Source organism: Pezoporus wallicus, unplaced genomic scaffold (assembly GCF_028554395.1).
Source record: "Pezoporus wallicus isolate ANWC-B61680 ecotype Strahan unplaced genomic scaffold, APGP_CSIRO_Pwel_v1 contig_7866, whole genome shotgun sequence".
Classification (NCBI taxonomy): Eukaryota; Metazoa; Chordata; class Aves; order Psittaciformes; family Psittacidae; genus Pezoporus; species Pezoporus wallicus.
Window position 1 is genome coordinate 306,321 of NW_026636013.1, and position 144,179 is coordinate 450,499.

The 144,179-nt window shown below is 38.2% G+C and overlaps 2 protein-coding genes across 4 annotated transcripts; one reads left to right on the plus strand and one right to left on the minus strand.

The window, feature by feature from the left end:
* Positions 1–14,324: 14,324 nt before the first annotated feature.
* On the plus strand, positions 14,325–59,302 carry PFKP (phosphofructokinase, platelet). Of its 3 annotated transcripts, XM_057398865.1 has the most exons (24): positions 14,325–14,359; positions 14,489–14,693; positions 23,673–23,746; positions 30,452–30,529; positions 31,935–32,124; positions 34,679–34,844; positions 35,596–35,640; positions 35,741–35,849; positions 36,280–36,375; positions 37,548–37,640; positions 38,011–38,136; positions 38,757–38,821; positions 39,515–39,584; positions 42,079–42,225; positions 42,870–42,940; positions 43,368–43,455; positions 44,561–44,713; positions 50,456–50,608; positions 53,977–54,141; positions 55,240–55,301; positions 56,308–56,419; positions 57,357–57,456; positions 58,086–58,191; positions 58,765–59,302. In XM_057398865.1, the coding sequence occupies exons 2-24, from the start codon at positions 14,609–14,611 to the stop codon at positions 58,916–58,918; spliced, it is 2,508 nt and encodes an 835-aa protein (XP_057254848.1). In that variant the 5' UTR covers positions 14,325–14,359; positions 14,489–14,608; the 3' UTR covers positions 58,919–59,302. The 3 variants fall into 3 exon arrangements, with proteins under 3 accessions (XP_057254848.1, XP_057254846.1, XP_057254847.1); XM_057398863.1 differs by lacking the exon at positions 50,456–50,608; XM_057398864.1 differs by lacking the exon at positions 44,561–44,713.
* Positions 59,303–59,916: 614 nt separating this feature from the next.
* On the minus strand, positions 59,917–89,186 carry PITRM1 (pitrilysin metallopeptidase 1). Its single transcript, XM_057398861.1, has 27 exons — positions 89,053–89,186; positions 88,570–88,672; positions 87,625–87,731; positions 86,541–86,692; positions 86,003–86,117; positions 85,797–85,893; positions 85,288–85,448; positions 83,871–83,997; positions 83,086–83,174; positions 82,404–82,532; positions 80,540–80,653; positions 80,042–80,138; positions 75,130–75,264; positions 72,953–73,091; positions 71,727–71,843; positions 70,668–70,800; positions 69,853–69,973; positions 68,952–69,028; positions 68,477–68,642; positions 68,253–68,353; positions 67,155–67,275; positions 66,285–66,356; positions 64,858–64,970; positions 64,196–64,321; positions 62,912–63,057; positions 60,957–61,059; positions 59,917–60,399 (listed from the first exon to the last, which is right to left on the minus strand). Exons 1-27 carry the CDS (start codon positions 89,097–89,099, stop codon positions 60,306–60,308), a joined length of 3,102 nt encoding a protein of 1,033 aa, XP_057254844.1. The 5' UTR covers positions 89,100–89,186; the 3' UTR covers positions 59,917–60,305.
* Positions 89,187–144,179: the final 54,993 nt, after the last annotated feature.

Genomic DNA, 144,179 nt, shown 5'->3' on the forward strand with positions numbered 1-144,179 from the left:
TTGAAGAAGAGAAAGGAGGAGTACTGTGAATGAACACTGTTTTGTTACATCTTTTGGCAGAGATAAGCCTTATTCCTGTGGTTTCAGAGTTTCTTTACTTTATGGTAAAAGCTCTTTCCTGTCTGGTTGTGTTTTTATATTCTCACACCATTTTTCTTCCTGCTTAACATGCATTTTCCCTGCATACACCAAAACTGTGTATCAGAAAAGAACTAGAAAAGTCTAGCTTAGATACCAAATCCTTTTCCAAATAAGGCTTTTCTTGCAGCACAGACTCTTGAAAGAAATTACATCATCAATGATCTGAGTTCATAAGACAGTGTCACCATAAATACTGAGTTTACCTGGAACCCCAGCTTTCCCCTCCAGAATGGGTAGTCTAACACAGAAGACACTTTTAGCATTTGTTCAGCACAACAGATTCTGGATTTTTTCTATACTAAACCTTGAAACTGTCATGGTAACAGGACACACGGCTGTCAATGTCTATACTGCTAAAATCACGAAGATAACATTTTCCTCTCATGATAAGACTTTCCTCTTTCTTGTCATGAACCTGTTAATGTTGTTGGCTACAATGAAAGTATTACTTTTTAACTTCTGTTAAACCATAAAGCTGTAGCATACAGAAATGTTAGAACATGTATGTGCATGTCATGGATTCTTACTGGAAAGGGCAGTTGCAAACAGAAGACAGTACACAAAGCAGATAAAACTTGCCAATATGATACTATTATCCTGTTTCTATGTTTACATTCATATCTTAGAAGCAATATGCTTCTTGTCACATTTCTATACAATCAGCACTACAAATGAACAAAGTGACTTTAAAATTAACCTGTCTTGGAGTAGTTCTGCAGAGTCAGGAACATGGATGGTGGCTAAGGTCGCTGACACAAAAAATCATACAAAAATGGTGGCCAAGTGTACTAAAAATAGTGCTTACAATATTGAACAGTCTTCAGTGAGAGGAATGACAACTGAAGACAGCTGAATCTTTCAGAGGAATATAAATTATTTTATGCTTTATATTCAAGAATAAATGTCAGTAATACAGAACCTAAAGTTACATATAATGACTGCCAAAATCAGCCTTTCTTGAAAAAAAAAAAAGAAGACCAGTATATCCCTAAATTAGCACTGGTAACAACAGTGTTACTATTTATACACATCTCAAAGTAACAGTAACTTTGGGAATAAAGATTACTATCAGTCTTTTTTAAAGTTATGCTTGATAATGAAATACTAAATTACTAGAAGATAAAGAACAGAAAATAATTTTGTATTGTGGCATCAGACAAGTGGCCTATCCAACCATTTCTACCTCAAACTTCTATGAAGTTATTAAACTGCACTTTCGTCATGAGTGGCCCAGAGAGACAGGAAATAAAAAACATTTTATAACTTGCAGATAACTCTTATCTCATGCAAATGAAGTTTAACTTGGAAGCCATAATCCACACCAGTACAGAGCCTGCACTGTGAACACAACCATGAGAACTGCAATGGTTGTAAAACTGAATTAGCTCCATTATAAAGGAACAGAGTACAGATTTCCCCCCATAACATGATCCCTGTGCTGGACATACGCTCAGCTGTTTCACCTTCCAATGCCCACATTATAACTTTCCTGTTAAGGACATTTATTACACTTCGTCCAAGTGTTTGCGGACTGACAGCTGCTTGAGGTTACCATGTGAGGGACTGCTGCTCCAGACCAGCTGACTGCTGTCAGACCTACTCTACAAGTTATCTTGTTTCATTTTCACTACTGTCCTGACTCCATAGCAACATCCTACAACTTGATGACATCATCTACAGCAGCACAGACTGTGGCATCTCATCCATGTGCTTGGCTTTGGGGAAAATTCTGGTCCTAACAATTAAAAAGAAAATGACTGCAATTCCAGTGATTTTTGGCTTCTCCATGCTTCTCATGATTCTTAGAATCACAGAATCATAGAATGGTTAAGGTCAGAAAGGACTTTAAGTTCACATAGTTCCAAAACCCCTGCCATGGGCAGGGATGCTTACCCCTAGACCATGGCACCCAAAGCTCTGTCCAACCTGGCCTTGAACACTGACAGGGATGGAGCATTTACCACTTCTTTGGGCAACCTGTTTCAGTGCTTCACCACCCTCACAGTAAAGAGCAGCTTCCTTATATCTAACCTGAACTTTCCCTGTTTAAGTGCACATTCAGGTTTCTAAGATGATCTCAGACTTGATCCTCTACTACATGGGCCTGAGGTCTTCATTCTCAGTCCCTGCATCTGCCTTCCAAGACTTGAGTGGTGTGGCTTAGAGCACTTGTCAGTGAAGACTGAGGCAAAGAAGTCACTGAGAACTTTTCTTTTTCTTTACCCTAGACATCTAGGTACTCCATGGGTTTGACTGTCTTCAAACCATGAAGTGCTCCCTGTTTGATCATTAATCAAATATTGCATTGACTCATGCTACTCATCATGCTGGCTGCACAGCAAGAGTTTCCTCTCAGGATCACAAGATCTTAAAACTGCATTGATTCTTTCTTAAAACAAAAATACTTTCAGAGCAGCTGCAACTCAGCTGGCAGTCTAACCATGCACATAATTTTCAGATGTTTTTATCCTGTAACTGTCACTCTTCCCTTCCATGCAAGATGCTATAAAATATCTGAAAGTACAGTCACAAACTACCATGGGACACAAGGGAACAGGTCAGTCACATGGACCTTCCAGTTCCCTGTGAAAAAAAGTTGAAGACAGCTGTACCACAACACTCATGAAAGCAATGTTGTGAGACATTCATTTTAAAGACAAGATATTGTGTGAGGCATTCAGTCTCAGCAGCAAATTGAGGCATTCAGTATACAAGGAACAGTGTCTTCCTGGAAGGGAAATGACAAGCCCAGGATAATTGACTATAAACATTAAACATGCTCCATCTATGTTTGATCAAAACAATCACCATTCAATTTATTCACAATATACTGACTATTTTCACATAATGATTCTAACTGTTATAGAATCATAGAATCATAGAATAGTTAGGGTTGGAAAGGACCTTAAGATCATCTAGTTCCAACCCTCCTGCCGTGGGCAGGGACACCTTACGCTAAATCATATCACCCAAGGCCTCGTCCAACCTGGTCTTGAACACTGCCAGGGATGGAGCATTCACAACCTTCCTGGACAACCCATTCCAGGGCCTCACCACCCTAACACAAAAGAATTTCTTCCTTATATTCAATCTAAACTTCCCCTGTTTAAGTTTTAACCCGTTACCCCATGTCCTACCACTACAGTCCCTAATGAAGAGTCCCTCCCCAGCATCCCTATAGGCCCCCTTCAGATACTGGAAGGCTGCTATGAGGTCTCCACACAGCCTTCTCTTCTCCAGGCTGAACAGCCCCAACTTCCTCAGCCTGTCTTCATATGGGAGGTGCTCCAGTCCCCTGATCATACTCGTGGCCCTTCTCTGGACTTCTTCCAACAGTTCCGTGTCCTTTTTATGTTGAGGACGCCAGAACTGCACACAATGCTCCAGGTGAGGTCTCACAAGAGCAGAATAGAGGGGCAGGATCACCTCCTTCAACCTGCTGGTCACGCTCCTTTTGATGCAGCCCAGGATACGGTTGGCTTTCTGGGCTGCGAGTGCACACTGCCGGCCCATGTTCATTTTCTCATCAACCAACACCCCCAAGTCCTTCTCTGCAGGGCTGCTCTGAATCTCTTCTCTGCCCAACCTGTAGCTGTGCCTGGGATTGCTCCCACCCAGGTGTAGGACCTTGCACTTGGCATGGTTAAACTTCATGAGGTTGGCATCAGCCCACCTCATGAGCATGTCAAGGTCCCTCTGGATGGCATTCCTTCCCTCCAGGGTATCAACCGAACCACACAGCTTGGTGTCATCAGCAAACTTGCTGAGGGTGCACTCAATCCCACTGTCCATGTCAGTGATGAGGATGTTAAACAAGACCAGTCCCAACAGCGATCCCTGAGGGATGCCACTTGTTACTGGTCTCCAGCTGGACACTGAGCCATTGACAACAACTCTGTGTGCAGCCATCCAGCCAGTTCTTTATCCACCGAGTGGTCCATCCATCAAATTGATGTCGCTCCAATTTAGAGACAAGGATGTCATGTGGGACAGTGTCGAATGCTTTACACAAGTTCAGGTAGATGACATCAACTGCTCTACCCCTGTTCATCAGTTCTGTAGCTCCACCATAGAAGGCCACCAAATTGGTCAGGCAAGATTCCCCTTAGTGAAGCCATGCTGGCTGTCACCAAGCACCTTGTTGTTTTCCATGTGCCTTAGCATGCCTTCCAGGAGAATCTGCTCCAAGATTTTGCCAGGCACAGAGGTGAGACTGACTGATCTGTAATTCCCCAGGTCATCCATTTTCCCCTTCTTGAAAATGGGGGTTATATTTCCCTTTTTCCAGTCATCGGGAACTTCACCTGACTGCCATGATTTCTCAAATATGATGGCCAGCAGCTTCACAACTTCATTTGCCAGCTCCTTCAGGACCCACAGATGGATCTCATCAGGACGCACGGACTTGTGCACTTTCAGATTTTTAAGACGGTCTCGAACCAGATCCTCTCCTACAGTGGGTCCAAGGTCTTCATTCTCACAGTCCCTGCACCTGCCTTCCAAGACTTGGGTGGTTTGGTCAGAGCCTTTGCCAGTGAAGACCGAGGCAAAGAAGTCATTCAGAACCTCAGCCTTCTCCAAATCCTGTGTAGTCAGTTCCCCCTGAGAGCTTCCTCAGGGGAGCCTACATTCTCCCTAGTCTGTTTTTTATTTCCTATGTACTTGTAGAATCCCTTCCTGTTATCTTTAATAGCTCTAGCTAAGTTTAATTCTAACTGGGCCTTAGCTTTACTAACCTGGTCCCTAGCTTCCTGGACAACATCCCTGTACTCTTCCCATGCCACCTGTCCTTGCTTCCACTTATTATAAGCCTCTTTTTTCATTTGAATTTTCCTCAGGAGCTTCTTATCCATCCAAGGAGGTCTCCTGGCCCTCCTGCTGTACTTCCTTCTAGTTGGGACGCAACACTCCTGAGCTTGTAGCAGGTGATCCTTGAATATCAACCTACAGTCTTGGGCCCCTCTGAACTCTAGGGTTATATCGCATGGAACCTTAGTAAGCAGGTTCCTGAAGAGGCCAAAGTCTGCTCTCTTGAAGTCCAGGGCAGTGAGCTTGCTGCACGCTTTTCTCACTGTTCTGATGATCTTGACTTCGGCCATCTCGTGATCGCTGCATCCAAGCCTGCCCTGGTGAGTCACATTTCCAACGAGCCCTTCCCTGTTGGTGAGCACGAGGTCAAGCATGGCACCTCTCCTTGTCTGCTCCTCTATTACTTGCAGAAGGAAGTTGTCTTCTACACAATCGAGGAACCTCCTGGATTGCTTGTGCCGGGCCGTACCGTCCTTCCAACAGATGTCAGGGTGGTTGAAGCCACCCATGAGAACAAGGGCCTGTGAGCCTGAGGCTTTTCCTATCTGTCTATGGAGTGCTTCATCCACAGGTTCTCCTTGATCAGGCGGTCTGTTCTTGCATTCTTTTCCATTCTCCTCTCCGTCCCTCTGGGAGTAGGGGGAGGGAAAGAAGGGGGTGAGTGAGTGAACAAGTTACCTGACTGGGTTTAAACCACGACACAGATACCCACATTAATGTCTCCCATAGCTATATTCCCTTTAACCCTGACCCACAAACTCTCTGTGGACTGCTCACCTGTCCCCAGAGAGAGTTCCATACTCTCCAGCCTATCCCTAACATAAAGGGCAACTCCCCCTCCCCGCCTGCCAGGCCTGTCTTTCCTAAACAGCCTGTAACCTTCCATTCCAACACTCCAGTCATAGGAGCCATCCCACCATACGATGTATTCAAATACCTCATAAAATAAGTTATAAGGCCACTTCTGTAAACAATCAAAGAAATGAATTTTTTGTTTATCAGAATTCCAAGGAATTCCAATGCAAGTACAGTCTTGGTTTTGTCTTTTTTTTTTTTTTTTGCTATGTTATGTGAGATAAATGCTATTTCTGGTGTCACAGTCGGCAAAAAATGTGCACAAATGCATTCTTACAAGAAATCAATATTAAATACATCTCTGCTATTAAAATTTCACAGACAAGGAGAAATGAGTAGATATTATTAAACCCCTCAACAGGAAGAAACCAGACAGCATTTCATAAGGCATTCAGACTGGCTTCCTGCAAATGAAAATTACTCTGCTAGTTATTAAAGGCCATTTTTCCTTATTCCACAAATGGAAACATTACATATTTTTCATCATCAATTATGACCTCAAATCGGAGTCATAAAAAATATTTAGAAGCAAGAATACAAAATGTGTACCTGTCAACTACTACATTGAAACTATCAACAGGACTGAAAAAAAACTCCTGACATTCTTCTTAACTTCAGCATTAAGACAAAGAAAGAGGTGGGAGAGAAGTTACAAGCAAGGAGGTGCAAAGTAAAATAGATTGTAGGAAAATAAAGGAAAGAAAGAAAAGGAAGGCTGGAGTGGGGAGAAAGTGAATGAAGAAGTGCATACTAGGAAATAACAAGTATTGACTGACCAGGAAACAGAGTAAATAAAAGTAAGTATGTCCACCTGAAGAAACAATCTTTGCTGTTATGTATTATTTACGATACCATAACAGAATAAAACAACAACAACAAAAAAGCAAACAAACAGAAAAAAAAACCAACAAAAAAACCCACCACCAAACCAAAACCAAACAAACAATCAAAGGTGAATACTGCTTCTTGAAGTGCAAATTATTTGGATCAAATACCTAACTTTATTGCTTTCTCTAAGTACTTGTAACCTCTCTCAGAAACTGCTGGCTGCTAACACACAAGCTCTAATGATGGCCCGACTATCTGCTTTACTGCCAAAATTGCTCTTTTAGTCTCCTCTGTCCTGCAGAAAGAGAACTTTGTGGCACTGCTCTCCCCAGATAGTTTGTGGAGGAGACAAAGATGCCCTTCAGATTCTGGAATACATTTCGTTTTCACCAGTTATGCTTCCCTCCCACTTCACAATTCCCTAAATTAATGTCTTCATTAGGTTCAGGCATTTTGAATACTGAATCCTCTTTCAATCCAATAGTAAGATAGCACACTATAATAAGACCATTTGAAGGACGAGGGTCATAGCAGCAACAATAAAAAGCAGAGTCATATACCATTCCATCTGAGCAATCTATCACTAATGGCTGCCTGAAGTCTCCACAACCACCCAGGTTATTTTAAACACTGCTAGAACCTTCTTCCATTTGCAGGCAAGCCACAAAACTGCAAAGAAAAATATGCATAACCTCTATTACAAAGAGTGAAATCTATCCTCAAAGGGAAAAAAAATCCCAAGATAAATATACGTCAAATCTATTGTTTATCAGTGCTAATTAAAGCAATATGAATACTATAACTTATGCAAAAACATACAGCAAGAAGGAAGTTCACTATTTAAAATGCAACAGAGACCAAATTCACTTGTTTAACTCTCTTGCATCATCAAGCATGTAAAGACTGCAGATCATAAATCAGTTTCAATTACTTGAATTTTAGATAAACAAAAATTCTCCAGCATCATGGGACCTGCTGCATATAAAAATATTTGGGAGGACTGACTGCATTTTTAATTCATCATATCAGTAACTGTGTAACTATATTACCTTAATTATACTACCATGTTAATTTGGGATTATAAAATTCAAGTATTTGTGAAAGGGAACAACCATTGTCATGTCTGTAGAACATCAGAGCCTAATTTAGAAATGAAGTTACACTTATCAAACCAACTGAATTAGATTAGATTAAATCATTACTACTAGTACCACTTCTTGAAGTATAATTGAGGGTATATAATTTTAGGTAGAAAAACATTTCTGTGTTTTTTGGTTGTTTTCCACATAAAAATGATCCCCAAGGTCATAAAAGAGGGGAAGAAGTTACTCTTTCCTTAAGCAAGCCTAAATTACACAAATCATGTAAATTCTTCATCTTCCCTAATTCTTTCAGATTTTTTTTTTTTTTTTCCCTTGCAGTTATTTCCATGAATTCTGCTGAGGGAAGAAATCAGAGACAGCTTCAGGCCAAACTGTCCATTTGGCCACAATCCACCTAAGCACTTAGTTATGTGCCCTGCATTCATGCCTTTCCGGAAACAAAAGACTAAGCATTATTCCAACCAAACTCTCTGGAAGAATATAACAAATCTTCAGAGAACTCCTTATTGTCATTCACTCTTCAACAGAAGTGACTTCCATGTAAAATTACACAGTGCTCACCTTTTCTATAATATGGCCTAACAATTACAGCATATGACCAGAATGTGATGCTCCTGAGATCAGTTTTGCTCAAGTACATTGAAGCCAGTTTTGCTCAAGTACATTGAAGCCTTCCTCCTCTGCCCTATCAGTCAGGAAGACGTTTTTCAGGATAAGGACACTCCAATGCTCATACTGAAGCTGTTAAAAAGAATCCAGTAATCCAGAAGTACTGTACAAAGGATAATATCATCTAATAATCACATAGTTAGGGCACTCATCTATAAGAAAGAAGTTCTGTATTCCAGACAATGTTCTAAGGTTATTGTTAATATTTTTACATTATGCATTAGAGCAGACAAACATAATTCAAATCACATAAATAGTAAGAAATCTTGGTATCTTAAGATCATTTGCACTACGTAAGAGAACACTGTAGAAGTACAACATTCTGCTTATACCATGATTAGTCTAATACCCTTTTACTGCAGACTGTGAATATGTACATTCACCCTACCCACTTCCCAAGCAGATATATACCCTTTGTGGCTCATAGTACAGCAAGCTTACAAATTATCCAGTGGTGCCAAATGATGGCTCACTGTGGAAGTTTTCTAGGTAAGAAAGAAAGACTTAAATATTCTTCTCCCCCAAATCAGAAGAGATAACTTAGTCAATTGTATGATTCATTGATCGTTTAATGAGCACGGTGTTTCCTTTGCATGAAGTGTCTTTTTCTGTTTCTGAGATTTTTTTAAACTCTGAGCAATTATTATACATGCATGACTAGCATGGCTCACTTTTTTCCAAACCTAGTGCATCTGACACAATATGTCTTTCACAATAACACAAATCCTCTTTGATCTGCATGTTTTTGGGTGGCACTCAGTTCAGTCATGAGTTTTCCTACCCAATAAAACAAGAAAAACATGCTCCTAAATTAAGAAGTGGTCTTCAGATTTTGTCAAACCACAGAAAGATGTATTTTTAGGGGCTTAGAGAATTTTTGGTTGTTTTTTTTTTTTTTTTTTTCCCAAGAATCAAACTTTGAAAGTTAGGTAACCTACAAATATATAGCATGGTAATAATACCTGTTTGACGGTGGCACTGAACAATGCCACACAATGACCCTGCTGAACACAAGTTAGAAATTTTAATATGTGTCATTTAAGAAAACACACATGAATTTATCAGGGAAGAAACAACTAACAAGCCTAAAGACCACACTGACCCTTCCTCCATATAGTTATGTTTCTATATAAGTATTTATAGAATACTTTCCACAAAAACTTGGAGGCTTCAAAACTAGTATGAGCTGAACAATACTTACTGGGTTTGAAGTTACATTCTCACTCAAAATATATTAGCTAGGAATTAATTTGCTACTGTTTTATCAGGTATTACATTTAGATTCTGAGATGGAAACTGTGAGGAAGAAATAACTTCTGGAAAAATACTTCTCAATCACAGCTTTTTTTTTTTTTTAATAAAGAACAGTTATAATTAAGTAAACACAGGCATTATATTTGTGCTTTTCTTTCATAGAAGGCCTGATTCAAGTACCATTAAAAATCTTGCCATTTGATTCTAGTGGGAATTTCCTCAATGCCTTGGATTTGTACTTAAACTCTCAATCAAAGTCAGGCAAATTCAAAGCAACAGCCATTTGACATTCAAGAAGAAGTTGTAGCTATGTTGAATATGTGATTTTCTTTCATGATGAATATGGTGATACTTTACATTATCATCCCCCACTGGAAATAATAAAACATCCTTTAGGGTTGACAGTTTTTCCCTCTCCCACGTCTTGTGTTAATGTGGGCAGTGTAAATGGCTTACACTTGCTACAGTACGTTAATAAGTATTTTTATCCCTGTGTAAAATTGGCATATTCATAGACCACTGATATGACTTTCTCTCTTTTAAAAGCTGACAGTGCAATCAATCACGACATCGTCTGTCTTTACAGAGAAAATTATTTTGATGCATTTTAGATTACTACTGTGAAGTATCATTAGCATTTTCACCACCTTTTCCATAATGTCTGTGTTGGTCAGTTTTAAGTAAATTTCTCTCTAAGGCTATGTTAATTGATGTTCTCTCTCTAAAAAAAAATCAGTACAAACCAGAGACAAAACCAGGAAAAATACATCAGAAAATCTTATTTGAATATTTATTAAAAGACTTCACTATTCTTCTCACAACTGAGTTATCTTTCCATTGCTTTCATCTCCCTTCCTTTCTCAACCAACTCCACTAACAAGTCGTTTGAATCTCTTGGAGACTTTCCTATACCTTTTGTACCACACTAGTTCTAGATTTACTCTCATTTACACCTTAAATTTCTAATATAAAGAAAGCCTTGGGTATGTTAGTGTCACTGGGACTGTCATTATGCAAGAGAGAAATTAAAAAAAAAAAACACAAACAACAAACAAAACCCCCCAACAAAACAACACTGAATCCAGCCCTTGTACTACAAAATTTATACTGTTAGAATGACACAACTGAAGCATGAAAACATACAGGAAAGAGACTAAGTAGTAGAAGAGTTTATGTGCAGCATGTAGGGCCATGGAATATTGTAGTATTAATGGAAGAGAGCACACAGTTCTCTTCAAGAAATCACTGTCACCATCTGCCCAGAAATGACATCTCGTGACTTCTTCTTTCCTTCTTTTCATGCTAATCTGTGCATTCCATGACTAGCTCGCTTCATTTTAAAATGCTGTGATTTCTATAAATCCTTCCATCTCATTCTCTGTTCTCTGCCTGTTTTTTAATAATATTAAGAGGTTGAACATGCAAAAGTTAATTGTCTTTATGATTCATAAGTCTCAAGGAAAAATGACAGCTAGGCAGAAGAGACAGCTCCTACAAGTGCCTCAGACAAACCTGAAGTGTGGGCTCACATACCACTAGACGCCAGGGAATCCACATATGAAAGAAAGGTCTAGCTGCAGAAAGTAGTTTCATTTGGCTGGAAATCCATTCATTCAACTCTGTTACTCATGCAATAACTTCATTCTTTCTGAACATGACTTGTTCATCCTAATTTAACTTCATTTCAATGGAAGATGTGCTAAACAAAGTACTGGACGCATCTGTGGTACTACATCTAGGATATGAACTGTTCTTTAGTTCAAAGGCAGCATGTGTAATGATGTTGGCACAGAAAGTTGAGGTGAGTAGCAATCCAAAATATATTTAAAGGGTCAATCAGGATTTCTTAGGTAGTGACAATACTTAAAGATGAGCAGATAGAGTAGATTTAGCTGGCAGGGAACAAATGGGAAATGGGAAAAAGATGCAGCAAAGCGTCTGCAATAGCCAGTATCAGGGAACAGTCAAAACCCACCTGTCCTCTCCCTACCCAATGTAAACTGATTCTATTTCGTATTACAATAAGAGGACAATTAAAGCACCTAATGTAGTGTGCAAATTACCTGCTGAGGTTTTATTTGGATATTTATTATCAGTTTGCATATCTCAAGAGCCTATTCTCTTAGTGTCAGTATGATTTATACAGGTGTACCTAGCTGCATTGCAACCATATCCCACAAGGTTAAATAAGACTGTTTACCCCAACAGTCTTCAGTACTCAAGCCAAGCAGTCACTCCTTTTAAGTTTATAGGCAATTGTATTGCTGGAAGAGATTTAAATATATCAAGACAGCCTCAGGAACAAACAGTTCCACATCCCTTTCTCTCCTCCCACCTCTACTTTAATAACTTGACACAGACAAAATAGAATTATTTCCTGACAGATCTGTTGAAGAACAATGTAGCAGCTGCATAAATTATGAAAACAGTGAAATCACAAGCAGCTTCCTAGTTACACAAGGGTGGGGAAAAAAAAACATCACTCATAAGTTCATAATGCCCCATAAGGCAATTTGAGGGAAAAAAATACTTTCAGAAAATAACAGCTCCTTAGCATCAAGGCTGTATTTGAAAGCAAGAGGGACAGGTCTACCTACAGTGTGAATGCTAGAGTGAATAAACAAGGTAAGCCAATTCTAAAAAAGTATAAAGTATCTGCACCAAACCAACCAGAACCAATTCAAAGGTTCCTCAAAGAGTTGCTCAAATGACAAACCATCATTGGTCCATGATCTTGAAGTATTCACAGCATTTTATACTAGCTAAAGACTTTCCTACTGATTTTACAGGCTTTGGATCAAGTCACAAATCACTCAAAGAACTTAATTTATCTTTTGCAGAGCTACTCTCCAAGAAACTAATGTGATTCTAATTCAAACCACAAACCTTTAAGGAGACTATGCCGTTATTGGGGTTTACATATTTCTATAATACAAGTTCACCTTTATTATAATCTATGACTCAGAATGTTCTTTAGAATCAGGAAAGAATACAGTAAATTCCCCTGTAGAATCACTATTGTTCATGGTATGGAAACTATTTGGCAACATGTCTTTTCTGTCACACTCATTTTAGCCTCTGAGTAGATTTGCAAATGTGAGCTGCCCACATACTAGGTATAGCGATCTATTTGCAGGTATGGTTTCTTCAAACATTTATCTGTGAGTAGTTTCAACTGAACTGCTCAACTGACTGTACTTCTGCATGTGACTGTGTGAAAGTTGACAGAATGATCATGTATATTTTTACAATGTGAGCTAAGTCTAAAATGTGATGAAGATGTTGAGTAACAATAGTAATTATTACAACAATTAAAATATAAAACGTGAATCAGCATTTTGCTGCTGTTCCTGACTCTCTCCCCGACTTGCTTTATAATTTTGAGCAAGTAACTTAGCCCCTGATTCTGCAAATACTTTTACCTACACTAAGTACCACAAAGCATATGGGATAATATGGATTTACTTGCTTAAATTAAGAAAACCCAGGTCTTAAGCTGTTTCTGTGATGACATACATTGCTATGATCAACAGAATTATTCCATTGTACTCCAACATGGTGTTACAATACAGAGTTTAAGAGAGTGTTTCTCTACCAGTACTAAGCACTCCCCAAGAAAAAAGACTCAGTGTACAACAGAACGAAAAGGAAGGCAGGACTGGGATTCCTATCTAATCTCTTCCAACTGCTTTGTCTCTGTTGCCCTCTTAGATTCAACCTTTGCCTCCAAGCTGTACTTACAGGAGGTAACTACGTTTCCTACTGGCACCTGAACGTCTGCTACAGTTTCAAGGACGAAAGGGAAAGGCAAAAAGGGAATGAACAGAACTCTAGGCCTTTGGGTTTCCCTGCCTGACAAAGGCATACGTGGAGCAGACCCAGTGACACAAACCCTGCCAGGCGAAGGCAGCAGTAACTCTCTTCGCTCATGGTGCATTCACTGTGTTCCTCGCTCACTGCAGAGCAACAGCTGACCATGGCAGGGCATTCCAGGCCCCCTCAGAGCAGTCGGGCGGCAGGAGCCGACACACCAGAGGCAATTTCCCTCTCGAGCCCCAGGCAGAACCGGGCACCCCCACACGTCCGCCTGCGGCCAAGGCACGCAAGGGACAGCGGGGCTGCGCCGGGTCGTGGGTTCCGGCCGGCGCAGGGCAGACGCAGCCTCACCCCAGCGGGACCCTCACAGCGGCTCCGGCAGGGCTCTGTCCGCCGCAGAGCTGCCGCAGAGCTCCCGCAGAACGGGCAGCCCACACGCTCGACAGAGACACGCGGTACCGCTCAGCCGCTACGACGGAGGGGATGAACTAACTGGCTCACCGCGCTGTCTACCCCCACCACTACCGCCAGCCCAGGCGCCAGCCATGCTCCCGCAACGCCCCCGCCTCGGGCGCCGCCGGAGGAGGAGGGCCGCAGGGACCCCCGCCCCCCACCTGCAGCCCCGCCCTCCACCTCTCCGTTAGCCTCGCGTTACCCCCTCCCCACCTGCCAGCACTCTCAGACCGTAACTGCACGGCCACGGCCACGCCCGCCGCAAAGGCCGCCGCATCTCGCCTTCCCATTGGCGGCCTGGCCCGCCCGTCAGCCGCCGCTCCCCGAGGGGGTGTCGGAGGGCGGTGTCGGACTGGGCTGTCAGCGGGAGCGGGGAGAGGAAGCGGCGGCGGGCACGGCGGGGAGGAGGCGGGAGGCTGGCTGGCTGCGATGTGAGGGCTGCGTCTCTCACCATCTTCCCTCCCTATCCCGGTCTATTTCTCACTGCCGCTCTCTCCTCTCATATACCTGTGTGTAAACACGCACCTACACCGTTTTTTCTCGGCTTTTTTTCCCTGCAGAGGCTAGATACTCGATCCGGCGGAGTGCGCACGCCGGGTTAGTAGGGCAGACCCCCGCGGCTAGGGGCTCCCTCAGCGACCGCGCTCCGTCTCGCCCGGCGGTGCCGCCACCACAGCGCCATGGATCACCAACCGAAGTTCTTCGAGAACCTCTCAGGCACCGGGAAAGCCATAGGGGTGCTGACCAGCGGCGGTGATGCCCAAGGTAGCTGCTCACGCCGTTCGCGCGGGGAAGACGAGGGGAAGGAGCCGCGGAAGGAGAGGCAGAAGATAGGGGAGGGGGAAGAAACCATGGATACTGTGGGGATTGGGGGCAGCGGAAAGGCACGGTGAGGAGTCCCTAGGGGATGGTGTGAGGGAGGCTGGGGAAGGAGCCGGTGGGGGTAGCAGTGCCGGAGACAAGGGAGCAGGAAGCATGGGCTGCTTTGGCGTGGCTGCGGCGGGAAGCCACGCCGGTAGGGGCACGTGGGGGTGGTGGATGGAGAGGGCGTCTGGGAGTGGGACAGGAGATTGCCGTGATCCTGTTCCTTTTACTGTGCTGGCCTTCTAGCTGTCTCTCTTAGTAAGAGCATTTAAGAGATAAATTACTTTTGTGCGGCCTGGGCGCCTGAGCTGCGACCATGCCCTCATCCTTCCTCTCTCACACATTTCCTCTGCGCCTGCCTTGTAGGGGAGAAGGTAGAAGCCGTCCGATAACTTTTACAACCAAAATGTCTTCACTCCGCGTGAGATGGAGGGGAGAGGAGGGAGAGAGGCCGTGCTGCCCTGCACGGCGGTGGGAGGCTGGCTGCGCTGCTGGGGCCGTGCCAGTCCTCGCCTCATCTGCTTTTCACTTCTTGTTGGTACCAGAACACTTATGTTCTTAACAGTGATTTAGAACGTTCAGATGGTAGTGTACACTCTACCCTCGTTGGAGTCTGTTGGAAACGTGCTTCACCTCCTTAAATATCTTCACGCATAGAGGCAGTGCTTGCTACAGGGCAGGACGCACAAAAGACCTGTAGATGTTAGAGGGAAAGGAAAGAGACTTAATCCCGATATACTTAGTCATAAAGTCGTTTTCTTACACTTTAATTTCCCCTTTTCTACGAGAAAATATTATATATGTTAATAGCTTGAAGTTTCAGTTAATTAAGATTTAAAATATGCGGTACTCCATGCTATTTGAGAGGACTTTTGCTCTGCTTTTGCCAGGAGAGTTGTTTAGTGATGATTGTTTTTAGCTAACCCTAAGCATTTCCTTAAATGACGATTTTTTTTCTTTTTAGTTATTATTTTTTTTGCCGAGAATGGCTTGAAAGTACCTTCACTTAAATAAGAAACAGCACTCTTAGTCGCGTTTCTGAACCGAATGGGGGCATGGGGAAGCCTCTCTTTTTTTTGTCTGGGCTTGGTACTTAATGACCAATTTTCCCAGCTTTCTACGCGGGGACGTGCAGAGACCAGCCTGCATCCGTGGCTGGGGCGTTCTGCCCGCTTTCCCGGCGCAGGCAGCTTCCTCTCCTCCTCTCGCTTCGCAGCGCGTCCATGCGGGTGGTGTAAGCCTGCATGGACCAGTGTCTCCACGCGCCCTCCCCACCGCCGGTGTGTACGTGATCCACCGCGAGTCGCTGCAGATTCCGCCTCCTTGCGTCATCTGGGCTGGGAGAAGCATCCTCCCTCCCTCCCTCTGACCGCAGGAATAACGGGGAGCCCCGGGGTTTACCTGAGATTATCTGAAATTTAATCAGGGGTGGAAAGGATTTAGTAGCAATCGGAGAGGAAAACGCTACACTTCCGGAGAAAAAGCAAATTGATTCCTCTATATGGCTTCTCTTTTGCCCCTCAGTGGGTTTGCACTTGTTTGAGTTTTATCCACAGTGTCATCAGTTCCACTGCTAAACGATTCTAGGAGGAACCATGAATCAAGTCATCCCTGATTCAATTGTCTGGTCCCCAAATCGCCATTTTAATTTTAAAGTAAGACAGAGCTTTGCCTGAAGCAGCAGTAGCATGTTCGGCAAGAGACTGAACCCTGCCACTTACTTCCGCGTGGCTGGAGATTATATAATGCAGCAGCAGATGTATCTCTTTATGAAGTATTAATCTGCACTACATGAATTAAAGCATTTAAAGGACTTGTAGAATCCATGGGTGACACCTAGATTTTATTTTCTGGCAGGTGCTGCTGGAGCACATTTACGTGGAGGCATAAAAAGTAACAGCTGGTGAAAGTTGTTCTGAGGAGTGAGGTTGTCACAAAGACCAAAGTAAACTGGATGCCTTCCATGTTGTTTTGCAGGCAGTGGTGTTGTCCTGACTTAGAAGAACAAGGAAAAAAAAAAAAGCCAAAACAAAACCTGGATAATTTCAACTGAATGATGCAACACAATTGAGGTTCATAACCCTTATGATCCTGGTAACAGTGTAGATGTGTGAAATGCACATCAAGTCTATTTGCATGCTAGGTTAGGAGTTAAACAAGGGACAGGGTGAGTCATGCCCTGTCAAGGTCATTTGCGTTCTGAAGGGCAAATGTTCAAGAGAAGTGAAGTTCTGAAGTATAAGCAGAAGGGCATATGTTGCTATTATTGTAGAGCTGTTCAAGCAAATTGGAGGTGAGGCAAAACTACTAATACTGAAGTAGGCAAAAAAAGTACTAACACTAAAAAAAGTTCCAGTCTCCTGTGTTTTTCTTGGAGGGAGGTGGGTGTGGATTTGTTGGTTTTGTTTTTTTTTTTTCATTTGGTTTGTTTTTGTTAGGGTTTTCTTTTAGTTAGACACTAGAAATTCTCAGAATATCTGTAATGCAAACTAAGCTCACAGGAAATTGAGTGGAATGAACACTTATTAGTGTTTCAGTAAACACATGATTTTCACATGAGCAGGTGCCTTGATTTAGATTTGGCTGCAAATCTCAACCCAGAAAAATATGCTTGAATCTGTTTTGAAATAAAGTTGTTACCTCTGCTGTTACTGTACTTATTAATAATTTAGAAGTAGCATTATGTAAATTACACAAGTCTTTCTATTTATAGGACATGTTATGTTTTAAATTACTTCCTGACATCTGTGGTATTTCCTTGAAAGGGTTTTTTGTTTTTCCTTTTCACTACCTGTGGAATATTAAAGACTGTAGAATGTGTATATGTTATACTGGAACTATTATGGTTTAGTCACTGTATTTTAAACAGGTATATTCTTCTGTTTGGTGGAGTTGAAGAATTTATCGCTGACTTATTTAACTGGAAAAAAAAGATTTGCATTTTGTACATTTAACATATATAAATACTAAACTTGTCCGTCCAACACTTCAGCTAGCCAGCTCTTAAATTGTGAGCTAAACCAAGTAATTTTAACCATAATCACAGTACATTGAGAAGCAAAAGAAGCTGACAGTTGATTCTCAAGATTTATGGGGTCAATTTCTGGACTATTTCTAGATTGTAGTGGTTGCAGCTCAGAAAGGTAGAGTAAGAAATGGGTTTTAAGTCATGCTTCTGCTTTCAGTGTGTGGGACTCTGGCCGTAGTCTGCTTCTGGTCATGAAGTACATTGGGTGTATTTTGTGCGGGTTACTAGTGGCTGCCACAGACAATTTTTGCTGCCATAGGTCACTTATATTTTCATTTCACCTCTGATCTGACTGCTTGTTCTAGGATTGTGATAGGTATGGCTCAGCAGCAGGAGCACTGTCATCTGAAAACTGCTGCCAACAGGTGTTTGTGCTATTGAGGAATGATGTGCTTGTGGCCACTTTGAGCTACTGCCCAATTTAGTGGCTCAAGATTACTGTCTTTGAATGTGACCATGTTACTTTTGAGAGAAACTCAAAGATTTAGTGTCCTGGAAGACAGCATAAAGGACCTATGGATTGTGTGATAATGGTCTGGGATACCATAGACCATGACTGTTGAAGTAAAGATTTACATATCTCTAAGTTTGAATCATTACAGGCTTCCCAACATTTCGAGGCATATTTAATATAGTAGTGTAGATGTACTACTCTTGTCCTGAAAATTTACATTGGACAAAGAAATCTTGCCATTGAACAGATAATAGAACTCCACTCCTGGGGCAAGTACTGAGATTAGAAACAACTAAAAAGAAGCCTATAGCCTCTTGTATTCCACGTTTTAGAGTACCACAGATCATGACTGTGGAAGCAAAGAGTTATGTATACTTCTGTTGAACCATTACAGACTTCTGAGGAACATGACATTTAATATAGTAGTGAAGGTGTACTGATCTTGACTTGCTAGCAAATGATGGAAAAAGAAATTTACCAATGGACAAAGAAATTGGACAAAAAAAATAAATGGACAAGAAATAAAAACCCCACTCCTTTTGTGCCATTCAGATTACAGAGTTTATTTAACTTCGGTAATTTGAATATAGTGTCAAGGAGTTTTGAATTCTAAAGGCACTTTTTCCAGATAAGAGTGTGTGTTTGTATAGACATCTATATGAAATACATATACATGTGTGTTCATATATATAGTAGTATAATTTGTATGTAGACTTGAGGGAGGAATGTAGATGTTAATGGATAAGTGTAACTATTTTGATGAATTTAATATTTTGGAAGAAGTGCTTCTATAGTTAGTGGATTCTATGGTTGAAACGAATCTCAAGATTTATTTATATCTTGGAGGAGATACATATGTAGATATGTAATTCTATTGTATATATTCAGCAGAATGCTCTGATCTTGTACAGTGTTACTGCTTAGAAAAATTGTATTTTCTTCAGATATCTAGAATCGTTGTTATATGCAATAAAATGTTAGGTAATCAAAAGCAAATTAAACCCAAATTGAAACAAACCCCAAATTGTTTTCTTAATTTTTTGTTCTTGTGTTTGACTGCTTCTTCTTATCTTTCTTTTTGATGGTTATATGCTCGTACAAAATTACTGCTGTATCTATCCATTTGCATACTTGAATGAAGTCTTTGTAGTTATTAATGTTTAGACATTTTGCTTAGTTTGTGTGTTTTGCTAAATAGTCTTTTAAATCTGGGTCTTTATTCCGGATAGCACTTAAACATACGTACTAAGTCATTACCATGCATTGAAGCCAATGTTTATCTTTAAAATTGGTGGTACTTAAGTGTTTCTTGATGCTTGTCCAAGATGCATAGTTGTGATTTTTCTTTTATATGGTTAGTATTACGGTTATTTAAAGGCCTGTCTAGCTGACTGAAGTGAGGCAAACTTGGCTTCAACATAAAATAGTGTAGCATGTCCTCTGTTGTGGTGGCGCATATGTATGTTGAACAGGATGTAAGTGCAGGAGAGCAATACTTTTGGGGGAAGGGGTTGCCTTTCAAATAATTCAGATTTCTGCAGAATTGTTTATAGCCCTGCTATTAAATTATTGCTTTCAAAGGCAATTGAGTAGACAATACCAAGAAGGACAGTAAATCAGCTCTTTAATTCAGACATTGTATAAAGCCATGTTGGTAGTTGCAGTTTAGTTAATCTTTGCTGAGTACAAAAGAGCAAAATAAATCTTTTTTGCTGTCAAAGGCTTTAATGCAAAAGCAAGTGGTAATTCTGGAAAATTTTAAATAATTCTTACATTAGTAAAAAATACTGGTTTTACTCGTGGCTTTCTTTTGAAGCTGCTATTCTAATCCTATGTTTATCAGGCTATATTTATTATTCAGGACTAAATCCATGGTTAACCCAGTAAATCTCTTTTTTAGTAATAAGCATATAATTACAATAGTATTGGTGAATTACCATAATAACTATGAAATGTAAGACTCCACAAATAATCAAATACAACAATATTTTGTTAGACAAGTTCTGCGGAGACTTCATGAAATTTTCTGTCTTCACATACTTGAATCACTGCAAGTAGTGTATTCAGATTTAGATAGCCAACATACAGAAATCTAAAACTTCAGTGCTCTGTGTTTTGTAAATATCAAATGATAACATTCTTCAGTCCTCAGCCATTCTGAAATGTAAGCCACTTCTTTAGGAACTTGCCAATAGACACCCAAGTCATCTTTCTGTATAAAGAGATAAAATATACATTGACAAATAATAATAAAATGTATGTTGCATAAACTGGTAAAGTTACACTGGTGCTACTGATAAGATGCACTCTAATATGTGCTTTTTTTGTTTCCTGAGCTTTTGCTCTTTTTTGCAGCAGGTAAATTATGAATTTTACCAAATCTTCATGTAAGATACATGGGAACTAGAAAGTATTCACTAAGAAAATATGTCTGTATTATGAATATATTCATATGGAAAAAAATAATGGATTTGTCATTTTGAGAAATAAATGCTTTCATTCTGCATTCATGCTTCTCTGTTTGGAAGAAGTATGAATGTTGAGCTAAATCAGCCATTAAAGGCTAATTTATGCATAACAAAGGTATGGCAGATCTGGAGAATTTGTGATGAGAGCAGAATAACTATCCTTCTTTAAAATACTGAGAGTTGCATGCTAAAGATAAAAAGGTAGGGTACATAGCCAATAAAGTGGAAATGTGAGCAAGAGCAAATAAAAGACAAGTATGTATGTTGGTAGACATGGATGTTTAGTGTCTTCCTGTTATTTTAAGTACTTACTTTTGCTGACAAATCTATTCTGCTTTAATCTGTTTGGATCATAGATGCTTTTTCTTTATTCTAATTAGATACTTGGAATACAGAGACTACTGCTGAATGAGACACTGGAGTCATTATAACTGAACATATGTTAGATACCTGGCACAGTCTTGATGTTTATTCTCAGATGACAAACATGAGAGCTGACAAAGCTGAACTTCAGGAGCAGAAGGCTTTTAAAAGGGCAGTTCTTAATAGTACTTTTTCCTTTCAGAAAATGTTCATTAGCTGCTTTTGGAGAATTCTGCAGCCAAATAGGTAATATAAAATGTTTTTCTTATCTGTAAAAAGATCTTCTTCCACAAATGACAGTGCCCTGCCAAGAAAAACAAAAAAAAACCAAAAACAACCCCAAACAAAAATAACAATCCAAGCAAAACCCAAGCAATAAACTACCAAAACACCTTCCTACCAACCCCACCACTAAAAAAAACAACAAACCTCTTGCACATGTTGTGCATTAGTAGAAGGCCTTGGGCGATATGATTTAGTGTAAGGTGTCCCTGCCCACGGCAGGGGGGTTGGAACTAGATAATCTTAAGGTCCTTTCCAACCCTAATTATTCTGTGATTCTATTCTATGACAGGACAAGGTGTAATGGGTTAAAATTTAAGCAGGGAATGTTTAGATTGTATATAAGGAGTAAGCTCTTTACTGTAAGGGTGGTGAGGCACTGGAATGGGTTGCTCAGGGAAGCTGTGAATGCTCCATCCCTGGTGGTGTTCAAGGCCAGGTTGGACAGAGCCTTACGTGGCGTGGTTTAGTGTGAGGTGTCCCTGCCCATGGCAGGGGGTTGGAACTAGATGATCTTAAGGTCCTTTCCAACCCTAACTATTCTATGATTCTATTCTAAGCAATCTGTGGCCTTTATTGATGGGAGTAGCTTATGCTTATGTCTTGTGTTTGAGGAAAATGGCAGTACAGTGAAGAATTGTCAGTTTTTTAAAGTTAAAGGACTTTGCAAGGAACATCATGTGTGAGAGGTGAGGGTGTTCATTTTGTTACAAAAACTGTTTCGCTGAGGAGATAAATTCACTCTGTGTAATAGGTTTGTTTTGATCTGAGACTCAGCATGCTTTCTTTTCAGTACAGCCTGTCAGATGAGATGAGATTTTTCTGTTTTAACTTGGCATCATCTAGTTCATTGTCCAGTGCTGTGCTTTTAGCTCTCTTGGCATTTGAAAACTTTCCAGCTCTGCCATAAGGCTGACTCTTTCTCAGAGAATTCTAGCTGTTATTTGCTGATGTGAAAACGCTGTTAGTCATGATTTTAATCTTAAGTGATGTCTATACAAACAGCAAAACAACTTTTGATTTTGGAGAATTTAATTTCATCTTTTGCATTGAGCAACTTCAGGGACTTTTTGTTATGTTCCCAAAATAATAAATCTTTGGGTAAACCTCAGTCTCATTCTTTATTCAGACAGATAAACTTTTATAGCTCAGTATTTTTTCTAATAATGGTTGATATTGTAGGAATAGATCTTTATGGCTTACTGTGCTGTGGGTTTATATATTGTTGTTACAGACTTGTATCTCCAGATAGGTGAACACTTAACACCTATGTTGAACAGCAGTGCTGACCTACTACTTTACTGTTAAGTGCAATGGATTTGGAGAATTGGTATTGGCCTAATATGTTGGATTGTCATGTTTCTGGCATCTCTTTTCAACTCATGTGCCAAGGCTGTTTCTTTTGGTGTAGCTCAACTACTGTTTCTGTCCTCATCCTTTGCATAATCTCTTGTGTCTGTTTAAGTGGTATGGGAGGAATTAGTTTATTACTTTTGAACACTTCCTGAATAGTGAGTAAGGTAATACAATATTGGAAGGGATGAGTTGTAACACAAATTCATTTGACCCATGTAGGGGGGACCAGTAGAACTTCCATTGTTGCTCAGAAGATTTAAGTGTTCGAGCACTGGACTCAACTGGAAGATTTTACAGGAGTTTAATGTCAGATGTCTGTAAGCAGGGAATTCCCATTTGAGCTTGCACTTCTGGGAAGTAAAGTGGCATTTAGATACTTTCTGTCAAATAAGTCCATGAAGCATTTCTTGTTTTAATGGTTTGCTGCTACTTCTGTCTTTTTAAGTGGGCACCTGTCTGTCAGTTTTGTCTGTGTTCTCCACAAAATACTGTATATGCACCTGTGTTACTTTGGAAAGTCTAGAAAAAAGAACTGTTACAGTCTAAATTCTTTGAAGAAGCTGAATTTTAACTTGTTCAACATTTTAAATTGTAGATAGAAAACCTATCATTATTGTGAAATAAATTTATTTTCTCTTTCTGGTTTGGTAGCTGTTACTTTTGGCAGCAATTTAGTGTCTGATTAGCATACATACTGGCATTCACATAATTATTGTAACAAAGCAAATAGTTCTGCTCTCTTCATGGTCTGATTGCACTGTCATTAAGCAAATTTCTGTTTTGATAGGTGCTGATAATTGTCTCTAGGAATGAATGCTTCAATTTTATTTTAAAGACATTAAAAATTTACATTATACAAAAAAACCCCACAACCCTCCAACAAACCCTGATAACCTGTAACAATGTGATTTTGCTTTTTTTCTTCCTAGGTATGAATGCCGCTGTGCGCGCAGTAGTACGTATGGGGATCTATGTAAAAGCCAAAGTGTATTTTGTTTATGAGGTTAGTTTCTGTTTTATTCATTCTTAATGTGTCTAATGACTATACTCGAGTTTTTGTGGGAACCTCATGGAAAATGAATAGTATAAAATAAAAAATTTTGTACGTCATTTAATCATATCCCTGTTTTATTTCATTTTTTTATTTTTGTCGAAAGTAATTTTCATGAGATATGCTAAAACTATTTCATTTAAAAGCATTTTTTTTAGTAAATGGAATTCTTCATGTGCCACCAGAAGCTCGGAAATACTGAGAAAACAAGAGGTGGTTGCTAACCAGCAGTGAGCTATTTACATGTGTACTTGTTAGATGTAGTTTATAAATACCTTCTGAAATCTAGTTAAACTTCTAATTCCTAACCCTCTGACTTTCCCCCAGTATATCTTCCTAGGGTATGGTAAGGATGTGCCATCATCCTTGTTTCACAAATTACATAACTTGATCGAAACCAAGAGTACTGCTGGGCTGGTGCTATCTTTCCTGTATTATAGTTAGCAAGTTGTAACTGAAAAAACTCCAACCAACAAACAAAAAAGACCACACCAAAAAAACTGCCCCCAAATTTTGTGGTTGAAGCTTATCACTGTATGTGCATGAAGATTGTTAATTTCTGTAACAATTACTTGATAAGAAGAAATAAGATGAGTTTAATGTAAATGCCAAAATAATGTATGAATGTATGTCTTACTGGAAGACTAAGTTATAGTTAGACTGCCACATGAGGGAAACTTTCAGTTTTTATAAAATTTGCAGATTAAACAATACAGTAAGTAACAGAGCAGGAAGTCATTCTGTTCAGAAGGTAATTCCTGTAGAATTCCTCAGAAGTTTGAGGTGATTACAAATCATAATAAACATTCAATATTGGGCAAAACATGGTAGGCAATATTCCTACCAAAATGCAATTTTAATGTTTACTGTAAAAATACAGAGTACTGGAATTCATCTAAATGCTAGGGAAGTACTTTGGGTTTAGTTTTGAGCATGCAAAATACACAATTCACCTTTAAAAGACAATTTATTCATTTTCTTTCAGTGTCCGCTTATTCCTATAGTTCCTTTACTAAAGAGATGCAAAGTAAATTGAAATGCAAATAAGCAGAGTGCTGTGCTCCAAAATTCTTTTGTACTACTACAGTGCTGCAGCAAGTAGTTCTGAATACTTAGTGTGTACTAATTGCGTGGCCAATCTCTAGGGTTTCTTCAGTGTTCAGCTGTTTTTCAGGCTTGCTGAAATGGGTCAGATACTTGTGTTGAAAGGAGGGGTTTTTGGTTTTCTCTAAAGGCCAGGTTTGTTTGTTTGTTTTTTTAAATGATGTTTAAGTTAAGAATTACAGTATTTGTAGTTCATTTTACGGTATGTTTACTTTTGTCACCTTTTAAAAAACTTTTCTATCACAGAGTGTATTCAGTGATAAATTCCTAGAGAAATCTAGATATTTCTGTTTTCCGAACTTGCAGTGTTTAATTTATCATGTTCCTTTGTTAAATGCTAGGGTTTGCCAATGTGAAGTCACAGGTACTTAGAGTCATAGAATAATAGAACAGTTGGGGTTGGAAAGGACCTCAAGATCATCAAGGTCTAACCCGCCTGCCATGGGCAGGGACACCTCACACTAAACCATGTCACCCAAGGCTCTGTCCAGCCTGGCCTTAAACACCACCAGGAGTGGAGCATTCACAACTTTCTTCTGCTTTACTTGAGAAGGAAAGAGGGTTGTAAAAATCAAGTCAGTGTTGGAGTTCTGAGTTTCCAGTATGTATTGTCATTCTTCATTATAACAGCGTAGTCTGGGAGAAAAATGCACATTTCCCTGTAAGTATGAGTAATAGCTCTGAAAGAGATCTTTGCCCCTAGATTAGTCCATTTAGTTTTGTTGCAGGAAGTTCCGAATGCTAAGTTTTTTTCTCTCTGACTTTGTGTTAATTAAAATATGAAGTCATTTTTCTTTCACAATGCACATAAGTACTTCAGAGAAACACTTGCAAGTTTTGGAATGAAAGAACTTTAATTTCAGCACTTTGAGATGCAGGTGACAAGTGTAGAGGAAGGTAAAAATCTTAGGGTAAGACTTACCACTAATGATCCTTATTAATAAGATTTTGCATAATGTATAAAGAAATACATTTTTGTATATACTTAAAGTTATTTTATTTAATACTTTCAGTAAAGTTCTTCTAAATTAGTTTATGAAATGCAACTTCAGTGTGTTAAGCAATGAGAGTAGTATATTTTTAGCCTACGTTATCAGTAGGCAGTTTAAGTAGACATAGGTGTGATACTTGCATTGAAGCTGCTTTGAAAAAGTGAAGAAAAATCCTGAAGTGACTACATCTGAAAGGTGAAAAATTTTGTATTGTTGGAGCCAAAAATGGAGTTGAATGTCTCAGCCTTTTCAAGCCTACTTTGCTGTAGTTGTTATACGCTCTTTTTCTCCTGTGACTTTCTCTGTCATTTTTTTGTACTGTAAACCCATCTGTCTTCTACAGTTGTGGCTAAAACTAGCTCCATATTCTAAGTCAAATGATAAATCTATTTTTCTTTTGTTTCCTAACTCCATTTTGCTTCATTTTTTAATAAGAGTACCAAGATAAATAAATAGTAATTTGCAATAAACTAGATATAAGTAATTTTATTGCCTTTTATAAGATGGGTTTACCAAGCCTGGAGAAAGAAATGGTCAGAAATTGGAATTGGACAATACTTTGATACCTAAAAGAAAAACAAAACAAAGCCACATGTCAAAATTAAAAGGATAAAATCATTTATATAAATACTATAAATCATTATAGTCATATACAATTTATATAAAAACTATACTTTTATATAAATTCAGAAATATTATAAAATTGAAAAGAACTTATGTGTCTTAACTCAGTGAAATTAGCAGATTTGAAAATTTTGCCGTTTATTTGTGGAAACAGTGCTTACTCTTGCCCTTGTTTCATATTTTAATCATGCTATCATGTTTCAGTATATAAACAGTCTGTAGTCACCCTGACTGACTAGCATCACAGCACAGGGTTCCTCAAAACTTTCTCAATCTGAATTAAAATTTGAATATCCATGGACTTAATTTTACTTATGCTGTGAATATCTAAGAGGTAAAAGTACATGTAAAAATACAAGGCTGTGCTAGGAGGTTAGTTGATTTTTTTTCAGTAGCAGAAGTGACTTGGTGTTTGTATTTTTTTTTTATTTTTAATTGAGAATGAAAAGAAAAAGTGATGCCTCTCTTTTTATGATAATTCATTTTAGAAACTGCAGTCTTAAGTATGTATACCCTGCACTTTTTGCAGGATTGAAGCACATAGTTCCCAGTGGATGCGTGCTCCTGCTACTAAGCTATGGACCTTTTAGATTCTTCATCTTGATTAAGAGTCTTTTTCTCAAGAGGCCAGCATTGGAAATGCAATGGTACAGCAGTCATGGATGTCTGTGAGGAAAACTTCATCTTTTATGTGGTGATTTGTGCACTGAGTGATGCTAGTATTTTATGTTGTCAAGCAATAACTAAAAAAGCTCAGTAAGTAAACTTAACTGTTAAAGCCCCAAATGCCCCACATATATCATACCAGAAGGCAGATTGTTCTTCTTGGAAAGCTTTAGCATTAAACAGTGTATATATGTATGTATCCTGTGAACATATGACCTGCAGAGATTTCCTCTTCTTCATCTTTTGAATATTCAGATTTGGGTAGAGGAAGGAATAAGCATAAAATGGAGTTGATCCTCACATACAGAGCTTGCTGTGTTTTGGACAGTTTACTTTCTTCAATTCTAGCCCCAAAATGTTAGTATCTTAGTATCCACGCTGCTATTTTTAGAATGTAAATCGACAAGTTCACACCTTCTTTTTACTAAGATGTGTATTCATATCTGTCAGTAATTTTCAGTTGCCAGACAACTGTGTTGAACTATTTGATAAAATATTTCAAGTTAAATTCCACCTTTAGAATGGATTGCCCAGTCCTCAAGCTAGCATCAGTGTGTAAATAACTAAAAATGATAAATGGTAATTGTGATAATTGTTAATACTTCCATTATAATTAGTCATCTTTCCCAGCACTAACCCCACATAGCTTTTCTGCAGAGCTGTTCTAATTCTATGGCTTTTGTCTCTCTTAAGGTATAAAAGAACAGTGTGGAAATTCTAGCTACATTGTAGATATTTAGTTGACATACACTACTTGGAAAACAGAACTGTTAGCAAAAGCTAATGTAACAGTTAAAATTGATCAGACCTGTTCCAAAAGCTTCCTGTCGTTACCTTGTTGTGAAAGGCATTGCTAATATAACCCCTATTCTCACTTCTCTTCACAGAGAAAGTAGAACCATTGTGGACTCCTGACCAGATGCATGAGTTCTTTCTACTTTAAAGATGTGTGGTGCAGGAGTCGGTCATAGCTTGTCCTTAGCCTAGCTATAAAGTATATAAAATAATCTTATAGCCAGTTTCAAATATTAGTTTATCCATTTGCTTTTCCCTGTTGTTAGGCTTGTTAATAAAATATGAATTAGAAATTTTCATCTATGAGTCTCATGATATGTAGGTAATTATTTGTATATTTCCTGTATATAATACTTTCTTGGACACATTTTCTTCATTTTTCCTTTGAAGTAAAATGAAAGGTGAATAGCTGGAGCAAATATGTGCACTATATATGTTTTTGTCAGCTTGTCGTGCAGCTTACTATATGGGTAGTGTTACAAACTGAGTTAGGATGCAACATCACGCTGTTCTTTCAGGATTTGTTGCCTATGAATCTTTGTGTTACTGTAGTTACTAATAGGAACACCAGTAGAAAAAGCTTTCAATTCATTGCTGAGTGATATAGGGAGTACTGGATACTTTGCTTTAAAAAAACTCCAACAAAACAGCAAAGCTGTGATAAGTGAACTTGGTAATTTATCAGCATTCATGAACCACAGTTGGATCCACTGGAGTGTTTCTGTCTGAAGATCTTTACACTTTATCTGAGAAAATGATTTTATTTTATTTTGTTGACTTGATATGTAGGTCAAGCATTCTCTTTTCTCTAACTTACTCTAATTTTGATGGAATTATGCAAATGTCTTGGCTTCAAGTCATTGTGTGTATACATTAGTATACAAGACTGTGTATACATTAGATACATATCAGAGTTGTCTCAAGAGCATGCAAAATATTAAAAAGATTTATCAAATGACAGAGATTAGAGACAGGTCATTTTCCATCTAGGTGTGTCTTTACTATGACTTGATCATCTTGTATGTAATTTCATTAGTCAAGTCTCACTGAGCAGGAACTTTAATGCTTTCCCCTTGAAATCTGTACTAGAATCCTAAAAAGCTTAATTTGAGTAACTCGTACTTTCCCTGAGTCCACATTATATTCTTATCCTATCATGCTAGTGAGGGACTCCAACTATGATACGGTATTCATTTAATATATATGGCTTTTTAAGCCAGTGTAGGTTTAGTACATTCCCAAGTTACTACTTACTGGATAAAATCTACATATACTCAGGATTGTGCCAAAGTAAGGGTCTCCAGTTTATAATGTCAGTTTTTCTGTCTTCTAAACTCCCTTCTGTTTCTAGTTCCACCTGATACGTTCTTCAGAACCCTAAAACTAAATATGTACAGTCTTGCAAGAACTGAAGAAAGGTTAACAAAACTGTTCCTCAATGTTATTACCTGTGTGTGCACATAATCTAAAAATGGAGACATAAACTTTGTTTATTTTTCTTTAGTGGTTTCTTGTTTGTTTTCTTTAACCTCCCATGTTGGGTTATTTCCATTTGGATTTAAATAAATGTCAAACAGTTGAATGGTAACTCCAGTTTTATTCTGGTTTCTTTATCAATTAGTTTTTTCCAAGTTAGAACTTCGCTGTATTTTCTTTTTTTTTTTGAATCAGTGTTTACAATACCGCCTAATGGAAAAGAATCAGTAATTGTCGGTATCTTTCTGCTAGTATTTGTGCAGAGGGTTAATAAAATCAGGCATAACAAAGCCCCTCAACTGCTCACTGGATAGTTTTCTGTCTTTCAGCTAAGTGTAGTTCTTTCCATGTTACAGCATGCATTGGTTTCTGAAGACTATTTGAGATAAGGTATTAAGGAGTTCTTAAACGCATCACTAAAATTCTGTTTTTCTACTAAATTTCTCTCAGTGACCTATTGTATAATTGCATTGAAAAAAAATCATGTGAACTGATTTCTTCCTCATTTATGAAAAATAATTTAGTTGTTGCAGTTTATTTTGTTTTGCTTGTACTTATCTTGGGGGGGAAAAGTGTACGAAGTGTTACATAGGTAAATTTTTCCTAAGGTTGTTACCACAGGCTGAAGTTGTGTTTTTAGGAAGCACATTTTATAATGCCTTTCAAAGTTCTTCCATCTTTGTAGTTTTTCAGAAATGACTGTTTATTCATAAGAAAGGAGAAATCCAATGTCATTCTAGTTCATAAAGTGTTATCTGTGTAAATTATTAACTTTATCTTCAAGTTTTCTTCAGAAACAATAGTTTAGGAAAAGGGTTTGGCTCCACCCCCCCCCAGTGTGATACCTGCTTGAATGTTGTTGCATTTAAATTGAGTAATTTTTTATTCAGTGGATTTAATTACTTAAAATTGCATTAAAATATACAAGGTGAGTATTACTGCAGTGGAAATGTTACACAAGTTTTCAAATCAGACTTCTGAAATACTTTTTCTCTTTCAGGGTTACCAGGGAATGGTTGATGGAGGTGACAATATTGTAGAAGTTTCATGGGAAAGTGTTTCAAGTATCTTGCAAGTGGTAAGTGTTAGGGGGTAGGACCCAAACCCTCACTCTTACAACAGGGAACCAAAATTCTAGACCCAGGCAACCACTGTAATTATGGATTTGAATTCTGTGATGACTGAGTGACCAGCACATACCACTTTTAGGCAGAGCCTGAATTCTACAATATGGATATTTGACGCTTTCTAAAGAGCTTTATGTGGTCTTTTATTTGGTGCACAGAAATAATCTTGAAAACCTTTGTGCTAGATTTTCAACAATGCATGTCATTAGCCTCCTGAAGCCATACTGACAAGCTTGTATTTAATAAAAAAGACATTATAGGGCCAAAGTATGAAACAGCTATTTTGTAAGGCAAGTGTTTTATTATGAAACCCTGTTGACTTTCTGTGTTAAGTGGATTTAGAATTATAGTAATGCGTGTAGTAACAGTACAGTTTTCCAGAGCTCAGATAATACCAGTGACTTAGTACATTTATATTACAGTGTTCTGCAAGGTGCCTATTTGACTCTGTACATTTTATCTCAGCATGGTAATGTTGTTACCTCTTTCAGAGCAGATGCAGTGTTTGGCAAAGAGGCCTTACTGCTTGCCAGGCTTTCTGAAATCTACCTCTAGGTGAAGCGTGGGTTTCTTTGGAACTTTCTGTGAAGCTAGTATAATAAACATAAAGCAGTTGGCAGAGAGAAAAATAAGGGAAAAATAGACTTTTCCTGAGACTTGTTGTCTGAACGACATCAATGTAGAAGATGTGTGAATAACTTACTTTTAGCTAGGTGCTCAGCAATTTTCAGTGGTAGGGTGATTCAGTCTTTTTTGAAAATAAAACTTTATTTCTGGGAGAAGTTCCATAAATCACATTAATAACTACAGCAGATAATTAATAAACCAGGAAATTTAACATTACTCTGATCTGCAAGTGACTAAATATTGATGCAGTTCTTCCCACAGCTCTGTGGAATGACAGATGCTAATTTTGATAAGGATATGCCTTTTCTGTTATTGGTCATATATCTTATAATATTTTTGGAAAAATGTCACACTTTGAAGCAAATTCACCTAATACTTAACTACTTCATAACATATCACTCTCACTGTTACCATCACGTGTAAGTAACAATTAGATCATTTATTAGCATGCTACTGAAGTTAATCCCAAATAATTTAACATTTTCCTTCAAGAGTAGCTCTTTATCAGTCAGTTTTGAGTGTTTTCTGTTGTATATATCTGCTCCTGTTGTATATATCTGCTCCTGAGAACATAATTTCCCACATGTTTGATAATTCCTTGATTTTCATTACTTGTTATTTTAAAATTGAAGATTGAGGTTATGCTGCAAGATCATGCATCATTAATATATCTTGAAAACATTAAAATACTGGATTATAAATTAAAACTGTTACGCTCCCTTTTTCTAGGGAGGTACAGTTATTGGTAGTGCACGCTGCAAATCCTTTCGTACCCGGGAGGGCCGCCTGCAGGCAGCCTACAACTTGGTTCAGAGAGGAATCACTAATCTTTGTGTTATTGGTGGAGATGGTAGCTTAACTGGTGCCAATCTTTTCCGTGAAGAGTGGAGTGGGCTTCTAGAAGAATTGGCACAGAAAGGTAAGTTTGCATTTAGACGCTATAGACTTCTAGTCCAATTTCCAAGGAAGTTATATACCTTAACTGTACATATAAAAACTATATCCAGAGCTTAAACTCAAAATTAGATGCATACATTCTAGGAAATTACACGCTTCTTCATAAAGCAATAGTTTTTATTTCTGCACATCCTCTCTTACATACCATAAAGGTTCAAAAAGGCCAAATAAGTTACTGGGCAACAGTCTGTATGGCTTTTTTTCCCTTCATTATGAATCATTTTCAGGGTCTGAACTGTGAACGTTCTGCTTGAAAAGCCTTTTGCCCTCATATCCAAACTGAGATGGTAGTTCATTTTCCTCAAATGGCCACACACGTGGTTGTTATTATATTATGATTCCTGACTGTATGATGGTGTTTAAGATCAGAATATAAGTGGCTGTTGGTAAAAGTGCATCCCACCTAGTAGTTGTCTTTGATAGCATCCAAAAGCATGTATAGGGAAGAGTAAAAGAATAGGACAAGAATAAATAATGCTGTGTTAATGCTGTATGTTATTTATAATTTATAAATACTCTTCATAGATTCCATCCATTTCTGTCTTTGGAACTTCCTGAACCAGATGCTATTAGCAGTCCTTAATGAATTTCTCTTCCATGAATCTATACAGTCTCTCTGAAAGCATACAGATTGTTGCTGAAAACATTGTGTGACAAGGAGTTCAACTTCATTGAATGATGAAGATTTTGAAGAATCTTCTGTTTATTTTGATCCTTCTGGCTTCTAATATCATTTGATGTCCTATAATTTTTGTGCTAGAGCAAACAGTGATGATCAATCCTGATTCCTTTCTGCATGCCACTTGAGACTTTACAGCTGTCTTATTTTCCCTTCAGCATCTCTTTTTCTAGATGGAAGTCCTAGTTTGCTTAGTTGTTCCTTATATGTAAGTTCTATACCTTTGATCATCTTTGTTGCCCTTCTCTGAACCTTTTCCAGTTCTACCATGTCCTTTTTGAGGTGGGGAGGACCACACAACTGCACCCAGTATTCAAGATGAGGGCAAACCATGGATCTACACAGTAGTATAATGATCTTTGTTTTGTTCTCTGTTCTTTTCCTAATATTTTCTAATATTTTGATTTTTTGACTGCTATTGAGCATTGAAGCTGATTTATTAATGAAAACAGCATTATTATATTATTATGCTGAAAATAGCATTTTTTTGTTTGTGCTGTTAGGGTGCATTTTTCATGTGCATTAGTTTACATTTGTCTGCAGTGAATTTCATCTGATATTTAGTGCTCACTGTGTCTTGCCAGTCTTCTTCATTTCTTCTCAGACACACCATACCTTTAGAATGCAAATAATTCGGTTTGATCGGTAAACTTTGGCACCTTACTGCTGTCGTGGTTTAAACCCAGTCATTCCCTTTTCTAGGTTATTGCTGAGTATATTGAACAGCACAGATCCCTGTAGAACTCCATTGGTTACCTTTCTCAGATACAAGAACTTGCATTTGCTACTGCTCTCTGTTATCTTTTACCTTCTTTCACATTATTTATTCTATCAAAAGTCTTCTCTCTTATGCTGTAGCTACTTAGTTTCCTCAAAATCCTTTGGTGACAGATGTTGTCAATGGCTTTTTGGAAACCTAAGTAGAATATGTCAACCAGATATCCCTTATTCATGTGATTATTAAGTCACCTTTGGAACTCTAGAAAAGGTTTGTAATGCATGGTATACATTCATAAAAAACATTTTGATTATTCTTCAGAATGCTGCATATATCTTTGTGGATATAAGTTATATTTTTTCATTGTGTTTTCTGTTATTTTCTGTAGTATAGACATTAAACACACTGATATAGTTCTTGAATCTCATTAAAGTATTGGCATTATATTTACTACCATCCCATCCACAGATACTAAGGTAGTTTTAAGCACTTAAGCAGCTAAGGTATTTCATCCTTGAGATCCTTTAAATCTCTTGGATGATTCAGCATTTTCACTGGTGTCTTGAGTGACTAAGACTTAGAAGAGGAGCTTTTCTATTGTATTTGCTTATTAATCATGAAATCAGAGCCTTTCAGTGTTGTGGAAGAGATGTCTTCAAATGTTTAACCCTGGGTTTTGATTGTTTACCAATGCCCATAATTACATCCAGTTTGCATCCTTTTACTTCTTTATTACCTGTCATACACTGAGACTACAATTTGAATGCTATTGTTTAAGTCCAAACCATCAATTTTAAGGTTGGTTGCAAAACTTGATAATCTGCTGACATTTTGGAATGGACTGAAAAGCTCTTGTTTCTTTCCTTACTGTAAAGAGTTCTATGCGGGATTCTTTTGTTTGGTTGTTTGATTGGCTTTTGTTTGTAGTTTTGACTAACCTTGTTACCTAAAGTATCCAAACATAATTTTATGTTTGGATATGTTTAATTTACAAAAGTAGAGCATCCAAGCAATATGTCTAAAAGTTGTTTGTGTTTTTTTGGTTCTTGTTGGGTTTTTGTTTGGTTGGTTGTTTTTTTTAATAATAATCTCACAGCTCTTTCTCTGGATACTTTACAGGAAAGATTGATGAAGAGGCTGTTAAGAAGTATGCTTACCTTAACATTGTGGGAATGGTTGGATCCATAGACAATGACTTCTGTGGTACTGATATGACCATAGGTACTGACTCAGCCTTGCACAGAATCATTGAAGTTGTGGATGCCATCATGACCACTGCTCAAAGGTAAATCATTCATATTGTAGAAAACTAACACATATACAATTGTTTATGCTTCAAATCTTAAGTATCCTACTGCTGTACAATAGTTGGGGGATAAAAGTTAATCTTAAATAGAAGTTAGGTGGCTAGCATTTGTAATATTTGTAGAGTGGAAATAATGGCTCTTTTAGCTGTATCTTTCAGATGTCTTTGTTTCTTTTTTTCTTAGTAACTGCTTTTCTGTCTTTCCTATTGTGGCAACACTTCAAGCATCTGGTTGTAGAGGTTTCATCAGCTTTAGGGGCAGGCTTTGTTTTTTTAAGATGTTTTTAGAGAAAATAAAGGCACATCTTTAAATAGTACAAAGTAGCACCTGTTTGTATGTAAGCTTTCCCTAGGTAAAATTGAAGCAATTACATGTTTTATATATATATATACCTTTTTTTTTGGGGGGGGGGGGGGGGGAGGGGGAAGAGTAATACAGGTATAATCATTACAGTTTTTAACTGTACATTGCTAGTAAATGTTCACCTCTTCTCTCCTAACTGCCCTTATGTGTTTTAGAATAAAATAGTCGGGAAAATGAATTATGTGTGGGAATATGCATAATTTTAAATACATTGTTTAATGTGACCTTCTGTTTTGCTAATGAGTCCTGTGTTTGGTAAGTGTGGTAAACACAGGCTGTTTCCTGATAACAGGTTCTGTTTTCAAGATTTTGGACTGAACTTTTGAATTGCAGTATTACAGTTCATTTGTTTTCTTAATTTTACAGCCACCAGAGGACATTTGTTCTGGAGGTTATGGGGAGACACTGTGGGTATGTATTATCTTCAGCAGTTTGTGTCTCATACAGATACAGTTATGAAATACGAGAGATGTGAACGATAGATGTCTAATCATCTGTTATGTTTTATTAGATATCTAGCTCTTGTTAGTGCCTTAGCCTGTGGTGCAGATTGGGTATTTATTCCTGAATATCCACCAGAAGAAGGATGGGAAGATACAATGTGTGTTAAGCTTTCAGAGGTAATCTATTACTATATTTGGGATTTCATGACATTTTTGCAGATGTTTGTTTGAAAACAGTGATTTAAAAATGTGATCAGGACTTTCAGCAAGCCTTTGCTTCTGATGTCACAGATGGTGCCATCTGACCTTTAGCAGTTCTTTTCCTGCATTTTGTGATTGTTTTGAAGAATTATATGATCTACTCTAGGGATTACATAAAACTATTCTTATAAAACAGCATGTGTACCTTTCCTTATTAATTTAAGACATTTCACTTCATCAATGAAAAGACTTATATGAAGATAAAATGTGTGAAAACTCTGAGGTGACCAAATAGAAGAAATATTTCCTCAAATCCTAGCAGCTTAGTGTATAGCAATTGATTATAAAATTGTGCTGTAAATTTCAGTAGTTTTATTATATGGAGGTTCTTTTGTTTTTATTACAGAATCGTGCACGAAAGAAAAGGTTAAATATTATTATTGTAGCTGAAGGAGCTATTGATTGCCATAACAAACCTATAACGTCAGAGAAGGTTAAGGATGTAAGTGTCAACAACCCTGTGATACATTCTCTTGTCTTGTTCTTATGATGGAGCTTGTTACTGTTGATAACATTTCTGTAAAGTAAATCTATTCCTGTAAAGTAGCTTATGACATAGTTTGCTGGTTGCATTTTATATTTATGCTTTATTATCTGAATCCATATCCCACTTAAAGGGGAATTATTTCAGTGGCTTTAGAACCTTTTCTCCATTAATTATTTCAGTTAATTAGAACCTTTTCTCTTTATAATGTAAGGCAACAGTCCAAAACACCTACTTCTTGGGTGCCTTAACTGATAGTCTGAAATCACCTCAGATCAGTAATTATAATCCTATATTACTTTATGTTTATTGTAAAATAGTGTTTTACATGGTCTGTGTCACAGTGAAATAAAACCGTCTACCCTGGGCAGAGTTTTGCCGTTTTTTCTTTCTAAATGGTTGCTTTGCCAAAATTTTCAGTGGCATTTGAGATTAAGGAAAGCTTTTGAGCTGAAATTATTCTCCTTTCATAGAAAGGGTCCTTTAAGAAAAGATGTTTCAAACCAGGATCTATGCCATTTTGATTTCACTGGGTGTTTATCTGTCCTGTGACTATGAAGTTTTGTTTTCTGTAGCTGTCAGTTTATAATTTTTACTGAAAGTTTTTAAAGTCTTGTCAGTTGAGGTTAAATCATCCACTAAAGTTTTACTGAGTCTTTTGGGATGTGTAATCTTACACATAGATGAAATGTGGAGTTAATCACACATTGTAATTGCAGTTCTTTCAAGTATTCTAATTATAATACTTAGACCTGTTTTTATAAGGCTGAGGACTGTGCATAATGGAGCCATTGTAACTGTAGTTAAAGCATGGTAATCTAAGCCACTGTTCTGCCATAATTAAATAAAATGTTCCTTGGAAACTAAACCTGGAGTTTAGTTCTAGTTTAGGAATAAACTAAAACTTTAACTTCTTGAAGTTAACTTCCTAGTTAACTTTGAGAAGCTCAACTTAGAAGCTTAGAACTTAGAAGCTTAACTTCTATAGTATTTTCATTTACTGTTGACACACTAACGTATAGTATATGTAAATTTTTATTATTCCAGTTTTGCATAAAGCAGAGTAATGCTAAAGCATGCATATATGAAATAATGATGATAAACCCACTGTATTTTGAAATTCTTTGCAGCTTGTAGTTCAGCGGCTTGGTTTTGACACACGAGTAACTATCTTGGGTCATGTGCAAAGAGGTGGAACCCCTTCAGCTTTTGACAGAATTTTGGTGAGTAAACCTAAAATACTCATGACACACCACATAGTGCAACTGCATTTTGATTATTTATTTGGGGGTGGGGTGGTTCTTTAGCTGATAAACTTGAAAAATCCAATTACTGTATTGCGTTAACTGTTTGTATAGCTCAAATTCAGAACAGTGAAGCATTTTGTGTAAAGGAATCTGTATTAAGATTAAATAGCAAAGCTTCAAGAACAACTGTCCATATTTAAGGGTATTAAACAGCCTGTGACATTTTCACCTACCAAGGAATAAGTGGTTTCGGTTGGGTTTATGGTGAAATCATGACAAGTTCTGTGATTGGGAGCCTTGTCATTTTAAGCACTTGCTTGAGAACTCAAACATTATGTATTTTCAGGCAAGTCGTATGGGTGTGGAAGCTGTGCTTGCCCTTTTAGAAGCAACTCCAGCTACCCCTGCCTGTGTCGTGTCCCTGTCTGGAAACCAGGCTGTCCGTCTGCCTTTGATGGAGTGTGTGCAGATGGTGAGTTTCTGGCAAAAAGCCAGTTTACAGTTATTCATTAACTACAACAGACCACTGTGTACAATAATTGTCTATTGTTGTTAAAACACTGATGGGAATATGTGCAGCACTTTCCCACATGTGAGAATAATGAACTTCATGTGTGTTTTCTATGTGTTATTATTTATTTCCAAACTACCAACAAGTAAGAAATATGTTGGGGTTGTTTTTCGGTTTTTTTTTTTTTTTTATTTCCTTTAAAATGTCATCTCAGATCTTCTGTTTTTATTGCCATAACAAATTATTCAGATGCTTGCATCCATTTACATGTCATAAGTGACAGTTAGGTTTCTGCACTAAAACTGTTCAGCTTAAATAGAAAAAAAAAAAAACCCACAAAAATAGATACATTGATTTTTATTTTTCTTCCCAGGAAGGCTTTAGATGTCTGCTTCTACTTTGTTCTTCTTTCCTCTGTAGTTTATGCTATGATAAAAGGTAGCTCATAAGTTTATGAAATGTCAACATTTATTTTTTCCCTTTAGAAAGTTATTTCAAAATTATCTATTTACTGGAATATATTAAGTAATCAGCTTCCTGTGTTTTTTAAACACACTGAGTAATCCACTTCTTTTTTCAAGACTCAAGAAGTCCAGAAAGCCATGGATGAGGGAAGATTTGTTGAGGCTGTTAGGCTTCGTGGAAGGTATGGCCAATAACTTCCATTGGTTTATTTACTCTAGAAAAGCTGAATTGCTTTACTGTTCTGCTGGCGCTTGGCATTTTATTTTAAATTTAATATCCATATGCTTCTATGTATTTAGGAATAATAGAGAATACAGAAGAAGAGTTGTTGAAATAGAATAACTAAAATTCTTATCTCCATAAAAACATATAAAGGGAAGAAAATTAGTTCAGTACTGAATCAGACTAGTCAGGCAGACTGATACTAGGCTAACTAGTCGCAAAGAAAAGAACTGTGTGTTGTATGAGCTGGCTGGTAGCAACCATATGTCTGTTCAAGATTTTGAGGCCAATCCCATGCACTTATTTGTAAGTAGCTGGTAGTTTTCCAACAGTAATGTTGGAGGGAGACATTCTGCACTCGTGTCAACAGAGCCTTTTCTGTTTCAAGTAATCTGGTAATAAAATGCTTTATCACTGATCTATAAATATACTGGCCAGCTATATAGTTATTTTATGTTTTCTTAATATTTTGTGTTTTCTCACTGTCTTGCAGGATTGAGTATTTTCCAGTGTGTTCTCATTTCCAGTTTTTACGGCTTGCATTCGTCTTTGGTGCTAATGTTACATGCCTGTTTTAAAGCATTTCTTTAAAATAACTGAGTTGAAAAAAATTACTATTTTCTTAATTTTGATTGATTATTTATTTATTTAGGAGCTTTGAAAACAACCTTAACACTTACAAATTACTGTCGCACAAAAAGCCAGATGCCGAGCTTCCAAAGGTAAGGATTTTTTTTCGAGTGTACAGTGCTTTTGGAATATCGTTAATAAATAACATTTTTCTTCTCATCATACTGCCTTAATTATCTCTTCAAACCTATGACGTAGCATGATGAATTTGTGTATAAGCTCAGGCTGTCGGAAGTTTTCTTGCATTTTGCTTATGCAGTTGCAATCATTTAAATTCTGTTTCCTAAATTCCTACAGAGTGGCTAAACTTTCCCAAAGGTCAGTCAGGTCAGTTTTAATTCTTTACTTATATTTGGCTCTCAGTATTAATTTCAAAGCTGTAAAAATAAAACAATATTAATGCATTGCAGTGCCATTTTCAGTTTTTTTGTAATGGATTATGTTTTTATCTGTTGTAAATCAACACTTACTTATGCCAGTATTGTATTAAATTATGCTAGCTGACAGTTTCTTAATCAGAGATAGTGGGCTGTGATTTACATGGAAATAAGCTTTCTATTTCATGGAATACTTCATATACAGAAGATCTGCATTTCATGTTTTTCAATTAAAATTTAATCCAAAGATGCTTACTATCTTTTTACGCATAGTAGCACTCCTGGTTTGTATACACTTACAATGAACATTCAGGAATAATCTTTCTGTTATGTTTTTTTCTTCTTAATGCAAGTATTGATGCTTTTTTCCTTGGGAAAGAATCCATAATCTGAGTGATACAGGATTTATCAGTACAAAATGTTCTTAATTTGAAACCTGAGAACTGTTGTAGTTTTAGAGTTGGGTCTGTTGTAAAAAGACAGAAGTTATTAATAGTATTTTGTAGCTAGATTGTGTGATTTTGGCTACTTGTGGTGTTCAGTCTTTAATGCTTACATCCATTTAGATGTAGTTGTTTTACCTACAGTACAGTTAATAACAAAACAATATAAATGGGAGCTAAATGCGCAAGTAGGGAATACACATTATTTATCAAAATATTTATTATTTCCTGTTATCTTTTTAATACATCCTTCTCTTTTACATTGCCTCTGGTTTAAATTACAAATGTATATTTGATATCTCAGACTTTTCTATTAGAGTCGATTAGTTGCTTACTTGGGATGCTCATTAAACTTGGGGAGACACAGTATATAAGCAGTTACTTTGGGTTGTTAGGGAAAGCTTTAAAAACTGTTTTAATCTGAAAACAGATGATATTGAGAAATACATTGAGTGTTCCTTTTTACTGCTATATTGTCAGCTGCTCTAAAAACCTGGCTGATACTTTAAAAGTTATCTGTTCTGCTTTGCATGGTACTGATGATCCACACCAAAATCCTATGGTGCTAGAATTGGTTCCTGCTCTTTCCTGTTCTGTGTAGTGTTGCAAAAAACTACTGCTTTGATAACATGAAACTGGTTGAATAACCAGTCGGAACAATCGGAGTAATCCCAGGCACAGCTACAGGTTGGGCAGAGAATTGATTCAGAGCAGCCCTGCAGAGAAGGACTTGGGGGTGTTGGTTGATGAGAAAATGAACATGAGCCGGCTTCAGTGTGCGCTTGCAGCCCAGAAAGCCAACCGTATCCTGGGCTGCATCAAAAGGAGTGTGACCAGCAGGTCAAAGGAGGTGATCCTGCCCCTCTGCTCTGCTCTTGTGAGACCTCACTTGGAGTATTGTGTGCAGTTCTGGTGTCCTCAACATAAAAAGGACATGGAGCTGCTGGAACAAGTCCAGAGAAGGACCACGAGGATGATCAGGGGACTGGAGCACCTCCCGTATGAAGACAGGCTGAGGAAGTTGGGGCTGTTCAGCCTGGAGAAGAGAAGGCTGCGTGGAGACCTCATAGCAGCCTTCCAGTATCTGAAGGGGGCCTCTAAGGATGCTAGGGAGGGACTCTTCATTAGGGACTGTAGTGGTAGGACAAGGGGTAATGGATTAAAACTTAAACAGGGGAAGTTTAGATTGGATATAAGGAGGAAATTCTGTCCTGTTCGGGTGGTGAGGCACTGGAATGGGTTGCCCAGCGAGGTTGTGAATGCTCCATCCCTGGCAATGTTCAAGACCAGGCTGGACGAGGCCTTGGGTGGCATGGTTTAGTGTGCGGTGTCCCTGCCCATGGCAGGGGGGTTGGAACTAGATGATCTTAAGGTCCTTTCCAACCCTAACTATTCTAGGATTCTATGAATAACATAGGGTAATTTGTGTTTCTTGAGCCTACCAGAGCTAGAATATAAAAACCTGAATAACCTAACCTACAAACCAAATGAAACTGTGATAAAGTCTTATTTAAAACCAAACACTCTTTTTAAAAAAAAACACAAACTCTTTGTTTCTACGTGATAGTCTGCAAATGGAGAAATATGTGTATGTATCTTCTAGTTAACTTTAAATTTTGGATTAGGCTTCAAAACTTCCTTTCCTATATTCTCATATTTAGCATCTATGTAACTGTGTATGATGGACACATTAACTGTGTTGTATAAATTGAAGTGCTTATTAAATGTTTATTGTTTTTTTTGTTGTTTTTTTTTTTTTCTTTCAGACTAATTTTAATGTGGCAGTTTTAAATGTTGGTGCCCCTGCAGCTGGAATGAATGCTGCAGTGAGGGCTGCAGTGAGAGTTGGCATAACTGAAGGCCATAAAATGTTTGCTGTCATTGATGGATTTGAAGGTTTTGCTAGAGGGAAGGTTAGTATGACGTGTGCCTGGCATAGTGTGTATCCCATCTCACACGACCACCTTTGTTGATATTCTTAGAAGGTATGTTCTGTCATAACTGTTGTGAGAAGCAATTCTGTAAGTTATTTCCTAAGGACATACAACATCCAGATCGTGGCTGTATTTCTCAACTATTCAAGTCTATAGATTCATATGCCTTAGGTTTTGCTAATCACATGATGCAGAGCTACAGAATTAGTGCAGATGAATCCTACCTTTACATTTTGGTCAGCATTTAGCACATGGCAGGTTTTCCACAGAATATTAACAGATGAATCGTCAATTCTGTACAATGAGTACAGAATGTGCACCTGTGTAGTTCCTTTGCTATAAGAAACTCTGCAGTGGTACTTGTTGAAGGAGGAAGCTATTTTTTTTACTCCCCAGGTGAGTTGGATTCTTCTGTTTCCCTGTCTTAAGCACCAGTTGGTATATTGAGGAGAAACTGGATTCAAGACATGATTTGTTTTATTTGCCAAGTTCATTTTTGCTGCTTTTTGAGCCTCAAACTTGTTCCAACAGCTTTACATTAAATAGTACCTGTTGTTTGCTGCATGTCAGGAGAAGTAATTGGGTAATTACTTAACAGTCTCCTTTTTTACTTTTATTCAAAGATAAAGGAAATCAGCTGGGGAGATGTTGGAGGCTGGACTGGTCAAGGAGGATCAATTCTTGGTACAAAACGGTAACATCAGTGTTTTGCCAATTGATATGATGAATTCTAGTACTTTATATAACCACCATATGACTCCATGCTCTTCTCCTTTCACAGAATGTTTTAAGTGTTCAGGTTTTTTATTTTTCTTTAGATCGTTACTTTCCAAGTTGGGTATCTTTATAGTACTGTACAAGCCCTGAAGGGAGAATGAAAATGGGAGTCAGGACCTCGACTTAAAAAATTCCTGGGGTCCTTACACTTAAAAGGATTGCAAGCTCATTTCTTTATAGTTGACATGATTCCTTACTGGTTGTCAGGAAGAATTATTTGTGTGGACAAATACATAAAACAAAAAATATTGCATTGCCTGCTCTGTTTTAGCTTAGCAATTAGTTCTTACTGCTGCAGAGTCTGTACATTGTTTTTATTTTTCTTTTGGTTTAATAATTTTTAGTACTCTTCCTGCAAAATATTTGGAGAAGATTGCTGACCAGATGCGCACTAACAACATTAACGCCCTTATGGTTATTGGTGGATTTGAGGTACACTGAAATATCTAATTATGTTTGAGTAGAACTACTAACAAAATGAACCATTTACATTTTAATTTTTACCCAATCTTCATTTAAAATGTATTTGGTTATAACTAATCTTTTATATACAACACAAGTAGTGTATTGTTAATCACAGATTCTGTGGAAAATTGACATTCAAGACAGTGGCCAGTGACTGCAAAACAGGATGTGCTAAGTGAATAAATACAGCCTGATAGTGTTGAGGCACCAGAACAGATTGCCTGGAGAAGCAGGGAATGCCCCGTCCTTGGAAGTGCTTCAAGACCAGATTGGACAAGGCTTGGAGCACCCCAGTCTAGTGGAAGATGTCCCTGCCCATGGCAGGGGAGTTGAAACTAGATGAGCTTCTCTTCTAACCCAAATGGTTCTGTGATTCTATGCTAATATTTTTTATTAATAAATATATATATATTTTACTTCAGTAGTGCCAAGTTACAGTTTATACTGTATAAGTACTTAGAACATGCAGAAGTTCTTGATCTTTAGCAGTAATTGCACTGTGGTTCCTTATTTAAGCTGCTTTGTGTCACAGTGCATTTCAAAATCTGTAGTTGGTCTAGAGAAGTGTTTTCTCTTTTCCCATATTTCGTGTTTATTTCCTTTTACCAAAATAGTAAGTTTTTTGAAACCTTGATTCAGGAAAGTATTTTGCCAACTCTTCCCAGAGAAGACATGCTTGTTGCTTTTGGTAAGGAATGAATCATCCATTCTTTCCAACCTGTTAGGCAAGGTCCTAGTTCAGGAATATTAAGATTTCAAATGAGCAGTAACAGTACCAGAAGATTGGGGAAATAGTTTGCAGTTGCTTATGTCGTACAAAACACTTTGTTATGTCTGAATTATATATTCCTGTGAAAATGAAAGTTCTATTTATTGTTTGTTTTAAAAAGTGTACCTGTTTCTAATGCTTTCTTTTTTTGTGTGTGTGTTAGATTTAGTTCCTTAATGCTTTGACATGATGAAGTATGCTGTGGTAGAAATGGCTCCCCCTGTGGCCCTTTCCATTTTTTCACTCCAATTTTGCCCTTGTTTTATCCATCCTGATTTTTCACTCAATGCCTGTGCCCAACAGGCATACCTTGGACTTCTGGAATTGTCAGCTGCCCGAGAGAAATATGACGAATTCTGTGTTCCAATGGTTATGGTTCCTGCAACTGTATCCAACAATGTACCGGGTTCAGATTTCAGCATTGGTGCAGATACTGCTCTGAACACTATAACTGATGTAAGTCTATTCTGGTGTGTGCGCTTACTAACAAAGCAGTTCTGGTTAAAACTGTCTAAATTGGCTAGAACTGGATATTTTTATGGACCAGAACTTCGGAAATATAATTTGGAAAATTATACAGTTACTTGATAGAGCCACGTTCGTGGTATCTCTTATAAAAGAGAATGTTTAGGATCCCATGAGTTTCCATTAGGTTTCCTTTGAAACTACAGGTTTCAGATGTGATATGGACATTTATAAACTACAAAATGAGATGGCAAGTATCTCTTGTATATGGAAGAAAGAAGCATAAAGCTAACACTTGGTGATCATTCGAGGCACTGTAGAGGAAAAATCCCTCTATATGTAGAGTATCAGTATACCTAGCTGTAACAAACACTGCGTGAATGTTCTGTTCAGGAGATCCTTATTTGTGTAACATGTTTATTCCTATAACAGAGAGTGTAAGGTCCACTATTCTCTAATGATAGGTATTACATGTCTTCTACTAATAACAGATTTACCAAGAAGACTTGAGACATATTATGAAATATTTTATAAAAAAACCCACATCCAATAATACACTATATATTAAAAATGGATTTATTCATACAAAACTGAGTTGGACAGAAATCATTGTCAAACAGCATACAAATTAAGGTGTCAGATATGCACAATTACAGTTCATCTAGATCACCTGGAGAAGCATTAATCCACTGCTAAGAAGAGCGACTCTATATACTATGATGTAATTCTGTCTGTGAAACAACAGCACTTCTTTTTTTTTTCAGCGTAATCTGCAGCCACATACATATTGCAGGTACAGCTATAGAGTGTCCATAGTTTGTTTAAAACACAGCAAAGAACTAATACAGCACTCATCTTCAAAATTTGATTTACATTTTCACTTCCAATGAAGAAACAGAATTATTTCCTATCTTAGTGCATTACAATGAATTACTATAAGTTTCACTTTCTGATTTTTGTTTTCAGTCATGTTGGAGCCAGAATGTAGAATTTTTCACTGATTGTACATAGTGAGCTACATTTTAAAAAGTGAAAAATCATGAGCAGAGTGCTTATGTAAAGCAGGAAAAGACTTTCAAGTTGGTTTTGAAAATTACAGTATTATTTTCAGAAAAATGATTCTTCAAATGCTGTTAACTTCAAGAGCACTAACATAATTTTCACCTGTTTTGTTTTGTTTGGTTTTTTTTTTAGCATGCCAACAGAAATATTTTTATCTTTAGCAAAATAAACCTTTTAGTTAGGAAATCTCAGTTTCCTTAACTATTGCCTTGAACAAGACAGTAGCTTAAACTAACTAAAATTTACCTTGAACACATTCCTTATAGACAACTTAGGTTATAAATGGTGATGTTGTTTCCAGTTCTGGTAAATAAAAATATCTCTCCAAAATGATCACAAATTAAGGTGAGTAAAATGATTGTGCATAACACCTACTTTTCTTCTTTTCTTTCCTTTATAAGCTTTATTTACCTGACTTCTTTTTATAGGTTATTTAATGTAGGGAGGATATATCATAGTCAGCCAGTCTCTCCCTCTTTGCTGCTGTGTTTTGCTTTATATTTAGGTTTCTAAGTATCATTCACGTTCATTGCATAATAAAAAAGTCATTTTCTCCAGATTTTCAATGCAGTAGTTGAAAACTTCTCAGAATTATATTTTTTTTTCTTTTTTTTTCTTACTAATAGCTTCTGTCTTGGTTTTGTGTTTTATTTTCTCTAGATTTTTCTCTGAAATAAGTAAGAAATGTAGCAGCTTTGCAAGATTTAGATTCAATCCAATGGAAAATTAATTTTTTTATTGGTGGGGAAGGAGCAGACTTTTGTGTTGGGGAAACATTTCTGCTTGGTATCTTTTCACTTTTCTGCTCTGATTGATTGAACGTGATTCACTAAAACTGATAATGAAAATATATCCTTTCATTCCTGTGTCATATTTTCAGATCAGGTTCAGTAGTGATGATGACCCTATCAAATGTGACTCGTAGACTCAGTACAAGTCCTACAGTTGCCAGTGATAAATGAAAGTAGCAGATGGGACATGAATATCTATTATATCTAGTTTATAGCATTTTTTTTTCTTATTGCCTCTGTTAGATCAATAAATGCATCATAGTTTCCAACACTCTCAGATTAATACCTCTTATGAACACCAAATGTCATCACACTTAGTTTTTCTGTGGTATTGTTCTTCTATATTGTTGGCAACTTTTAGTAAGGTAAGTACATTTCTGCTGGGTAATGAGCCCTTCTTAGTGTTAGGCATTACTAGTCACTTGTCAGTATTAGGTTGTTTGAAACTCGTAAAGTATGTAAATGGTACCTCAAGACAGTTGCAGATAAAATGTGTTAAGATGCTGCATCTGCATTTAAAAAAAAACAAACAACAACAAAAAACCCCAAGAAAAAACAGACCAAGAGATACATAAATTCCAAATGAGAGATTAGATAGGAGTGTTCTTTTCCCTAATTCATAGATAGTAGAAGAAACGTTTCTTAGTAATAAAATTTAGATTCTGTAATGCATTTGTGAGCATCTGGAAATGTTCAATTATTTTTTTCCATTTTTGCTTTAAAATGTAGGTTTGTAATCAGTAGAATAGTAGAATTTGGTCTGTCTTTTGAGTAGTGTTTTAAATTTATGATATGCTGTATTTTTCACTTAACTTTTCAGAATGTTATTGAGAGCAATTGTTGATGAAAACTCCAATATAAAATACCTGGAGAAAGCTGAATGTTTCTGTACCTGGAAAGGGTATGCATAAGGCTTGTATATCTAGATATACGCATTAAGTTGTTCAGGACTGAAGGATAAGAACATGAGCTTTGAGATTTCTGTTGAAAAGGAAGGATTGGTAAAATAAGTACCATAATAAAAATACCTATGTTCTCAACTCCGTGTTGTTAATTCCATGAAATGGGTAGAATATTATCTCAGATAGGTGCTCTGGAATGTGACAGCAAAGAAGTGTTAGGTTTTTTTCCTGTATAACCATGAAGGATAGAAATTTCTTTCTAAATTAAATGTATTACTTGCTCAAAAAGAGGCATTAGCAATACATTTTGCAGGTAGAACTAAAATGCAGAAACCTACTCCATAATTAATCAGAATGAATAAAAAGTTAGACTCTTTCAGGTACGAAACATGGAAAGAGATTGGAAAGGGTGAAAACTTAACTTGAAACTAAGGCCTGCTGATAGGCTTAGTGTTAACTGATGGAAAAAGGAAAAAAACAGAACAAGGTATAGAAGAATATGTATTTGATTAAGGAGATTTAGAAGTAAATGAGAGATTAAAAAAAAAAAAACAAAACCTGAAGAAGGAAGAGGCTAAAACTCACTAATGTGTCTCTTTGACAATCTGTCTTCTCCTTTCATCAAAGAGAAGGGGGTACAGATTGGTCAATTAGTTTTATAAGAAAAAGAATAGCAAACAGCCACTGAGGAGTGAAGAGAGCTACAGTCAGATTGCCTTAGTGCCATCCATCTCCGTGCATTTCCCTTGGAAAACACTGATTCCTGTATGCTCCCAATGCTGGTACTAGCATTTATGGCTTCACATTAATCTCAACTAGGAAGCTGAAAATCAGCTTGGCTAAGCTAGCTAACCAGTTAAATTTTCATCCATCCACTTCAGTCCTATCAACAGCTGCTGTAGAGCTGGGCAGTAAATCCCAAGTGACTATTTGCATTGAGATCAGCATGAAGTCAACAAAACACAGTCTTTGCTTGATTGTGTGTATTTTTTTAAAAGCATCCTTGGTTATGACAATACTCTTTTTAATAACACATACAATAAAAGGGTGTGAAATGGTTAAAACATTTTATTGATGTAGTAAGCATCCCTCTGTAATCTTACTGTAATACTTATTTAAGAAAAAGTAGTTGTAAAGCAGTTATTAAAACCTCCCATTAACTGTTTACCCTTTATAATTATTAAATGACCCTTTATTGAAAATATATTTTGCTGCAGTGATGCGAAGATGTTGCATTATAATCATCTAATGCTCATGCTTGGTGAAGGTACAGTCTTTTGATATGTTTGCTGAAATCACTTGCATCAAATAAAATGGCAATATTTAATGCAAGTAAAACATATCATAACTGCATTTTAACATATCATAAATGCAGACTAACTGATTATGTTAGTTATTGCTCTAAACCTCCCTTCAACTTGGTTTCCCAAAAAGTCTCAGTCTAACTTTTTAGGGAAACTAAATCTGTTTTGCAGATCTTCAGGAAGCCATGTGGTGTTACCAGACTGCTGTGACAACAGTGTATATTTTTCAGTAGAAGTAAAAATTCAAAGCAGCCTCAGCTAAGTTGAGCTGGGCAGTTACTGAAATTTTCTCAATAAAGTCTCATCCACTCGAAAAGAAAAATCCATCTGTGGCTCTTCTGGCTATAGTGCTTCTCAGAGCTACAGGTCTTAAAGTGCAGCGTTCTACACTGTATTTGGACTTACGAAAATGAATTCTATCACTGACCTTAACTGAAAGTTGCACTTTGAAATACATGAGTAAAGATACACTTTAGGAAGTCAGTTTGCAGTTATGCACCTACTGCCATGTATGTCCTGTCCCCTCACTGAACACACTGAACAGGGTCTGCTTGATCTACGCCAAAAACCTAGAGAGCAGAACTCTCCCTGTAATTTTTTCCTGGAATTTTCTCCTAAATTACTGCTTAAATCAGGCACTGAATAGGTATTTGTGGAGACAGCTTGATAGCAACCTAGTTTTTTTCTGCAATAGTTTGATTCTCTGAACTGATTTGAGAAATTGAAATGAGACTTCTGTGAACATCAGTCCTTTCTGGGAGAAAGAGATTAAGAAAAATGTAATATACTGTGTAATCAGGCTTTCTTGTGGAGAGTCATTACCTAGGCAGTTTAAAAAATTGCCACACATCATGAGAGATGCTGATTAGTTTACATTAGAAAGAACTGGGATAATGTAACTTAAAAATATGTTTGCTGACTTAGAAGAGCTGCAAAATCTTAACCTTTAAGTATTATTTTGACATCTATTAGGAACGCCTAATCCTTACCCCATGATGATTTATTTCAAAAAAATTTGGAATCTTTCCAAGGACCTACAGCTATGCTTTTGAAAGAATCCTTGAACTATACTCAAAAACTTTATTAACTCATCCATGTGCACATTCCTGCATTTTTCTGGGCCAGCGTTCAGTCTGTGTGCATAGAGGCAGATGTTTGATGTTAATAGAATCCTGGAAGGCACAGGCAAAAGTTTTTTCCTTTTTCTTAGAAGAAATAGATGTGTGTCTTGACTTTATAGGATAACATATTTTTTTTTTTTAAAAAGCTTTCTTTAAGCATTTCCTTCAAACTGTAGGTGTTTTACTAGTTAACTTTCTAATCTCTCTAACACGTATCAAACTTCATTTCTTTAAGTGGTTTCTTGTGGGATGATTTCCAGTCTACCTTTATGCTGCCCTTTTCTGCTCAACTGCTTCAGATGCCTGTGCTGTGCACACTTTGCATTCGCTCTGTGTTAGCTTGCACTAATCTGCATTTCTTCAAAGAGCATTGTGCCAATGCAACCCCAGTGCACTGTTGTGGTACGTACAGGATATCCACCCGCAAATAATATCACCAACTGTATTTATTTGGGCCAATGGACAGCCAAATGTACCATCACATACAAGGAGTCATTAGCAGAGCAATCCAAAGACAAGGAATGTATCACTCACACTTGTACCACTGCTTCAGGCCTATGAAAGTTGTCTGCAGCTACATGAGGCACGTTCCCGCTTTGAGGAGTTTTGCGTACCTATCTGTGTGTTGCCTGCTACTATTAGCAACAATGTGCCAGGCACAGACTTTAGCATTGGTGCTGACACTTCCTTGAATGCTATTGTGGAGGTAAGACTGCATATCTTCTTAAAAGTCAATTAAAAAAGTTTTAAAAGACAATAAAATGCGTAAGATGAGGATACGTAAAGACCTTGAGATGTCTAGTTTTCTAGAATCATTCAGTTACTGGTTTTTTTTTTACAGTTTATAGTTAAGAAATTTTTGAAAGCTAATTAAAGATTAACCTCATAAAAATTCATTATGTTGTATGTGTGACTTCTGGGGAGTCTGTTTTGTTATTCAGGATTGCTGCATTAGTGCTTAGGGCACTTGCTTTTACCGAGAATAAAATAGTTCGCGTGCGTTGATTTTGGTTTTTATCTTATGTATCTCCTCAGCATTATTCAGGTGAAAGAAGAAAGGACATTTTTTATAAATAAGTGCCACATTATTCCATTGAGTCTAGTGCAGTAGAGCATTTTAAGTACATGGTTAACACTAAACACGTGAATAATCCCATAGACTGCATTAGGCTTAACACGTATTAAGTGCATATAAATGCATGCGTAGTATAAGCAGTTAAGGCTGTCACTGATGTCACTGTAACTGAGCAGTGTAAGGCCAGAGCTTGCTATGAATGAGTTTTCCATTTCAGTCGGAACAATCAATTTTCTAGTTTTAGTCTGCCACAGCTTTTTCCCTTGGGTAAAACTGCTGTATGAACTCTTCACTATCCTATTGAGTCTGCTGGAGCCACTGCAAAGAGAACTGAGTTGAGGTATAATGCAGACAAGAGAATAAACCTCTCATCAGCTCCGGGTTTTATCAAGCCCCTCATTATCAATCTGTCTGTCTAAGTAATTATGAAGTAATTGGCCAAGAAAGTTAGAAGTCCAGGGGTTTGAGAAATGCAGGTTTTTTTTCCTGCTCTGACACTGTGTTATTTATTTATATGGAATGAAGAAGCCCCAGTAGATAATTGAAAGATCGGTGGATTACATTCTGTCCTAGTCTTCCCTGGGGTGAGGATGACTTAAGGTGTAGTGTGGGTGAACTGTAGCAGTACATTTATAGGCAGGACCCAGTTACTTTCACCACTCTATTAGCTGCTTCCCCCTCAGGCTGACATTTATAGAAGTAGGTTAAGTCAGTTAATTGTGACTGATACCACTTCTAATAGTGATCTACCTATAAAAGAGAAAACATGAAGACATAATGGGAAAATATATTGCTGCTTCCTCTTACTTCACTGGTTGTATTATTAATTGCAATTTGTACAGCTTTCAGTAATGCTGTGAGTAAAATAAAAATGGTATCTATTGTGTTTCACTATGGTTAGAATGTTTAGTTTATGCTAGCAATACCACACTGTTCAGTTGGTGAAGTTTTGTATATCACATTTTTTTCATGAAGCTGTAGCAATTCCTATGAAAGCTCAGCAAGCATTGGAATTCCGGAGTCCTCCAAAGATTCACCATGCCTTTTATGTTCAAACTTCAGAAATCTGCATCAGGCACTTGAGCTTTGGCCTTTGCTGCCTGTGGAGTTCACTGTGAATTAATGATTCTTTAAAGTCAATATGTGCCATTTTTGTATTTTGGTGTTTTCATCACAGTCATTCTGAGAGAGTAAGAATAGTAGAAAGTTTCTACTATGCATCTTGTATAGCCCAGGATAGAAATCCTCCTCAGTGAATCTAAAGTGGGTAGTCCCAAACACAACTAATTACTTATATCCTTGTTTAGAACTTGGAGCTTCTCAAAAGGCAGAAAATTTTATTCTACTACCAGCAGCTGGCAAGCTGTTTTAGAAAGCTTGAAGTTTACAAGTGGTTTTGGTTTCTCAAAATGAGGGAGATGAATGTGCATATATTAAAGCTTAAGATTTTTTTTTATAGTATAGGCTAAACACATTAGTATCCATCCAGTTCCAAGGAACTTGTTTAAAAAAAGAGTTAAAATTGGTTCAGTGTTGCACCTGCCATTATTTAAATTGATGGATTTTAATAAATTTGTTCCTGCTTACCATATGCTAGAAGCCAGTATTCTACAAAAATTCTCATGAAACCACATCTGGAAGGGGAAAGTAAGTGCTTGAGGTCATTGTAACTCCAAAACAAGTAAAAGAAATTGACATTTTCAAAATGTACGTGTATGTATTTGTGTGTCTATGTATACACATAACATGCACATATGCAAATATATAAATATAAATGAATTTAGGTGTACCTTTTAGTAGCTGGACACAAATAAATGCATACATTGATTTTAGTCCTTCAGTGCGTTAAACCTTGCTATGTTAGAAGTTCTAGTTTTCTATTTTACGTTTTCTCACGTATCAATTCATTATTTGTTCTGTAGTATGTTAGGTATATTTTTAAAAGCCGTATTGCTCATGATCTTAATTTCAACTTGAAGTATTATTTTCAGTTAGCTGAACTGAAGGTTCTGGTGTAAATATCTGTGAAAGAGAAATACTCAAACATTACAGCATCTGCAGTTACTCAGAAAATCAGTAAGTCATGGGGATTTTTTGACTGTATCTTAATGCAGGTTTCAAGATGATGAACTTCAGAAGTATTTCTTGTTTAATTTCTTGGTTTTACTAAGCAGGACTGGTTTAGGGACAGTCCATCAGTTTCACGCTATTAAGTTTCCTATGTCCTGCCACGCTGGAGATTTTCTCTGTTATTTTCCAGGTCTCTTAGACAGCTCTAATAAATATTGGTGTTGATTGGTGGCATGTAAGCAACAGACTCTTTGTAGAGAACATTCTGTATGGTGGTCAGAGTCAGATGCAAGTGGAGATTACAGTCTTTTTATAGTATGTTTTTATCTACTCATAAAAAAAATAAAAGCATTACAAAAATGTGCCATTAGTGCTTGAAAGAATGGTATTTATGTGGATATAATTTTTGCAAAGGAAACAGTAGGGCAATACGTGCTCAGAACTTTTTTAGTTAATGAAATTGTACCTTAAGTATGGTTGGGAATGTGAATTTTAAAATCAATACTAAGAGAAAATAAACTCTTCAGTAACAAATAGAGTTAAAGCAAAGAAGATAAATCATACCAGAGTTGATTAAAAAGCTTCATTTTATCTATTTGTATCCCTGTTAGAAGACTATCACAACTTTTAATTCCACACACAAACCAAAAATAATTATTGTTTTAGTATTTCCAGGAAGCAAAAAAATAAGATATAGTAGTAGCAAAACATTTTACTTTCACTGTTCAGTGTATGATTTATAAGAATTACTTTATTTGGTAATTGTTATAGTTTGATGGGTTATGGTACTTTTTTAATATTTTTATAAATGTTTCAGATTCTTTTACCAGTAAGTGATGGTATGGATGAAAGTGATGGATGTATGAAATCTAAAACCACAAAAATTCAGTTTTTTTTATTTAAACTTACAGTAGCTTGTCTTTGCCTAGACGTGTGATCGCATCAAGCAGTCAGCCAGTGGTACCAAGCGTCGTGTGTTCATCATTGAGACCATGGGTGGTTACTGTGGTTATCTGGCTAATATGGGGGCCCTTGCAGCAGGAGCTGATGCTGCATATATCTTTGAAGAACAGTTTGATATTCGAGAACTCCAGGTATACAACATTAGAGATGTTTTTCTCATTTTTAAGTAGATACTAAAATTGTTATACATACATAGCATAATGTGTATATTTGAAGTAGATGGCTCATGTAACAAAAGTAAGTTTAGATTGTATCTAAAAGCTGTGTTTCTTAGCACTTTGGTACAGCACCAGTTCTTATGCTGTATTATGTACAAGAACATGTACCCACTTACCCTTGGCATCAGGTTCAGTTAAATGACAAAATCACTGTATTAGTCACATTACTAGATCGTTTCATTTTTGGTCTTCTGATGGAAATCCAATTTACATATAAATGAACAGACTTGGGCAGGATTTTTTTTTTTAAAAACCCACAAAAAGCAAATGGGGGAGGGAAAGAATACTTTTGTGATACTGTCTCAGTTCATTATGTCAGAAGGCTATTCAGGTCAGGAACTGAGCAGTATATAAGGTATATTAGGTACTGGCTTTGATAGCACAACCATTCAAAGCATGTCTGAAGGTGTTACTAAAGTAAAGATCTTTAAGTCTTTAAGGATTACATATTAGAGTGTAAACTGATGCAGAACTGCCTGTGGTTATCAGCAAATACAAAGCTAAAAAGGCAAAAATTTCCTGAAAGGAAGAGAAACGTGAAATTTCCTGAAAGGAAAAGAGGTGTGAAATGAATCCTAATTCCTTCCCACACATTTCTCAGTGGCGTGTACTCTTCATGTCATATAGGGAAGTACCAGCACAGCAATATATCACTATCCAGTGACTTTTACAAGGACTGGGAGTAAGGGCAAGCTGGTTTTTTTTGGCAATTTCTGTATTTTTATGTATGTTGAGGTTACTCAGCTCAGTGCTGTACCAGTATAGCATACAAAACCAACTTTGTGTTGCGATTCAAATCATTTAGTTGTGATATAGAAGAAGTTTTAACCCAGGATGAATAGCTGTACCCAGTGTATTATCCTGGGTCTCCAAAAACAATAAATGACTCTTTGAATTTGAACATAATACTTGATGTGGAATTATTTACAGAAGCTCTCAGGAGATGTAGGCTCATTAAAGTTGTTTTATATTTCTCTATGGCTTATTAAAAAATTCTTTTGTTGTTTCTAGGCTAATGTGGAACACTTGACTGAAAAAATGAAAACCAGTATCCAGCGTGGTTTAGTGCTGAGGTAAGTAAAAGTAGTTTTCATAGTGATGAAAATCATCAGTGATGCAGAGCACTTCCAGCCAGGTAGGCTGTTGGTCCACTTACAAAGACACTCTGAGTCTATGTTCCTTGATTATTCCTTTAGCATGAGATTTTTAGTAAAGCTGTTGCTGCAGAAGGTAATTCTGGGAGCTGTCTGGAAGCTGAAGTCCAAAACTTCCTTCTTTCTATGTAAATATATTTGCTTATAATCTTAACATTTCATCGTGTTTTCTCATCGGCTTTGTCTTTTATAGTAGATACTTTCTCATGAAAGACAGTGTGAAAACTAGCATACATGTGTACCCATATAGTATGGCCTTTACTATAAAAATCCTGTGTAGACTTTAGGAGATAGCCACAGAATAAAACAGCTTTCAAAAATCAAAACATGTGGTTTAAAACAGTATGTTTAAAATTACACCTTCTTAGGCAGCCTGAATCAGACTGTAACTTCTCTTTTGAGGATTTCAGTCTGCCAAATAGCAAATGGCTGAAAGAGTAATACCACAGTAAGTTGTATGGGGATACCATTGTATTTGTTCATGTTCTATTAATTATATGGTTAGGGTGAAAAAATACCCTATGTTTCCAATATCGTTAAGGAATAAACTAAGTTACTATTCATTATTCATGCTTCTATCAACGGCAAAATGACAACATTGGATACTGATGACTTTTCACTTTAATACATTTTTTTTTCTCTGCATAATGAACTTGTCAGACCTAAAATGGTATTTTTCACTATTGTATTCAACAGTGGATTCCAAGTGATGTCAATCACTGCAATTACAATGTAGTAAAAGTAATGCAGACTTCAAAATCAGGAGCATGTTACATGGAAATGAACATATGTCATTAGATGAAAATATCCAAGCCATGATTACTGGTATCCAGAAAACGGGAAAACATCTGTCATTCAGTAGCTGTAAGGACATCCCCTACTTGCTAGTATATTTGCTAACTATATCTGGCCTTCACTGTTACAGAAATGAGAACTGCAATGAGAACTACACAACTGATTTCATTTATCAGCTGTATTCTGAAGAAGGAAAAGGAGTGTTTGATTGTCGAAAAAATGTATTGGGCCACATGCAGCAGGTAAAAAATTACCCTTAAATTACAGACGTGTATGAACAAAGAGCATACACTATTCAAGCATTTCAAGCAAGTCTGACTCAGGATTAAAGAAAAAAAAGTGGATTTTTTTTGTAGGTAACTTGTAAGTATTTGTTAGTAATTTCTTCTTAGAAGTCGGTGGGAAAAAAAGGCATCACATTCGTAAAGATTTTAATTTTTTATTCTTCTGCCTATATTAATAAACAGTTACACTTTTTAAGAGATAATACAACTGTCATTATTGTAATACGTCTTTAGAACACACTTAATTTGCCTATCTATCTGTAATGTATCTGGCTTCTGAACCCTGGAAGATATGAGTTTTCATTAAGAAAATATGTCCAGATGGATTGTTCTTGTAGAACAGACAGTAGGAAGCTACTCCTTGTACCTCTATCTCACCACACTGCTTGACAGTGGGCAAACAGTACTACAGTACTACAGTAATCACTACAGTATTGGCTACAATAATCACTAAGACTAACGTAGAGTGAAAAATACCATGTAGAGCCAAATGTCTTAAGTACTAGTAGTGAAACAACAGTCTTTCATTTTAAATCAAGTTATATGCATATTCCCCTTAGTCATATTTTTAGATTATTCAATGCTGAGGTTAGCACTTTCTGTGTAAAATTTAGTGAGGCTTATTTTGAAGGTCAAGACCAGCATCAGTCAAACAATCTGTTTAGATCTATTTGTAACTACAGCACATGATTTCAGTCCCATCTGCTACATTGGAAATGCATAAGAAAGTCAGACTTTGTGTAACAAACCAACCCCAAAGCTGAAAATAACCACTTCTGTTCCCAGAACATTATAAAGGCTGCTGTAATGCTTGGAGTGAAAGCAGCCAAAAAAATACAAAACAAACCAAGACTGGTTCAATAACTAAACTAACCTGCACTCAATTTTCACACAGGGTGGTGCACCTTCTCCATTTGATAGAAATTTTGGGACAAAAATATCTGCAAAAGCTATGCAGTGGATCTCCAAAAAACTGAAAGAAACCTACCGCAAAGGTGAAGAAATATTTGATGCTCTCTCTTTTACTGTCTTTGATATCAGTATGTAAGACTACTACTTTGCAAATATATGAATATATATTCATTTATTAGTCAACATACTTCTTCCCTCTTGATTACCTTTTTATTGTTCAGTAGTGGCTTGCTGTGCTTCCTCAAGTGAAGTGAGTAATTCAGAGAGCTGTTTTCTTGTCTTTTAAGAAAATGCTAGTATGATTGCAGTTTTCATTGCATGAAGGAATTGGTGGTTATATAGTTACATCTGTTCTTCCTTTTTGTTTCATGGTGGCTACATGGGAGACAGAAAAAGGTAATATGTCTTCTTTGGGAATTTTCATAAATCACTGTTTACTAAAATCTAATGTAAAACTGAATGTTAAAGTTCAGTCTTATTATTGCTTAGTCACACAATTTTCATTGCTAATCACCAAAGCTAAACTAAAAAAAATGAAGATCTCCTAACCCTATTAAAGTACTAATTGATATTTTATCACTGCATTAAATGTTCAGTAACTGGAATTAAGCTACTGTTAAGCTTCCTATTCAGATTAATTAAAAAAAAAATGGCATGGCATTTGCCCTTACAAGTGAGTAAGAAAGATCCTGAATTATTGCATTCTTTTTAGGAAAAGTATTTGCCAACACTGATGACTCAGTCTGTTTGCTGGGAATGCGTAGACGCAACCTCGTTTTCCAACCTGTGGCTGAGCTTAAGACTGAAACAGACTTTGTGTACGTATACGCTGCTTCCATTTTAAACATCTCTGCACAGGCTTCCTTTCACCACATCAAACGAACAACTTCTCCCCACTGCTGACACACAGAATTTGCTGGCCCTTTCACCCCACTTTTGTCTCTGGCCTACATTCAGCCAGCAATTCACTTTGATTGTTCACTTTTCTAATGACTCCTCCCTTTGTGCTTTCTTTTCATCCTGTTTATACTTGGAAGTATCTTGTTATGAATTCTGGGATTCCTCTGTTAAGTAACTTTCTCATAATTCTGTCATAAAACTCTTTCAGAAATCTAGGCTATAATGCCTAGAATTACTTTACTTCTGGTACCCTTTAGTGGGGCAGCATTTTAATGCCAAATTTGGTATTACACTTACCTATATAGAACATCTTCCAGTAAAATCTCTTCATTCCTTCAGTATTCTGACCTTATTTCTCCCCATTTTAGGACAATAAATATATCACATCCTGTTTATAAGGAATGCCATTACTGTTGGTATTGTCCAGTGTGTTTGTCTTGGCCACTAAGTAGATCACCTGATGTTTTTTCCCCACCACACTTCTCACACAGACACAGGATTCCCAAGGAACAATGGTGGCTGAAGTTACGACCGCTGATGAAAATCCTGGCCAAGTACAAGACTAGTTATGATGTCTCAGACTCAGGCCAGCTGGAGCATGTTGCTATGCACAGCCCAAAGGAGGCAGAAACCGGAGCTATCTAAAGGCATCACTTCTAGATTATTGTAATAGATGCACATTGTGAGTAACAGTGCTTTAGAATCATTACAGCTTTGTTTTGTAACATTTAAATTATTGTACCAGCACTTTATGTGAAAGGAGACGTTCAGATGTCACACAGAGATTTTGTCCTGCATTTGTGTTATGTTTGAAAACAAACCCTAGCATCTAATGGATAAGCACCAGTTACTGATACTACCCTTTAAGAGCAAGTGCAGCACCGTTCTATGCACTCTGTAAGTTACTCATCTCCTGCACTTTGATTCAGAGTACTTACACCCAAAAATAGGTGTAGATGGCTAGCTTTGTGTTGAGTTACAGGATGTGCTTAATGTATCTGAAGTGAAATAAAATTCTGCTGCAAACATCATGAGCCATGTGTCAGGAATTGTATTCACTTGCTTTTAGACAGTTGGGGGAATAATGCTTCACGAAATATCCACTGTGTGCTCCAGTGAAAGAAAAAAAGCACCTGCCCTATTGATGCAGGAAGCAGTCACAATACCAAATGCTGGTTGTGTTGCTTCAGAATTGGACTTAGAACTCAGAATCGTTTCTTCTTACATAGGCTTAAAACTTTTTTTTAAGGGGAAGCGGTGGTGGGAAGCAAGCTTTAAAAACATGAGATCCATGAGGGTGTAACTGTGGTCTTTGTTGCATGATTCCCTTCTCTCAGCTTTTTCAAGACTATTAAAACACACTGATGAAAAACATAAAAATGGTTCTTCATGCCAGCTTATCTGTTAACTAGACCTTCACAAAATTTAAGCACTAGCCAGTCTCATATCAAAATGTTGCCCAAATTGGCAAGATAAACTGAACTTTATTTTATACACTAATTCATTCGTGATGTGCCCACTACCCTGCCCTTCACTGCACTCTCAGTGTGATGTGAGGTGCAATGTACTGTCACGTACAGGGCTCCTGGCTGTAGGTGGTTTATGCAAAGGAAGCTGGAATTATCACACCAAAGAATGAAATCTGTCAGTATGAGAGACATAATTCTTTATATATCCAACAGCAAGCATGATTTCAAACAAACACCATTTAGAACTCTAGAGGTTTACATGTACAAAAATATTTAATTTATATAGTATTCATATGCAACTGGGAGAGTGAGTCTTCAATAAAATATTATGGTCTGTCTTTGCCATACAGCATGTACAATACTTGCTGTCAAACACTGGATGGTTAGAAAATTTTTCACATAGTTATTTCAAGAAGGACAGCTTTTAACTGTTTTTTTTTGACACTGTTAAAAGCAGCAGTAAGCATTTAGGTTGGACCATAGCACTGTTAACAGTTACTAAAAAGCCTAATGAGATAGTCACACAGATTGGCTTGTTATTAGCTTGGATGTTCATCAGCAATTCATCGTTTGACCCAGGAGGGATCTTTGGTGATATCTGCATTCTCTGGGCCAAGCACAGCTTGACCACGAGTGCTCTTCCCAACTGCAAGGTACCTGTAAGAAAAAAAACAGAAACAACCAAGGTGCTGCATTCAGTTATCCCTAACTTTGCCACATAGTAAAAAAATACTCCCACCTCAGTAAAAGCACTGTTTGATACATACCCCCATCTGCCTTCACAGCATCTTTTGGATTTACAGTGTTTTTTCCCAGTCATCATGATACAATGGTCTCCTAAAGCACAGCCCTAACTATTCTATCTCCTTACCCTGGTATTCTTCCATAGTGGAATTCTTAATCTAAAGAGGAATTTGCAAGTCTAAAGAAGCACAAAATGTTATGGGCCCAGAAGCCGGGAGGTGATGTCTGAGGGAACTCTCCAAGCAGTTTCTGGACCTTTCGCAAGCAAAATAATCACCTAAAAAGTCAGAATGTAGGAGGGAGTTCCATCTGCTAGAATGCCATAAGCAGGACAAAATTAACATCTCTCTCTATATTGTAAAAGCAAATACTGGAAGTGGAAGTCTGTGACAACTTTCACAAACTGTTTTCTTCTTCAGGTTACGCTTTAGTTCCATTTTTCAGTATTTTCCTGAATTGAGCAAGCTTACTTGTTTGATACATCAACCAGGTTACCACTGTTGACAGCAAAAAGCTGTTCCCTGTGCGACTGCTTCTTTTCATCCGAAATCCCATATAAGAAATGATCCATTCCTAAGGAAGAAACAAAACAAACTCAAGCACGGTATTGATGCCCTGAATAATCTCAGTGACACGTTAGTGCAAGCTAAGACCAGTACATGTCCTAGAAGGGAAGAGTAAGTCCTCCATTGGGCCATTGTTCGGAAGCAGTTATCTAAATGTAAATCAAAAAGGTTAGAATTGGGTAAAAATTAATTTTCTGAAGTAGTCAGAGTTTCCTATTTAGGGGAAAAAATAATACTCTATTTTGGCAAGGAATTTAGTTCGTCAAAAATCTGAATGTAAGGGTGACCCAGAAAACCTAAATACAGAATCATAGAATAGTTTGGGTTGAAAGGGACCTTAAAGATCATCTAATTCCAACTTCCCTGTTGCTGAGCTGCCAGACCAGATAAACATAGATCTTTTCTAGGCCCCATGTCAGAATGGTACCTCAGGGAATCTAGAGGCACTTGGTATTTTTGTGTACCTAAATCTCCAGAGTAATTCCTTAACTCTCTTTCTTCAAAAATTTCAACACTCTGTAATAATATTTTAGCTAAAATGTATTTCATGAAGTATCTTTATTATGGTAACAAACTCCTAAGATTTGCAATCAATTATATGTGCAACACAAAGATTTGATCACCTGTCTGTACTACACACAGAAATCTGCATCCTAATGCTTTAAATGCTTTTGTTGGAATACTTGCCTATGGTATTTTAATATGACTATTAATATTATATGTTCCTGAACAAACAGAGAACTCCAAAACAATCACAGCAAAGCTTTCTGTGAAGCAAATGACCATAGGGTAAAAAAAAGCGGCTTGGGAGGACATCTGGCTACTAGCTCCACCTCTGGCCCCAAGCAAGGCTGTGTTCCAGGCTATATAGGGCTGTTCAAGTCCTCACAAATAACAGAAGCAGAAGGGCACAGGTAGCTCTCTGCAACAGTTTCCAGGCCTGCTAAACAACATTCTTTTCAGTGTTTCACTAAGTTTGCTATGGCTCTGTTAAGATGCTTATTCAAACATCAAAGACTGCAAATCGCTGCTCTCACAAATGCCAGCATTCCATATGCATTTCACCCATAAGCACCTAAAACTAGTTACTTTTTCAACTGCCCAGACAAAAACCAAGTTCCATCAAGTGAATGTTAGCTTAATTTTAAGCTTTCTTTTTTAATAAGTTAGTGTTAATACAAGTACACATTAAATAATGCTAATTTTAACCTTGCAATTTCTTTATGTATAGAAAATTAACGTATTCTAATTCAGCAAGTTTTGAACTGAAATTAAGCTGAGAATGGGGGAGGGAGGGAGGGAAAGAGGAAAAAGTGAGGAAAGCAAAGCAGTGTGAGCAAACTGAAAAGATGTGAAGATACTGCCAAGCCAAGAGAAGTACGCAGATGCATAAAGAGGGTAACACCCTCTATCACAGCAGACAGACTTCTAGGCTTTAGCCTCTTAAAAAAAAAACATGCACAATAAGTCAGTGACATGAATCTTCAACAGGCAGACTTGTGTCAGGAAAATAATCCTTCAGTGTTACCAAATCAGAAAAATCAATATTGCCTTTTATTGGCTTGCATTCAATGCCATTTCCAAGCCTTGAGTTGTTTCCTTAATCTACACCCAGCTGTAGCTGTATTCACCTGACATTAAGGAGCCACATGAATACAAATACTTCAACAGAGCCTGAATGCATGTGGTGTTTCTGAAAAGAAACAACAGGAACTGACTGCTTTGTTGAAACTGTAATTGTCTTACATCTGCCAAGTACAAATCCTACCTTATCATACACTTCAGCAAACTATTTTCTTCCCTTTAAGCTTAAATAAAAACAGAACATTGACAATGCTGGGGAGCTGATGAGAATGTACCTTTATCTGAAGGAGCTACTGGTGCATCTACAGCAGCAAACACTGCTAGCTTCGCTTCATCGATATCTTGCTGTGTGAATTCTCCAGATTTGGCCCATTCAACTGCTTTTTCAAATGTTTTCAAGGTGGACAAGGAATTTGGGTCTCTTAGAAGGGGAAAAAAATTAATTTAATTAAAAACTGCTTTGTTCTCATTTCATTCATAGTTACTGTACATCATACATACATACATGGATCGGGATTAAACCAAATGATAAACTTATTTCTTATGTACAAGAAAAGGTTTGTTTTTTAAGAAATAAATGTTATGTGTGCAGAGATCTAGTATTAAAAAAGCTGGTAAACCAGCACTGTTTACCATGTGCTATCATTTTGCTTCAACAGCTTCATAAGCGTAACTACCACTAATATCAACAACAGTCATATTTATGATATGCCCTATCTTCTCTAAGTTACTTTTCCTGCCACACCTGCTTTTGCTCTCTGTAGAACAGGTGCAACAGGTTAACAACTACTGAAATACTAACCAGGACAAGTTCTACCATGCTGAAGCTCCACAGAGAGGCAAAGCTGCTCAAATTTTAGCTAGGAATCCAACCAAGTGCTGTGCTAGGCTGTCTTTGTCATAGGAAAATTATTTAAGCCAGGACTGTAGCCATATTTTTAGTGGGGGATCAACTAGTCTTCAATACCTCCAATTCAAATTTCATCCAAAAGGGCTTTGGTAAGAGCAATGAAAAGTAACTGTTCTAGACTGGCAAAAAAAGAGGAAAAGAAAAGAAGGGAGAAAGCAGTTCTAAACTTATCACCAGCCATGCTTTCTGCTGAACCTCTGATGATTCCAGCCAGTTACCAAAGGAAGCTGTGTATTTTCAGGCTCAGGTCATTAGGGACCAACATTATTCTACTTGTCTCAAATTTTGAGTAGTCTTGAATTCCCTTTTTCAGGACCTCCTCAACCCAGGAAGCAACAAGTGAAACCCAGTTTTACATAACCTGGTAATGGGACAGCAAACACCTAAGTGCAGAAACACAACAACAGTTGCTATCAGCAGAGGCAAGTTTTCCCAAGGACACAAACCAGAGAAAGTAAGGAGGGGTTTATTATATACCTTAAGCAATTAATCTTAACATCATTAGCACTGAATCACTTTCTTGCTGTGTCATTCCTTTTACTGCACTCAGTCTTGAAAGAGAGCTACCATCAAGTTAAAAATAAGACACATGCAAGTGCAGTCAGTGGTCCCCTCAGACATGAACAGGAAAGAATGAACCCACTGTTACCTGTAGGAGTAGAAAGTGAATATGCCGTTGTGACTAAGTTTAGCACCTCCACCATAAGCCCCTCCCTTCTCTCTGATTTCTCTATGTAGGAATTTAGCTGTCATCAACCGTGCAAGAATTCGAAGGCTGTAATGAGAGAAACATCAACAGCAAAGATGTTAAATGAACTGGACAACAGTAATGTTCTCAACGTTCACAAAGATCCCCATTTGCAATGTTCTGCTTCTTGTAATCTACAATAGTAATGATAACAATACTCAATATTTAATAGCAGCTAAATAATATGACACCATTCTAAGAGTAGCACTGTTTGGAACATTTCTTCACTATTTCCATGCATTTCACTTTAATGAAATACAAGAGCAGCTTCCTAAACCTTGTTACATGCAGTAGGACTGCCAACTCAGATGCATCCAAGTAGGCAGGGCATTCTATTCCAAAGTCAGGGAACAGTAACCCCTCATTATTTAATCTCAACATTTACTAAAAACAGGGCATTTCTGGGCCAGGCCACACAAAGGTTGCTCCATTAAGATTTTGTGACAAATGCACTGCAAAGCATTTTCTCTTGACGTTCCATTTTCTGTGGTCAACCTAAGACTCTCCATTTTGTTTTGTGCTGTGCAACACACACAGAAGCTCCTTGCTGGTTCTGCTCTTACCTTGCATAGTCTGCAGCTGTGTAGGGAACAGTTCGAATGCATTCCCCAACATAGTTCACTGGGAAGGGAAGTACAAAATGGGTCTTCATCTGACATGGTTTGAAAGTAGGATCCTAAGAGAAAAATGCATTTGTGTCACAGTTATTTAATAGTAGTGAGATGATTTATCCATTTGAGAACTCAAGACTTCTCTGGAACTATGAAATTCTGCCAAACACACAGACACACAATTGCTAAAGTTGCCACCTGACCTACACTGCAACCAGTGACATCTCACTTGTGCCCACATCAGTCCAGTACACAGAATTGCCTTGGAAACTAATGTATGTGGACACCGTACACATCAGCTACTCATCCTGGCACAGCAGCTTCTCAGATGTGCAGATCTTACAATATTACCAAAGAGTTTTGACTGGCTGCTGTGTCTTTACTTCGATTGAAACAAGTCTTCCTAACTCTCCACTTCTATGTCCACATATGTAGATGGTCACCACACCATATTTCAGTACATCTCTCAATTTTAGATATTGAAAACAGATTAAGAAACTGAAACCCAGAAAAAAAATACAAACTAGTTATGAACAGCAGCCAGCTACATGAATTTCTGCTCAAACGTCCCCTGCAATAAACTCAATTCTTCCTTACAACCCCACGTCAAAACCTCCAGTCCTCTTCATGTCTCCAGGCCTCTGTAGCACTCACTTCTTTGTCTCTTTCACACATACTCCTGCTTGTACTTAAGCATGAGCAGAGCATTAAACACTTCCAGTGGCTATTACCCCCCCATTTCAATATCCCCCAAGGTTTTCCTAACTTGAGACCCGTGCTGCAGCCTCTAACCCAATTCTGGCTGGTTGGGCCAAGCAGAGCAATGTATCTGTCACTGGTCAGCACGCAAAACCATGGGCTGAGCACGCTCTGCTTTCTTCTCAAAGGAGGACTCAAGGGTATGCAAAGGTGGTTTTATCTCCTGTAGCCAAATACAGATTTTCCTTTTTATTTTATTGTCACTGATGCTCTTCTGTTAGACGTCACTGACATTCAGAATCATTATGGGAGGAGAGGAAGGAAAGGACTAACTCGGAGTGACACCACACCAGCCTGGTTCTGAAAGAAACCAGGCAAAAAATAAATTAAGCATCACCTACAAGAGACAGCACAAGCGAGTATTTGCCTGCAGGCATGGATGTGGAGTTAGCTAAAAGATCTTCACATTGGAACCAAAGAGAAGACAAGAAAAAGGACACAGGGATTAAGGAGTACAATGGCTAGCTTAAGGAAACAATTCAGAGGGTGGAAGTGAAGGTCACCTTGTTTCAGTGGTGTGGTTCTAAACAGTAAACCAATCTGTAACAGCTTAAGACATAACAGCTTAGTATCAATAACAGCCCTGTAATGCCAGTATCCCCAACCAACAACACACTTACATTAACTAGCTTCCTTGTGATCTGTAAACCAGTAAGCATTTCCCTTCCCACAGGTGTAACCTCTGATGATTTCTGCAAAAGACCCAGCCCTCATATTAAAAGAGGATTTAACAATTTAGACCAAGACTAATACAAATGCAACCCCTACCACTTAAACCTCTTTGAAACTATCATCAGGCTGTGTCTTCACAAACATCAGCAAGCTACTCAATTACTTCCTCATATTTTAACTTCTAAGCAAACGTCAAACAAATTACCTTTTGAGAGCAATTTGGCACCAAAAGACACCATGAAGATTAAATGAGTCCTGGGAAGTTTCATGCTATCATTTCCCTCATGGGTAGGGAACTGAGAGCTTACACAGCCTCATCAGAAATTAAGACAGATAAGCCTATTGACAGAGCAGATCCTTTGTCAACATTGTTGAATTTAGCATTGTGTGCCAAATGTCCTGAACACCCAAATAACAAAACAAATTCTACGTAACTGAGGAACTGCACGTCATGCCCCATTTCCCTTTGGCCAACATTTCAAGTGAAGTTCAGCTAAAAAAGAAACTGCAGTTTTATGCAACAGAGAAAGGAAGAATTTTTTTTCCCCACATCCCACGCAAAAGCAGTGACCTCAGGGTAAGGCTTGACAGCTGATCTACAGGATTACTACTGCTTACTTCATGGAGGTGAAGATAGCACCCATGGCAAAACGCACAGCAGCTTAGCACAGAGCTGGCTCTTGCAAATTTCTTCAGACATCTTTTTATGGACACACTGTCTGAGTTAAAACATCTTCACCTGATTGCATAGGTGTCTTTACACAACACCGAGTCAACTGTACTTGATGCCCTAGTCACAAATGAAGTAATGTACTTACTTCAATCACATGGGGACGAACAGGTTTTCTTTCTTTTTTACTTCTAGCTATACCCTTTATAAATTTCTCTACTTCTTTAGCTGCTTCTGATATTTGCTGAGGTGCTGCATTCACTGAACATCTGTTAAAAATACACACAAAGTTTTTAAATACGTTGTGTTTTCAGGCTCTCCTTTGTAATTTACACCCCTTTTTCTTAAACACTTTCTATGAAATCATCAGAAAGTTAGACCTGTGCTCACTGATAACCACTGCCACAGAAAAAAAAGCAATATATTCATAATCCAGTATTTAATGTGCCAAAAAAAAAGTCACAGTCCAATTGCTTTTCTGTTGCTTGCACAAAAACACCTTTGAAACTATATTTTATCACCAGCTGTCAAACCACTTCTGTGCACAGGGCTGGACTACATTAGTTTTGCACAATACAGATGTCTCACAAAGAACCTAATGCCCTCCGTGTTCTCACTTTACAGGCAGCCCTACCATGATTTTGAACAGTACAGGTATTTCCATTATTCCATTCACCATTTCATGCTTTGCAAAACAAAGCTTTCCAACTTATATCACTTCAAAAGGACCTATTTTTGGAATTTATTCATTGGACACTGAACACCTTAAAGTGCCCCCTTACTTTTTCCAACAAGGAGATTCCAGAATGTCACTGTTTTCCTTTTGGGAGGGAAAAAAAAACCCAAAACAAAACCAAATCAAATTGTATGCTCGTGTTACAATACGATCTGTCCATATTTGTTCAATGGGCATGTGTAAAGAAAAAAAAAGGGGGGGGGTATGGGGAGGGGACAATTTTGAGTATTTCTATAAAATCCCAGAAAAAGCCATTTGCACACTTTGGTATAACAGGTACACATAAAATTTACCTTAAGTTTCTCACACCTGTTAAATATTGAACAAAATAAGCCACAGCTACTACCTTGTAAATAAGGAGAACTTAAACTAGTAACATTTCTGTACTTTTCCCCACAGACAACCTGTTTCACAAAATCTCAGTATTCCATGAACCACAAAATGCATATTCACAAGCCGTGGCCTCTTTTTAACCAAAATGTCCCTTTTCTTTTTTTAGCTGGAACTCACCTAATGTTGTCACTATTTAGTAAATACTTCTTAATGCGTGGTAGCTTGCGTAGTACTGGTTTAATATCAGACGTTTCTGCTATTCTCTTCATTAGCTTCACCTGTGCAAGAAGAGAAGGCAAGAAGACTTCAGATTAAGCCAAATAGAAGAAATGCAAAACCAAGCACTGTAGTTCCAAAGTTGAGGATTTGGGCCTTGCTGAAGGACACCACAACCTCTTCACCTGATCCATCCCACTGAACATTTCTTGCAGTTCTCCAGAAGATGTAAGGTTTTTGCTGGCTCTAATAGAGGCATATAAATGCCCTGAGTCTGGAATCCCATTTGACAGCTCCTGGGCAGTCTTCTTAACCAGCACTCTAAAATGCTCTTCCTCCTCAAATCGGGGGCTGAAAAAGAGTAGAAGCGGTCTCTGGATCTGATGCAAAAGCATACCAATGGAATTTATAATACTGAATCATCCATCACCCCAAGTTCAACAAACAGCTTTTAAACTATTGGTTGTCCATTTAATCCGCTATACAGTCATGCAAATGATGGAATACTTAGGTTTAGAAACTGAGAGCCACTAAAGATATAGCTATAAAAAGAAATCCCAAAGTAGGATCTCTAAGAGGAGAATGGTTGGGGGAAGAGGGAAAAAGAGAACCCCAAAACACATGCAAAAACACAAACAAATGAAGCCCCATGTACTGTACTTGTTAAATATTTCACTCCATAAATGCATCATGTCTGGCAGATTTCTATCCAAGCACAGAGATGAAAAGAGCACACCCTGAAGGAAAAAATAAAAACAAAACACAAAAAAAACCCTTCACACAACACAACCAAAGCAATGGCCTGTGAAATGCACAGTAACTTTTAAATGGAAGTGATACAATGATGCCAACCTAACGCTACACATCACAAAACCGCTTTAAGGCAGGCTGTGCTACTAAAATCAGAGCAGACATGAAATGTGATTGTTCTTCACACAAAGCAAGCTTGTCACTTCCTCCTCCTCAACAGAAAGGAGCAGTTTAGAAAAAGAATTTCTTATTTTTCACGTAAAGCACAAATGAAACTGTTCTGGGATGCACCTTTCTGCAAAATAGTCCCCCTCACCCAGCTCTGGGATCCATGAGCAGCAGGCCACAGCAGCAGACTCCCAGCAAGTCTGAGAAAACCCTAGGACTGTTATGTCCAATTCTAAGATCTAATGACCTTGCAAACGTTCCATGTTTCTGAACCACATCAGCAGTGACATACGCACTTAACAGCCATCTCTATGTGTAACACCATACCATTCTGTTCTCTAACTTCTGCTTCCACATTTTTTTGCAGCACTCAGATACATGGTGACAGATGCTAGTGGAGCACTGCCTTAAAATGGATAACCAGATCAAGCACTCCCCCTACGCCAAAATATGAAATCACTGTAATGGTCCAATTTAAACCTTACACAAAAAAAGTACCAGTCCTTTTATGCACTTTTCTAATTCTTTTCATACAGGGTTTCCAATGCATATTAGCTGACCTTCCACCTGGAAGCCCTGACTGACAGTTAACTACAGAGCTGTTATCGCAAGTGCAACATCTTGACATTTATGATTAATTTACCTGTTCATACACATCCAGGTGTGAATCGTCTGGAATGATATGTGGGCTGACAGACATCCCACCTGTTTTTAGTTCTATTTTCTGGGCTTGTTCCCTGTAATCAAGGGCTCCACATCCCATCCTGTGAAAAACAGGAGAGATTTACTTCCATTTCCAGTGTATGACAAAACCTGAATCCATACGGTATTTGTGAAGACTGTTTAGGCCAATGCTAATTTAACAACTAAACAACTAGGGCATTATCAAGCAATCATAATAGTTTACAAGTTATAAAACCTTCACGCCAAGCTCTTCAATTAAAGCATCAAAAGGGTGTATTAAAAAAAGTGTGCTTTATGTACAGGCTTGCTGCCAACATCTATATCGAAAATTAAAAACATCACATAAACTGTTATCACCAATAAAAAGAACAGATTCCTCCAGCTCAGGTCACCTGGTCTGCTCTATGCCACTCTTGCCTCTCTGATAGGGTTAGTGTTTCTGTGAGTACATGTTGAAATTAAGACTAAAAATCTATCCAAGTGAAAACCTTAATTTCTGCTAGGCTATTTTTCACTTCTATGGATTTTCCAATCTGTTCAGGGAATGCTTATGTTAATATGGAGGAACAAGGCAATGCAGAGACTGACGAAGAAGAGGAAAGGAGCTGGCAACTCTGCAGGGAAGAGGGAACACTACTGTTTCTGCAGGACACCAGCTTACCAGCACTTCCCTTGTATACCAAGGACAGATGTTGAAATTATTAAAACCTCTATTATTTCAGTAAGCTATAATACAGCCTGTTGCTTCAGCTTCTGAGAAAGTAAACCTCTCACTTTGTAATGACATTGCAGAAGAGCGGCACATATGGTTTGAGCTCCTCAGGAAGTGTGTTCAAGCTGGAAACAGCTCTGAAATAAACCACCCCATTGGTTGGCTGAGCACAGTACTGGACAGGGGTTTCATCAGCTGGGGATAAGAAAAAAAACAAAAGCAAAGATCAACCAATAGTTTCCTACTATAAAACACATAAAAGCAAAAAAATTTCTTACAAGATCTTCCCATTAAGAGTTATTTTCTGTTGGCACTTTCCCATTACACTGAAAGCTGCACTAAAGGGGGTTGTTGTTTCTATTCATGGTAAGGTAATACATACCTGGACAATTTGAAGAGAGAAGTCTGTTGTCGGAGGGCACATTTTAGAGGTAACACTCAAATAAAGTGAATTTTTCTCCCTTATTTTTTGCCTTCATCATGTCAAAGGTTGAGGAAAGCAAGTTCCTACACTGTACATTCTAAGTTATGGCATTAGAATATACACTCTAGCATTTTCACAAAAGCAGGTCATTTTGGCATCAAAATTATACAGTACTTGACACCTGCTGGCAATTTTTGCAGGAAAATGCTAGAAATACGCTATAGAATAGTATTACCTGCAAGATACTGACAGAACTGTAAAAAAATTGAGATCCACAGGGTAGCCACCAGCAAAGCAGGGAGAAACTGGCACTGCAGTTATGAAGAATGACAATTTATTTTTTTCCTATAGCTCCTGTACATCGCATTCTGTAAGAAATGGGTAGGCAGGGAGAGCAGTAATGAAGGCTCCATGTGCAAGCTGCCAGCAGTGCTGCACCTTGAGTAAGTCTATGGCAAGATGGGAGATTGCTCAAGAGCGGTGGAGCATGCCACCTAGAGGTTCCTCTGCCCGTGGGTCAGGGCAGGAAGCAGGGAGCTTGCTGCCATCAGAAGCCTACTGCCAGACTAGAGGAAATGGACTATAACTATGCACAACAAACTGAGTACACACGCTCTGCAAAGTGAAAAAGGAGGAAAAGCTGGGCAACAACCCAACAGTGCTGCTCTTTTGAGGACAAAACAGTGGTTACACCAACCTACAAGCGTGGTTTCCAGCACGGTGAATGGGATTTTGGGTTCAACGTCGGACACTTTCAGAGCTGGGAGACAAGAGGTATCTTGAGGTTTGCTCTGAAGAGCAATTAATTCCAAACCTAGTAAGGTGACAGAATACCAGTTTGTCATTTTCAGCTTTTAGTGAAAGTGCTGTCAAAACCTACTGCAGTAATGCAGATTAGAAAAAACCCACAAGAGTCTGGAGTTTAGAATTTTCTATCAATTCTTCCAAATATTTTACTGAAACAAATTCTGCAGATTACCACATCACAACAACAAACAGAACAGTCACTCTATCTTTGTAAATTCTCTTTCCAATGTGCCCTTCATATTCTGTTTGCAGTAACATGCAATTTAGACTTAGAAGAAGTAACATCTGTCACCCAGCTCTGCAAACACCAACCCAGACAACTCCAGAACTTGCAGGTAAGAAGCTCCTTCCTAAGCTGCTCCTCCCAGTTCTTACTGAAGTGCTCTGTCAGTACACTGATGCAGCTAAATTGTGTTTTACGTTTCAGTCTTTCAGTTTCCAGCTGGCTACCTCTAAGTACTCTTTAATTTACCTTCATAAGTAAGACTCATCTGATTTTCTGCTCCTCTATCCCCTGCCTGGTAGCAAAGATTCAGAAGACTTCAGAAGATTAACGCCACTATTTTGGAGGATTTCTGTGATCAGATCACTGCTCTCACAAAACCAGATGACTACCCAAGGTATCCAAGTTTACGTTATTGCCCAGAGTAAGTTAAACACAACCCACCAATGGCTTTTTAAGTACAGAAAATAAGAAACAAAACTACAAAATAGGAATTTTATAGGAGCATAGGGCAGACCTTGTATGCTCAAAAATAAATAACAGTTTCAAGGTAAATGGTGGAAATTATCTCGTATTTAGTGCACATTAATATGCGAAAGAATAAGCAGATCAGTACTGTGAAAGAATTTCCTTTCTTCTACCCTAGTGGAGACATTGATCATTCTGGTTTTGCATATTGAAAAAAATGAAACATATCGATCATACACTACAGTATAAATACTGACTGTAAAGCCCCATAACACATATACACAAACTTCCAAGAAAAAATACCACCCCTTTCAAAGCAAATGCTGGACTTGCCTGAGAACTGGAGATATTCTACAGAACAGCTAAAAGAACTGGCTGTGTTTTTAAGCAGTTATCCAAATGAAAATATGAAAAACCACATTAACCTTTTTCAAAGATTTGTGTTTTTTCTTCTTCAGAAAGAGCATTGACCTTTTTTTCCAGCTTTTCTGCTTCCATTTTTGCTTGTTTATCATGGTAGTTTTCCTCTGGACTCATTGTCAGAGTCAATCTATGTGGATTATCCTGCAGAAATGTATCACAAAACAAAGCATTATTAATTTTGAGGGCAACTGCCTCCTGTTTTGCCTCAGACTGTTGCTTCATCAGCAGCAGATAAAAAGCAGTCTTGTGCATGATTTGGCTTGCATATTATCAAAAGTATCACAAACAGGCAACCTGAACTCTTCATTTCATACAGAACAGCCTGCTGCAAGGGTGGGGAAGAGAGGCAGCTCACCACAAGAACGAGCATGAACAACCTCCTGTGAAGTTTTAGTATAGAGTCAGAATCCCTCAACAGTACTCATTAGTTTAATTAAATCAAAGTTAAACAACCGTACATAACACAACAGAGAAGCATGCCCCAAGTTTTATCTGGAGAATGTTCCAAGATGGGGAATCTGGTTAAATGCAGGAGGGTTGCATTAAACACCTCTTTAAACCTGCCCAAGCTTGAGTGCATAGAGATTCCATATGATGCAAAACGTGCATGCCTCATCCTGCTCAGAAATGCTTTACATCAGTCTTACTGCCAGAGAACTCTCTGCATTATGAAAGTGTCACAACTGCTGTTGAATTTCTCTTTGTTTATACCGGACTGTGGAATTTTAATAACAAAATTACTCAAGCAGCTTCCATTTATATAGTACTGGGAGGCCAGTCAAATGACAGTGACTGCCCATTTTGAAGTAGGAGTCAAACAGCAACATCTGTCACTGACAGACACTGATATTACTTTGGGACAATGTAACCAGACTCTGTTCTATGAGTATCTCTCCTATGCTTATGTACAAAGACTATGGAAAACTGATTGACTATGGAGTTGAAGAGGGAAATTCAAAATTATCCAAGCATAATAAAATGGACAGGATGAACAGCATTCTCTCCCTCACTCTTAGCCTTCCTGCTTTATTTATGTCCAGGTACAATGTTCACAGAGTGTAATCTTCTGATGTAAGAACATCCAACTATTCTTGCTGCTTCCTACCCAGTCATATTTTTGCATTAGGTCCCTTGTCAGAATTGCACAGTAAAGGACATTCTCAAAAATACTGCACCTGTGTTTCTTCCCTACAAAATCCAAAACCTTAACAGCTCTCTACTACTTTCAGACACTAACAATGCCTCTATGAAAACAGATTTAAATCGATGCCATTGCCTCTTGTCTGAGTATAGGAGAACCAGCACCCACTCACTATTAAATCAGGTTGGCAGTCACTTCAGAACAGCTTCAACAATTTGACTGGGGAAAAAAGAAAAAGGAAAAAAGGCCAAAGACAAAAAAAAACAAAAAAACCCAAAACCATCAAGAAAAAACAAACAAAAAAAGGAAAAAAAATATCCACAAAAGGAAAGGCAAATAAAAAATAAATCAACAGAAAATACCAAAAAACACCCCACCCCTCAGGAAAACAAAACCAAAAATCACAACAACAACAAAACCCCCAAAAATAAAAACAAAATCACCACCAAAAAAAAACCACCACTTTTGCATTGTTATCATTGGATTTTTTCTTTCTGACATTAGTTAGTTCAGGTCTTCAGGACTATTCAATGTTATAATGCCTTCACCATTTCTATTTCTTCAAGAACGTATGGAGGGGAAAACAAGAAAACGAGCAGAAAGCAATCAGAACTGACAACACAGTTCAGACAGCAGTTCAGTGAACATGACAAGCACTAGAATAGTCTTACTTATTCAAGGGGAAAGAGATACATCTTGCTATGCCAACACTAAGAAACACATAACTAGGTCTGTAACTCTCTGTTCACATCTGAGCTTCTCATTAGGAAACCCTCATGTAGCATCAGGCTCCACAGTTCAGTAAAACACTGGTGTGTTTTACCAATGTTCTAACATGTATGTTTTCAAATGTCCAACCATACAATTTTTTCCATTTCAACTATTTAAAGTTAACATGTCTCACTAAAAGTGCTGCTGTTCATCTGCATCTCAAATATGCAATACGGTTATAAGAAATTACCCTTGAGTTTAATTTTTAAAGGTAAAACAGTGATTTAAAAATTAATACCAAAGACATTTATCTATAAGTTTGCCTACCTTAAAATATGTTTTAACTTTTTCCTGAAGAAATGTGGGATTTTCTTTAAGGCACTGCCTGAACCGAGAGACTTTATCTGCAATCTTCAGAAGCTCCACTGGATCCCCATCTTGATTCCAGCAGGAGGCTATATACTGAATAGGAAAGATTAATTAGGTAAGCAGGACAATCCATCTGCATTTCTATAACTGACAAAATCTGTATTCCAAAACCACCTTATCATTTATATTTGACTAGCAGACATATAATGAGTAGTTCTATATATCTGGAGAGGCAAAAAAGGAAAAGCAGCTGAAATCATTGTTCAGATTAAAGGACTATACTTCATCATCATCTGTCCCCTATTCTATCTTCTAATTTTACCATACCAAACCACCTTCTTTTTTTTCTTTTCCTTCTTTGTTATGCTTACATGTGTATATCTGTATTCTGGAAATCAATCATATTCTTTCCTCCTTCCCATTTAAAATGAATTCATTTTTCAGCCCAAGAAAGAAGGAGAAAAGAAACAGGTGTTCAAGACAAAGCAGTACATAAATTTTACAGTCTACCCATTAAATGTATCAGATGAAATGATTTATAAAAAGGTAACTCAAAAATGTAATGTAGCTGGGACTTTGGAGAAAGAAGACACTAAATAACCAGAAATATCCCCAGGATACTTCTTTTGGAAGGATTTTTATTCTAGTTTTATTCTTTAGTTTGAGACTATTACGTTTGCTCAAGTTGCTATTGAAAGTTATTCAAACACATCACAGGGCAAGTTATCAAAACCTTCTCCATTTCTACCCCATATGAGTGCAGTAAAAATGAATGAAAGCAGAATAAAAAATTCCAAGACATATGAAAGAGAAAAGCCCTTAAAAGCATATAGAAAACAAATGCATTTGCACTGTCAAAACCACCTTACTGCTTTAGTTACAAGCTGGTATCAAAAGCCTTCCAGACTTTTAAAGTAATATCTATTATTATCTATTCTGTGGAAATTCCCTAATGTGTTTTAAAGAAAGTTAAATTTTAGACTACACTCAAGTTAATCACTTTGAAATAAAAGCCACCTCATTTGAGGCTTCCATGGGGTCATTACAACAACTCAGTTCTGGTTCTCACTAAGTAACCTAAAAGCTGAACCATGTATCTAAGAGCATTGCCGGAATGTTTCTTGAACACTGACAGGCCATGACCACTTTCTTGGTGTCATGGTTTAACCCCAGCCAACAGCCCAGCCCCACACAGCTGCTCACTCCCTCCACTCACCACAGGATGCAGGGAAGAAGCAAAAGGGTAAAAGTGAGAAAACTCATGGGTTGAGATAAAGACAGTTTAATAGGTAAAGCAAAGTTACAAATACAAGCAAAGCAAAGAAAGGAATTCATTCACCACTTCCTGTGTTCAGGCAGGTGTTCAGGTATCTCCAGTAGAGCAGGGCTCCATCAAGTGTAACATTTACTTAGGAAGACAAACACCATCACCATGAACATCCCTCCCTTTCCTCCACCTTTACTGATGAGCATGATGTCAAATAGAATGCGATATCCCCTGAGTCAGTTGGGGTCAGCCGTCCTTGTTGTGTCCCCTCTCAACTCCTTGTGCACCCTCAGCCTCCTCACTGGTGGGGTGAGAGGCAGAAAAGGCCTTGGCTCTGTGTAATTGCTGCTCAGCAGCAGTCATCCCTGTGTAATCAACAGCGTTTTTAATCACAAATCCAAAACATACCCTCATACAAGCTATTATGAAGAGATTTAACTGTATCCCAGCCCAAACCAGTACCCCTGAGGACCTTGTTCCAGTCCTTCCCCATCCTGTGAAGAACTCTTTCCTGATACCCACTCTGTACTTCCCTGATGCAGCTTGAAGCCATTTCCTCCTGTCCTATTATTACTGGACAGCAGAGAGAATACCCCAATATCTCCTGCTCCTCTTCCCATCATGAGGGAGTTATAGACAGTAATGAGGTCACCCCTCATTTTTTTTCTTTTCTAAGCTGAACAAACCTAGTATCCTCAGCAGCTCCATGTAAGTCATGCCCTCTAGTCATTTCAGCATCTTTGCTGCCCTCCTTTGGACGTGTTCTGATATTGTTACGTGCTTGTATTGCGGAGCCCAATGTTGCACACAGTACTCAAGGTGACAACACATCAGTGCTGAGTGTGGGACAACCACTTATTTCTACCAGTTAACTATACTGTCATTAATACACCCCAGCATATGGCTGGTCCTTTTTGCCTTTATGTGACTCATACTGAACTTACTGTCAACAAAAACCCCAGATCCCTTTGATCATAGAATGATAGAGTAGTCTGGGTTGGAATGGAACCTTAAAGGTCACCTAGTCCAACCCCCCTACAACGAGCAGGGACACCTTCAACTAGATCAGGTTGTTCAGAGCCCCTTCCAACCTGATTTTGAATGTTTCCAGGCCCTTTCTGAAAGGCTGCACTCTACCCTAACCCCCTAGTCTATATGTACATCCAGGATTACACCGTGCCAGGTGCAGAATCCACATTTGTCCTTATTGAATTTCATACAGTTTGTGATTGCCCAGCATTCTGATCTATCAAGATCTCTCTGTAAGGCCTCTTTACTCTTGAAGGAATCAACAATGCCTCCTAATTTAGTATCATCAGCAAATGCCCTTAGTGTACACGCAACTCCTGTGTCCAGGTCATTGATAAAAACATTGAACAGAACTGACCTTAAAATTGAGCCCTGGAGAACACCTCTAGCGACTGGCTACTACTCAGATATTATCCCATTTACTAAGATTCTCAGCCCCACCTTTCAGTCAATGGTTCACCTATGGTGTTGTGTCTAAAATCAATAAATCACACACAGAAAAGTCCTAATTTTAAAGCTTGCACAGCACTGGAATACAGCATGGAAGTTAAGAGAATTTTTACCACATGACATTTAAAATCACACACGCTGTCATCTGTGATAGCCAATATGGCTTCATAAAAGGCAAACAGTGCCCCACTAATCTGGTAGCATCTCTACACCTACGCTGGGGCAATGACCAGTAATCGGTACAAGCTGGGCGATGAGTGGTTTGAAAGCAGCCCTGCAGAGAAGGGCTTGGGGATATTGGTAGATGAAAATTTGAATATGAGGCCGCCGTGTCTGCTTGCAGCCCAGAAAGCTAATCATATCCTGGGCTGCAACAAAAGAAGCGTGGTCTGCAAACTGAGAGAGGCGATTCTCCCTCTTTACTCCACTCTCATGAGACACCACCTGAAATACTGCATCCAGCTCGGGGGCCCACAGCACAGGACAGCCATTGACCTGTTAGAACAGATCCAGAGGAGGGCCACAAAAATGATCAGAAGGCTGAAGAACCTCTCCTGTGAGGACAGGCTGAGACAACTTGAATTGTTGAGCCTGAAGAAAAAGGCTCAGGGAAGACCTTATTGCAGCCTTTCAATATATGAAGGCAGCATTTAAGAAAGACAGAAACTTTTAACCATGGCCTGTACTCACAAGACAAGCTGCAACAGTTTTAAACTGAAAGAGGGTAGATTTGGATTAGACGTAAGGAAGAAATTCTTCATAATGAGGGCAGTGAGACACTGGAAAAGGTTGCACTGAGAAGTTCTGAATGCCCCATCACTGGAAACATTCAAGGCCAGGTTGGATGGCATCTAGTGGAAGATGGCCATGCCCATGGTAGGGAGGTTGGAACCAGATGATCTTTAAAGGTTCCTTCAAACCCAAACCATGCTGCAATTCCATAATTAGTTATAACTAGGTCCCTTTCACGCCCTTTTCAAGGTCAGCTTCTAAAACATGACCTCAAGGAAGCAAACTGAAGTATAACCGTCCTCTATGGGAATATTAACGCCAAATGCTGCATGACTGGTCTTTAAAAGCAACAATGGTTTAAGAGCTTTCTGTTGTAGAATTAAGTCCTAATAACTGAAACAACTTCAGGACTTAATGTTGAAAGGTAAAATATATGCATAAATATTTCATCAGTCACAGTAACTCGCACAATCTGAAAACATGCTAGGAAGTGCTGGCTATCAAAGTGAGGCATTTTACCAGATCCTACTATGAAACATGACAGGCAATTAAATATCCACAATCTGTTTCACTGTATGGCAATCTGATTTGAAACAGCTCTTGGTTGTGCTCCCCCATTTGTAAGTCTCACATTAATCCAGGGCTCTGGCATACAAAGTTACGTAAAGAAGCAAAGGAATGAACTCCTGTTCATGCTGAGGATGATGAACACTTGAGAGACAGAAAGCAAATGAGCTGCTAAGCAACTGAAATTGCTGTAGAGCAGAAAAAAAACCCAGAGGACGCTGGAGAACAAGGGGCAGCAGGAAACCCCAATTTCCAAACCGATTGCAAATACTGCAGCTCATTCCCAAATTTACCAATGACTTGCAGACTTACAAAGACACCGCATTCTGCTGTGGAATATGTTTCTGTAACAGCTTTGTCTCAAATTCTGGTAGAGCTTTGGTATAAAAATTTGATGCCAAGAACTGAATTAGTGTATTTTCACTTGTGAATCATGAAATTAAATTACAACAATACAACCCTAAATTCCATAGAAAAATACGGGCCTTCTATTTGATTTTTAAAAATACACAGACATCTAGCTAAAACATAGTTACAAGAGCCAGTATGGCATGCCTCCTGCAGAGGTAATCAGTGCTTCTGCAATTAAATCTACTATTCAGGCAAAGAAAACAAGCTCACTGCTTGCTTAAGTCATATAGTGTGGAATCCAGTGATAACTTAAAGGCTACTGAATAGAAGAAAGAAAGATATACCTCAGATGACAAAGAAAAAGCCCTTAAGTTAAAATTTACAAAATGACCCCCTATTTTTTAAAGCCACAGACAGTAGATTTCTTATCCATTCCTAAAAAAACACCTCACACAGGCACATGTACGGACTTACAGATGTCAGGGCAAGTCCAAAACTTGTAGACTGATGCTTCAGCTGGATTTCAATTTTGTGAAGTAGAGCTTCAATCCTATCTTCCTCAAATCCTTTCCTTTGGGAAGGGGTGATGAGAGAAGGAAACCATATCCATTAACACTAATCACTTTAAGTGAAGTTATGAAAATGAATTATAACATCGATAAAGAAAGCATTACAACATAATGCCTTCCACACTGAATTAAAATTGATATGAAATAATCTTATCATGCTGTGTCATTTAGTGAAACTGCACTAATATCATTAAACTGAAGGTTATGCTGATGAATATGGTACAATAGAGGAAGTGGCAGATGCAAGTTTTGAGAGTATTGAACAGTGGTGCATTTATTTTACTATAACTAAATTTTTAAGGTATGCTATTATATATATGCCTGTATATCATTATTACTACCCAATTGTAAAAAAAATGTAGAAAAGAATTAATTCTATTCTCAAAACTTTAATATTACTCACGCAATAACATCATCAACTGTTCTGGCAATTATCTGCTTCACAGTATCAATGTCTCTCTCAGCAATACCCTGTAGACCCACACTGAAATAAGCTTCTCTTGTTGAGCCATTAAACCTAGAATAAAGCATATTCAACTTGGAGAGAAGTACTACAACTTAAACATTAAACCTGCTAACAAAGGCAAAAGAGAGGGAAAACACCCATTATTTTCACATACACACATGCAGCATTTTAAAAACTAGACAGAAAGAAAAATAATTACCAAAGAGGTAAGAAATGGAACTTAAAAGCATTTTTTTTTGTTCAGTTTCAGTAGTAGCAGCCACTGTTAAGACTACATACAGCATATGATATTAGAGAAACAAAAAACAGTTATGGAAGAAAAGCTGGTCTTTTCTGTTCATCTTGCCATCCATATAAAAAAGATTTCATCTTGTCATTCAGATAAAAAAAGTGTCTGGTTTCAAGGTGAAAATTTTGGCTGCCTGTGATGCCAAACATACATTATACTTAAGCAGCTGAGTGGAATGGTACTTTTAAAGCAGTGCTTGTAAAGTAAGTGGTAAAGGTGAATGAAGTGTTCCATGTTAGTTGCAATTATTTTTCAGTAGTACTTAAACCCACAGAAGTAAATATAATTTTGTCCAAGCTGTCAGGCGTGGTTAATCCTAAGAGCTCATCTTTACAGAGACGAATGGACACTTGCACAAATACAGAACACCTAGCAGTTTGAACCAAAGCCAGAAAACAAAAAAGCATTGTCCTGGTTTTGGCTGGGACAGCTAATTTTATCTAAACTCTAAACACCCACTATTCCATGTCTTAAAACCACAGAAAGAATTCAACGGCAGACTCAGGTGCTGGATTCTTGAACACTGATCTCTGGACTCAAACGTATTCTACACTGATCCCTCAGCAGTCACTAAGGCAAATTAAAGCCAACTCACTACACAGTCCAACCCCATATTACTGTAGTCAACCTGGAAGAGGCTCAGCTGACAAAATATACAACTCAATCACTATTTCATTGTCTAAGGATAGATTTCTACTGCCATGCTCTGTAAAGTTAAGATGCCTGCACGGCACTGTCATGCATGACACAGGACTTGCAAGAAGCCCATGACTTCACACAGAGACAGTTCAAGCCAGGCAGAGTATGACATTAAAATCATAGATGAATATATTAAGGTTTCCCAACCAAACATTTAAAGACAGTCAGTGGAGACAAAGGCATTATTTTTGTCATCATGAAGCAAAAAATCAGATGACTCACACCCTGAAAGCACTGCTTGCTTTATGCTGATGATAAAGGCAAGCTACAATGAGCAGCTGAGTGTGTAGTTAGGTGAAGACAATCCACCCCCCTTAGTCTGCAGCACCAAGTTTGCTTAGAAGACTGGCTGCAAAAGCTATAGCTTGAATAAGTAAGTGCTGGCAGAAATACCCTTTTGTACCAAGGCAATGGCAACTTAATGGCACCAAATTGTGCAAAAAAGCAAAGATAGCACAGTACACAGAAGAGCTAGCAAACTCTTCTAAGTAGTACTAAATGGCCAAGATGAAAATCCCAAGCAAATTAGGGCACTGAATGTATGCCATGTTCTTATCTACACATTTTCTTGTTCATAAGCTTTAAACAGCACAAATTAGTTTAAACTAACATAGCTTCTATCAAATTATTTTGACAAGCCGAAAATTACACTTGAGAATGCTTTATAGATCAGCAATAAAAACTCTTAGGATGTTTTAATATTTAAATATTATTCTAGCATAAATTGACTTATGAGAGATGACTTCTCACAACATAGTACCAGTTTTTTACTTTCCTAATACTGCTTATAGAAATATAAATGGTGACACTTACCCAACATCAGGAGAAAAATCTGTACCAACACCAGACTCAATTAAGGCTTTGTAAAAAGGAGAATTTGGCCCATCAACCAACAGTGAAGACAACAGGCTTAGTGTGAATGTTTCAAAAGTGTCTGTAATACTGAAGAAAAATTAATAGTTCTTAAAAAGCATCAAGCTATGAGTATGTGACACTCAGCATCACTGAGTTAATTTCAAAAGAGTTATTTCTACAAAACAATGCAGAAGATGTGAGGCAGAAGTAACTGTCAGTTATAAACACTGCACCAAACCTTGGGGAAGTAAGAAAGTTCTGCATCTTTCACTTGTAACTAGAATTAAAGCAAGTTGAATTAGGCTGCAAGGGTAAAGTTAGCAGTAGGTCATATGGAAAAGCTTGCACATGGCAGGAAATTGAAAGACAGGAAGCGATTGTTCCCAATAGCCTAATCCACTGAACGATTCTGTAATTTTAGCTTTCTTAATATCCATCTGCCAAAGAAAAAGACAGGAAAATTTCTGCTTAGCAACTGAACTTTCATTTGCTAAAGCAGGATGTGTCTGGCTTTCCCATGGCATTATTTACCTTAAAGATGACATTTATGAAGAGGGACTGGAGAACATGAAACATGGTGCATCTTGCCTAAAGTTCTAAAATGAGCCTTTGATTCAGAATTTCATTTTGATATACTTACTCTGTCAACAAGTAGCTCACACTGACAGTTGTTTGTTTGGAAGGATCTGCAGCAAATGAATCTAAGCCACATGTTACACTGTGTTCTCTCTGTAAAATATAATAAATACCTTTGATGCAGACTGAACTCAGAGCAGAAGTTACAAATAAAAAATGACTGCTCGCATACAGATACTCATGACTAAGTTAAATATTCATGATTAAATACACTAATAGAATATCCTAAAAAATACGACTGGCATCTCAGTTTTTACAGACGGAGAACAGATGAGAGGCTCAAGAAAATTTGGCCATAATTAACACTCTGAGCTGGGTTTCAAAGAAATGCTTAGACTTCTGGACAAGCCAGGAAGGAAAGGGGCGGGGGAGAGGTGCAGAGAAGGAAAAGAATGGAAAAAAGTACTTTTTACACCAATGTTTGAGAGCTTAGGTACCATTAGAAGGCATATTTTCTGACACTAAGTACCAATATTTCTATCAGTATCAGTAGCACTAAATGTTTTCCATTAGTAAAAGCTTCAGAAGGACTTGAAAACTGTAAATAAGAAAAATAAACAACTGCACACAATCATTACATTACTGAAACTTGAAAATAACTGCAGTTTTTCCCTATTGTAATCAAACCTAAAAATGCCTCAGCTCATTTATACACAAACACACTTCTAAACAAAAAAGCAACACCAGTAGCCTGGGCTAAAATATTAACCTGTTATATCTATGTTCTGCAATTTCAAGATTGGATGTGTACCACTTCTTTTTGTTTATTTCTTTTTTATTTTTACTTACCGGCTTTTCCCACAGTTTCTGTTTCGGGATGTCAGTATTTGACTCAATTCTGTCAAATTTTATCAGTGTTTCCTCGTGTATTTGTTTCAAATGTTGCTCCAGTGGAAAATTACCGTAAGTGAAAAATCTGCATTTCAGATTAAAAACTGATATTAAGTAACAGATTTTACATGAAATTTACAGTAACAGCTTTTTTCATATTCTCCTACATTAAAGACCCACCAGTTTGCACAGATCTCCCAGTAGATTACACATTTCCCAGCTTCTGTTTTATGCTCTGGAGCCACAAAAAACTAGAATTTGTTTAGTTGCAGCAATATATAATCTCCCAAGAAAAAAATAATAATTGAAGCCAGAATCCCAGTTTTGGGGTTTTTTTCTGAAGTTTTAGAAGACAAAATTACTGTGGTCCTCACACATCATGTATAAAATACTGTGATCCGCATCTTGACAGATCTATAAAACATGCCTGGGCTCTGTGGGTCAGTCTACCGTGCGCATTCCCATGCCTGCAAGAAACACTGATGATTTCCACTGGATTAAACATGAGTATGAGGTCTGGTTTAGTCTGAGGTGTCCCCGCACATGCCAGGGCGGTTGGAACTAGATGATCTTAAGGTCCTTTCCAACCCTAACTATTCTATGTCCCAGGTGAATCTTACTCCCCCATTAAAATCTAAACATAGGTACAGCAGAATACTTGGGATGAGTAAAGGAAGGGTGGCGATTCATCATCATGACACAAATTGATGTTCCATAAGTGAATTCATCAGACTAAGACTGACAACCACTTTGGCAGAGAAGAAACAATAGTACTATAGATTTTCCTGCATATCACTTTCAATTTGACTTTTAGCTTAAATACCTTATTAGTACCAACAGAATTAGTATCTGACTCAAATGAATATCCACTATTTAGAACCTGGTACAGTAATATGTGATTCAGAAGCAAATGAGAAGCCATTCATTTGGATCTCCTTTTTATAACTTAATCTGTGTTGACTTCAAGGAGGGCAGGAACCCCTAGACCCATCTGTACTGAGTGTATCATAACTCCCTAACATTATTGACAAATATTTTTTAATATGCTCACTCCACTTCCCCCACAACCCATGAGTTCAAGGTAAAACAGCTGCATACAAAGATCTCCCAAACAGATCCTCATAATCAAACAGGAAAATGAGCTCTAGAAAGTCAGCCCTCTCTGTTACATGCCTCCAATCCACCCTTCATTGCTCTTCTTAGAGCAATTCATTGCTTTAGTGCTGTCCTAATTACTGTAGGCCATAGGTTACTTAAGTTGCTGGCCAAATGAATAGACTGCTGGTTTTGTATTGCTGGTTTTCCCCTCACAAACACACTCACAGAGTGCTAACACACTACATAACCTAGAATATTAGTCACAAATTTCAGATACCTGGAATTGCTTGGATGATAATGTGTTGCATGGAACTGTTTAAGCTGCTCCCACGTAAGATCGGGAATACATAATGGATCTCCACCAGATATTACACCGTATGTGTGATCAGGTAGGATTTTATTCTGCAGGTGCTGCGCAAATATCCTCTCATTATCTGTCTTAAGATGAAAACACCACATTTTAGTAAAAGTCATTAAAACATTTTAAAAATAAAAGGTGCTCAATAATAAGACCTCAGAGCTCTAACTTGGACAAGAACTCCTCGAATGCGCATTTTGTTCTGTAGTCCATAAACAAGGTGCTCTTTTCTATGTAAACAAACTTCTGACAGGCTAACATTAAGAATGACAATGTAACAGACTGTTAACTTTACAGAGGACTTTAAATTCCATAAAGAAGGAATGGAAATCTCTGGTAATTGATATTGATAGCCTGCCATTGATAACCTGCAGCTTAAACCACTTCACCATGTACAAGATCTCAAACCAAACATTCACAAAACTTACAAATGCCCCTTTCATTTCATTAAAAACAACCCCTTTGAAGACTAGAGGTGTCTGAGGATCAGCTGGGTTCTCATGCTCTAATCTCCACCCTTCTTGCCTGAAAAAAAAAAAAAAACAAACAGGAAGCATTGGGAGTTCAAAAGTTTTATTTTCTTCTTGTTTTTAAATATAAAGCTTGCATATACTTCAAGTTGACCACATCTTACCAAAAATCTAGTTGCCGCAAACATGGAAAGAAAGCTGCATCCAAGTACACTGACAGGAGATTCTGAAAATCCTTGGGATTTTGTGTTGAAAATGGATAGAGGGTGTAATCACTAGCTGTATATAAATAAATGTAAAAAGATCAGAATTTTAGAAAGTCTAAGATGCATTTTGCCCTCATTTATTTTTTATTTCTCATCCATATAAATAACTGCAAGAGAAAAAACTTACTAAATGAAACATTTTTGCTGAGAAATACACAGAAGTTTAACACTGCAATTATTTTGCCATGAAAGCTTTGCTTTCACCATGTATAATTAAATCCATTGTTGTATACTATACAGATCCAGCTCTACTGGGGCTTTGTAAAGTGCCAAGTTAACAGAATTATTTTGTTGTCTTGCGTTGTTAGTTTTTTAATATCTCACAACATTCACAATAATAATGGCTCTTCAAAGAGAAATTTAAGAGAGCCAACAGATAGCTCTACTGCAATAAAACCTCTTGCACTTTAAGTGGCATTATTTACTCTTGGCTCACCTGTGAATGCATTCATAAAAGTGGACAGTGACCTGTTTAACATTTTAAAGAAAGGATCTCTGCAAGGATACTTCTGAGAACCACATAACACAGTGTGCTCAAGAATATGAGGGACCCCAGTGCTGTCCATTGGAGTGGTTCTGAACTGTATACTGCAAGACAGAGAGCACAGAAGGGAATGTAGTTATTTGTGATGAGAAATCAACCCACTTCCTACCTGCAGCTGTGATTTATAGGAACGTTATCACCTTCTAGTAGCTAACATGACACAAAGGAGGATGCAGAGCTCTTAAGATTCTTGAGTACTCAGTCACCGCTTCCAGGGGATGTACAACCTATGCAAGTCTTTTTGTGGAGGTAATACACAAGTTTTCAGCACATAACTAAACACATTTCTTTTACCCAAAGGGCTCAAAAAAAAAAACTTCATGGAAGGTTACGGAAAAAAGAACTGGTCTACATCTTGTAACTAATAGGCAGTTTATCAGAAAGTCCAGTTTTCAGCTCACCAATGCAGAAGAAATTATAAGAAATCTGAAGTAGTTCAGTGTAGAGCTGTAAAGACAGCTGGAGACATGCCCTGCAAAAGAGGCTGAATATATTGGGCTCATTTAACCTGGAGAAGGAAATAGCTGCCTTCCAATACCTACAAAGTGATGATGAAGTCAGGTTCTTTGCACAGATATGCCTGATGGAAGGACAAGAGACAACGTTCATAAACTGAAGCAAGGGAGGTTCCAACTCGATCATACAGACAAAAAAATCCGACCATATCAACAGTCAAACATTAGGAATGGGATGACCAGAGAGTTTGCATTATCTCAGTTTTTTTAAGTTTTCAAGGCCCACCTGGATAAATGTCTGAGGAACCACACCTGAATTAAGTGTTGACCCTGTTTTGAGCAGCACACTAAACAACAGATCTCATGACACCTGTTCAATGTGAAAAACTCTAAACAAGTCCCACAAAGGAAGAACTATCCTCTGTTATCACAGAAAAATCCAGTTATGAAGCTGGATTCCAATTTAGAAACTATAAGGTGCTAATGAGATGAAATGTGCTAAACATGTATTAATGTTTTACCTGAACAGATTATTGGAGTCATCCCGGGCCACATGTAAATACCTGGCTCCTGTTTTGTCATGACTAAGCTTCACTGCAGTGAGAAACAGCTCAGGAACAGCCGTCACCTGCATTGGAAGAAAACATCTGCATTACAGTGTGACTGCAACTAGGTCAAATAAATCATGCATGATAAAGCAATGATCAGTTTCATCCTGTATACAGTACTGCCATGTACAGTGTTACATAAATTCTTTGTTTCTGTGATATGTGGGAGAAAAAAATACGTATGTAAACGAAAAAAATATGCAATTTTAAGAACCGATGAAAATAAGACTACAACCACAGAACTATACTCTTCTACTATAGATACGTAGACCTGAACAATTCCATCAAAAATACACAGAAAAGGCATACATTCAAATGCCAGTGGTTAGGGCAACCAAAGAAGTATCAATGAACCCAGTTCTACCACTAGCTCTGGCACTAGCAACCACTTTTTGCAAATTACCTCTACTCTGCATCTGCTTTTTACTTTCAGAAAGCAATTTGACATATTATTCCCACTGCAGGTTCTTAACAAAGGTATTAAAAGCATCTTAGAAGATAAAATATTAATTAGATATATTTCATAAGGCAGCACACAGTGAAATTGTCACCTGTCAGGACTTTTGGAAGACCACACCAAATGCTCAGAATCTGTGGCAGACATGCAAACTCCTGGGGCATGTTATTTTCTTTAGCATAGAGCTAGATCTGTACAGGAACATGTCTTAATGTTACCTAAAGGATGTGGTTGCAGAGAGACAACTACAAGTAACGACTATACTTTTTTAACTGACCACCCAAAGCATCAAAGCCAATAATTAGTGGGAAGCTCCTAGCCTCATTTAGGCGCTTTCCAGACAAGGCAACATTTACCTACACACAAACACAGAGGACGCACAAGCGGAAGTCGATGCTCACCTGCTTTACAGTGAACCCATGGATTTGCTCGCCCACCCGGTACTGCAGCGCTCGTTCATTAGCGGAAATGCTCCTCCATCTCCACGACTTCCGATCCGAAGACCTGAAGGCACACTTCCCTTTCAGACAAACACGCTCCCACCACCGGTGCTACATCACCGAAAGAGACACCGGCCCTCACCGCGGTGCCGGGGTCAGAGGCGGGGGCAGCTGGGAACAGGCTGCCTCCCGGCCCGGAGTCCCACCGGCCCGGAGTCCCACCAGCCCGCAGCGAGGAGCCGCCCTGAGGAGCGGGGCCGCCCAGCTCCCGCACGGCGCCTCTGCTCCCTGCCAGGGACACAGCACGTCGGCCCCCGTCCTTGGGCTGAGGGCAAAGGAGCCCGCGGCGGCAACGAGGGGACCGCCAGGACCGCGGCAGCACCAGGCCCAGGAAGGGCTCGCGGAGCCTCCACCCGCTCTCCCCATCTCCCTCCTCGTCCTTACCGGCCGCGGCTCAGCAGCACCCTAGCCGCCCGGTAGCGGCTCCACATGGCTCGGTGCCTCACTGGGACAGGACGGGCCGCACAGCCGTACCAGCGCAGGCGCCGCGGCCCCCGCCCGCATTGGCGGCGGAGAGAGGCTCCACCCGCCCGGCCGCGGTCCGCCCCGTGCTGCGGAAGCCGTCTTGGGGGAAGGGCAGCGGTAGGGTCACTGCGAGGAGGCCGCAGTGGGGGCGGTCCGCTGTGAGGCGATGGTGTGTTGCGGTGCTCAACCCCAACGTGACAATTCAGATACATGTGTCAAGGGCTGTATCTCTGCTTGCCCGTTTCTTGCTAATGAATCTTAGTATGTTTATGCAAAGATTTTGCGAGGAAAATAAGTAAACAGGAGTAAGTGGGAAGATAAACCAGGCTTTAATCCTGCAATTCTGTCTGTGTGTGCAGAGCCTTTATCAGCTGCACAAGGCCAGGGAGGTGCAGGGACAGCATGGGTTAGATAAGCTAGCAGAGACACAGATGTACTTCTCCCAGTCATTGTCATGACAAGGACCTCGGCGAAGATTCGCAGGATGTCCTTGTACCCACCAGGAAAGTGTGGGTACATGCCTGGGCTTTTATTCCTTCCATTTTACAAACCCATACGATTTTTAGGTAGTAACTTGGTAACTGATCTTACATGGCACATCCATGAGGTTTCCCAACATCTGCGAAGTGCAGCCACCAAACTACTCTCTCATTCCTGAACATGAAAGCCTGGTTACCTGTTTAGATTTAAGAGGCTTGATGCTAAAAGAAGAGGCTACATGGGATTTTAAACAAAACCAGGTTGAGCAGCAGGTGCTCATCACATCCCATGCAGCTTATCTCCAGTTCTATGGCTATGATGCTAACTGAAAAAAATAGGAATTAAAAGTATCCCAGAAATTTTTGTCTCTATAGTCTGACCTCTTCCCTCTCTTCACTGTCTGGCATGCAGTTGTTTGCCTCCCACTGCTGCTGTCATCTGTCACGTAATGGATTTTATCGTTGCTGCCCTCTGCCCTCCCTGCCCTGCCTGCCAGGCACACTGCCCTAAAGCACATCCGCCTCCATCGCTCCAGTAGCTGCGTGGCTCTGGTCTCTCTCTAGCACCATTCATGTCCTCTTTTTTTCTCATTTGTGCTTTCCGTGTAATTTTCCTATTTCATTAATTTTTAAATTAAATAAAAAAGCCGATAACATGCTGTTGTTAAAGTCTGGATGTTGTGCATTAACCTATAGAATCTGTCATCTATCTTAATTACATACCTTTCTCATTCTTTTTAAGGGTAGTGAAAAGATCCAGGAGGTCTCTTGTGAAGCTTAGATTCTGTGTAGTAGCAAATGCAATTTGCTCCTTATTTTCATTATACCTGATTTTCTGCCTGCCTTCTACCATTTCATCTTTTGTAGGATTTGTCCCTTTTTTCTGCATTTGTTTTAGATTAAATCCAAGTTACACCACTTTGATAGGAGCTGCTTCCAGTATGTTTCTTTTTAGTATAGGTTTAGGTATTTTTCCAGAAAGTGTATGTTTCTAACACCATGAAGAACCAATCCTGATGGAAATGTCTACATATTTTCAAGCTAAAAACAGTGACATAAACAAAATAATGGACAATGTTCTCAAAAGAATTAACATATGAAAAGAATCACATCTCACATAGAAACATGAGTTTACACTGTACAATTAAATTTTTTAATATTTCTAAATATTTCATATACTTACAGTTTATTATTAGTCGCAACAGAGTTGGCGTGCAACAATTTTTATGTTAAAAGGCTGTACTCTTTTTTTCTGTTGACTGTTCAGTTCCTTAGCTTTACTAACATTTTCTTAATTTGACCATAATCTTCCATCTCTTTTTACAGATTTCTTGTCATCAATATTTAGTTTGCTTCATGGTTTATAACATTCATCTTAATGGAACATCAGGCTGGCATTCTGCTGCAGACATTTATTTATTTTTAGTTGATGTTTATATTGGAAGGATGATTTACTAGCTGTCTGTTTTCATATTGCTGACATAGCATTTGACAGGCAGCCTTTCACAAACTTAACCAATCTGAGCAGACAGGGGTTCAAAATACATCAAACATAATTCTGAAACTTAAATATAAGTCTTTTATGCTGCCCCTCAGACAATTTTATTTTCTTTTTTCTTTCTCTTGCTATTGTCTTTGATGTATTTTGTACATTAGAGCTTTTCTTCTAGGAAACGGAACAGACGCTGATCTATTATTTTTTCTTTGTTTTCTTGCTGTATAGGATTACTGCTGCACTGGTAAAGTGACAGTAGTACACCATATTCTTCGTGAATGTACAGGCCCACACGTGTGCATATATATAGATATGATTTTATAAACATGGCTTTTGCATCTTAAGGAAAATATAATTCAGAAAAAACTCACTGCCGTGTAAAAGCATAACAAGCATAAAGTCATGTAGGTCAACTTGTCTTGATAAATCACACAAAACTGTTTAGATTACCATGACCAGATTTTGCTTGCAGTTGTTATATAGTGACAAATTCTGCATAACTGCAATTACTTCAAAGAGCTTTTCCACTGGTGCAAATGAGATGACTGTTTAATGCTCAGTGTTTGACTAGGGATATATCTTTACTTAGTGTTACTTTCCTTTAAAAGATTTTGTTTTCACTTACAAATTTATCTAAATTAAATATTTGAGCTAAGGAGTCCCATGCCTGCACAAGCTGTTTCCTTAAAAAAAAATAAGCTAACAATCTTCGGGATGAAAATGATATTTTGTGTTTAACTAAGAAGCTTCAATCTTTGTCATCTGCCACAAAGGCTGGTCCCTCCCACTCGTCAAGTACATCTTATCTTCATGGAAAAGGCTCAATTTTTTCCAAGGTAAAATCTCTGAAGCATGCTTAGTAGATGTTACAGCTTGAAAACTGTGTTTTCTGTGGTGTCCCCTACCATGCATGATCTCGAAATTTTTCCCTGCATGGAGCATAGGTTGTGCCTGCACCTTTCTGATAGGGTTTTTTCCAGAGCTAAAGTTAAAAAAAATTATTTCCTCTGTGACTGTTTTACCCTGCCAGGGGAGAGACCAGTGATTTTCTGCACAGCCCTGTTCTACATGTTGTCAGAAGCAACATAAAACTCCTTATGAAAATCAGCAAAAGATAAAAGAAAAATGCTGTGCTCAAGGTCTACTGAAAGATAGAAATTTAAAGGGGGTACAGTTGGTATATCAGAAATCGCACTGCCAGTGGACAAAATAAGGCCTGTCAACCAATTTTTCGAAGGCCATGAGTAAAGACTCTAAAGGGAGTTCATGACAGTGGTGGGGCTGCCAGTAAGTTGAGAAGAATGAACTTCCACATCCCAGATGACAACCCTTCTCTTCCCCTGGGTCCCTGCAACCACTATTTCCTTTTGCTTGTGTAACAGTTTTGTTTCCAAAATTATTCCTGTTCATTTGTATTTTAAATGTATTCTTATCAATAACAAAACATTAGCAAGCCAAAGGTTTGCACCAAGGGTGTCAGCCAGCATTCAGGGAGGCACTGGAATGGGTATTTTACAAAGCCACATGGAGAGAAACGTTTCCTAGGTCTCAGCGCATATCCCAATTTACTCTGACCATGTTTTCTTCCAGACAAGATTGTGAGTAACAGGCAGAGACAGGAGGCTGTACTGCTGCTGTTTTTCTGCTTCCTTCCTACTTTCGCAAGTGTCTGTTAACAATGACAGCTGAAAGAGTATGAATCTCAGGAGTAACAAAAACAGTGAATTAACAAAGTGGCAGCATTTTATTCCATAGAGTATGGCTTAAAAGTTTATAACTCACTTTCTTTTAAGATGATTCTGTTTGGAAGGATCTGCCTTTGCTGCTTGCTTATAATACCCAGAAATTCTCAGCTGCAGCCTTACATATTCTTATCAGTCTTTTAATTCATCCTTTTACAAAAAATTTGGGAATATCTCCACTTAAACCATTAGTGGTGTTACCTGCTTAGTGATATTACTTGCATTAGAGTCCATTTTTTTTCCAACAGAAGAAAAAAGCCTCAGTGCTGAGAAATTCCACTGTTGTTGGCTCAGACCCATTAATAAACTACAGTCCACAACACCAAGAAGATAAACAAGCTCTTGATACTGCAGAGTGATCCACATTTTGTGAATTTTCTTCTAGCCTTAGTTGGGTTATATTTCATTTAACTTCTTTGTTGCACCAAAGTGAGACAAGCCGGAATAGAGATTAATGCTGTGCAGATGTGATCTCTCACATAGCTCTTAACAAGATACCTCAGTCTTGCTCCTGTCACCCTGTTGACAGAGAGCCTTTATTAAGTCCTTAACAGTGCAGACACACGTATAGCATAGATATAGGCCTATGTGTACTCTTTGTGTGTGGGAAGAACAACATTTGCATAAAGGAGTTGTGGAATTTATGTACAGTTAAAGATTTCATTTAAGTGAGCTCACTGCCTGTATCTGAAAAAAACACATGGTAGATCCTATGGAGCTGCAGTAATGGAAAAAACATGAAATGTATGCCTTAGTTTAGTACAACTGAAATGCATTTTGAGAAGATGTGGGTTCTTTCCATGTCTGATGCTGTCCGGAGTAGCTGGAAAATTGCTCTGCATCTGTTTACATTTCAGCTGCCACATACTGGAAAGAATTTTTTCTTGTTATCTCTTACCTTCCACTTGGGGGAAAGAGGGAAGGGAGAGAAAAATATTTAACCCTCAGATTGCTTGCATTTTTTAGCATACTTAAGTGTCAGGGTAGCAGGGCATCCTCATGATAAAAAGCATCTTCTAACTGCAAAGCCAGAGAAGGTTCATTAAAATTAATGTCTGCACTTTGGAGGACCTTTGGTCTGCACTTCAGAGACCTTTGATCTCCTCTGGTCCCTGTGTGGTCCTAAGATACAGTTAAGTGGAATTTCAGTTTAAATTATCTGAAATAGTTAGAGAGCTCCAACACAGCTTACCAGGGTAGTGATTTTAAATATGAAACTGGGCAGCATCCCTCCATGTGTGGGAAAAGGTTCTTAAAGAAACCTGAGTTGTAAAGCACCAGGATTAAGTCTCAGGGTTGGTAAGGTGGTGGTAGCCTAAGCCAGTGAAATCTTGCTCCTGTTGCCTTTTAGAAGTGGTCTTTGAGCAAACTATCTCCATAATTTCAATAGATTTTTTTTTTTTTCAGGACTAGGTTATTCACTCCAAAAGAGAGCCTGAGAAAAGAGAGCCTGAGAGTGAACTAATATTTATGTGATCTAAACCATCAGAGATCAGTGTATCCAGGGTCTGTACTTCAATAGCCAGAGGAGCAATTCCTTACTAATCTTCAACCTTCTGTATTTGAATCCTTGTTTGAACAATTGTTGTACTCAGCTGGATATATTCTGACATACTGAAGCAGTCGTCACAATGAAAATGCTGTATTTGCATCTGTGACTACTTTAGGTGTTATTGGAAGTTTGTTATACGAAGAAGTAGGTGCTTACAGAAGTTGTGCCATGACCAGCAGATATAAGAAAATACTATTGCTTGTTAGCTACATCCATTACATTGAAGTTAAGCAATTCCCCATTATCTGTCCCCATATTGCAATGCTCTCACAACCTTCTCATCCCTACTATGATTTTGCATTGCTTACGCTAGTAGTGTAAAACCATAGAATCATTTAGGTTGGAAAAGACCTTTAATATCACTGAGTCCAACCATTAACCTATCTCTGCCAAGTCCACCACTAAATCATATACCTAAGGGCCACATCTACACATCTTTCAAATACCTTCAGGGATGGTGACTCCACCAGGTTCCATAGGAACCCTGTTTCAGTGCCTGACTACCCTTTTGGTGAAGAAATTTTTCCTAATATCCAAATCTAAACCTCCCTTGGTGTGGCTTGAGTACATTTCATCTTGTTCTATCACTTGTTACTTTGAGAAGAGACCAACCCTTACCTTGCTCCATCCTCCTTTCAGGTAGTTGTAGAGAGCAATAACATCTCCCCCAAGCCTCCTTTTCTCCTGACTAAACACCCCCAGTTCTTTTAGTCATTCCTCATGAGACTTGTGCATAAGACCTTTCACCAGCTTTGTTGCCCTTCTTTGGACACCTTCCAGCACCTCAGTGTTTTTCTTGTAGTGAGGGGCCCAATACTGAACACAGTATTAGAGGTGCAGCCTCACCAGTGCCCAGTGCAGGGGTGCAATCACTTCCCTAGTCCTGCTGGCCACACTGTTTCTGATACAAGCCAGGATGCTCTTGGCCTTCTTGCCACCTGGGCACCATATGGGCCACCTGGGCAATCATACGCTGTAGCTGATTTGGAGTGATCCGTGGATAGATTGCTCAGCAAACTGAACATATAATGGATGGGCTCTTCTGCTTTTCCCTCATCTGAGCACTTAAGTTTTTCTACTGCTCATCTGTCTCTTTTAACAAAACATGGAATTTAATATCCCTGGGACTTCTGCTCTCGTCAGGCTCCATTGCAATCAGTCAGTTGGTGGAGGAGAGGGGAACTAAATGATAGACAGGAAAAGCATGAGCTGCAAGTTTAATTTTCTTAGAAAACCAAGATGTATAAATGATATCAAGTTAAAGTAATCAAAACATTCTCCGTTTCACTGACTGATTCTGTGAAAAGCAAAGAAGCACTTTATTTTAAGTTGTACTCGGTTTCAGATTGTGTACTGACTCTTAGACAGCTGTTTAAAATGCAGCACTTGACTTATACTTTATTATTATAAACAAATGCTAAGCAGAAACCATCTGTATCTTCCACTTTTAATGTCTACGTGGTGCTGCAGATGGCCAACTCCTATAATCACATTCTAGACATGAATGTTAAATGTCTGTATTTCATACCATCATTTGATACCACTGAAGTTGAACTTTAAAATACAGGTCATTGTTCTGAAAATTCAGTCAAAACAGTTCAGAAATGTTGAACACAGTGCATATTTTTTTTTAATTTTCTGAGCAACCATGTTTTCAGTTAATCTTTAAATCTCATGGGTCAGACAATTTCTGTTTAATTACATATGGTGTAGTCAGTCATACTGAAGTAAATAGCATTTCATGAAGTAAACACCGGTGAAGTATTGCCCCAACTCTTCTGTTCTTTATGGTGCTTTCTACTTATCTATAGCTATAATGATAGCCACCTGAAAGGGGAGGCACACAACTACCATTGCCACCTCTCTGCACTCCCAGAAAAGTAGAAAAGCGTGCCTGCTGATAGCTGAAATGCAGCTTGGGCAGCATTTCAGCCAGGGTACACACAGCTCTTATTCCTACAGCAGTGGCTTTCTGCTATGTGTGTCACTGGGAGATTTACCTAAGAAAGGCTACAGAATTGACCCAGTGTTTTTATCAGCACATTTTACTTACAGTTTTCAGGACATATAAGTCTCTCTCCTTTGAATAATCCATAAAGTCTTCAAATAGGCAATGTGACCTAATCTGCTGAATGATCTCATGCCTTGTCAGATATAAAATATTATCTGAAGTGAATGAAATGAGATGGTTTGAAGTTTTGAAAAGATGTCTCTGGAATGTATGAACATGTTTGTTTCATCTTCCACATGTAACCTAAATAAAAAGCCCATTATGATTTACTCCACATAGTGTACAGTTCATTATGTTCAGCAACATGTCTCTTCTTCTTGTATTAAAGTATTCTCTTTCATCTCTCTTCCTGATAAAGACCTGCCACCTTTTACTGCTTAATAATTGAAGGCAACCTACTACAGAAGCTGAATGTTGAATGGCTGCCTTTACCAATAATATGAAAAAGAATCAAGTTATTATTTTTGATGGCTTTAGTAGTTTTTAAAACTGAAGACTGTGTGTCATGACTCCGGGAATCTCAATTCTGCCACTAACTTAAAAAAGAAACCCTGGCATTGCTGAGGTTAATAATGACTTCTGCATCACTATAATCTCTACTTCAGTCATCAGATCATCAAGTCTCTGAGTTGCACAGTTTCTCAAAGAAATCATGGGTTAAGATTGCTGTCATTATCTATTTTAGAGCTAAATTAATGGAATTACATTACTTAATCATTAGGACTCAGGAACAATATTTATTGCGTTGTCAGAATCACATAGCACCTATGTGTTGGCATATATGGGTGAAACTTCTGGAGTTCCTGTAAGACTGGCACACTTTTCACAGCTATGCAAATTTATTTGTATGTATTTAAAATTCAAATATCTATTTATCTTAATCCTTCATTATAAATTTCAAAACAAGGTAATTTTCAGAAATATTTATTTTGATTAAATGTATTTTCTGAACAAATGGATCTGGTTTGAACAAAGACTTCTCAGTCCCCTGTGGTGGTTTTATACATTTTGACTTTAAAAAAAAAAATTAAAAAAAATCATTTTTCTTGGCAAGCTAATTGAGGGGTCACAAGACCAGCAAATTCTCTGAAGACTGCTTTTGTTTATTTTGACCAAAATCATCACAAAAAGCAGTGTAAAAAGAGCTTATGAAATTAGCATTGTAGCTTCTGTCTCCTGCATTGTTAAAAAACAAAACAAACCTCCAAACTGAAATAGTATGGCTTTCACCCATAGGTATGTGGAATATATATGTCACTCAGCTGTTTTATCTGTTTCCTGCCTTTCACAAACAAATGGAGAATGAAGAGGATGTGAAAATTTCTGATCAAATCAAGGACCACTCTGCAAACAGGATCAGCACAACCAGGTTTCACATGTGGGCTTGTCCTTTCATTTTATCCAGGGAAATGATACCCAGAACAGAACTGTGCTGTGACTATGAGGTACATAGTCACAAATAGAAAGATCCCAGCATGTAGTTGTGAGGCGAGGACAAAAGTGAATGAAAGAGAAATTAGAAAACTTTAATTAAAAATGTGTAGCTATGACTGTTGAATCCTTAGAATCTCTGACACTTACTGACAATAAAATATGTATAACATTTTTCATTTTACCTATACTATATACTTGACATTTCTGTACTTAGCAAATCTTAGAGACACTCTTGTTTCTGGAGCATCAAATACCATTTTCCAATTTGCCCTGTAAAATGAATACTTAATAAAAAATTAAGACCAGGCAGCATGTAAGTGGTAAGTGGCAGAAGACTGTATCCCCAGAGCAACAACTGAGCATAAAAGTGACCATGATAATAATTTTGACTTATTTAACTCTTAAAAATAACTTAGGGTGCAATTATATTTGGATGAGACAATGTCTAACCCTGGCATACAGAAGCTCTGCTATGGGCCAAAGCTTTTGCCCTCTTGCAGTTTGTGTGCCATTATTATGATAAGCTTTCCTATTGTGATAACTCAAGCACATGCAGTTTGCCGTTCAAAAGAGAACCAACAAAGCTTGCAATAAATGGAATCATGTATACCCTGAATGTCAGATACAACATCACTCATTAGAAAAAATCATTGTACATGCAAAAATTATTGAATGTACTTGCCCCAGGCCTGCTTACAGGTACATTTCTTTCAATAATTTATTTATTGATAATAGAACTTACCCAACACACATTTTGCCTTTAGATAACTGTGTTTGGCTAAGATAGCATATTTACCTGTGTGCTATGCAATGTATCAAGCACCCGTGTATTTATCATAAATGTTCAAGCAATTTAAATGTAATACCAAACATGCAAAGAATACATCCAGTTTGCAATTACAGATTATGCTTTTTAATGTTGGCCCTACACCTTCTTCTGGTACATTGACAATTCTCAGAGGGAGGCTTGATGTAATTAAATCACAAGGAGGGCTGCATTTATTTACAAAACCGGACAGGTATATTTTCTGACCCTGCTTAAAATGTTCAAAATAAAAGACATGTGCTCCAGGTAGGAAATCAAATACATTTTCATTTTCAAAAATAACAATTTTACAGAAATAGGCTTTGAAATAATATCTCATGGGTAAGCTTGTTTTGGGAGAAGATTAATTGAAGAATTACATAATGTTGTTAGTAAGCAATTAAAATTCAACTGAGCCTTAAAATTCACACCTTCGAGAACCCTGGTCATCTTTACATATATTTCAAAAATAAACGTACAAATTGCTTCCAAAGTGCTGTTACTTGCCATGCATATTTTAGAGTTTTCTCTTAAATGGTCTATTTAGCCTTGCTTAAAGGATATCAGGAATACAGTTTCAGACTACTGACTTTGGAACTATCAAAAAATACTTTGTCCTCCACAACCAAATATAGGTTTTATTATACCCAATGCATTCTTCAGATGGCAAGTTTTGCATTCTTCATACCTATTAATGGCTCAGTTTTTATGGAACTGATACTGACAGTGGAGAATTTTAGCTCTGCATGATGGTGGGTGTTGAATTAGTGGAAATTTAAAAAACTCCCACACCTTCCATGCCTTTTGGGACTGTGGAGAAGGTAGAAGGAAAACTACAGAGTGCAACAGCCTTTGCAGAGGCTTGTGCAGCCTATGGGGAAGTTAAATCTGGGCAGGGAAAGGGCAAGAGAAGAAGTGAGAAGCTGAGACTGTGCAATGGAAAGGGTGATAACATCAGTTTAATGGAGTATGGCAGAGTTGTTCCTCAAGAAACGGTATTGGGAAGTGACACCTGCTCTGATTTGTTCCAGGAAAGTCACAGTCTGCAGGTTTATAGCTCCAGAAACTCTGAATCATCTTCCAGACATCTTCAGTGTTTAGACCGCTAGTAGTCTTTCCCGTGACAGCTTCTGGGAAAGCGCATGGTGTTTAGTCCCCTCCTCTCTGGCTCCTGCACAGCCTGGGGAGCACAGCAGAGCCGATGCCAGGGGAAAGAAAGGACTGCAGAGGGAATATCGGTAACTCGAACCGTTCACCAACTGTAGTAAAGGGTCTATGGGGTTTGAAGTCAGAGAGGAGCTGGCTGATGGTTACTAGTCCTCTAGAGGGCGAGTGCTGCCTGTTCTATCTTAAAACCTGAAAGCATCTTGTCCTGTGTTACAGCATTGCTTCTATGCTTGTCTCATTGAAAACTGATGTTATCTCCCCTTCTTACGACAAAGCCTCATCTTAACCCTTGCTTTCTTGCCGGTCACACCGCTGGTTTTAGCTTCCTTTCTTTTGCCACTCAGATCACGTTATTGTGATTGGCCAAAAGGAACTTTCTGTTGGCACAGCAGTGGGACGAGCCGAGCACATAGAGCACTTTAGGTAGGTGGGATTATATTCTACAGCTAAAATCTGGCACTGCAGTAAATGATAAAACACCTCCAGTGCTAATCACTTCTACAATGCTACATCTACTCTGAAAACTGAGTGCAGTTGTAAATTGCTTTTTAATGATCTGCTTTGAGGTGTGCATATCCACGAAAATCATGTGAAATTCAGAATATGTGGTCTAGGCTGGGTTTTTATTGTTTATCTTTCTACAGAATTGGCCATGCCATGACAGAACTTTGAAATGATTTTAACTTGAAACTGAAAGCAAAATCTGTTGGGTTTGCAAATGGAGCTAAAAGGAACTATAAAGTGCCATAAAAATGCTGGTTGCTCTAAAGAATCAAGTTGAAGATATTTCAAAGTAGGAACAAAAATGGATAGTCTTTTTCCTAAAATAGGAAGAAAAATATCTTCTTTTTCACATTTAGCAAAGATAAGGCAGTGTTTGTGTGATACAAGACAATACTGTGTTCCAGATTCTTCTGCTATCTTCAAATGATTTGGTATGGGTAAACAGAATTCCCATGCAAAGATACTAGTCTGACTTACAGAAACAGTGTGATTCTCATACTGTGGAAAAAGTATCTCCCTGAGGCAAGATGCAATGTGGCACTGATGCATTTCTAATGCTTCTAGTTTTGTGACTAGCCTGTCCAGCACTGCACTGCTTGGTGCAAACATGCCTAGAGTTAATGAGTATTTGTGAAAAACTGAGCTATGACCATGAAGGATAGCATGCAAAGGCCTGTGAAGATATGAAACATCCTATGTACTCTTATGGCTTTAAATAGCACACAGTCAGTAAAATCACAATGCTGGGTGTCCTGAAGATTACTAGGATACCAGTTTATGGTGTAGTATCCATTCTCTGCACTAAACAGCACTGCAGAAAAAAACCAGCATGTGACCAAAGACAGCACTCATTAATTAACAATTAGCTAGTAGTCTTCAGTCCTTCATTTTCTGTGAGCTTGGTTTTGTGTACCAGCTAAAAATCTCTTAATTTGGTTTTGTGAAATGTAATGCAAAGATGGGTATCTAGTGAATATTTCTCTAAAGGAGACAGGACCTATGGGAAATGCCCTACTCAGCAGTGTGGGAAAGAGCTAATTCAGAAGGATGATGACTGAATTATGAGAAACAGCCTAAAGAGTCAAAGCCCAGACTATGGAGGCTCTGTAAACCTTTCTGGATGTTACAGAACTGAAGGGGAGAACAAACCAGAAGACAGAGGAAGCCTCTCAACTTCAGATGTAAGCAAACAAAAGTTTGGGCACTCACTGACTGGTGAATACTGCCCAGTGCAAAAAGTAATTCTTTAATTAAAACTCTTCCTGCCTGGCAAGGGAGAGAACACCATGTGATTGAGCTGTCAGATAGCTGTAACAAATAGATTGTAGGATTCTTTACATTTTCTTAAGGAATCAGAACACTGTGATTGAAAGGAATTAATGTTTCCGCCCTTTGCACCTTCAACAGAGGGAAACACTAATTGCCCTATGAGGCAACAGCCAGCTAGGTTTTCCCATGTCCATTCAGGCTCTTTCACTTCTGCACAGAATTGAAAGTTGTAATTTACACCTAAATATGTATGCAAACTATATATTTATTAATTGTAGTTGTGTTTAAATGCCAGGTTAAAGATCAAAATCTTCTTGCCTGAAAGACTTCCCATGAAAATGAAAGAACAGTCCTTGTCCCCAGACTGGCCAAGTGAAATCCAATTAAAATATTTCCTCATCATGAACTATAAGTATGATTAAGCAATGCCTTGAACTAAATGTAATGAAAACATTATCCATCATTTTCAATTATGGTTTTCCAATTAAATCAGGACATAACCTATTTGACGATTAGTATGCAATGATGTCTGTCCTGGTGGTAAATAAATATCAGTTTGACTTTGGTATAATGAGAGCTTTTATTTTTTAGCTGTTGAGGTACACAGGTATTTGGGCCCAGGCTGATACAAAAGGCATCCAACTGGAATATATATCCCACTCACTGAATGGAAATCTATTGTAGGGTGTTTCTTGTGGAATAAGTCCAATACAAAGGACAGGGGAAAAGGGCCAATATTATAAGGGAGTTTGAGCTGCAGAGAAAATACTGAAAGCGCAAGACAGAGTGCTGAATGACACAGGGTGGCAGCACAGATCAGCAATACTGGCTTCTGCCCATTGAAAGGATAATAAACCCACTGTACCCTCCTTGCACAGATGTGTGGGATTTATTTGGGTTATTTTGTTCATGTCTTATTGTTATGATATTATCGTTTTCTTTAAAGGTCACTCACCTTAAACTGAATTGAAGTCAATCTCACCTCCAGTGGCTTGGTTTTGCTCTAAATTAAGTCATTAGTGGGTGAAAAAACAAGCTGCTAGGGAATGCTTATTCTGCAGTGTGTAAAGTTAGACATCCCAGGTGAAATACTGATTGTTGAAATCAAATGAGTGGTTTGTTATTGATTTTAATGGGACCCAGGTTTCAGTGCTCAACTAGGATTTTTAGGAGATTGAAGGAAAGGACAGTAAGATTCAGGCATTTAAATCATTTAGTCACTTAGGTTTGAAGACAGTGCTGAAGAGAAGTTACCTAATTTGTCTGGAAAATCCTAATCCCATATCCATGTTTAGTCACTTACCTAACCCTGGTTTGTAGGGGTTTTGCATGTTTGCACTCCCTGCAAATGCATTGAGGGAGTGTATAAGACTATAAAGGGTTTCAGTTTACAAATTTAACATATTGTTTTAATTTTATATTCCTGTTACGTAGATATCCACAAGGTCAAATTAAGCTATCATTTCCAGTAGAAGTAAACTTAGTATTTATTTCTTGATAGCTAGCATACAGAAATTTGGGTTAATTTCTGTGCAGCTGAGGGAACTGCGGTTGTTTAGTCAGGAGAAAAGGAGGCTTGGGGGAGACCTTATTGCTCTCTACAACTACCTGAAGGGAGGATGGAACGATGAGGTAGCTGCTCTTTTCTCCCATGTAACAAGTGATTGGACAAAAGGAAATGGCCTTAAGATGTGCCAGGGGAGGTTTAGACTGGATATTAGGAAAAATTTATTCACTGAGAGGGTGCTCAGGCATTGGAACAGGCTGCTCAGAGCAGTGGTGGAATCACAGTCCCTGGAAGCATTCAAAAACTGTTTGGATGAGGCCCTCAGTGACATGGTTCAGTGGTGGACTTGGCAATCCTGGGGTAATGGCTGGACTTGATGCTCTTAAAGGTCTTTTCCAACAGAGTTGATTCTATGATTTGTATCACCCTTGTGCACAGGGGTTTCCATCGCACAAAGGCTAGTGCAGCTTCTTAACTTTAAGCATGCCAGTTTTTCCATTACAGTCACATGAAATTACTTCCATGTTCTAAGTGCATGTTAACAGGATCAAGGACCTTACGTAGTACACTGTGAGATAGTGGATGTTCTCTGAATTCTGTGACTCAGTGGGGTGTCATAAATGAATAATGACCTTGCATTTTCATGTCACAATGTCATCATTGCATTAATTTAATCCAGTGCATTTATTTTCTCAGGAACAAAAATCTCATTTAATAGTAATCTCCAAAAAGGAAAAAAGTGGGTTTTTCTTTCAATTGTTTAGTCATTTATTCTTCCTTTATGTGCATTCAGCTCTTGTCCATCCTGAAAACTCTATGGCAACTGGAGATACAATGAAATTATGACATCTCAAGACAAAAGAGGCTGAAATCTGAAGAAATGAGAGAAGAAAGGATTTTTAGCCACTGTTCACAACTCTTTTCACTCATTTTGACTGACATCTACTGAGCAGCAGTGTCTACTAAACAGTACATGAGAAAATAGGGTCTACTTTCTTGATACAGCTAACACTAAAAATAGATGCTTTTTTACACATTATATTTCATGTCTTTTGAATTAAAAACCAAAACACTTCCCCCGTCCTTTAAATGCTGCAGTGAAGATAAAGGTCAAGTGCTTTATCTTCATATAAAGTTTATTACAATAATCTCCTTACACACTCCCTTCAAAAAGCTGACTTTTCAGTGCCCTACGTATCTTTTTTGGAGTCCTTTGCTTCTGGACATCCTTTTTTCATTCCCATTTACTGGGGATGCATATAAGCATACTTCTTTGGTCCAAACAACTGCACATTGCACCCACTATTGTCAGATACAGTGAAGATAAATGAAAAAGAATTTGGCTATAAGCAGGAAGAATTCTGTAATGAGTTGAGGCAATCTGTGTCAATGTCAAAAGGACGAAGGACATTTGCACAGCATATATTATGCAGCTCTAAACACTTTCTTGAATATACATTCTGAGCACATAGTCCTTATGATAGAGTCTGTAAGGGGATTTTAAACTTTTATTCCTCAGGGCTCCATCCTGCAATGTGGTGTTGAAAGACTGCAACTCCTGAAATCATGAAAGTGGTGGCAAAATATTAGCTGATTCAAATTATCATAGATACATTTCAGTCTTTCTCCTCATTTCAGTAACAGTTTACACCAGCAAAATTCTTAGTTCTTAGAAGAAAGAACAATTCCAGAAGTTCAGCCCTTTACAGGATCAGATCAGCAGACCTCAACAGCACCACAAAGCATATTCCCAAGTGGCAGCTGGGATTTTGTACATCTTAAGCATCTGTAAGAATTTTGGTGCTAAAACAGCAGGTTGCATAATTTGAAGAGGGAGAAAAATCAGAGTGGTAACTACTTTGTTAGTAGTAATAAGGTAGTATCTGATATTTGAAGCTCTAATCCTGTTATATTCTGATGTTCTCAAATTAGACAGTAAATGAATGAATTTTCAAACTAGCCAAAATGGTTAGGGATAATTACAACCAAATTATCCTCAGGATATGGTTGATCATTAAAAAGTTACCCCAAATAGGTCAAGCTATATTATCTCTCCTCAATGTAAATGTACCCAAGATGATTCCAGCAGTATGTCACAGCACTGAGAATTTTTATGGAGATGTAAGGTATAATGGATAATCTGACAAATGTAACTATTATGGTTTAAGCACAGCACCAAAATAGCTCCCTACCTTCTGGATAGTAACAGTATGTTTTGGAATCGCTCAGACTCAATTCATATTGATCCACGTAAAGAATAATGACCAACCACACTGTTTCAGTAGAATTAATCCAATCTCTTTCCCTGCTTCCCTGTTCAACCCTCAAGAGAGAATTATAGATTTCTTATACTGTTATGCTCATTCACTTACTATGTGGCAATGACCTACTTTCTGTTTAACACAGTGAACGGGGAACTCTAAATGTACAAACATACAGCATTAGACTTGTGCATATAGAGTTGTGATTGTCAGAGATAAAATCTGACAACCAATAAATCTTTGATCTTGAAAGGAAACAGTGCTTATCTGCATCTAAATGCTTGCAAGCAGTTGCAGGTAATCCAAATGGAGAATCAACGCCAGGGAAGCTTTCTGTGGGTAACTCACATTTAAAAATTCTGGGCAAAAGCCAGAATTCAGAGAAGCATGGGTGCTGAATTTGAGCAAATATACAAAAGCTGCTTCTTTACAGATCCCTGTGACCTTGCCTTTGGTCATTGCAAAAGAAATGCTAATTAATGGAGCATAAAGTAATATTTATATGTTCCTTGTAAGTCTCTCACTTGACAGGAATGCATCCTGGAGGGAACGTTGGTATTGGTTATTATAGAAAGCAAATAACTTGTCTCCTCAAATGCTACAATCTTGCACATGTACTGGAAAGAATGGAAAGCCAGGTAATGAATAACAGGAAGGTTTGACTCAAAGGCTTGTGAGCTGCAATGTAAACATTATACCTCAGAATTACGGGCACGTAAGAGGTATGGTCGACACATGGTATACTGGGCTTTATGTTGTGACTGCTTTGGTACAGGGCAAAGCAGTAATAATCCTGCACATTTTTACACCAAGAAGAAAATGGATTTGCTTGAAATGTGGAGAATTGATGATCCCACTGCTAATGAGTGATGTCCTTCATGTGAAGGCAGAAAGGACTGAAAAATCTAAAAAGGATTGGAAGATTAGAAAATTTGACTTGAACAGAATAAAACTTCAACTGTAAAAATTATCTGCCAATGGGATTTGGGTGGGATTTTTTGTTTTTTTTTTGTGTTTTGCTTTTTGTTTGTTTGTTTGTTTTTTTTAAATGACAGTCTGGCTTTTTTTATGAAGGCAATTTTAAAATACAAATGAGTATTTTGCTCATTAGCACTGGGCAATACTTTGTGGCATAAATAGAACTTCCTTTTAGATTTTGTCTAATTTAGATGCCTCAAAATGAATGCAGACTGTGGTACATACATTGCATATTGCAAGGCAGATTTTAATATTTTTCTTTTCAGTCAGCATTCCTCCAGTGTCTTCATAAGATTTCTGGTGAAGCTGGGTGCTGTTCACTGGAGGTAGTTACCATGCTGGCTTCTAGGTGAGTAATTGTGACTTAGCTACATGAGAACATTTAGCCAAAGATAGAGTTTAGCTACTTGTCTTAGTGTGCATGCCCTAGTTTTCTGCTATTGTAAGCTTGTGAATCATGGCAGCTGAACAGTGGATGTACATAAAAAATGTATCAGTCAGAAGTTCCTTTATTTTCTATTGTAATTGTCTGAGGAATGTAACTTATTTTCATCTACCCAAAAAGAAAGAAAAAACAAAAATAAAAAAATATTACTTTGGTTTTTATAAAGTCTTATGAAAAGTTTCTGGAATATTTATTTATTTATTTTTTTTTCTTTAAATTGTTCCCTCCTCATGTTTAACAAAAATGAAGTTTTTTCTTACAAATGAAAAAAAGCCTCCATAATAAATGGAAAGCAGTACTGCCAAAAGACACTTTCAGTGACAGATCTTTAGGTTTACTTTTAATGTGCATATATGAGGACACATTTTTAAAAGTTCAGAGCTATGTCTTCATAGATGCTACTTGCCTGTATTACTTGGAAACCAAATTTTCTGCAGTGCTTCAAAGAACATAATCAGTAGTCATTAGTGACAGACCAAGTTTCAAATACAAGTTTATCTGCTTTTAGAGTGATCTCTCTGGGGGGGAAAAGTGCTCATATCACTGTTTTTCACAGTTCAGAAGTATGGTTCTTCACCTTCTCATAATTCAAAATACCTAACCAACTTTACTCAGACTGTAAAACTTAATTAGTGGCTATTATAACATTCCTTTTACTTTCTGACAAGCTGTACGTATATAATTATAGCTTTACATACATTCATTCAGTGTGTTGCGTCATCTAAACCTGCATGGTAAATGAGAATTATTGTCTCTGTTTTCTAGCGATATTAATGTTCAAAGTCAGAGTGAAATGTCCTTCATATAAAGAAGTTTAATCCTAAAGTAATTAGGTTCTTTCATCTTCACTCACAAGGCAGAAAAGGGAAAAAAAAAATCCAAACCACTAAAAACACAGTCATTGCATAAGTCTTTCCATGATGACTGTAAGCGAACAGATAGACCGCAAACTTTTTGAAACAGTCAAAAGAAATCCTTTCATGTGGTCTAGATCTCAGAAACCATGTTCAAAAATGTCATGTATAAAATGAATAATGTTGGAAATAAGGCTTCTACACTCCAGCAGCTTTGTTCATAGTGCTTTCTAGGTTGATTGAAAACAATCAGCTGGAAAGACCTGCATACACAGGGAAATGACACAAGTGGCCCTTACTAAGATATGTAATTTTCCTCTTATTATGCTAATTAAAGAAAATTGCCTTCAATAATACAAAATGATATATCTATATTGGTTCAATTTAACTAATGTTCCATAGCTGCATAGGCAATCCATGAAAGCAAATAAAAAGATACTCAGCTAGAATTTATGGAAAGCTTTCAAGCAGCTCTTCAAAAGGAGGGCTGAGGTTTACAGTTTCTCCACTACAGATCCTGCTTTATGCTGTTCAAGAGATTTTCTATATTCTTTTTCTAATTTTATAATATAACAGTTACTGACTCTCCTGATAAATATGATTCGATGGAGACAATATTGCAAAGTGACAAATGCTTTCATTCTCCTCTGACAAAGAGAAGAACCATATTTTCTGTCAGAATTATATGATTTCAGTTCCAAAGAACAAGAATAAATAAAAGACAAATCTCATTTAGGTTTGTCCCGAGCTACTCAAGATTCAATGGGTATCTTTTCAGTTAGCATTAACGGAATTTCAATCTAAGCTGCCTTCATCCTGATTTAAGGTAAGTAAAAGAAGTTATTCTGCAACTGCATTATGCAACATCAAAAATATAATGGCTGTGGTCAGAACCATAGTTTTATGTTAGCTTATTCATTTCAAAGCTCTTATTATATCTTGTGATATACTTTCGTGTAATTTCCATTTGTTTTAGGAGACTAGAAAACAGAGAAAAACATATGGTTATTGAAGTGTTCCCATTTATTTTGAGCAGAGAGTCAGTCTTTAAATTAAATGTATTATTGATTGCAATGATCACATTTTCTGTTCCAGTGTTAACTATGAGAAACCAACATTTTCCAAATGTTATTGCAGAACACTCTCCTTTTTTTTCTCTAAATGTGGGGGGATCATGAACTTACACAAGGAAGCATGCAGTACTAGAAGTTTGTTCATGCTACATGGTGACCTGGTAACTATTGCAGAGTAATTTGGCTATCTACGGATGTATTGTGTTAAGTCTGACAACCATAAAGCTTATACCATTTGAAGATGAAGGATCCATTTCTTTACTATGGGTTAGTGCCTTCCTAGCACTATGTGCAGGAGCCTTACAACATACCTACTGCCAGCTAATGAACTTCAGTGATAAAGTAATGACACTATTGTCATTAATAGTCATAGGCTTGACAAGCTGGTGAAAAGGGCTTCAAACTAAAGGTACCCAGGGGAGGGGAACTTCAATTCATCCCACTATTACCACTTTGATGCCAGTGTCAGCAATAGGTGCTGAGTGCCTGAAGAGGGATCACAGGTCAGCAGAAGAGCACCTGAAGTGCAGCACAAAGTAATTCCAGCTACTCCGGCCAGTAAATTGGCTTCACTGGGGCTCAACTTAAATGCCTCTTTGCCAATGCAGGTAGCATGGGGACTGAACAAGAGGAATTAAGGGATGTGCACATGCTTGCAGCACTGTGATTAGAGATGTAGTGGGATGGCTTCTGTGATTGGAGTGTTGGAATGAGAAGGTACAGGCATTGAGTGCCCCTTCAGAAACTTCACCAACACCAAGCTGTGTGTTGCATTTGACATGCTGGAGGGAAGGAATGTCATCCAGAGGGACCTTGACATGCTGGAGAGGTGGACCTGTGTGAACCTTATGAAGTTCAGCAAAGGGCCAGACACAAGGTGCCACACCTGGGTCAGGACAATCCCAAGCACAACTGCAAGGTGAGCAGAGAACAGATTGAGAGTCGCCCTGAGGAGAAGGACTCAGAGGTGCTGGTTCACAAGAAGCTCAGCATGACCCAGCAATGTGCACCTGCAGCCTGGAAAGCCAGCTGTATCCTGGGCTGTATCAAAAGAAATGTGGCCAGCAGGCTGAAGGAGGTGACAGTCCTGCCCCTCTACCCTGCTCTTGTGAGAATCCACTTGGAGTACTGCTTTCAGCTCTTGGGTCCCAAACACAAGAAGGATGCAGACCTGTTGGAGTGAGTCCAGAGGAGGGCCATGAAGATGACCAGAGGGCTGGAGCACCTTTCCCATGAAGACAGGCTGAGAGTTGGAGAAGAGAAGGTTCCAGGGAGATCTTAGAGCAGCTTCCAGTGCCTAAAGGGACCTACATAAGGTCTTGAGAGGGACTTTTTACAAGGGCATGTAGTGATAGGACAAGGTGGAATGGCTTTAAATTGACAGAGGGGAGATTTACATCAGAGATTAGGAAAAACATTTTTGTTACGAGGGTGGTGAGGCACTGGCACAGACTGCCCAGAGAAGCTGTGGCTTCCCCATCCCTGGAAGTGTTCAAGGCCAGGTTGGGTGGGGCTTTGAGCACCCTGGTCTAGTGGAAGGAGTCCCTGCCCATTGCAGGGCTTTGCTACCAGATGATCTTGAAGATCCCTTCCAACACAAACTATTCTCTGATTCTATGAGCACTTCCAGAGCCACTGCAGAGAAAAATTAAGTTAGGCTTAACTTGTGAACTGAAGCCCATATGGGAAGTTGCAGGACTCTCAGTGATTCCAGCTAGGGAGCTGAATCTGTCATCTACAGCAGCAGAAGGACTTCCTGCACTCTTTGACACTTGGAACAGATTCAGTTTTTAAACCTCTTAAATCTTAACTTGTTCTCCTTAGATTGCCAACAAGTCAGCTAGTAACTGCCAGTTAAAAATGGTTTCCTGTTCAAGGAATGAGGTGCAAGCTGTCAGTGAATTTCATAACCACCCCATGAGAGGTTATGCTTTGATTAGGTTTTAACTGGTAATCAAAGTTGAAAGATTCTGCCTGGTTGCTGGTTTCCTAAATCATTAAAGCTCCCACCTCTGGGCTAAACTTATCATCATCAGCTAGTATTTTAAGTTAAATGAATATTTGGAGACTTAATTTAAAGTAAAGTGGCAGCAGAATGAATGAATGAATGAATGAATGAATGAATGAATTTATTTTGTAGCATTGGCAGAAAAATGGAAACTGGACAAAGTTAAACATTTCAGCTTTACTGGCAAGAGATTCATAAGGGAAGACTGTGTTTTAAAGTAGTCTAGCTTTTAAATAATGAAGATAAAGTGTACATTGGGTTCCAATTAGTTCTCCTGTTTTTTTTTCAAGAAACAAGGGTTTTTTGCAAAATCTCCCATTTCTCGGAATGAACCAAAGTCGTTCTGATGGCACTGTTGTCAAACCTTTATCTGTCTACGTTTCCATATCAGCATTTATGGGTATTTTTTGTGAACATACTATCTAAACATTTCACAAGATTGAATTTTACGCTCACAGCACTCCTATTAGGTTTTTTTTTCACCAAATTTTGCAAATATGTTATCTCAATACAGAATAAAAATTTTCTAACTTTACCCATGTTGTGAAACCATAAATTTCAAAGAGATTATGTCACCTGCCAGTCCCTTCCTACATCATTCCTACGTCATATAACTTATTGATAGCGATTCTTTTTTTCTTTCTCATGTGCAATATTAAAACACTTCAAAAATCAGTGGTGGACTGTGATGCTCTACTGACTTATAAGTAAATGAGAGAAGAGGGCAGAAGAACCAAATAACAGAACCAAGAAGACTGCTGGCAAATTTTCTAAGCTCAGAGGAGTGGAAGATCATGGTAGGTTTCAGATACACTGTAAAAAGGAAAGGACAGGAAGGAAGAAAATGGGTGACCAACCTCCTGTACAGGTGTTCAGCAGAGCTTCCAAGGCCAGCCTAGATAGCAGTGTGCTTTTGGTATACAGGAAGGTAATTATGGGCTGAAAACCTCTACATTGGGTTCCAAGAGTGGATCCAAACTGCTGTTACAACTATACAGCCTGTACAGCCAACTCTACATACGGGTAATAGGTGCTGTTCTCTTTTGGGAAAAAAATCATTGTGCTATTCCCCATTTTCTCCAGCGTGCTTAGCCCCATCTCTGCCTGATCCATTCAGACCTCCTGGGGGAAATATTTTGCACCATGTGTATTTATGCTTTCCACTTTAGTAGCACACTAGGCATCAGTTAATCTCATGCACTGGTATGTAGTGAACAGGTAAATCTGTGTCTGATACTGGGTTGAGACCATTTGATGATATAGGTGCCTAAGGAGGGGGAGAGGAGAGGAGGAATAAACTGTAGCTGCTGAATGGCTGTGTAGCTCTTTGTGAGAAAAAACTAAGCCCTGGGGATGGGTAGAACATGCACAGTTCTGCATAACTTCAAAAAAGAGTGTGCTTACATGTATTTTTCTTGGGCAAATCTTGGTCTTTGCACATGGTCATGCATGTAAGGCACAAGCAGACCTCGGGATATGAACAAGGCCATGAGCATGCAGCATTCCCAAATACAAATTGAATGGTGTCTGCAAGAAAAAAAATTACAGTCATGAGGTATGGCAAAATAATACCATTTATCCATTGGACAAGGCCTTGGGTGATATGATTTAGCGTAAGGTGTCCCTGCCCACAGCAGGGGGGTTGGAACTAGATGATCTTAAGGTCCTTTCCAACCCTAACGATTCTATGATTCTATGATTATCTGTAGAGTTGATTCTAGTCTGCATATTGTAAATTTTGCCAAAATAAACTGCTACAATGAGAGATAAAAAAAGTATACAGAAATCAAAAGCAAAGCAGCAAAGGTATGCAACAGGTAATTTTCATGCTGAGAGAAGTAAATGATTTTACCGTGACTTTTTGGTCAAATTGTGCAAGCTTACTGATGTTTCCCTCAATAGAAATTTACCTAATCTCTTACAAAATCTAGTTTTAAGATTTCTTATGTACCTGTCTTGAACTTCATTTTATATAAAACCTAGTTCTGATAATACCATGAAGCGATATCAGGAAAGAAAAACCTGTGCTTTTAGTGAGATGATAGAAATTCATTATTCACAGCTGCATGCACACGATTTTGAGTTCCAACAGCCAGCAATTAGTTTAAACAGTAATACCACCAAGGGAAGCATAACTTATTTAAAATTTACATTTAAATGAGATCATTTGGAGAAATAAAATGTGGAACAATCTGTTATTTTTATATAACATTTCATAGTAGATTTTCTTAGTAAGGTATTCCTCACAGTATAGTTTTATTACGTGCTAGTTTGGAATTACCATGATGCATCTGTATGTGGAGGGAAAAAAAAGCCTCACTTTGTTCATTAACAACTTGATGCAGAAGATTTTCTCTGTTCAGGAAAGCATATTAACCAAATTTAACTTAACACTTGTGCTTGGCCCTGATGAAAGCTAAGCACTACTCAAGTGTTTTTCTGAATATGAATTGAAATGCTAAATGCATTTACTTGCTTTCTTCAATGATGTTCTCAACCCACAATGAAAAAAATCTCTTTCTGTTATGAAGCTCTTCCAGTTTGTCAGCTATTTTTACTTATTGTAACCAGTTAAAACCCAATGATACATCATCCTGCAGCAAGACTTTGTGGAGACTTTTATGTCAGATAGGAATCTCTTGAGATTTAATTGTGAACTTTGAAATTAGAACAAAATGAAAATTAGATCTTTCTTCTTCTGGGAAGTTCCTGCATTTCAGATGTTTCGGTTTTTTATTTTTATTTTTTCTTTCTGATTTTTGGCCATTATTATAGTAAAAATTTTCCTCAGAATAAAATGTTTCTAAACAGAAATTCTTGACCTTCCCAAGTGAAAATAAGTCCGTTTGGTTTTGTTTGGATGTTAGGCATTAAACTGCATCTGCCAATTAAGGGAGAGTATTTCACAGGGCTCCTGAAATCTCCTTTTCCCATTTTCCTCCATAGCTGGACTTCTATCTGTATTTTGTAACACAGAATATGTCATTTTTAAGGACTCTAGAGAATAACTGGCTCTCCTCTGTGACAAAACAAGATTTCCAGCTATTACTTTAAATAGGATCCAGGCAAGGAGCAGGAGAAAACTTTAGAGGCATAGCACTCCTGGGAAAATACCTTCCAGGAAGACTGGCAGAATAGGACCCTTAACTCCTAACCACCTGGAGGGCACTGCCATCCAGCCTGGGTAAATAAACAGGTTTCTTTACTGGGGACTATATAATGGAGTGCCTGCACAATTTTTACCTGAGGTGGCAGGTAGAAAGGGCAACTGGCAAGCAGTGTGCAGAGGCACCACAGGAACATGGCTTGTGGAGTTTGCTGTTGAAAATATAGTCAGCCAGGACTGTGTCTCCTACTGCAGGGGCTGCAAGAGTGTCACATCTATGTCCATAAGCCACTTTTCTGCTAAATACACTGAGTAACTCAATGACAGGTTAGACCAAAAGCCTGTAATGGGTAATGTCATTATCCATTCAAAACCTAGAACAAGCGTTTCATACAGGACACAGAGTAAGATGGGTCCATGACAGAAAGTATTTATATGAAGATATGATGGAACAGCTAATAATAAAAAAGTATTGCATGCGCAGAGTAAGAAGGTCAGGAACACAAAGGTACCATCTGAACTGAATTTATATTAATAGTGAAAAGCTTTATAATCAATTATGGAAGAATCTCCTCTTTAATTTCTTATTTTTATCACTATTACTTCTTATTTCCCTCCCTTTTGTTCTATTGACTCACTGCAGTGGTTTTTAATACATCAGCGGCATGGCATTTTCTGACTAAAAGCGAAATGGGGCTCTTTCAACTTTCCTCTCACCACTAGACAATGCTAATAAAACCTCTCTTGAAAAGCATGAGGTAAACCTACTTTGAGATGGGTAGTTGGATGGGGATCAATAAGGCCTGTGCCAGCAAAAAAGTTTAAAAACATAACAATGAATGAATAGCCAAGGCCAAAAATGATGTAAATTAATGAAAACTTGGCCATCCTCAAACCTGAAACCCAGACTCATCACTCATTCCTAATCACTGCTGCAAGCTCCAGTGTAATAAAACAGAGTTTTAAACAGTCTCGTTTTGACATGTTTATGCATTTGTGATGCACTCTTGTCTCTATCTGAAAACGACCCTCTGGCAATGTCAGCAGACAGACAGACCAGGAGTAGGATAGGCATGGAGGCTCTGATCTCTAATGGTCATCTGTCTGCCCTGGTCAAGAGAGAGCAGGGCGTCAGAGGTGGACAGCTCTGATACTGCTTGTGCTGCCCTTGTACTTTGGTCTCCTGTGCACCCAGCCATGCTACTAACAGAAAGCACTAAAATTCACTGTTAAAAATGTCCCTCTTAGGAGTTTTCACAGCTGACGACAAAGCTCAAAGTGATATAATTTGTTGAACTAAGAGATTTCTTTTAATTACCAAGTCAGCTTTTGGTGCAGCCTCCTAAATATGTGGTTTCAATGTTTATTTACTTTCTTTTGGACAGATCCTTGCGTAGAGCCACAGCTTTTCTTTCTTCATTGTAGGCAGAGTGACATCTTGTCAGATTTTATTATAACAGTTGCCTGCAGTTTTAGCTCAGAGTTAGTGGAAACCTGAATTTGAATATCTTCTCAGCTTTAGCATTTCTTTTACGCATCACAGACATGTTATACAACCAGGAGGTCAGGCTGGGTGGAGTTATGTGTGATAAATATTTGGTTACTTGTCTTGATCAGTTGATACCAACTGAGGAAACTTGTAAGTGTGAAAATGCTTCAGGATGGATGGTTCATTCTGTTTTGGGACCCAACAGCCTCCTGACTTCAATGGGCTTTGGATCAGACCCTGAGCTTCCAGCAGACGTTCAGATAGTTGTTCTGCTGAGTGTCTATGGAAGAGAGTGGGCAAGTTAAATTAGAGTTAACTCCTTACTATAAAGCAATTCTAATGCAGATCATTTGTGTGAGAAAGTTTACCTGAAATGGCTACACAAGTCCTGCTTTTTAGTCGAACTTTCTCCATTATGTCATATAAAAAACAATAGGCTTTCCACTACACTGTTGCAGCTGGCAAGCCTCTTGCCAGTGGATCCAAACATAACTTGAATTTGACATCCCCAAATCTGCAAGCAGTGATGCATCTGACTATCTTCAGCTTCTCTCATACTGAATCATATTGACACAACCCAGCTTTGAGAGAAAACTGATCTTTGTAGAATGTGGATAAACTGTTTCTTTGTACACAAGCACCTTCCTTTCCTGCACAAGCAGAAGTATTTGGCCTTATAAGAACAATAGATGAGATAGATATAGGCTAGACCTGTAGTTTCAAGAATTCAGGTCCACCAAAGTTGACATGATGCAAAAATATATTTGAAACATTGCACTTCATTTTGATAATATGACCATTTCTGTCTGTAAGGGGTAAATTAAATCTTCCCATCTCCAGAATTAGACTTGACATTTTTAGGTTTTTTTCTTTTTGAAAAAACCAACCTGAAACTACAGAAGTAATCACTTTTAGGGTGTTTTCCATTTTGAAGAACTTTCAAAAATAAAATTTTCCTACTCTAATATTTTAAAACAAACTTAAACCCTATTCAGTTGTTTAAATGGAGAATGTAATTTGTACAGCTGCTTGATTCTTAAAAATTGCCAAAATTGTGAGTTTCCGTTCTGTAGTGGAAAGGAAAATTTTCAAGTCTTAATTGGAAATCTTCAGAATTCATATAGTACTGACTTTTTTTTTTTTTTTTTTTTTCTGTCAGCACTCTTGCTTTTTAGCTCTCCTGTAATTATGGAGCAAAACTCAGTGTACATTACATCAGACTTTGGAAAATGCGCTATATATGTCAAGGAAGTTCCTCTGGAATGCAGAAGGGTACCGGTTTACCACTATTCTTTGCTAGCAGTTTAAAAAAGTTGTCCCTATTTTCACTGCCATTGGGCATGAAAAGATCATGAATGTCTTTTTCTCAGTCAAAGCTATTGCACTGCTTTACTGCCTGAAGAGATGCCAAATAGATACCGTTAACTAATCTGACTGTGCTGACTGTAGTGCAGGTGAACAGAGCAGAAGAGAAAATATTTTTACCTCTCTGGGAAATGATGCCCTGACTTCAGTAGATTACAAGAGTGTTCATGCTGGTCAAAGAGGGGATGCCCAAATGACTCAGAAGTCAGCAGGGACAGGCAGAAGCCATTGATCCATCCTTTGTTTTAGACAAGATGGTGACTAAATGCAAATATAGTCTTCACTTGTCTTCTTTAAGGGAGCTTTGTTCCTCCTGAACTCTCCTAGGGTAGTGTGGAAACACCACAATCAATGCCAGGCTGTGTACTCATGGTGGTTCCTGAGCTAATTTCTTCTTCAGCAAATAAGACCTTGGTACAACACGGTGGATGGTCTGACATGGAGTATGCTGCTGAATGGTAATTGAAACTGAGATTAATTTGTGTGAGATTATGTTTTGCCCCATTTTGCTTCTATCTATTTGAAGTGTAAAATAAACTGGACATGTTCATAAAAAGTTTCAGCAAATGCTTGTTGTATCTTGGCTCTCATTTTGTGTGTGTGTTGATCAAATACAGACAGATGGAAGCTACTGGTGATTTAAGACATTAATGCAGCCGAGGATTGTGCTGTCACTGTAAACCATATTATAATCCATGTTTTGTACAGAAGCTGAGATTCTAGACTGAATTACAGTTTTACTGTTCAAATACAGTGCATTCACTGTCATTTATAAAGTAAAAGGACAACTACAGAGTAAAAAAAATAAATATATATATATGGTGTTACTTGCAGGAAACTAGAATATTTATGTATTTCAGCTGGAAAAGGTGTCTTGGGCTGTGATTTAGAGGGAAATGATTGAAATAAATCAAATGAAGCAGGGTTCTATATTAAAGATGAGAAAGCTAACATAACCAAGATAAATGAATTTGATTAAAGTTACTTATTTGTGATATTTGCAAGACCAGGTTCAGAAGCTGGTGTAAGACCCATCCTTAATTTTCCTGCTAACATAATAGGTTTATAGGAACCGTGTTGCTTTGTACGCAGCATCGTGAACATTTTATTTTATCTAGAATTCTGCCATATTGATGTATATTCTGTTAAAACAATCTGACAAATCAGTTTGTGTCTGAACATGCTGAGGCATAGCATGAACTGGCCATAATTCTAACTCAACTGTTTCATTGGCTTATGTCGATAGGACTCATAATGCTCCCAGGTAAGTCAAAAGTATGTACATGTGTACATGTATATATTTAGATCTGTGTATGTAAGTAGTTTTGTATACTTATCTGTATTTATATAGATAACATCAATAGTATTTCTTTATTAACTTATTCATTTTCATTACTGGGGCCTTTGTCCAAAGAACATACTTTGTTACTAATATTTTATGTCCTTGGTCTCACAGAAGAGTTTTGGTGTTTGTTTTTTTTTTTTTTTTTTAATCAAACTCACGAACACAAAAGTTTGTGATTTTATTTTATTTTATTTTGTAAGCTTCAGACATTTTATCTGATTTAAGTACTTTTAAATTATTCCAGTTTTCATTTTCAGGTATACAATGAATAGAGCAGTGGAGAAACTCATAACAGAAACTGAAAACACTGGGATAAAAACACAAATAAGGGAATGTGATAAAAATATGCTAAATAATAAACAGTATAGAAGAGGTAGATCAGGAATATCAGTTCTCCCTGTCTCACACAAGAATATGGGGACTTCTATGAAATTAAAAGGTGGTAAACTCAAAATAGATTAATATATTGTTGTACAGAGCAATAAATATTAAAACATCTCGCAAAGAACGATGCTAAGGCTGAAGACTTAGTAAGATTAAAAGGTAGCTGAATGTTTATATAGTTCCCAAGAATATTCCCATTTACAATAGTGAATGATAATCTAAATTCTGAGAGATTTAGTAAGTTTCATTCCAGGAGTTTGAACAAATCTTTATCTGTCATGTCTCTGAACTCTGTCTTGCAGGTATTATGTTTCTTGTATGTTACATGATCACCTACTTTAGGTGATTCCCTGGGAAGGGCTACCAATAAGGCTGATGTTCCTACAAAAAGAAATGTGCTTTCCTTATGGTATTGATATTCAAAGTGCTTCATTGTATTCCTCAGAGGATCTTAGTATAGAATTTTTAAGTTTTATATAACTTATGGGCTGAGACTACAGGCAGGTACAGTGTCCGAGGGACATACCTCTACACCTAATTATTGTTACTCACCACAGAGGACCTGGGTGGATAGTGAATTAGGAGCTGAGCCCTCACTCATCTTTGTTTCCAGGGAGGTGATTCTAGCTGATATAAACTGATTCATAATCATGAGTCTTGTGGTGCAGCTAAGATAATGAGGACTTGTGGGCAGCAGAAGGATAGATTTGCTTAGGCACCTTGAAGGAGGAGGAGTGAAATGTAGAGCTTAAACTAGAGTAACTCACAGAAATATTCTGAAATACACACATCACGAATCATGCATTTTCAAGGACATAAGCAAGTTTAAAAAAAATCTAGCCTCCGTGGATTAAAAAAATAAAATCAAGAAAGATGGCTTATAGATTTATAAAATTATAAACATTTAACAGTGGGAGGAAATGGAGGTTTGGATTTGCAACGAAGTGCAGAGGGATTAGTCAGATCCTATTTAGTTTAATTATCAGATGAATTATTTCCTTCTCTTATCAGCATTAAGACTTAGATGACATTTTAAATGGACAGTCTATACTATTCCAGCCCTGGCAGTATTCCCGTTGCCTCTGGGCGTTTTGACTGACTGCTGTGCTTGTGCCTCACACACTTGGCTCACATACAGTGAGCACTTTGGATAGGATTCATCTGACTAGATGTAAGCATCTACCTTGGACATAAATAGGATGGGTACTGACAAGTAGAGGACATCAAGCCTAGCTTTCCAGTCTGAGTCTACTCCTGTATAACTGGCCTTTTTGACACACATCTTTGGGAAGTCTGTCAGCTATTCTTCATTAGGAGTAAGCACCATTCCCAAAACAGCAATTCGTAACTTTTGCCTAAAGCAGTACAACATTTCTAAACATTTTCTTGCTTTATTGCCCAGAATTTTCTTTAAGCTTTTGAACAAGAGATGAAGATACCTTCAGAAGCTCATGAATCACTTCTAAATTTGCATCTTCTCCGCACTGGTCTCTTCCTCTTTGTCCATCCCTTTTTAGCAAATACTGAACTACCAATTGTCTTCCCTTGCCATGCCTTCCCTTGCCATGCCTTCCCTTGCCATGCCTTCCCTTGCCATGCCTTCCCTTGCCTTGCCTTCCCTTCCCTTCCCTTCCCTTCCCTTCCCTTCCCTTCCCTTCCCTTCCCTTCCCTTCCCTTCCCTTCCCTTCCCTTCCCTTCCCTTCCCTTCCCTTCCCCCTTCCCTCCCCTTCCCCTTCCCCTTCCCCTTCCCCTTCCCCTTCCCCTTCCCCTTCCCCTTCCCTCACCTTCTCTTGTCTTTCCCGCTTTCACCACTTGTTAATCTAAGCCATGTCTTCAGACTTGGAATATTGGCACGTCCTGGTCTACAGGCACCGCCTTGTCCCTGAGTGTTTATTACAAACAGATGATAATTAAGATTCAGATGATAATTAAGGTTTAATGACCATTCATTGTTATCCATGTGTCAGATGCAAATTTACTTCCAGTGGAGTGAAGTCAATACAGAGTGAAAGGCAGCAGGGATGGTAAACAAGCACCACATTTATCATGACATAGTGAAAAATCTCCATTATCAAGTAGTACATAATGAGGTTCTTCATACACACAGCTGGTCATGATTCACAATATAGGTATGGATTAGTTGTCATTTATTACTCCCCTGTTTGACTAACCTGCAAACAAACAAGTGCAGGTTTGACATTATACATAGACTAATTATTATTTAAAACCTTTCATCAGTTCTCTGTGTTCATGATTTTTCTTGCCTTTTTTGATTTTGAAAAGTCATTGATACTTACCGAATAGACCCCATTCAACAATTCAACTTGAGAATCTAGCAAAAGCCTCATTGACTTCTAAAGGGATGGTCGTGCTACAGAGAAATATATTTCTTAAAAATAACAAAATTAGTTTTCAAACCTTTCATTCCTCCCACACTAATGTATTCCTAAACATATGCAGAATCCTTGCTAAGCCTTTCAGTTCAGTTCCTGAGATTTAACCAGAGCTTCCCTTAATTATTCAAATAAATTAACTCCTTGTTTAACCAGAATTGTTGGAGATGAACTCTCCAGATAGAGTTCATATATGTAGCTCTGGTGCTTCAGCAGATAATGTCCTGTAAGACTGAGTGAAATTCTGTACCAGAGACAATAAAATAAGCCTAACACAGAATATATTTTGTGAAATCTAAATCCAAGGATGATACCCCAAGCACTAAGAGCGTTAGTCCTACAAATCAAATGAAACTGCTGACTACAAAAAAAAAAAGTGACTGTAGCCTAAGAGAAAATGGGGAAAAGCAAATGGGACTGAATAACCTAGCACCGAGGAGCTTAAAAGAGATGGAAATGTTTGTAAAAAAAAATAGCATTGACCTTTGTAGGAGGATAAATGTTTACATGGGTGCTGAGTGCTTGCTCAAATCGCTGCACAGATTCCTTTCCCAAAGCATCTAGAATCAACAACCCGAACTAAAAGGGAGAATTAAAAGGCGTGTTCAGTTTCAGAAAACATGTCTGTTCTGGGAAAACTTACCATGTCTACAAATGTGGTGATGCATTTCAAGTAAAATGATAATAAGCATAAAGATGATGCTGTTCTAGTGAACAATCTCTCAATTTTTAACCATACATGTACCCTCAGATTTAACAGCAGTCTACTGCCTTACAGCTATAGATGCTGGAAGCTCAGATGTACTTAGCAGCAAACTAGTTAAAAGATGTTTATGGTTTTTAACATGAAGCAATTTTTTATCATAATGAGGTCAAGGGGCTTTGGAGTGGAAGAACTCACCCTTTTTTCTCTGAATGAGGAGCTAACAACATAACTGTGACTTTAATAGGATATAAATCTTCAACAGGGGAATGTTTTTTATATAACTGTCACATATGCCTTCTGGTTTATTCCAGACTGTCCTATAAGTTCTTATTGAAATGAGCCAGTTCCAAGTTACTGTGGTTTTCCTCATGTATTTTATGGCAACGAGGCTATTTCTTACTCATTAGCATGCAGTGGCCATGTTATAAATTATGATAGAAGTGCTAAAATAATTATTCCATTTTACAAGCTCAGGTTCACCTTAATGAATATTTTAAAATAGTCAAAGAATGAGATAACATTTGGTTACCATCCAAACAATCTCTCTTGCACTTCAGAATATGGCCAAATGTTGTGTACCGGTCATGAGTCAGAAATAAAAAGATATTTTTATAGCTTTTAAATGCATGTGAAAGGCAATAATTTTTCCTTTTTTACAGAAATTTTTAAATGGCTTAGGTTTCATTTTAAAGGCAAGCATGTGTGTCTGAGTAATGATTGTAATAAATTCAGGCGTTCCCTTTCTTCTTTGTACGTGGAAGGTGGATGAGGGTTTAGTCAGTGCCTCAGATGAGCTGACCTAGGAAATGGTGACTTACCGGTCTGTGCAATTATACTTAGTGGAAAAGTTCCAAGTTTAAGGAAATCTGGCAGTAGGAGGCAGACAGAGTTTTATGCTGATGATCAAACATGGCAAAGGCTCTGGTACTCGTAAATTCCAGTCACATTATCTCTCCCTGAAAAATGATGACTTGTTGTGACAGAGTGTCGCTAAATACATGCCTCTTAAATAAGGAGCCTGAGCTCTGGAGGAGCAAGTACGGGATGGGGATTTGAGGAATGTTAAAAGTCTAAACCCTGCTCTGCTACTGACCTGGTTTGGGGCCAGAGGTAAGGTCGTCAGCTCTCAGCCTCAGTTTCCCCTCTTCCAAATGTTCTCTCGTGGTCTTAACTAAATGATTAGTTTCTTATGGATAATGAAAATTATTTTATAGCAGGGCATTATGAGATGTGTTTCAGGGTTCTTTCACTGTGCAAAATGAAATATGTAGTACCAAACAGTCATTTACTCCTGGCTTCTTTGAAGTCAGTGAGTCTCAATTTCTGTTTATTTGTGTATTTGCATCATGCTAAAGGAAGCAATCCACTTGTTTGCTATTTGCATACCAGATGTTTAACTGAAGTTAAATAAACAACCTGTTGAATGTATAAAGTGCCCAAATATGATTTGTGGTAAATCAGTCATTCTTGAATCCAATTCTAGATTCTTCCATATTTTTATAGGTTTCAGGATATTTCTGGGTCGGATCCTCAGCTGGTTTTAGCTGTCATAGCTCCAGTGAGGTCAGTGACAATGTCTTTTAAATTAGACCTGCAGGGCCCAAGGATGATGGCAGCCAACTACATCAAACTGTCATACTTCACATCATTTGATATCAAAGCTAAATGCAAATGCCACTCTTGCACATGATACAGTGCACGGAAGTCAATCAAACCCAGCCAATTTACATCAGCAGATTAGCTTGCATACTTCAAACACCCAACACTTACAAAAACCTCCAAGAAAGAAAAAGGAAAAGAAATGCATGGGAAAAGTGAGAGCACAGAGCAGAGGCACAGGCTGGCCTGGCATTTGGCTGTAGTGTTTTGAGCAGTGGGGCAAGCAGGATGCCTGGGATTTAGCTCTGTTGCTGTCACTGATTTATTGAGTGACCTTGGAAATGTCTTTGTGCCTTAGTGACCATCTGTAGCACCACTTAAATACCTTGCAAGCTTAATTGCTGCTTCTAAAGCATTGTAAGACCCTTCCGTAAAAGACATCATGTCTGTTTAATGTCACATTGTTTTATTTGAAAGCCGGAAACATTCAGAATATGAAATGCTGGATGTAAAGCTGTTCAAAACCATATGTCTTATTTCAATAATTCACTATAAGTTCCTAGGGGAAATTCTATTCAATAAAAGCCCATGTTACCCTTTCTCAGATACTGTAGTTGTAAGTTATCTCAGACATCTGTAGATTTCAATCTAAGGGCTTGTCTCAAATTCCAGCTGCTTTCGTAATTTTTAAAATCAGGATCTCATGCAACTCCCACTGAAATCAAAGGAAGGACTTCTCCTGATTTTACAGAATGCTGGAACTGGCCTAAAAAGAATATTTGGGAACCACAGCCATCAAGACGCATTCATGTAGTGCTATCACGTTTCACAACAGAGCAGAAATACACAATCTGTCCTGAGTCAGTGATACTGTTTTTAATACAATTAAGAGGTGTTCTGTATAGAAGAATGCAAAACTGTCACAGAAGGTGGAGTGAAATAAAAGAAAGTTATCTTCCCTATGTTTTGAATAGAGATGCACAGTTAGTTTTCGTATGGAATGGACACGGTGGCATAATTCAGCTGGTTAAGATAGGAAACCTTCAGGTCCCAGTGGCTGATTTGTTACAGTAACTCAGCATTCATGTGGATCTGATTCATTTTTCAGTTTAAGTACAGAGAAACCTTATCAGGCTCTCACAAAGTGCCCCTGTCAAATGTCAGAGTGAAATTTGGCTTTTTATAGTGTTTTATTTATACTTGGGGGCATGTTCCTAATTACAGTTGAGGGAGTAATTCGTAGAGGGCATGCGGTTTGCAAAATAAAGCTTTTCTTTCTCTTGACAGAAATATTTGCAAGAGGATGATGATGTCCTCCAGTGTCTGTTCTGAAGTTCATTTGGTAAATCTCTCTTCCAGGCACTTCCAGGCTCCACCTGGGGATTCTCTGAATGGAAATGTTGCCTAGTTAGCAGCAGCACAGATGATAACTTTGCTTCTGTCCAGCAACAAAATGCTCAGGGACACATACTTTCTTCATTAACCTAGCACAACACCCACTCCCAGATGACTGTGATGTTACAAAGAGATGGTGGAAAGCCACTGTTAGCTTCTCATGTCATCTGAGTTTAGTGTTCTGGTACATAAGATGAAAGAGCTACTTCAGACTCCAGGGTAAAGCATATCTTTACCTAGTGATCATTAGGATCTTGCTGTGCACTGAAAGAATGAGAGGAAAACTTTGACTGTGGCACATAACCAGGTGAAACTTATGCAAGATGGCATAGTTTGAAGATTTTTCAAATTTACGTTACTTGTCCCTTTGTCTCTCTTAATTTTGTCCAGCCTTGTTCTTCCAGGAAATAATATGTTCAGGTTCTCCATGTTATGGCTGAGCTGTTGATAAGAGCTTAGTGCTGTCACATTTGCCTAAACAATCACAATAAACACCATTATTAACAACTACTTTATAAAACATTTCTAAAACATGAAAAACAGTCTGTAGCATTCTGTTCTGTTCTATTTGCAGCACACTGCCCTTCCTTTGTGCCTGAATTTCTTACTTGCTGTGCAGGTATTGCACCTAGCAGACTCCAGAAGATACAGAACAACCCTGTGCTCTGCTGTTCAGGTTATGTCCAAAGGACTGCAGCATAGGCTGATAAAGGACAGACAATCAGTCATACCGATGTTTCTCTTTTCCATCCTTAAAGTATGAATATCCTTCAAAGAAGGGAAAGTGGTCCCCAGAGGATAATTTATGAGGGGTTGGACACAAAGAGTCTTATAGTCTGGCTGAGGAGGAGGAGATTTTATGGTGTTTGGGGAGCATTTCTGAGCACTGAGCATTGCAGCTCTCTGTGCTCTTTGGGGATCAAAGAAAGCAAATCTGTCTTCTACTAAGAGTTGGGCAGAGGCTTGCACAACCTATGAATTTAGACAGCCTGTTCCTGCCCTCTCCACCTGCCCAGAATAGCAGAGATCCAACTCAAGAAATAGGCAACCAGATACTTAGACAAAAGAACCAAGTGTATCTATTGACAGCACTGGAACTAGACAATTATTGGAAAGTCTAGCCCAAAGTACAGTGTCCTAATTTTGATGATGATGATTATTGTTGCTGATTTATTAAATCAGAAGTTATTTTAGGCAAATCCATCTTGTAATCCCACATCTGTAGGAAGGCTTCTGTTTGGAAGAAGCAGAGCTAGAAGCAAGTGCTACTTAAGGCTGCTGGCAGGAGTAATTTCCCTTTGACTATCATATTATAAATCAGATGCCTGCTATGCCTCAATAATATAAAAGCTGGACTAATCAAATTTAAAATAGGATGAAAGCAAAAAGTGTTACTTTGTCACATGCTGTTTCTGTACGCTACACAATAGAAGTAGACATTGAAAGTGGGACTTACACTACATTAAATTCTATTTAACATTTGCCTGCAGTGGACTTTCATTTAGAGATCTAGAGATAGTCTTCTATGCATTCATGCATACAGAGTTTATTTACAGTGCAGTGAATGACACGAGTTCCTGCATAAAAGAACATATTTTCCAAACAGATAGAGGTGATGCTTTTGGTTGCCTAGAGATAACAGCAGCAACAGATAGTCCCCGGGTTTGCCTGCTGGCTTTCTTCAGCTTTTATGCGACCTTTTTTTTTTGTTTGTTTGTTTGTTCGTTTTGCATATACAAAAGCCTGCGCAGCGTAGCAGTAGGGATAAAGCACCCCGGCAGCACCGTCAATAGAGGGTGCGGGACCTACAGAACCGTTCCGCTTGGTGGCAGTGTGCTCCTCGGAATCTGCGCTCCGCCTGCAAAGTGATGGGGAGCATTGAACCTTGTTAGGACTGTAATCATCGTTTGAAGAAAAATGTCCCCCAGAATAATAACTAGGAAAACTGCATACAAATTACAATGCCTTTTCAGGAAAAAAAAAAAAAATCCCCTACAAGTTTAAAATGCTCTAAAAATAGGACTTGAATACATATAAGGAACATGCTGGTTATTATGCCCTCACCTCAGGAGATCCATGCATTTAACTGAGGCTAAACACTGAATTCAGATTAGAAAAGAATATTGAAATAAAATCTAGATTTTCTTTTTTTTTTTTTTTTTTTTTTTTCAAGATTACGATCTTGAAATTAAAAGGGTGTGTGTGGGAAATCCTTCCTTCCTTCCTGGTGAAAGAAGCAGAAAATAAAAAATAATGTAAATATATTTATCTTGGGGAAAATCAGGAGATGGCTACAGGGAAACATGCATCCAACTGCTGTCTTGCAGAATCGGTCAGCCAGATAGGAGAGTAAGAAAAGGTAGTTGAAGGTTCTCAGAGATTTCCCTTCCACCCAAAGAAACAAGTTGTGAAATTACCCCGTCATTCAGCACAGTTCTCCAGCCTTCTTCTGCAAACCAGAAGGAAGCTAAGATTGAAAATGAGCTGATCATGCAAACCCACTTAGAAAGAAGCAGTATGATGTGCTTGAGGAATCAAAGTATAGGAAAATAAACCAATGTGTCTCCAGATCTGGAAGGCATTTTCACACTGACGTGTTGATGGAGATGAATTGTGCTTTTGCTTTCAGCAAGACCACATGGTGTGTTTCCACTGCATGCACTGAAATACCTGAATGAATGAGAGCGAGTGACAGAAGTAAGGTTACAGTATTGAAAGCAGCCTGAGATCCTGCAAGCTCCTGGAACTCGTGGATCTTCTGGAAACTATTCATCACCTGAATGAAACACTTGCTGTCATAAAAATAGCCTTTCTTTAACATTAGTCTGCAGGGTGATTTCTTCTAAGGTGACTTAATAACTTTACTAACATTTCAAATCATACTGTGGCTTCACCAACATCAGCATTTTCTCATCAATAAATTTAGTCACAGCTTTTTGTGCTGTGGTGGTGGTTTTTTTTTTCCCTTCCTCTTTTTTGGCTGCTGCTATGAGTATTCTGGGTATGGGTGTGATATTTGGGAAGTTGTGCATGTGCAGTGTGATTGCTGATATCAACTGTGCTCCCCAAAAGCACCAGATGCGGTTCTAAATCAAGCTGAGCCTCCAAGCTTTGGGAAGTGGCTGATATCACAGAGCCTCAGGAAGACTGTAAAGAAGAATGTTGCCAAATGGCACATGGCCAATTAACTTCCTCAGTGGCATATTTAGGAGAATTAGGGGAGACTTGTGGATATAGGAGACTTGTGGATGTGAATTCTTTTATTTTTATTTTTTTCATTCCTTCTTCTTCCTTTTTTCTTTCTTTTGTATTCAAGACAGTGTACAACAAGCCCTGTGTTCTGGTAAAGTTATATGTTCCGATAGCCATCACACCTCAAATTTCATACTGTTGACTATAGGTAATAGTGGTATTACATTCTTAAGAATCAAAGGCACAATATAATTAGGAGAAGTATTATTTTGTGTTTAGCAGAGCACTAAATTAATGATATATGGGCATGATTCCACTGGTGCACATCCCTGTTACTATGGCAACAATATTATGTCATGTGAGTCTGTCCTTGGTGTTACTTAGAGCAGCAAGGTTTCACCAGGCTCCTCATTTATTTCGGAGACCTAAATAGACTCTTTCTCTGTGTGTGGAATGGAATCACTTTTATTATAGCTACAAATGTTAAATATTCCATTAATTGCTTCTCTTATGTTATCGTGTTAATTTACTTTACTTACATGGAGCATTAGCATTAACATAAAACAGATAATTAGTGAACTGCAAATGACTAATGCACCCATATTGTGCAAATTCCTCTTTTCATATTCAAAGCACTACCATGTGCTTCAACTTCTTCAACCCCAACCATTAACCTCAAGGGTTTGCAGACCAAAAAAGGAGATGGAGTCAGTCCAAGAGGAAACATTCCCAGCCCCAGAAGCACTATCTGCTGATTCACAAAGAAAGAATTTCAGAAATCCAGCCTCTCTCCTGCCCCCATCACTTCTCCTCCTAGCTTCTAAATAAAAAGAAAAAACAGTTTTTAGGATTTCTGCTAGGGGCACATGGTATCAGTTTCAGACCTCTGTTTTCCTGCACGTAAACCAGAGCTCTTTGATCAGGATCACAGAGACTACCGTAAATCTGACAAGGAGCTGCAGTGTGAAGAGGGGCATATTCTAAAGACTGTATCAGATTAGATTTTGATCATTTTGATTTATTGTTCTGTTTTTACAAACGTACTTTGATTTGCAATAGTAACCTCTGAAATGTCTGAATCAATGTCACTGCACAGCACACTTCTCTCAGGTTAATGCAATTGCCTTGGCTAATGAGATTATTCTGTGGAGCAGCAGCAGCCGGCAGATGGCAGCCTGCCTGCTACTCCTTCAGATAATGCATTTTTTATAGAATACGGGAAAGTAAAGCAGAGGTGCATCTACTGCTGTGTGTGTACTGGGAGGGAGAAGGAGAGAAAATGCTTTGCAAGTCAGAATCTACAATTAAAGGAAAACAGCTTCTTTTTCTTTTGCATAACCTAGATGTGTTAATCAGATTCATTCTGTTATCTGTCCTCTTTGCGCTAAGTAATGCTGAATTCTGGTTAAAACAAAATTATTCCCCTCCCCCACTTCAAGCTTTGGATACTTTAGAGAAATACTGTATCTCCAAAGTACCAGCTGGACAATCAATTTGGCTTGACATTTACAGCTGGGAAGTTCATCTGTTAATAAGAGATGCATCATGTACCAGAAAACGATTAATGATAACCATGTAGCAATATACAGACTATACATAAAGTCATACTCCTCCTCCTCCTCCTAAGAAAATAGAATAGAGCTATAACATAAGAACTATAATGAAAAAATCTGAATCATCCGTTGTTTGTTAATTCCTGGAAATACAGGGCAAGTTCCTCACCCTGTGTAAATCATAGTATCTTTGATAAAAGCAGCTGGAATGACAGTGATTTAGATCAACAGAAAATGTGACTCACAGGCTTATCTGCAGTTTTTCTTACTGTTACATCTCTCTCCCTTGGGTCTTTTGCTTTCCAAAAAAATTCAGTATCATTCGCTGCAAAAATGGATCACGAAAGGCAAAATAAGGTAAAGAAATAAATTCCTTATGCCCATTAAAGAGTGACATTTATAATTTCTGAGAAGACCGGTTGCCTTGCTCAGTCATTTCCCTATTTTGGGTCACTGCAGAAGGTTAACAACCTCAGCACACAGAGCTTTCTGCATATCACAGAGCTGTCCTTCATTGCAGGAAACTGGAGATCAGTGGAGACAGAAGATTTGATAAAGTATCAGTGCGAATAACTGCTTGTTTTACCTATGTCCCTTCACTGTGCCTGACTCTGGTACTATAATGATTGTAAAAAAACCCCAAACCTCCCCCCATAGAAATCGACATTATTCTGAGCAAGAGGCCAACTGACTCCTCCCCCACCCCTCCTCATCCTTCATCCTGATTTGATATTTGCTAAGGTCAACAGCAAAGCACTGTTGACTTATGTCTGAAAATGAGGATCTAAAAAAATTATTTTGTCCCAGCTCCTTTTCGTCCTTTCTCCTTTCTTCTTTCATACTACTGTATTCTTTGATATTCCATGATAACAACCACTGAGACTATGTCCATTTTACTGTTTATCAAGTATCTCTTATTCATAAAAAAATAATTTTTACCAAGGAAGGTGATTACATACATGAAGACACCTGTGTACAGTATCTGCTACATAATGTAAACTTAATTTGTATAAAGGGTCCCAATGATATTTTGGTTGCTCAAGGTTTTGCAGTCCAGGCTTTCCCATGCTAATGTAATAAGGGCTGTGTGGCCAATAAACCTCTGTGTTTCTTTCTAGTTCAACCTCCTTTCTTCTTTCAAATCTCTCTAAAACTTTTCTTAGCCTGATATCCATTAAATGCCCCTGACAGAAACTAATGTTGTCACATTGGTTCCATCTTTCCATTTCCATTTGTCTGATAGAAAATGAAATATCTGTTCTTGCTGTGTACATAGCATGAAAGGACCATGCTCTTAGCAAAACAAATAGAAAAATAAAGAGTTCTGTATTCCTGTCCCACCTTTACTTGTTTCTTCCTCCAAATAAAGCAGTTTGATGTGTGATTTGATAAAAGTGTTAAGGGGCAAATTACCAATCCCATAGGTAATACTAAGAATAAAGAATAAATAGCAATAGCAAACAATTATTTTCCCTTGAGCAAGCTTTCTAAAATTAAATCCTCATCCTTTCTGCTTTCCTCTTCTCACTAAGGAAAGTTAAATATTGCATTATTTAGTTAAATCATTTTAGTTAGGTGATTACTTCAGGCTACATAGGGTAGATGGTTATGAGTTTCCTTTTGTAGATTTGCTGTTCCTTTTTAGTTACTGCTGTCAGTTTCCCCATTACCATAGGGCACATCCTCATTGGAAAGCTGGTTGCGCAGCAGATTTTATTAATGGTCTTAATCTGCTGTTGTGTCAGTTAATGCATTTGCTAAGTGGTGTGACAAGAGTTGACTGAATTTTACAGTGAATATCACAGTGAGAAATGTGTGTGTGAGGTAACGCCCTCCCCCCCCATCGAAAAAGACTGGCTTTTGGGGAGAAGTATTATGAAAATTCCACAAACAATTGAGAGCAAGGAGAGCCTATATAAAGTCCCCTTAACTCTTTTAATCTGTGAATTTTGCGAGCCTTTTTCAGTTAATAGTACCGTTAATAAGCTTTTTTCCCCATAAATTTTATTGTCCTTGTTTTAAATGTAACATGAGACAGAAAAGGCCTAATCCAGCAGAGCCGGCACTTACACGAAAAGTTAACAGGAGAGAGATCTTAAAAATTCATGAAATGCCTAATTTGGCATTAGCTGACTAATACCTCTTAAAATACTCACCCTATATACAACTTCACAGAGAGCTCCTATGAAATAGCAATTTTGGGGCTTTTTGTTCCTGAGAGCTAAGGCAGTTCTTCAGCTTTGAGACTATCCTGCGCTGATTTTTCTCTTTAGATAAAACATAAATCTTGTTAAGAGGGAAGTGCAGGTCAGATTACATTACTGTGCCTCAGAAACACTGTATGCAGTCCGATCGTCTCACGTATGTAATTCTGCTGACTTTGATGTTTCAAAGGCCAAAAAGAACTGCTTGTTTGAAAAAGGCATAACATGGGACAGGCAATCTAGGGCAAACCCATGTGATTTTTTGGAAGCAAATATTAAAATTTTTGAGTCCATAAAGCAAATTCTGAACCAGAAGCTCTGCAGAGCTCTGCTTGGCTAAGAAGTTCTTAACATGTCTCCCCATAAAGCTTTTGCTACGGAAGATTGGTTACCCTTGATTTCCTCAAAGGAATTGTATTTTATCCAGAATATTCTGCTAACTTCTTTGTAAAAAACCCTATTCCTTGTGTAATCCAAACAAAGCAATTGGTTATAAATTAATTACAGCATTTTAGACTGAAGCTATGTATGTATCTTTCAGCTACGGCAATTTACAGTAGAAGGGGATAGATGTAAGTAAAAAAACAAAAAAAAAATTGAAATTGAAGTACAGAATAGTATCAAAGCCCCTGTTGTGAAAACAGAGCACAAGTATTTAAAAGCAAGATTATGATTTCTTAAAATCCAGAAAATTCCTGATTTGGGGTACTGGGACCTTTCTCATATAAGTGAAAGCACAGTTATTATATACTCATTCAGTTGCTGACATCTACTGAAGCATCAAAAAAGAGATTGCAATATAACTGTGAACTTAGTTGTTTCAGCAGGGACACCTGTCTTGTACGAACTTATGCCAGGTCACCAAATTCATCTCTGGATGGCCACCCTGACAGCAGCAAAATACTTCCCTTGTCAGCAAGCGCTAACTCTTACTGCTGGATGCAGCAGGGTCCTCACGACGTTTTTAAAACAATCTGGCCACTTAGTCTTTCATTGTTCTTCATAATCATTTAAATTCCATTGGTTCTGAGTCTTTATTATTCCTGTGCCAGAGAGACTCCCTTGCTGCTCTGCCAAAGACTCAAGAGGTTTCTGGACTGTTGTACAGCAGGCATGACAGAAGGTTAGTAATAAAAATAACCCACCTTGGCAAAGCATCAAGTTAGATGAAAGGAACCGCCTAAGTCCATGCATTTGCCAAGTAACCTGGCACAGAACCAGGATGAATGGTTACAACTTGTATTAGCGTTTCTTGAAGAAAATAGCTCAGCTGAAGATTCAGAGCTGCCTTGGGAAGACATATTTAGGATTTACAATTCATGTCAAAAGGGAAATGAAGTGAATTTCACTGATGATGAAACAGCAAATCTGTGACACTGTTGAGTTTAACAAGTCCTGCTTCCTTGCACCAAAGACACTGGAAGCTGTGACTGTTCAAGGAGGTGTTCCTCTACCATTCCTTTCAAAGTCTAGGTCAAAGGATAAGTTTTCCTTGTCTCCTGCTGGCACTGGTGTTAGCAGTCACAGTGCGCTATTAGTACCAGAGTACTTGAACCTAGTACTTGATCCATAGCCTGAGGCTCCAATATCTCTCACACTTGACATTATTCACATTTTATGTTGATCTTGCTTTTCATTAGAAGCCAGAGAATGATTGCTCACAATCTGCTTTTACTGTAGAGATGCTGAGTAGAAAGAGTGGCCACACCTTAGGCAATCTGGGCATTTGTATAAACTGTAGTAACCTCTGAAGCCTCATTATGCTGTCAATCATGTAAATAATCTTTCCTACATGGTCCTACACCAGTGTTTGCAAAGACAGCATTTCTGGTAATCTTTGGGTTTTCCCTAAATACTTTCTTGGAGAGGGGAGAGGAAAGTGCATTAGATACTCCGTGTTTGGACTTGATCTGTGAATAATTTCTTCTGTGTAGGGTGAGAAAAAGAGTGACAATTTTTTACTTAGCCTTATACTATGCATACCTCTAAAACTAAGTGCGTGGTAGTTTCTTTCTATTTTCCACTGAAAATCAATCAATTTCTAATCTGAGATGAGATCAGTAAGGAGCAAATAATTTGGTGCAAAGCAGCAGCATTGACATCAGCTGGCAAAAGATACACAGCTTGGCTAAGACCATGGAAATACACAACCAGCTTCATCATATAATCCTCTGTGGCTAAGCAGAATGGGGTAAGATGCTGAGAGTGCTCACAGAACATGCAGAGAAGCTTCTAAAAACCAGTGGTGGATTATTCACAGACTGTCTTCTGTACTGTAGAGCTGTGGTCAGTAACACGGGCTTGGAGTGGGATTGTTCTTTCTAAGAACGTATCACTCCTCCTTTCTGTGATGTAGAACGGAGTGCATGGTCTCAGAGAAGATTGAATGCAGTTAGTCCATCACCAGCATGATATTAAAACCACATTTATTTCACTTTGCTATTATTCATTAAAAGCTGTCTATTTTTGTGGATTGTTTACCAACACAGGGTGATGTGAATGTCTTCTATGTGGCATGGCTATTTCAAACTAACAAAAATATCTAGTAACTTTCTTCTAAATCTGATACGGTCCATTAAGCATGAGACAACATGTTCTATTGTTATGTCAGTGACACTATTCAGTAAGCATTAAATTTATTTCACTACTTAACACATAGTCTGTATTCATGAATTTAACCTCCTTTTAAGGACAACTTGCCTTTTGACTGAACAGCTCTCCTTCTTCTATTATTATTACTGGCTTTAAAGTTTCATGTACATGTTAAGAACTCTGTACAAAAACTTAGAGATTAAAAAAAACAAGTTGCAAAAAGATATATTCCTCCCTATTTATTGTTGACGTGGGGTTATCCTTCTTTGGCTGATTTAAATAAATCAATCTTTATCAGTTACATGTGTTGTCATAGCATAGTCCACTTGGTGCTGCTCACACATGAAATAAAGAGTTTCTCTCATTTCTACTGCCAAATTTTTTCCACTTTTTTTTTTTTTTTTTTTCTCTGGGACAGACTATGTGTGTGCAGCTGGGAGAGGAGATGAGACAGAGTCTGGACAAGAAAATTGTGGTATCTTCCACATAGCACAAAACACCTTTCAACATCCTCATCAGTGACCTTGACAATGGAATAAAACGTAGCTCCAGTAGTTTTCAATTGGCACCAAAACAAGGACATGAGTTGATAGTACAGAAAAGGGATTTCAGCCAGCAGAAGTAGGTAAACAGAAAATTCATAATAGCAGCGCAGAGCCCTGAACCTGGGATGAAACAACCTCGCGCAGCAGCCCAGTCTGGGAACTGGCTGTCCAGGTGGCAGGTCTGCAAAAAGGGCCTGGGAGTCCTTGTAAATAACCACCTGGACATGAATTAGCAGTGTGCTCTTGCAGCCATGAATGCTAACAGCATGCTGGGCTGTATTAACAAAAGAATAATGAGCAGATTAAATGAAAAGGTTTTTTTCCTCTACACAACACTTGGAAGGTTGCTTCAGGAGCAAGGTGTCATGTTGAAGTGAGTTCAGCAGAGGAACATCACAATGAACCCAGGACTGGAACACTGTCTGTGCAGAGGGGCCAAAGAGCAGTTTGTTAAGGCTGGAGACGTAAAAGCTGTAATTGCTGTCTTCAGCTCTCATGGTGGGTGGTTATATGCAAGGCAGCTTCATTCTTTGCAGAGGTGTATTGTAAAAGGACAAGGGGCAATGGTTACACAAATACAAATTCTGACCAGATGTAGGGAAAAGAAAATAACAGTGAGAGTGGTTAAGCAATGAAAGCATACTGCTCAGGCAGTTTGTGGGATCTCCCTCTTCAGAGAAAACTCAACTGTACATGGCCCTGAGAAACCTGGGGTAACTTTTAAGTTACTTCTGCTTTGAGTATAAGGCTGGACCAGGTGACCTTCAGAGGTCTCTATCAATATAAATCATTCCATTGTCTGTGACTTCAAGTTATTGTATGAAATTAAGGAAAACTCTAGTTCAGTCCAGTACATTAGTGGCAAAAAGACCAGTCCTCTTCTGGAAGGAGGATATTCATTTATTATTAACAGAAACTGCTATTTCAGTATTAATGACTGATGAAACAGGCATTTCCTGGCATTTAATGACCTGTTGAGTGCCTGAGAAGTACCTGAGAGCCCTTTGCTTGGCTTGTCATTAGTTGACAGAAAATGACCAACTTGGAGTGCCCTAGCACTATTGTAGACTCTGAGAACATTTGAAAGAAAAAGAAAAAATGCATTAGTTGGACTAAATTATTTTTTCAGTTAGATAATGTCAAGAGGGTTGAATGTATGTTACCAAGAGCAGATTTGGGGCCACAGTCTTTTTCAAATTTTTTTTTATTTGTTGAATAAATGAAAGTAGATCCTCACATTGCTATGGCTACTGTGTTTATAATAGACAGCAGCATTCCTTCGTGATGAAAATCTATCGACTATGTCCTATAATAATTAAGGGCTGATGCTGTAAGGAGCAGAATGACAGGATTCCATTTTCATTACCATGCCTCTTGTACCTCTTACTTTCCTTTCAACCACCCATTGAATGTTTCATTTGTATATAAAAGATATAGCTATTCCATGATAAAATTACTTGATTTGAGTGCATGATCAGTGCAGCTCACAAACATTCATTGTTTTATTTCTTTATTTTCAGTAAGAAAAGCATGCAGCTATAGGCAATTGTCTTTCGCTGGGGCTTGAGCTCTGTGTTCTGAGCATGCTGTTTGTTTTGCAGGTCACCAGGGAGAAGATTGGAAAAAGTGAGAATATTGTAGGTGTGGTCCTCGGATTCAAAGTGTAAAGACACTGATCTGTATTCAGGGCTGTGGGGACAGTACTGTTTTCTGAAAACATTTTTACAGGCATTGCTGCTATTAAAAAATGAAACAAAACCAAACAAAACCCAACAGCACCAAAAAAAAAAAACCAACAACAAAGAAACAAAACCCACAGCAAAGAAAAAACAACCCCCAAAAACCAAAACCCCAAACCATGTTGCTTATATCTTTCCTGTAGTACTAAATACACAGAAGCATGAAAATGTAGACTACTACAAATACAGAGAAGCAAACAATTTACAGCATACCTGAAAAAAATTCTCAAAATAAGAAGTGTAGCTTAGTACACCAAGAAGCTGACAGCAGGCCTGATTCTCTGCACTGTTAGAAAGATACATTAGCTTCTGCCTCTATCTGACATATACAGCTCATATCCCTAACATGGCATTGGCAGATAAGTGTTCCTAAGACATGGCTATTCAGATTTAATAGTAGTTTTTAATGAAGGGTCAAACTCAGGTTTGACTGCCTTGTAAGAGGAAGGTTATAAAGACACCTGGGAGCCTTTCTGCATGAGAGATATCCAAGGGAAGGGCAGTTCTGGCTATCAACCTGCTGTCACTGTGTCACTTCAAGCCAAGATAAGTGATAGAGATGTCTGAAGTGACCTTCATCAAAGGGTGCAGAGAGAACTGGCTAATGTTATGCAAGGCTGCTCTCTTTTACCTAGAGAAGGTCACGGAGAGTGGGCAAAGGTCCACAAGAACTGGAGGAAGGCAAATACTGCATTTGCCTTAAAAAAAAACTCAGAGGGCAATCCAGGGAGCTATAGGTTTGTGAGAGAGAAAATTATGAAGCAAGTCCTCTTGGAGCATATTTCTGGGAACATGAAGGAGAAGAATGTGGGAGGGAAGAGTCGACAAGGCTTTTCGGAAGATAAATCATGCCAGACCAACCTGATGGTCTTCTAAGATAAAATGACTAGATTTACTTAACTTCAAGAAGGTTCCTGTCACTTCCCACAGTATTCTTGTACTCATGTTTTGGTATTGATCAGTGAGCAACTAGATAAGTGAAAAATGGCTGAATGGGCTATACTGTGCCTGGAAGCCCATAACAAGTTGGGTACTGCCAGGATTTAGTCTGAGACTTGTGTTTAACATCTCTATGACCTGAAGGTGGCAACTCTGATCAAGTTTACAGATGACATCAAACTTGTATAGGAAGGAGACAGAGTCAACATGCCTGAGAAGACAGCTGCTATCCAGAGGGACCCGACATGCTGGAGGAGTGGACTGACAGGAACTCTATGAAATTCAGCCAGAACCAATTCCCAGTCCAGCACCAGGGAAGGAACAACTCTTTCCAACAGTAATTTCAAAGATACGAAGCTGTTATCAACATGTCATTGCCTTTCGCTCTGTTCATGTGTTTGGATAAATGTTCAGGTATATTGGGCTGGGCCAGAATTCATGCGAAGTTAAAGCACATGACCTGAGCAAAGTTGCATGAGAGGGTAGATTTTCTCTACGATGATATTGTATTCAACTTTGAGTTAACTCGGAGCCACCCAGCAACACAATGACCCAGGTCTCAGTCTAACCATAACTACTTCAGCATGCTGACAGAACATGCCACCATGTGAATCCATCGATGTCTAGAATAAAATATATGCAATATCAGAAAGGCTGTGAGGTAACATCAGAAAAGGCTACACAGGTCATAACAAATGTGAAATGGCTTCCCTGTAAAGGAGTGGCTGTGTAGGCTATGACTTTTCAGTCTGCCAAGGAGACAACTGAGGTTTCTTCAAAATGAGGAAAATGATTTTTCATGCAGGCATAGCTAAGCTGTGAAATTCCTGACAACAGAATGATTTGTATGCTAAAAGTTTCCATAGGCTAAAAGGGTAAGTGGATGAGTTGGTAGAATAGAAATTAATCTGGACCTACAGGACGCAAAGCTGAAGAGTTCCATGATCTGTGCTCTGCTGGTGACCAGGAGAGCGTTTTGGGGAAGTGAACAGTCTGCACTTCCTCTAAGCCTGGATATCTGTTTCTGGCCACGAGCAGAGTCACCTGGAATCAGTGTACCTTTTGTCTGCCACAGTATCCCCACTCATGTAGAGCTATGTGCTGGAAACTAAATATTGCATATAAAAGGGAAGGTTGTTTACTTAGAAGGTTTACCTGATTCATGTCAGATGAATGGCATGTACTTAGAAACAACTCAAAAAATAGAAATCTCAGTCAGAACTGTGTACAAGCAGAGCTCATTCTGGGGAAATTGTGTGGCCCATGGTAAAATTAAGCAAAAGGCGGTATTCAGCTGTGACAGTCATGCAGCACTCTCTTCTGAAGTCACAGGATCCATGCATGCATGAAATCCAAGGCAAAATTAGATAAGAAACAAAAATAGATCCAAAGGTACCTGTGTGAGGGGAATAATCTTATTCACAGGAAAAGCTGCAGTATTTTTTTCCTGTTTAATCTTTTATCACAGAATCCTGAAGGACAGATAGATACAGCCCCATATGTAGCCAGAAAGGAAGGGTAATAATAGATATTTTTCTTTTTAGACATGCTGTAGATTATTTACATTCAGAATGACAAAAAATGTTACTTCTCTGGAGATCATCCATTGAAGATGATCCCACCTAGGGGTGCATAGCTAGATTGATAACCTTTATTTCAACTCTGGGGAATGCTTTGTTTTCCATGCCAGCTTGACAAAAAAGTGCTCAATAGAAGCTGAAACACTTGCTAGCACATTAGGCTTTTTACAGTAAAAGTTTGATTATATATGTATTCGGTAGTTTTATGTTTATATTTAACTACGTCTGAGATCGGAAAAGACATTTAATTAGGGTGTAACTATAAATTAATGTGGAAGCTCTAAATAGCAAATGGTGCAAACACAAATCAGACTGAGTCTTCTGACTTCCAGAAAGGTGAGCATCTGTAGATGCAAAATCAATTTTTTACCTCTCAGCTGCTGATTACGTACAAAATTCATCTGCCATGTTGAAAATGTATGATATGCAGCATAAACCATTGCAATACTAAGAATTTCCTGAAGTGAACTTTATGGGTACAGGTGCATAGTGGAAAGAATGTGGCTCTAACAATTTTTCCTTACTTGAGGTGTTTTTGAAGTACAGATAGTTCCATGTTAAAGTTTCAAAACATATCTCAAACCATGGCACAGCATTCTTTCTAGTAGTTTTTGCAAATTAATTCCTTGTCCTTGTGGCAGTCCAGTGTATAAACCCTGTGCTCCCTTTCCTGCCCTAATGTGAAGTCTTTCATGACTTCCATTACCAGGAAGGAATTCAATATAAAAATGAATTCCTGGGCCCCTGAAGGGAAAAGGTCCAGAAGCATTAACATCCAGAGCAACTCACTGAGATTATTACATGCTTTTTGAAGGGTGAGTGGAGAGCAGCTCAGTTCTGGTTCCTGCACTTGGGCTACAAAAACCCCATGCAATATCATAGGTTTTGGAAAGAGTGGCTGGAAAGCTTCCTGGCAGAAAAAGACCTTGGGGTGTTGGTTGACAGATGGTTGAATGTGAACTAGCATTGTGCCCAGGTGGCCAAGAAGGCCAATGGCACCTTCGCTTGTATTAGAAATAGTTTTTTTTTCTGCTGATGTTGGTATTTAAATGGATTTTTCCTTCAATATTTCCAGTTTTGTCAGTGGCCCTAGATTCTTACTGAGATCTTTCAAATTGACTTACAGTCTTTTGACTGAATATTGAGATAATTTGATTAAACTTTTCAGCCTTTTCCTTGTAGCTTGCTACAGGCACATGGGCTTTTTCAATGATTCATCAGCTCTCTTGAACAAACAGCAACAGCAAGGCAGAGGAGCTGAGCTCTGAGACTAATAGATGGACTGATCCAACCGAATTTTACAAATGCAACTTCTTCCCTCTTTGGCACTGGTATGCAGTTTGTATTTATTTCCTTGGATTATGGGCAAGGATGCAGTTGAAATAAACAAACATGCGTACAATGAGGTCAAGTAATTTATTAAAATAATATAAATTAATCACAACTGCAATTCTGTCCTCTGACTGTGAATTTCTATCACCCACTGCCTGAGCAGTACATATGGTTTACAGTCATTACAGTGTCCATTTTATCATAAGCCCAGGAATTGCAGTGCCTGCCTTGTGAGCCATAACATTTCATGTTAAGGGTCAGTCTGCTGGACTGTTGGGCTGTACCAGTATGCCAACTGTGAGCCATCTCGGTGATTTCTTTAATCTTCTACATTTATTTTAGGAGCCCAGAAAGGAGCTGTGGGGGTTATACTTGGGCCAGATAGAGGAGTCAGTGAGGAAATACTGGTTTCAGGTGTTTATCCAGTGTATAATTTTATTTTGCAAACAACTTTAGTAATTGATTTTTTAATTTATCTCAAAAGGTACTTGCCTTAACATATATATTCTTGCAGTCAGATTTGCTTTTCAGTATAGAGTTGGTAACTGGTTGTTAGGTGAAGGTCGAGATTATCCTTGTCATAGTCTGTGTATTATTTCATTGTGGTCAAAATCAAAGGTGAGGGATAAGCAGAAGCATGGCATTTTAAAGCTCCCTGACAACTGTTCTTTCTGCATGAGGTATTATTATCGTTGTTTTCCATGACTATTGTTAGGATGTCACTATATCATGTTCACTTTGTCCATTTTGTCACCTTGACATGCATTAGACTGTAATTCTGCTTGATCCCAACTTGGAAAAACTGCATTTTTATGTTGTGCAGGAAATAAGAAAAATATGTGGTCTTCTACAGCCACATTTGCAAAGATTTGTTGTGCTGCAGCCAGTTTGACTTTGCTTGGAGAAAAAGTTGCCATTAGGGCTATTGTAACCTGCTTCCCAGACTGACTAGGTTGTATGCAGACAGGCCAGTTTCTTTGCCTCTCAAATCAGATGCATCTGTGGAAAGCAAAACTTTGCTTTTCTCTGGCTGAGCTTTTTCTGGGGTCCTTTGGCAATCTGCAAAGATTGTGTGAAAGCTCCAGGTTTTAATCTAAGCCCTTGACCGGGGCTCCTCCTCACCCCGTCTCAAGTCAGCAATTGATCAGTCTGCATGTTAGGAACTAAAAGCTCAGTTCACCCTGCAGATAGCGGTTTCACGTTTGAGTTCTGACAAAATGAAGTCAGGCACTAAAATCCTTGCCATCACCCTGCTTGAGGGGTAGCTGCACTTAAATGTTCTTCTTGATGTGTTTCAGAGAATTTAGATTTGCCATGGGATTCGCTATTCTGCTTTTCCTCTGTCTCTCATTGTATTTAGATCTCATCACCAAAGTTTTTGGCTTGACTAGAAGATATGGACCCGAAAGTTTCTGAGGCTGCAAATAGCATGCTGAACTGAGCATGAGGAGATGAAAGTCAGCCTTTGTCCCTGGGGCTTTATTTTGCCGTGCTCATACTAATTTTTCTGTTGGCTTTAAGAGAAAACTTGGCACCTGGATTGCCTTTCTCGATCAGCAGAACAAAATGCCACATTCTCGGCTAGCTTGAACGTGTCATTGGTTGTTTCTTTATATGGAAAATAATTCTTACTGCTGCAAACAAGAGAGAATACTGATCCCTAGCCTTTATATAGCACATATTAGCTCAAGCTTACAGTACCTTCTACTAACAAAACCAGAAACATGAAATTTTAATTTTTTTTTTTCTTTGTTTACTGTTGAGAAAAACAGGGCAGAAAATGCAGAAAGTTATTTACCCAGTGTTATCCAGCAAGTCAGGGATGCAGCTAGAGCAGAATATTATCCCTTGAGTCCTAGTGCCTCAGACACTGGGGCTGTAGTAAGTACATAAGAAGCTGCACAGGGAAGAGACCACAGCAAGAGCTGCCTTTTACAGCCTGTTTCACCAGCTTCGTTTCCATTGTTTTCAGTCTTTCCATAGCACCATCCCTTTCAGGTGGTGAGGAATTTGGTTACAAAGCATTTGAAAATGCTTTGTTCAGGGTGTTCAGAAAATGTTTTATTCATTTGAAGGCTTTGTTCAGAGTGAGGGGGAGATGACCTTCCAGGTTCAGAAGGAATTGCAAGTCTTTCATCCTCCTTTGCTGATTCTGCTCCACTTCTGCTCAGGTAATGATGCAATAGTTGCAGAGCTATCAGTATAGTTATTTATCCCACTCAGTTTTCAGGGATGAAGGATGAAACTAGTTTGGCCCATCAGAACTCATTCATTCTTCAGAAGTTCAAAGCTGGGTCAGCACAAACCAGGTCTTTGGCTTGGAAGCATTTAGGCTTTTTTTTTTTTTTGAATCTTGCATTAGTGCCATGTTTAGCTATGTCCCCACATAAAAGCTTTCTGGCACAGAAAGTCTTCCATTCAAGTAATTCTCCTTCATGTCACTGATTAATTCAGACCATTAACGAAGAAAGAAACTAGCTAATCATTTGTCCATATGTGGCCTGCATATGTAGCAAGCTTGTAGGCTTATAAGTACAGTTGGCTAGCAAAGAAACCACTGGCATTTCATTACATTTTTGTGTGTCTCAGCACATTCTGCCCCTGCCCAGAAAAATGAAAAGCCAAAGCGCAGCCTGTGGTAACAGTAATTCCTACCAATGAAATCAGAAACAGGAAAGCTCATCATCTGGCATTTATTCCAATTTCCAGAGCTCAGATCTTTTTACTAAATGGACAGTCACCTGGTTCAGACTTTGGATCATTTCTTGCAAACTGCTGTTGGCAAAACTCTGTGATGGTTGCTAAGTTTATACTGTGAATAAAATCAAAGGGAGTTTGGATAAGTAAAGAATCAGTGGTAGCTGAAATTTTGAAGTTAATTCTGTTGTAATCTCAATCTGTGACTTTCAGACTTTTATTACAGTCTATGCTTTGCTGAAATCTCTGGGCTCTCCCCCATCAAGTCCCAGTTTAATCAAGACTTTTATTTTGGCTGGTTCGCTTTCAGTATTCTCTTAGTTCAAGTCTATAATCACTCTTCAGTAGTTTTAATTATAGCTACTGCTCAGGAGACCTGAAACATAGCTTTTTGTATTTTTATGAAATAATTCTTGTATGGAGTTTAGAAGGTCTCATAATTTAAATGCTACTAGAAAAGTCCTATTTGAAGTGGAAGTGAGATCTGGACCATAGTGAATACCCATGAATGGCTTCAGGATTTTATTAATTGTTTTGTCCGTGGTTCCTATAGCCGTCACAGTCTTAGCAGGTATAGGGCATATGTGCATGCTACAGAACTTTGCGTGAGGCTTCAGAACTCAACTCTTCAGGTTAATAAGAAGCGCCCAAGCGTCTCTACCTTAGTTAGAAAAAGGAAACATCACAAACTCACTGCCTTCTGTCCCCGCAAAAAATCCTCATGTATCTGTATAAGCTGAAAAAAAAAGTTGCTTCCTATAAGGATATCCTCAGGTCAAGGGAGTGAGAAACAGAATGCACAGGTAAACATCTGCTCTACTTTTTCTTTGATGAGATTTAACCAGTCTACAGAGCTAACTGCTGATTCCATGGGGATACTACCATGATGCATTCTTGATTGTATTTCCTCAAGGTTTCCCCCCATTTTGATTATTTTTTCACTCTTTAGCAGGTATCACAAAGCTCACACAGAGTATACATCATTGTGCCTCAGTTTCCCTCTTCCACAGGACTTTTGGCTGCAAACATGCACCATGCTTCTTTGGTTTCCCTGAAAAGAATAGGCAATCTGCTTATCCTAAGCCTATCTGCAGAGTCAGATATTCTAAGATAGACCAGGTATATTTGTTTCCTAGCAGTGCCTTTCTAAATTTCCACAATCAGATGTTCAAGCTCAGAGTTATTAAGGGTGTATAATTCCTGGAACTACACATAAGTCAATAAAATTGCTCATAGATACCTTTAGTGACAACTCTTGCATATTCTTTTATATTTATATATAGAAAATGTGACGGACTCTGTTATCT

What these genes read in the sequence shown, in the direction of transcription:
- PITRM1 (XM_057398861.1), bottom strand. Translation starts at nt 89,099, where the DNA reads ATGTGGAGCCGCTACCGGGCGGCTAGGGTGCTGCTGAGCCGCGGCCG. An exon ending in TTGCGGCAACTAGATTTTTG is followed by an intron (nt 85,894 to 86,002) that starts GTAAGATGTGGT and finishes TTTTTTTTTCAG; the next exon opens with GCAAGAAGGGTGGAGATTAG. An exon ending in AACACAAATCTTTGAAAAAG is followed by an intron (nt 71,844 to 72,952) that starts GTTAATGTGGTT and finishes TCACCTTACTAG; the next exon opens with GTTTGGAATTAATTGCTCTT.
- PFKP (XM_057398865.1), top strand. Translation starts at nt 14,609, where the DNA reads ATGGATCACCAACCGAAGTTCTTCGAGAACCTCTCAGGCACCGGGAAA. An exon ending in CAGATGCCGAGCTTCCAAAG is followed by an intron (nt 39,585 to 42,078) that starts GTAAGGATTTTT and finishes TTTTTCTTTCAG; the next exon opens with ACTAATTTTAATGTGGCAGT. An exon ending in TTGATATTCGAGAACTCCAG is followed by an intron (nt 54,142 to 55,239) that starts GTATACAACATT and finishes TGTTGTTTCTAG; the next exon opens with GCTAATGTGGAACACTTGAC.